At 41.0% G+C, this 142,220-nt stretch overlaps 9 protein-coding genes across 14 annotated transcripts in view; 4 read left to right on the plus strand and 5 right to left on the minus strand.

The window, feature by feature from the left end:
* The first annotated feature begins 227 nt into the window (after positions 1 to 227).
* srpx (sushi-repeat containing protein X-linked) lies at positions 228 to 20,803 on the plus strand. 2 transcript variants are annotated; one of them, XM_085433685.1, is made up of 10 exons: positions 228 to 337; positions 7,494 to 7,550; positions 11,193 to 11,381; positions 12,329 to 12,505; positions 13,087 to 13,213; positions 13,303 to 13,424; positions 14,265 to 14,444; positions 16,445 to 16,578; positions 18,715 to 18,836; positions 18,927 to 20,803. In XM_085433685.1, the coding sequence occupies exons 1-10, from the start codon at positions 277 to 279 to the stop codon at positions 19,108 to 19,110; spliced, it is 1,353 nt and encodes a 450-aa protein (XP_085289811.1). In that variant the 5' UTR covers positions 228 to 276; the 3' UTR covers positions 19,111 to 20,803. The 2 variants fall into 2 exon arrangements, with proteins under 2 accessions (XP_085289811.1, XP_085289810.1); XM_085433684.1 differs by lacking the exon at positions 228 to 337 and adding an exon at positions 360 to 482.
* A 3,239-nt stretch (positions 20,804 to 24,042) lies between these two features.
* Positions 24,043 to 72,154, minus strand: sytl5 (synaptotagmin-like 5). 3 transcript variants are annotated; one of them, XM_085433687.1, is made up of 17 exons: positions 72,007 to 72,154; positions 42,038 to 42,366; positions 41,732 to 41,947; positions 39,787 to 39,899; positions 39,565 to 39,661; positions 38,877 to 38,967; positions 38,649 to 38,742; positions 36,610 to 36,710; positions 36,018 to 36,107; positions 33,090 to 33,155; positions 31,657 to 31,835; positions 31,475 to 31,577; positions 31,189 to 31,350; positions 30,984 to 31,092; positions 28,599 to 28,737; positions 27,866 to 28,074; positions 24,043 to 27,235 (listed from the first exon to the last, which is right to left on the minus strand). In XM_085433687.1, the coding sequence occupies exons 2-17, from the start codon at positions 42,154 to 42,156 to the stop codon at positions 27,093 to 27,095; spliced, it is 2,031 nt and encodes a 676-aa protein (XP_085289813.1). In that variant the 5' UTR covers positions 42,157 to 42,366; positions 72,007 to 72,154; the 3' UTR covers positions 24,043 to 27,092. The 3 variants fall into 3 exon arrangements, with proteins under 3 accessions (XP_085289813.1, XP_085289812.1, XP_085289814.1); XM_085433686.1 differs by having other exon boundaries at positions 38,871 to 38,967; XM_085433688.1 differs by lacking the exon at positions 33,090 to 33,155 and having other exon boundaries at positions 38,871 to 38,967.
* A 2,051-nt stretch (positions 72,155 to 74,205) lies between these two features.
* LOC146690657 (dynein light chain Tctex-type 3-like) lies at positions 74,206 to 78,148 on the plus strand. The gene is made up of 5 exons (XM_085433691.1): positions 74,206 to 74,419; positions 75,500 to 75,541; positions 75,637 to 75,760; positions 75,880 to 75,957; positions 77,222 to 78,148. Exons 1-5 carry the CDS (start codon positions 74,393 to 74,395, stop codon positions 77,296 to 77,298), a joined length of 348 nt encoding a protein of 115 aa, XP_085289817.1. The 5' UTR covers positions 74,206 to 74,392; the 3' UTR covers positions 77,299 to 78,148.
* A 1,096-nt stretch (positions 78,149 to 79,244) lies between these two features.
* xk (X-linked Kx blood group (McLeod syndrome)) lies at positions 79,245 to 88,639 on the minus strand. Its single transcript, XM_085433689.1, has 3 exons — positions 88,195 to 88,639; positions 84,057 to 84,319; positions 79,245 to 81,301 (listed from the first exon to the last, which is right to left on the minus strand). Exons 1-3 carry the CDS (start codon positions 88,437 to 88,439, stop codon positions 80,373 to 80,375), a joined length of 1,437 nt encoding a protein of 478 aa, XP_085289815.1. The 5' UTR covers positions 88,440 to 88,639; the 3' UTR covers positions 79,245 to 80,372.
* A 3,917-nt stretch (positions 88,640 to 92,556) lies between these two features.
* Positions 92,557 to 100,353, minus strand: LOC146690659 (lanC-like protein 3). Of its 3 annotated transcripts, XM_085433692.1 has the most exons (6): positions 99,696 to 100,350; positions 97,271 to 97,441; positions 97,088 to 97,138; positions 94,986 to 95,151; positions 94,693 to 94,900; positions 92,557 to 92,781 (listed from the first exon to the last, which is right to left on the minus strand). In XM_085433692.1, exons 1-6 carry the CDS (start codon positions 100,227 to 100,229, stop codon positions 92,622 to 92,624), a joined length of 1,290 nt encoding a protein of 429 aa, XP_085289818.1. In that variant the 5' UTR covers positions 100,230 to 100,350; the 3' UTR covers positions 92,557 to 92,621. The 3 variants fall into 3 exon arrangements, with proteins under 3 accessions (XP_085289818.1, XP_085289820.1, XP_085289819.1); XM_085433694.1 differs by lacking the exon at positions 97,088 to 97,138 and having other exon boundaries at positions 94,986 to 95,183; positions 97,318 to 97,441; positions 99,696 to 100,348; XM_085433693.1 differs by lacking the exon at positions 97,088 to 97,138 and having other exon boundaries at positions 92,714 to 94,900; positions 94,986 to 95,183; positions 97,318 to 97,441; positions 99,696 to 100,353.
* Positions 100,354 to 114,148: 13,795 nt separating this feature from the next.
* Positions 114,149 to 121,120, plus strand: LOC146690660 (gastrin-releasing peptide receptor-like). The gene is made up of 3 exons (XM_085433695.1): positions 114,149 to 114,821; positions 116,288 to 116,639; positions 118,524 to 121,120. Exons 1-3 carry the CDS (start codon positions 114,403 to 114,405, stop codon positions 118,836 to 118,838), a joined length of 1,086 nt encoding a protein of 361 aa, XP_085289821.1. The 5' UTR covers positions 114,149 to 114,402; the 3' UTR covers positions 118,839 to 121,120.
* Positions 121,121 to 122,911: 1,791 nt separating this feature from the next.
* LOC146690661 (uncharacterized) lies at positions 122,912 to 126,197 on the plus strand. The gene is made up of 5 exons (XM_085433697.1): positions 122,912 to 123,127; positions 123,377 to 123,480; positions 123,872 to 124,613; positions 124,912 to 125,130; positions 125,780 to 126,197. The coding sequence occupies exons 2-5, from the start codon at positions 123,384 to 123,386 to the stop codon at positions 125,976 to 125,978; spliced, it is 1,257 nt and encodes a 418-aa protein (XP_085289823.1). The 5' UTR covers positions 122,912 to 123,127; positions 123,377 to 123,383; the 3' UTR covers positions 125,979 to 126,197.
* On the minus strand, positions 126,190 to 132,810 carry LOC146690662 (G2/M phase-specific E3 ubiquitin-protein ligase-like). The gene is made up of 13 exons (XM_085433696.1): positions 132,687 to 132,810; positions 132,495 to 132,607; positions 131,652 to 131,961; positions 131,335 to 131,414; positions 131,119 to 131,174; positions 130,980 to 131,007; positions 130,873 to 130,892; positions 130,434 to 130,523; positions 130,027 to 130,337; positions 129,695 to 129,882; positions 129,185 to 129,357; positions 127,374 to 127,588; positions 126,190 to 126,866 (listed from the first exon to the last, which is right to left on the minus strand). The coding sequence occupies exons 3-13, from the start codon at positions 131,944 to 131,946 to the stop codon at positions 126,631 to 126,633; spliced, it is 1,692 nt and encodes a 563-aa protein (XP_085289822.1). The 5' UTR covers positions 131,947 to 131,961; positions 132,495 to 132,607; positions 132,687 to 132,810; the 3' UTR covers positions 126,190 to 126,630.
* A 3,243-nt stretch (positions 132,811 to 136,053) lies between these two features.
* The window catches only part of asb11 (ankyrin repeat and SOCS box containing 11), an 8,909-nt gene continuing 2,742 nt past the window's right edge, over positions 136,054 to 142,220 (minus strand). The window contains exons 2-7 of the mRNA XM_085433701.1: positions 141,938 to 142,017; positions 141,729 to 141,836; positions 138,322 to 138,472; positions 138,106 to 138,240; positions 136,999 to 137,187; positions 136,054 to 136,789 (exon numbers count right to left, since the gene is read on the minus strand). Of these exons, the coding sequence (XP_085289827.1) occupies positions 136,665 to 136,789; positions 136,999 to 137,187; positions 138,106 to 138,240; positions 138,322 to 138,472; positions 141,729 to 141,836; positions 141,938 to 142,017 (788 nt within the window). The 3' untranslated portion in view covers positions 136,054 to 136,664. The remainder of the gene's footprint in view (positions 136,790 to 136,998; positions 137,188 to 138,105; positions 138,241 to 138,321; positions 138,473 to 141,728; positions 141,837 to 141,937; positions 142,018 to 142,220) is intronic.

Here is a 142,220-nt window from a genome sequence, read left to right on the forward strand (position 1 = left end):
TTGAGTAAAATACACAAAGTATATCAGTAAATAAACAAGTTAAAGGAATAAAAATAAAATGGGCTGATTTGATGCACTTGGGTCACAGTTTAGCCTTGAGCCTGGCACTGTCCTCCCTGTCTGGCTCCCTCATGCCGGTGGTCGGGCCAGGCTGTGTGGAGAGAATCCTCCCTTGTTTCTGGAGCAAGAGGCGGGCCTTTAGAAAGAAGGAATGCACTGAAGCTTTCCTGCAGGCTCCCCTTCACATGTTGAGGAACGTCCGTCCCGCGTCCCGACATGGACATGTGGCCGCTGCTGCTCCTGTTTGTCCAGCTCTGCTTCTGCTCCGGGTATGAAGGTAAACAGCAACTTACAGCCTCTCATTCATCTTCCGGACGTTTTTAACCGTGCTGAAAAGAAGAAATATCAAATGGTAGAGCAGCTTATCTTGAGAGAGAGTCCACATGGACAGACTCTGGCGGTGCCAGTGGCTTGGTGGAAGGGTAAGTGTAGTTAAATTATGCGCTTGGGGCTTAGAGATGACTGTAAGTTGAACTGAGTTTGAGGTTTCTCGTCCTCCCTGCTGCTGGTGTTTGGTGAACCGCGGCTGTGTTTACGTGGAGGGGGTGGAGAGCGGGGGGAGTGCAGTGTGCATGTGGGGGACGTTTCTGTGCGCACAGCTCGGTCGGTGGCACTAATCACAGGCCCGCAGCTGATCTGCGTTCAAAGTTTAATTTTCGCTTCTTCATGCCTCCACCTCTTAATCTTTGATACCGCGCTAAGAGGCTGAAAAGACCTCAATAACTAAGAGCTTTGAATAAAAATAAACAAAGGGCCTTCACATATTTTGGCTTTGGGTGTTTGGAGTTATTTACACTACTTAACACTAAAGAGTTTCTGTTCTAATATAGTTCCAAAGAGTTTACTGCCCCTGTTAACTTTTCTATCACTGTTCCTTCATGGAAAATAACTGCTTTTCTTTGGATGAATGAAACAAGACGTTGTCCAACACAGCAGTCACTCCATAATGCAACTAATCACCGTTGATGTGCAAGATCCAGAAACATAAAGCCTGTAGCCTCCAGCGAGAAGCTGAATGACTTCAAAGCATACGTCCGGATGAAGTGTTGTGTGTGCGTGCGTGTGTGTGTGTGTCCCAGCTTGTGCAGTCAGTTGCAGTGGCTGTGTGCCTGTAGATGGTTTGAGAGTGGCTCACCGCTGCTGTATGATCATACAGGCTGAAACATGAACACAAGCTGTGGAGCAGATTCATACTGACACACTAAAAACTGCTCATTGAGCCGACAGTCAGGACTTTGGTCTGTTCTTGTGTATGCGCCTGCATCTATTATGAGGAGTTTATTTTACTGGGCTCTGTTTGTGTTTTTTTTCTTTTGGTTAGTAAGCCTTTTATTAGTTAGGCATGGCCAGGGTTGTTTGGCAGTGCACCAGAGTCAAATCTAGAGATGTGCAGTTGCTTTTGCTCCTTTCGGGCTCTTTTGTGTGTGTGTGTGTGTGTGTGTGTGTGTGTGTGTGTGTGTGTGTGTGTGGGAGGGGGGGCTTACTTGTACGGCCATGTAGTCACTCAATCACAGCCAGATCACATTTTCCATGAGGGTATGTTTTACTGATGTGGGTCATACACCTCATGAAGGGAGTAGTTTGAGGAAATGCCAGCAAGTACCATCATCGAGGAAGTCTGCTTGAAAGCAACCTGCATAATTACAAAGCAATGCACAAGGACCAGACCAAGAACTCTCTAGTAATTCCTCAGTCGGTGCTAGAGCTTTTTAGAATTTTCTTAAATTTACCATCCAGGATCCACAATATTTGAGTTGAGGGTGGATCTGGTTCACGTTCTTCATTGCAATACAGGGATATTGACCTTGGTGAAGGATGCACTTTCCAAATGCCTTTCTGGTTAATGGGTAGCTAGTTTTAGACTGAAGTGTTATTAGAGGCGTTTGCATGTGGCTGAAAGAGAAAGCAGCAGGAGGATTTACAAAATGTTCAATGAAGTCTTCATTATTCACTTGTGGCCATGATGTACTAAAACCATATTTGTAAGGATTAATAGAGTGAACTCAATAAGTTCAATCTATAAGTTAATAAGCAGTGTGAGACGGGCCCTTGGCTACCTCCAGTCGCTAAGGTGAAGTGTGCCTGAGTAGTTCTTGGCTGTGAAATTGGTTGCAAAGATGCTGCAACAAAAACCTCTTTTTGATTGCTTTCGTTGCTAGCAGATCGCAGTGGTCAGTATAGTTTGCCCTGAAGATGCCGTCTTGTCTGCAAACTCTCACGAACTTTTCATGAGGTCATCTCAGGAACACAGTTCTCCCACTAAACTGATATCCAAGCCTGGTGGTTATTAGAGTCCGAGCAATACTGGCTGGACTGATATATGAGCCAGTATTAGCTGTTTGTCGGTATAATGGTATCAGCATTTATAACAACCAATAACCTAAAATCAAGAGTAAAGAAGTGACGAGAGAAACACATGTTTGAGAAATTTTAGAGAAATCTGTTTCGTGTGTCTAAATATCACTCTGTTATATTTTTAAATCACCGGATATCGATGTATGGGTCTATCGCTCTGCTGTTTATGAGGGACAACAGCTTGTCTGAGAAGGTGGATGAAATGAAGGGCTGCAACAATGGTTACTTTAAGATAAATGCAGATTATTTTGGACTGTGAATCCTGAAAATACATGATGCATACATCCATTTGAATGGCATGTGTCTGTGTGGTGCTGATCAAATGTTTCTCTAAAAATTGTTGCCTTCCTCTGAAAATGTTGAGTGAACTGAAACACTAAAACAGGAGAAACTGCAGTGTTCCCCACATCTCCCCTTAGTGTTCACTATCCTTCCTGGGGTCCATCCGACCCATTGTTGATGCAGAAATATTGATTGTCTCTGCTTTACGAATGGACAAACAGATGCTAAATAAAGACCCGGTGTGAAATGATTGGTTTCTAGCAGTGAACCTGGTGAACACTAACTGAATGAGTCAAACACCTCAGCTGCCAACAGCTTGTAGTTATTTTGTATCTCTCAGGTGATGAAGTGCTTCATCCTGCTTGGCTAGTACCTACAGAGGTTTTACTGGATATAAGTATTTGCTTTTACACGAGACACACAAACCAGATGCATCAAGGCGTCATCAGTTGAGAGCACTTAGGCGAGTTTACTTTCCTTAATAGGTTTTCACTCGCTGTGGTGGGTTGTAGGGTGTAACACTGTACCTCTATGTAAGGTAATGGAGATGAAACCCGGAGCAGTTTGCTCCTCAGGGTCAGAAACTGCTGATGTAATGAGAAAAGCAAAGCAGACGTGAGTGTAAGTGAGACACAAGTCATTAGTGCAGAAAAAAGGGAATTATGTAAGTTTGTAATCGTGGCGTTTTGAATTGAGTTCTACAGAAATGACAGCGCATTTTATTTATTATTCTTCCCCTCTAGTAGCCTGCAGCCACGATTCCACATTTACCGGAAAAGAGCTTCTTCCACATAATGACGGTTTGTATTACAAGCCTGCAGAGAACAGCTAATTGGAGAATCAGGCTCTGTAATTTAAAGCATATTCACTCCCAGAGGTTTCTCAGGAAGGCAAGCTCCTGCCGTTCCTGCACTGTTAACACTGACAACTCCTTTGAAGTAAGAGAGATGGACAGGAAGATGATGCTGGCTGCCGATCCCCTCCTCATCGCGTTGACAGATTCGTTAAATATAAATGAAGGAAAGTCTCAGATCGCTCAATCCCTGTTTTGAAATCCTTTGAATGTGGAGCTCTCTCATCAACAAGCACAAACCAGACCCAGTCCATTTATTCCAGCTGCGTAGCTGCTGTGATCCAATCAAATCTGTCCCACCTATGGGTGAGAAAGGTATCAGCAGCTGTTGAGAGCTGCAGATGGAGACATCAGTGATGGGAGAGTTCACGCTGCTCTGAGCATCCTTGTGTGCCCTCCGTCCTTCATGGCTGCTTGTTTGTCTAAAGATAAAAAAAGATGTCTACTCCAAAAGTAAACAATATAAGAAAAAGTTATTTGTTCTTTGAAGATGAATATCTGAGCTCCAATGCTTTTGTTTAGTTGCTTTTGTTTATTACAGAGCCAAGACCCAAATTGGTTTCTGCAACGTGTAAACAAAGTGGATGAATAAGTTACATGTGTGCTAAGCATTTTTAGAGAGTGGGAAGGGTTAACTATTTGTTCCCTGCAGGCCAGTGTGGCACAACAGCGTTTCATCTTATTTAATTATACAGAGATTAATAATTGAGTTTGGGGAGAGGCTATTGATCGGCTCGACTAAGATTTATGGCTGTTGTATCTCTCCTGGTGGTGAGATTATCATTCATCATGGATTTTGTATCTGATCCCATTTTAAAGAAAATTATTATTCTTTTAGCCAATATAGCTGAAAGATGCAGCTTTTGGTGAGGTGTCCTTAGACTGAGGCTGTTCCTAAACCAAGGTCGCTCCTGGTGGCAGGTGACCACCTTGGTGTGTGAGTGTTTCTGAATGGGTGAATGAGAAACACCATAACACACTCTTGGGTAACACCAAGCTACAAAAGTGTTACATAAAGCGTTTTTTTATACTGAGAGGAGCATTTCTGTTTGTTTTATTGATCTTTATTACACATGTTGGCTGTTTTAGTTGTGAATGATAAGGAGTTATAAGTTACACAGTGAGGCAAATGGTTTTTTTTTTACCTTAAGCTTATGAAAAGTAGTGATGTGCATGACTTGTCATGGTCTCATTGTTTTTATGATTTGTTAGTTGTTTTTGGATTATTGTGAAGCTTTTAACTTATTTTCATCCTCTTAGTTATTTAGGTTATTTTATCCATTTGTTTTAAGTTTCCCAGCCTTTCCTGGTATTTCCTGTAAAAGTTCAGATACACATTTGTCTTTAGCTTTTCTTTCACTTGTGTCCTTATTGGTTTCACCTGTGTCTCATTACCCTCCTGTGTCCAGAGACGGGATGACTGTGAAACTGCATGCTCACTTGCTAACACCTTGCCAATCACATATCATTAGCCAATGAACATACCCAAGATTATCCTCATTTCTAAAATATAGAATGACCAAGATTTAGAAAGGAGACTTTATTTTTTAATTCAGTATGAACCAAAATTAGCAACTGGGTCCATAAACTCAGCAGAAAAGTTCACACAGTTCAATAGGACAGGGAGCATTTTTGCAGCCACAAGCACTGCCCCCTGGTGGCCACATAAAGAATGCAAATTTAAGGCACTTCGTGGCTTCACTTTTCCGACTATGAAGCTACATCTATCTTTTATATTGTCTGTGGTTTTAGTAAGGCAAACTGTGTTATTACAACAACTTCAGTGATCATGTCAGACACACTGACCCATTCTGATAACATGCAGCCAGTGAAAAATGAGTGGCTGTAAAACAGTGATCACATTTTTATAGAATACGATAGAATGCACTTTATTTATGTCACAAGCTTTGAAACTCTCACACTGCAGTTACCAAAAAACACAATTTAGAACAAAATGGATTAAATGAAGTAAAACTCAGGAAGATAAAGGGTGACTGAATAAATTAGCTCACTAATGTTAAAACTGCAGAAGGAATGGGAACTCAATTTTTTAAAAAAGGTGTTAAAGATGAGTAAGATTATTGTATTAAAGCCTGTTTATGTGTGTTAGGAAACCCAAAGGGAATCACTCAGCTCTGCATGGATCAGAGTTTGGCATAAACAACACAAACGCGTGGATGGATCCACTAAACGTGGCTCAGTGGATTAAGGCCAAACATCTTAACTTTGGTCTTAACAGTCCAGCTGACACTGTTCCAGAAGTCTTTTTCTTTGTGCAGCTTTACAAAACTAAGCTGTGCTGCCATGTTCTTTTTAGAGAAGAGGCTTTCTCCTGGCACCCCTTAGGCAGCTACTTTTCTAGTAACTGGTGAAAAAACAACCTGTTTTAATAAATAAGTCTGTGAATAATTGCTTTTTCCCCAATATTTAATTAGCAGATTTCTTGTTATGCAAAGTGCAAGCAATTTCTCACTGTAACTGCTCCATCTTGGTACATTACTCCACAGTAAAAGTGAAAAAGGATCCAGTGATGATTTTTATTTCTTTTTGTAAACACAGCTCTAGCAACGGTGTCAAATGCACTGCTTTTCCTACCTTTTGATTCACAGCAATTACATTTTAACTGATAGTCGTAAAAACACGTTTTTTGCATGTCTTGCAAACTGAACTAGTAATCTAGTAAACAGCGAGGTTCTAATCAGTTAGATAACGTTAACAAATGCACAAGTCCTTCAAATTCTCTATAAATGAACGTATCTTTAAGTCTACCCATAAAAAGCACAAAAATAGGGTTATGAGTGCCAGTTGCATCACAGTGTAAATGATCACATCCTGTTTGTTTGCAGTTGCTGCAAATTCCTTCAGAGCTGATAACTTTGATGGTGTATGTGGTTCTAACTAGTGTTCACTATAATGCTGAAACACACACACAGAGACACACAGACACACCTGTAATTGGTTTTCCATAACTTTCTTTCCTCCCTCCCTCGCCCCATTAAGAAGCAGACACTTAAGTTTTCCCATTAGACAGCTAAATCTGACTCACTCAGTATGTGGGTTTGCTCTGTGCAGTCGATGCTGTGTGATCTGAATGCTGAAACCTCAAAGCTTGTTGTGTGTGTGCATGTGTGTAACTGTGCGCTATATGACTTGCAGCATTTTCGCCCAGACAGCATTTGTTAGACTGACAGAAAAACCACGCTGAGGAAGAAGGAGTGGTAGCTACTGGTGATTTTTATCTTGGGCTCATTGACTGACATGTGGCCGATATACGGTGCTGAAGGAGGTCTGAACACTCCTCCTTTGTGGACCCTGAACAGAGAACACATTCACGCCGGGCTTCATAACGTCTCTGAGCCAGTTTTATTCCTGCTTCTTTAACCCCATCCTTACTCATTTCCTCTCAGCTTTATTAGCTCCAGGCCTGCTCTATCTTCCCTATCCCTTCATCCTCTTTCCTAGATGAATCCCCCTGGCTCCTCACAGATTGGCTGTGAGTGCCTCTCAATGATGTGTCACATTTCAGCTTTTTTTTTCATGTTTTCTCAGTAATGTGTCACTGCTAAAGATGACACAATATCGATGGCTATGGTGGGTATATGTTTAGGAGCTGTTTTGTAGCAAAACGTTTCAAATGAGGATCACAGAGTGTATCCCTGTGTTAAAAAGATTCGTTTTTCCAAGCCAACTGGAAAACAGAGATCTTTTGGGACTTACTTATTCTTCTTGCATGTGTTCTGTCCAGTGGATTCTGATTACTCCCACCCGTGGTATCTGGATTAGATGAAGTTGAGCAATACTTTTAGGCTGTTCTTGGTGCTGTTTTGCAGGGCGGATAAAAGCCCTGCAGGTCAGCTCAGGACAAAGCTTTCAAACATTGCCCAACATAAACGTAGCTCTTCATTGTATTAGTTGCTTTTTTCTTGCTTTCTTTTACCCCCAGGGTCAGGACGGTACGCCTACGGAGACGACGAGGACTGGTATTCTCATACCTATAGAGGTAACGACACTTGGTTTGTCACTGCCACAGCATGCACGCAGACATACAGGATCAGTTTAAACTTAACTCGCATTTGAATTCAAGACGTTTTTACATTAGAAGTAGACAATTAATGCACTATAGTTAAGAAAGTCACTCACCAGCCACTTTGTTAGATACACCTATTCAGCTGTGCAATAATGCAATCATATGGGTGGAACTCAGTGAATCTAAACATGGTAAACATGACCCCCTGAAGTTCAAACTGAGCATCTGAATGGGGAAGAAAAGGGATTTAAGTGACTTTAAATGTAGCGTGGTTGTTGGGTATTGTTGAAGATTTCAGAAACTGATGATCTACTGGGCTTTTCTCTAGACAACCATCTCTAGGGTTTACAGAGAGTGATCGAAAAAAGAGAAAATATTCAGTTTCCTGGGCAAAAATGGAAACCACTCATTATAAATAAGGCATGCATAAGAGCAGCTGGGCTAGAAGATGCCATTCCTCTCAGAAAACAGGAAGCGGATTGAAAAAATGTTGCCTGGTCTGATGAGTCTCAATTTCTGTTGTAACATTCAGATGGTGTAAGCCACATGGAAGCATGGATCCATCCTGTAATGTATCAGTGGTTCATGCTACTGTTGGTGGCGTAACTACTACTCAAATGGCCTCCACAAACCAAAAGAGCAGCTTTGGGATGTGGTAGAATGGGAGATTCTCATCATGCATGTGTGAGGCTATCATGTCAATATGGATCAAAATCTCTGAGGAATGTCTCCAGCACCTTGTTGAATCTCTGCCATGAAGAATTAAAGTAATTCTGAAGGCCGAATACACAGCAATGTGTACCTAATGAAGTGGTCAGATAGTGTATACACCCAAGTTTAAATTGAGGCAAGAATTTCACAGGATAAAATTTTCGATAAAATACTAAAAAATTGTTTAGCTTGAACAAAAATAGCTGAACTCATTTCAGTTCCTCCATTAATTCAACACCAGCTCATTCAGCCAGTTTTGTAAACTGACACTGTTACGTCAAAGTAGCTTCCCATTTTAAATCTAGGGTCAGTTAGACACGGAACATTATCATCCCGGCCAAACCGCACTCTCCCCTCGTGTAAAAGCTCAGATATAATATTTTCTCTTACTTGTTGGCTGTGGAAGTTTTGCCAACACACACACCAGCACAGAGAGAAGGAGCAAGGGTGGTTTGCTGTGTAATGAAAACTCATTTTGACTCCACCTGGAAGTAAGCCTGAGCTTGTGTGTATTCTCCTCTGTGTGTTTGTGGTGGTCTGCAGGCTCAATGTTCAACTAGAGCCAGCAGGAAATAAACTGCAGATTTTGATTTTCCTGTATTGGAATAAGAACCTTGTGGCCCCTTAAATTTGGCAACATTCAAGAAATTTTACACAAGCATCACAGAGATGGGCAGCTATCCACTCTGTGAGGAAGCGAGTTGAAATGTGCAATTTCAAGCAAAGATCTCAAAGGAATAGTTTGATTTTTTTTTTTAAAGAAATACTTTCTTTTTTACTTTAAGTTTGTTGAGAAGATTAGAAGATTGATTCAGTCTCTTTAATAAACGAATCTATCAGAAGTGAACACTGAATTCAGTCTGCAGAGTTTAGCTTATGCGGAGTCACTGAAAGTGCAGCACTGTGCAAAAAGTCTTGTAGTAGTAATTCCTCAATTCCTTATACTTTGCTAGAAAAATGGAAAATGGATGTAATGAATGATTGAAACATATGTAAACATACATGGAAAATATATGAGGCAAAAACTGAGTTTGTACAATTCAAACAAGTTTAAAAATCGATATTTGGTACGACCACCTTTATTCTTCAGCACAGCCTGAAATCACTTAGATATACTTTCTTCTTGAAGGACATTCAAAGCTCTTATTTGGATGTTGGCTGCCTTTTGTTCTGTTTTCAGTCTAGATAATCCCACACTGCCATTGAGGTCCAGTCATGTATTGGGGAGGCCAATACATGACTGATAAATAAGACAGACACGATCTCCAACACGACTGCCAAAATGCTGCTCCGAAATGTTGAGAGCGCGAGCAACACATTGCGAGCGAGCGCAAGTGCAAAAACTGAGCGACAGGGGCTGCTATTGTGTGCGTGTGTATGGATAATAGCAAACACTGAAATACATTTTTTGCACGCAGCAATGAATTTTGTTCACTCAAATTTAGCTTTTCTTTGCTCAATAATAAATTTCTCCTCAAAATGCAACACTTGTACCTGCAATTTATTTTTACGTGCGCTCAGAATAGTGGCACAAAAATAACGCCATAGTTTTACAGATGTAGACATTCACTGCTGTACCTCTCTCCTGACCTCCTCTGTACATTTTGATGATGATTCAACTTTGGCCCAAAGGACCAGTCACGACTCACTTACCTGATGTTTTTCCCACAGGTTTTTGCTGTATTTTCTCCTAGTTCTTCAGGACATGACTTTCAGATACAGTTCATCTGCTGTAGATTGTTTTGCCACTTCCTTATTTTTTCCCTTCACACCATGTGCACTGGGTCCTTACTGTCTTTAAGGACACACTGCACACAGTGCCTAGAAATATGCCAAGTTTTCAGCTAATAGCTCTTTGCGAGTCACGTTCTTGGGACAAAATTACTATTTTATGCCTGTCAAGATGTGCTATCTTTGGCATTTCTTGTCAATTCAACCAAAGAAATGGAAACAAATTATGTGTTTTTATGACAGGCTGCTATTAACAAAGTGCCTAAAGAAACAAAAAAATGGTTTTGCTAAGTTGTCTGTTATGTATAGACACAGCACCGGTTCATTCCTTGCTTTTGGTGCCCTTTGTATGTTTGAATAATTTATAGGTCAGTCTTAAGTGGCTTAACAAAACAAACAAACAAACAAACAAACAAACAAACAAACAACATACATCTGAAATGGTCAGGTATAAGGACTGGACTGAAAATGAGTGAAAAAGCAGCCAGTGTTCAAAGACAAATTGCTCAAGACTGCTTTTGAAACATAATACAAAGAAATAATAGTTGGCTCAAGACTTTTGCACAGTACTGTAGCTCCATATGAAAACCTGAAATAGACTTCTTAACTGTCTTCTCTAAGATCTCCAAGAAAGTCAAACTCTTCCTTTAATTAAGACACTATTTTTCGAGACTTTAACTTTCCCTGGTCATCCTTATCAGCATCAGGAACAGTCCTAATCAGGGAAAGATGATAATGGATCCAGGGTACCATAAACTTTGATTCCTAAATCAGTTAAGGATAAGGATAAAAAAGAGCTGCATTCTTAATAAAGACTGTATTTGGTGTGGTGCCTTTCACGCTCTGAAACCACGCGCACACACAAAAACTTAAGTGCTCTCTACACACATTATTATCAGTCTTTTACTCGAGTGAGACTATCTCCTTTGCCTCATGAGACTGTTGGATAATGGAAGTCACTGAAAAGGTAATAAGAAATCCACTGTATCTGCCTGTACTCAAGGTGATGGGTGGGTTTTTGTTCTTTCACTCTGGCAGTGGAAGTCTCTCTCTAAGCTTCTATGATCACAGGTAAGTGCTTGTTACTGAGCGTCCGTCACTCAAGGCCACACCATAAAGACATGAGATAAAACGATGAAGAAAAGGTCAGTGCCTCGTTCTGCTGTTTTTTAGGAACCCCGTGGTGCGCACCCATTAAAATTAAACATGGTGACGTGAGCTGTCGCACACCCAGAGGAGAGCACTACAGGAACGTGATGGGGACACGGTGTAAAATCCGCTGCAAGCAGGGATATGAAGCTCAGAGCTCAGAGGTGGTGTGCATGGCGAGCAAACACTGGTCCTCTAACTACGCCTGCCGAGGTGAGAAAGTCCACTTGAACATGCGCACACATTGTGTTTCTCACTGTTTAAATGCATGCATGTATTCAACACACGCATTATAGCCATGCTTATCAAAATGGATGAAGGGAGGTGGGATATCATCAAACTGGGAACCCAGAGATGCCGCTGTTTGGAGCCAGAACCTTCCACAGAGCTGCCAATCAGCAGAAAAACTGCAGAAACCAAAGCTGTCTATAAGCCTTCAAATCTTATTAACAGAGCCGTCATCCAAAATGACCACAGGCACGCTTTGTGGACGGCCCAAATTTAGCAAATGAGACCGTACTGACTGTTCTAGAGAGATTTTGTTTCTGAGTGCAGCCAGATAGCTTGTAGCTGCACATTAAAGCATCACGTCAAAGTGATTCCTGCGTGATTAGAGCTCATTCCTGATTCTAGAAGTAGAAATTTTATATGCTTTGAACCACATATCACAGTCTTCTTTAGGGGATGTAGTTTGTTGGATTTTTTTTTTATACTTTTGTGTGCCACTTGTCTCCTTAGGAATTTGCATATGCATGCAAACGTCAGCAACTCGGTTCAGTTTAATTTATACTGGTCCAATTCACAAGTTCAGTGTACTCAACGCTGTAAGGTAAAGATGCTACAATGTGAGTGACAGTTAGGAGAAAAAACTCCCTTTTTTAACAGGAAGACATTAACCAGGAGAACCAGACTCAAAAGAAGTTTGTGGATCAAAAACCTGCAGCAGAAGCAAAGTTTCAAACCAAACATTAACTGTGGAAAGAGCGTCTACATCCTGAGTCTGATCTGGGAGCTCGTTCCATAGGAGAGGAGTCTGGCAGCTGAAGGCTTTGTCACCTCCTGAGACATGAGTGTGTGTGTGTATAAGTATTTAAATGCATCTGTTGCAATGAAACCCTCATGCAAGCACCACAATGACAATGAGCTCACCCTGCTTTCAGAGATCCGTTGTCCTAAGCTGGATATGCCCATTAATGGTGGCTACAAGTGCTCAGACGGCTCTTACTTCAACTCTCGCTGTGAGTTCTTCTGCTCACCCGGATTCACTCTGAAGGGCCAGAAGACGGCAACGTGCCGCTACAACGCGGTGTGGAGTGCAGGAGTGCCCAGCTGTGTTGGTAAGACTGTTTGCATTGTTGTTGTTGTTGTTGTTCTTTTGTGTACAGTTTGATCTCCCACAGAGGACTGAAGCCTCTAAGCTGCTAACAAGTAATTAGCTGCCAGAGGCACACCGTCAGCTCCAGCTCTCACTTATACATCTCTATTACTATTTGTCCTGATACAGTGTTTGGCGAAGTTAGAACTCTGTGTGTTATACTCAGAGACACATACGCAGACTTTGACCGTCACCAGTGTGTAATGTGTTTCATTTCTTTGCGCCAATCTGAACTAAAAATGGCTTTCAGCTTTGTGACCTGTACATAGTGTCATAGTGTCACAGAACTAAAGCCAGTGACAGTGTCATCACCTGAATCTGTGAGGACACTTTCCTCACAAGATTCATCTTTGTCTCTGCAGTCATCCTACTTTTTGTATTGCTTTAAAAGATTTTTTAGATGGCTTTCATGTACTTCAAGCATGTCTTTCATCTAGGCTAGATTTGGTTTAGGAGGATGCACCGTATAACTTTATGTTGCAAGAGTTACAGTGATGACAAGATTTGACAAGTTTTTTTGTTTGTTTTTTTAATTTCCTGTAGATATTGATCCTCCAAAAATCAAGTGTCCAAGTGTGAAGGATAAGTGGGCAGAACCTGGAAAGCTGACAGCGAGGGTGACTTGGGACACACCAGAGGGTGTTGACACTGCAGACGGCATCCTCACAGAGTCAGTTGCTTTTCTGCTTCCTTGTTAAGCCCCCAAGAGCAAGTTGAAAGATTAAAACTGAGAATGTGTTTTTTGTTTCCCCCCCCCAGTGTTATCCTTAAAGGAAAGCCCTCAAAATCCAACTTCCCAGAGGGGCTCCATAAAATGTCTTACACTGTGTTTGATCGGGCTGGGAACAAAGGGTCCTGCCGCTTCACTGTCAGAGTGCGAGGTGAGCCTCTAAAAGCAGAGGATAAGATTTTGATCGTTTGTCTGGAACAGGGTTTTTGGTCACACACTTTTTCAGGGGGTTATCTCCAAGAAGTCTCCAAAGATTATAGAAATATATATTTAATTGGTAGACTAACATTATGCAATGCAATATTTGCTAGGATGCGTGTTAAACGTGTTAGATCAAGACAGAACAGATGTACGGTACATACAGAATATGTGTGCAAAAGTCTTGCAGTATAATGCAAAATAAGTGCAGTGATTTATTGCAAAAATAAACATGTGCAAAAATATATGGAAATACAGTATATATCCACCTACATACATCCATCTCTCTGGTTCTGTTTCAGATCTTTGCTTGAATTTTAATGCCCATAATGTCTATCTGCTGTAGATAGCATTTTTTAGGACTGCTTATTCAGAGGTTCTGCTAAAAACCTTGGTGGTGATAAAATAGCCATATCAAAGTGGCTAAAGATACAATTTATTATGAGGGGACTAAACACTGGTTCATTCCTTGAGTAAGGTACCTTATTTATGCTTGAATGATTCGTTTTTCTGAAAATGTAATCTCCAAAGATCCCTTTTTAAAAAAATGACAAGACTGGCTGCTTGGAAGCAAAATAGAAACTAGGGGCAGCTCAAGACCTTTGCACAGTACTGTGGCAGTTACCTGAATGCAACTCCAGCTTTTATTTTCCCCTTTAGCACAACGGTTTATGCATAAGCCAAGTCTGAACATATGATACAGACTAATATGGCAAATATCTATTAGGCAAGAGTTAATCAGGCTTGTAAAAAGCTAATTCTCCAGAATCTTACCGTCTCTTTTTGTGAACAGTGCGTCGCTGCAGCCCTCTCTTTCCTCCGGACAACGGTTACATGAAGTGTGACAGTGACAAAGACAACTACGGAGCCACCTGTGAATTCACCTGCACCGGCGGCTCCGAGCTACGGGGCAGCGCTGCCAGAGTGTGTCAGTATGGACTCACCTGGTCGGGCTCAGACACAACCTGTGCACGTAAGTACTGCATCCTGTTCAAGCCATACAAGCTGTTCTCGTACAGACATGACAATCTTCATTTAATAATTGTATTAGTTTAAGTCATTCAGAAATGGAAGGATAAACATAGACATAGACCTTTCTTACTCGTTTTACCATCACTGTGTCATGTGCTTAGCCTGTATTTATAAGTAGACATTGTGTACTTCAGGATTTATTAAAAAGACAAAATCTGTAGTAACAACCAACACACATGCAAGTAGTTTTCATCTCACTGCTCACATCTTCTCCAGTGGGTTTCTGTTTTATGTCTCTTTATGTTTTTGTGAGTATAAACGCTTCACTTCCAACCATTTGAATCATATGCAGTGGTTTTCATTAGGTGGTTTTTTTTTCTACTCAGTTTGTCTGTTTTTCATATGGTTTGGCTGTCAAAATGTTTTTGTGTCTTGCCGTCATTTTGGCTGCTTTGTCTGGCAGTTTTTTTCCCCCATCTGGCTGAAATGCAGCGAATCTCTACTTCATTAAAGAGAAGGTTCAATATACAGTGACTTTAAAGACAAAGACAAACTTCTGATAGATCAGTTTTTTTGTCGATATGATACAACTTAAAATAATAAAATACAATTTAAATTGGCAATTAAAAAAAATATATACCACTAGCTTTTATCTAGCTTCCCTAAAAGCCTCATTTTCACTGTTTAGTTTTGCTTTTTGGGATGAAATCTTCAGAGGAAAAAGCTTGCTCGTGCAACAAGTCAGTAAGAGAGACACTTTGTTGTCCTGTAACCTGCTGGGAGTTTTTACAAGTAGCTGAAATTGCTGATGATTAAATTAATTGTAGAAATATTGCAGTATGAGAGGGAATCCTGAAGTCTGAAAAGGTGAATGATCACAGAAACTGAAACCATGAGCCTTGGACATTACTCAATAGAGAGCTCAAGGACTTTAGAGAATTTAGTTTGCATTCATTTACAAAATCTGCTTACTTATTAGCCCAATATGACGTTTTAAAATCGAAATTCTGTCCTGTTAAATATTATATGGCCTGATATTTATGTAAGTGGGTTTCTTCACCATTGAATGTAATCAAAACAGAGGTGGAGGTCATTTTTTGACTACAGAAACTCAGAGGGATCCTGCTTAATGCAGAGATATTGGAGTGCATTTTCTTTTTTCATATAGTTCCTGTAACCTTTTCTGGTTTTATATGAGAATCCAAAATGAGGACAATATGGCGCCTCTTACCGATCGATTGGACAGATCAATACTGGACGGTCCTCCATTAAATGTTCAAGAAGACAGAAAAAGTGCAACAGTTAAATAACAAAAGTCATGTGTTCGACTCGGTTCTGTCACATTTCCAATGAAACTCATAAGTTGGACCTACAGAGACAGACTGGAACGCAGAATAAATATAAAAAGTGCTTTTATTGTTTACCAAACGTAAAAAGTGATGCGCATTGTGGCACGAGAATCAATACAGAAATAAAATCCAATCGCAAAGAGACTAAAAGAAAGCAGTGAGCCAGCTGGAGAAATCAAGAGCGACTAAAAAACACGAGGGTGATGGGACAACAACAGGGTTAGGACTGTGGGTCAGAGGACACAGACTAAATGCTCACACCAGGGAGAGGGATAAGGCAGGGATGGACTCAGTCAAGACAATAATGAAGGCAGGGAAAGGAACAAAGGCGAGACAGCCACAGGAGGAACTGACTTTCAGAAACAAACACACAGACAAACGATGAAAAGCAGAAAGAGGAAACATAGGAGGCACAGAAAACGAGGAAAACCCTCCAGAAACACAAAGGACCGTTAAAAGGTAAGGATTATAATCGAAAACAAGGGCCAAAGACCGTGAGCCATTAATTTGATTTTATCACCTGAGCAGCCAAAAACAATCAATGATGAAACATCTCACAGAAATAATGTGTTGTAATAGCACCCTTTTCTTTGTAGCGTGTGTGTCACGCCTTGTCTCATCACTTTAAATTGTCCGTTCAATGTCGTCACAGCCATGAACATCAACGTGGGAGTGCGTACGGCTGCTGCGCTGCTGGACCAGTTCTATGAGAAGCGAAGGCTCCTCGTTATCTCCGCGCCAACGGCTGCCAATCATAATTACCGCTTCCAGATGACTAACTTGCAGGTGAGGCACGACTCTCAGTTAATGAGCTGAATGTGAGTCGACTGAGATGGAGGGGTGGAAGTCAACGCCAGAGCGTCTTGCGTCCTCTGTGATGATGCACACAAAGACAGCCTCAGTGTGTTTGTGGGGGGGTTTTTCGCCCGATTTTCCACCTAAGTGGGTAAAAGTGGTGACATAAATAAATAGGAGAGAGGGTGTTGTGGTGATGAACACGAAATGTCACGGCAGTGAATAAATGATAGTGACACTGGCTCTGATAAGGCTATTCTGGGGTGGATGCTTTCCCACATCATCAGACAGCATTAAGTCAGAGCTGTTTTTAAATGCCTGACCTTTCAAAGTGACTCGGATATCAGCTGAAAGATAAACCGGTGTCAGTTTGTGAACAAGATGACTGATCGGTCCTGCAGTCTGTCGACTGGTTATCAGGAATTTCTACAGTTAGTTTGAAAGTGAAGGAAAAAACAGTTCATTTTCACCTTATTTGGGAAAATGGTGATAATTTTACACAATTACACAACTGACCCATCAGTATGGTTATTTATTCACTGCAAACACTTTAAAAATCATCTCGCTGCAGTAGCAGACAAAGGAACTGTCAGAAAGTTTGGGCTGTGTGGAGTAGGCAGATCTAACTTGAAATGAGTTTTTATGCAAACTGTGGAGAGATTTTCCCCTCAGGGCTCAGTGAAGTCTGTCCAAATCTATCTGTGTTGTGTGCCACAACTTCACAGCTTAAAAAGCAAAAGGAGTGTCAGTGTAGCTGTAAATTAGCGTAAATGTACTAAACTGTATGCTTTCATAATAACATAGCAGATTAGCCATGATGTCAGGCGTCTCTTGGAAATGAGAATTTTAATCTCAATTAGATTTTTTACCTGGATAAATAAAGGGCTAATAATTAGCTCAGATAGTTTCACATTTTAATAGCAAGATAAGCACATGTGTAGACACTGTTCTAATACTTACCTTAGTATATTAATACTAAATAAGTAGCAAACTGCAGTGCTGTACAAGTTCTCTATCACCTGAACATCATTCGAAACACTGACAAAAATCCCCCTGTACATTCACAGATGTATAACCCACGTACGCAGGGATCCTGTAGCATTCGTGCGTTTATATAAATGGATGAGTCGAAATATCAATATTACAATAAATTGTTTATTAATATGCTTGCAATAGTTATTCAGTTAGGTTTTACTTACAAAGTGCCAATTCACAGCAGCAGTCACCTCATGGAGTATTATATTGGAAGGTAAGGACTCTACAATATTACTTAATCAAAACCAGAAAAAATGAGCCGTCTGAGAAAAGAGCAAAGAGAAGTAAGGACAAATAGGAATGCAGAAAAAGTGCTTTCAGATTTTAATCCACCATGTAGTTAGGAGTACCATCTGGAAAGAGTCTGATTGCCAATAGCTTCATTTTTCAGCATGGCAGTGAACCCTGCTAATGCAATAAAATCATACCTGGATAGAAAAAAAACACACAATAGAACATTATCAGACATGGATTGGCCTCCCCAGAGCCCGGATCTCAAGATTACCGAAGCAGTGTGGGATCATCTTGACAGAAAACGGAACAAAAGGCACAAAACATCCAAAGAAAAGCTTTGGGAGTCCTTCAAGAAGCCCGGACATTTAAATAAATTGTTGGACCTAAGAGGTGGCTCAAGACTTTTGCACAGCACTGTAGGCACATTGTTTTTTTTCAGTTATTGGAAAATGTCTCATTTAAAATCTATTTTTGTTAACTTTAACCTGCTGACCAACATCAACAGCCTGCCAGATTGTTTGAATTCCTGTTCATGCAATAAGGACAGGAGTGGGGTTTCCACTGGATTAAAATTTCCCCCTCTCTTCATGAACAAAAATCCAGTGTGTATACTTGTTGGACACACGATGTCTCCCAGTTCTGCTTTCTCTAGTGTGCTGCGGATTTGAGATTCCAGATCAAGCTCTTAACTTGAAACAGAGCCAAGATTGGCTCCAAATTAGTCACAGTCTAAAACAGTGTAGTCATACGTACATGTGGAAAACACATGCACAGAGACAGCATTGTTTTCGAGTGGCGCTGAACGTAATCAAAAACATAAAACTGATGGATCTGTGTGTCTGTGTCCTGTGAGAACAGCAAGCTCAGTGTGGCCTGGACTTGAGACATGTGACAGTAATCGAGCTGGTCGGGACTTACCCGGCACAAGTCGGCCGGATTCGACACAACCTGCTTTCTCCAGGACTGGCCCTGCAGCTCAGGTACTAACATGCAAACACACCCACCTCTGTTAACTTCAGCATGTGTGACTTTTGCTCGCTCCTGCTCATTGAACTGAATGCATTTCTTAGGTTACTGCTCCAGATTCCTCAAAGGTCTTTCCAAATGGTGCTGGTAGACAAGCAGGGCATAGACAAACAACGCTACCCGTTTCCAATCACAGCGGCTGAATTATTCACCACCATCGACACTTTCCCCCTCCGCAAAGACGAGATGCTGGTACAGCAGGAGGCGGGCCAGACCTGCCAGTCATAAAACGCCGAGTACACTTCCATGGACTGTCAGCCATCTTTGAGCTTTCCCTCCTTCGTCACAGCAGAAAAGACTCGGATCTCCCGTTTCCATCCACATGTCACACGTTCCTACCTGAACCAAATCTGCCCTGTATCCTGTGTGCGCGAGCATGTCTGTTTGTTTGTGTGTGTGTGTCAAAAGTTTGGATGTCAGTCATGGTGCTAATCACACAGTGCATTACAGTCATACTGATTCCTGTGTCTTGTCTGTATTTTATTTGTTCTATTATTATTATTATTTTCAAAGCAGAATAATTGTCTTACTACTTTGTAAAAAAAAAAAAAAGTCTTTTTACTGTATGAACTGGAAGACCTTTCACCTAATATTTATGTCACACCTTTCCCAATAAGGATGTACTCTGTACATGCAGTGCATCTGTGTCTGAATTTGCAAACACTGATTAAATATGTCTAGTGCGAAGGATGTGCTCCTGTGTGCGTCAGTGTGAGGAAGCAGTCTGCAAAAGTGCCCGAGGACAAGTAAAGAGAGAAAGTTAAGAGGGCAAATGATTCACAGGAGAACTCGATAAGTCAGTACTAAATATTTTCCTAAAATACAAATTGTCCTTGAAGCAAAAAAACTTCCTTCCACAACTTAAAAAACCCCACTGAATGCAGTGATTTGCAAAACATTTAAACCTTATGTTTAATTGAGTAATCTGAGGAAAACCTTGAATATTTAATGTATTCTTGTTTTGAATTTTATGCCTTAACAATCCTCAGCTTCGTTTTGTGTTCAGTATCAGGATGTGCAGCAGACAAATTCTGGTTCCAGGACTGTTTTTGCAACACTGCATTTTAAATATGGGAATTTTTTTTTTTATAAGAGCCAATAAGGGCATGCTATGATGTTTAGCTCTTTGTTTGACATCTGGTTAATAGTCCTACAGCTCAATGGTCCACTGGTTTTCTTTGGGAAAAGGAAAGATGTGGAAGCATGCAGAGAATCACACATCCTAGTCTGGCATATTTATGACCTTTGAAGGTCTTCAGTTAGATGATTCCTGAACTTGACATTTAAATTTTCATGAATATGCCTCATAGCTTATGAAAAAACAAAACAAAATATTCAGATTATTAGTATATTTATTTCAGTTTGAGTGAAATACAATTTAAACAGTATGAATACTTTGCATCTTCAGTACAATCAGCCACAATCATGTTGTTGACTCCACAGTTACCCAGATGTTTTTTTTTTCATCATCCATCAAAACATAAACAGAATACTGGAAGGGAAAAGGTGCACAAGCAACAGGGATGACGGCAGTTTTGAGAAGATCATCAAGAAAAGTTTATTCAAGAACTGACTGAGGATGATGTCATTGTATCAAGAGCCACGACACACAAACACATCTTTAGGAAAGAAGCTACAAATGTCTCATTCCTAATATTAAGTCAGTCCTGAACCACAGACATCAGAAAGCGTCTTACCTGGACTGTTCCTCAGTGATCCAAAGTCCTCTTTTCAGATGAAATCACATTTTGCTTTTCTTTTTAGAAATCAAATTTTAGAAATTAAATTCTGGTGGAAGAGTGGAGACACAGCGAATCCAAGGTGTTAACGAGTCCCGTGGGATGTTTCTGCAATATAATGATTGTGGTTTCCCCGACATCTCCTGGTGTTGGCTAGCCTGAACATTAAAAATTTAAACTATGGGGATATTTTTCCTTTTTTTTTGCTTTTATTATTTATTTTATATTATTTTCACTTGCTACACATGGGACAGACATGACTGGGGGAAAGAAAAGAGAAAAAAGAAAGAGGGAAAGAAAAACAGTGATAAAGGGCAAAAAACAAAACAAACAGACAAAAAAAATACATATCAATCACCTGGATCACCGGTTGAGAAAGAATAAAGAGAAAACAAGCAAAAAAAAAGAGCAATATAATAAACATCATCTATGTGAATATAACAGTAAATACTAAATATTGAATATTACAGGGAGTGCAGAATTATTAGGCAAGTTGTATTTTTGAGGAATAATGTTATTATTGAACAACAACCATGTTCTCAATGAACCCAAAAAACTCATTAATATCAAAGCTGAATGTTTTTGGAAGTAGTTTTTAGTTTGTTTTTAGTTTTAGCTATTTTAGGGGGATATCTGTGTGTGCAGGTGACTATTACTGTGCATAATTATTAGGCAACTTAAAAAACAAATATATACCCATTTCAATTATTTATTTTTACCAGTGACACCAATATAACATCTCCACATTCACAAATATACATTTCTGACATTCAAAAACAAAACAAAAACAAATCAGCGACCAATATAGCCACCTTTCTTTGCAAGGACACTCAAAAGCCTGCCATCCATGGATTCTGTCAGTGTTTTGATCTGTTCACCATCAACATTGCGTGCAGCAGCAACCACAGCCTCCCAGACACTGTTCAGAGAGGTGTACTGTTTTCCCTCCTTGTAAATCTCACATTTGATGATGGACCACAGGTTCTCAATGGGGTTCAGATCAGGTGAACAAGGAGGCCATGTCATTAGTTTTTCTTCTTTTATACCCTTTCTTGCCAGCCACGCTGTGGAGTACTTGGACGCGTGTGATGGAGCATTGTCCTGCATGAAAATCATGTTTTTCTTGTAGGATGCAGACTTCTTCCTGTACCACTGCTTGAAGAAGGTGTCTTCCAGAAACTGGCAGTAGGACTGGGAGTTGAGCTTGACTCCATCCTCAACCCGAAAAGGCCCCACAAGCTCATCTTTGATGATACCAGCCCAAACCAGTACTCCACCTCCACCTTGCTGGCGTCTGAGTCGGACTGGAGCTCTCTCCCCTTTACCAATCCAGCCACGGGCCCATCCATCTGGCCCATCAAGACTCACTCTCATTTCATCGGTCCATAAAACCTTAGAAAAACCAGTCTTGAGATATTTCTTGGCCCAGTCTTGACGTTTCAGCTTGTGTGTCTTGTTCAGTAGTGGTCGTCTTTCAGCCTTTCTTACCTTGGCCATGTCTCTGAGTATTGCACACCTTGTGCTTTTGGGCACTCCAGTGATGTTGCAGCTCTGAAATATGGCCAAACTGGTGGCAAGTGGCATCTTGGCAGCTGCACGCTTGACTTTTCTCAGTTCATGGGCAGTTATTTTGCGCCTTGGTTTTTCCACACGCTTCTTGCGACCCTGTTGACTATTTTGAATGAAACGCTTGATTGTTCGATGATCACGCTTCAGAAGCTTTGCAATTTTGAGACTGCTGCATCCCTCTGCAAGATATCTCACTATTTTTGAATTTTCTGAGCCTGTCAAGTCCTTCTTTTGACCCATTTTGCCAAAGGAAAGGACGTTGCCTAATAATTATGCACACCTGATATAGGGTGTTGATGTCATTAGACCACACCCATTCTCATTACAGAGATGCACATCACCTAATATGCTTAATTGGTAGTAGGCTTTCGAGCCTATACAGCGTGGAGTAAGACAACATGCATGAAGAGGATGATGTGGACAAAATACTCATTTGCCTAATAATTCTGCACTCCCTGTATTGTGCGGCACGTAGGATCGACACTGCACAGTGTGCTTTGAGGTAGGAGCTAAAAAGGGTGTAGCTTGTGTCTGTGAGCACCTGTGTGTACACCTGTGAGCGCGCTTGTATTTAAAAGGTTCCTTCATGTAATGATCTCCTAGAGGGTGTGGGGAGCCATAGCCCCGTCCTCCTGGGCATGAAGCAGGTATGGAGGAGATCCAGGCTCCAGACATCCAGAGGCCCTCAGAGCACACGAGACCAAGGAAGACCAACGGAGGGGCAACCGTTCTACTATCCCGGAAAGAGCTGAGGAGAGCCCCAAATGAGGGGTCACTCACCAGTCACGAAGCAGAAGCCAGGGGGGGTTGCAGTGACGTGCTCGTGAGCTCCGCCGGCAGCCAGCTGTGCCAGAGTGACCAAGCCCCAGGCTGAGGGCACCCCACCCCCGAAGAGGTCCGAGCGAGCCCCAGGCTCCAGGCTCCGACAAGCAGCCACAAGGAGTGAGCCGGTGCGTACCTGGACGCCCATCCCCGGACACAAAGAACCGCCCGATGTCTGCGGGCGTCGGCCACTGGCAGGGGGAGTGGTGAGGGGAGATAGGCCTCCAAACCTTGGAGGGCCTGAGATGTCCCCAGAGAGGTGGCGTCTGATACCCAACCTGACATAAAGACACAAACAAACAGGCACACACAGATACAAACATCCATTCCCACCCTCATGCTCTCATATGCAATTACTCAGCAATCACCCAACGTGGAGACAGACATAAATAGACACTGTACACACAATCACACTCCCCAAGCGTACTCTAAGCCCCGGGTCTAGGTACCCTTGCCCCTGGAGGGGGAAACTGCACCCAGACCCAGCTATGGGGATATTTTTCCACTTTCTAGGTGACCTTAAGGCCACAGAATTAAACCTGTTACGATGTTGAGCTCTTTATTGGATATGTTGTTTGATAGCTGCACGTACAGAAGCATTCTGAAAACAAGTGTTTATAAAGTGTTTATAAAGTCCAGTGTGAAGTTTCCAGGTCATCTGCTGGTGTTGGTTGAACGTGATAAAACAAAGTGGATGAAAATCGATGCAGCCATCAAAAAGGAGATTGGAAAGCACTTCATGTTTCCAGCTGTACGTAGATGCTGATTTCCCTTTCAAACAGGTCTTATCATCCCACAGTGCCTAAACTGCCACCAAATGGTTTGCTGACCATATTGTCATTGCACTTGATTGACCAAACTCACCTGAACCAGATCTCAGGAAACACGTAAGCAGTGCCACAAGCCGAGTGCCTTCATGGCACACTGCACTGATGCAGGAATCTGCGGTAAAATGAGTCAAACAATGACTGAACGTATAAATGAACACGTTTTTAAGACTGAGCCAAAGTAAAATCAAGACTAAAATGGGTACAGTGTATGGAAAGAGTGTTTAATTCAAAATATTCTCGTAACACATTTGGGATGAAATAGGCTTTCAAACAGTGAATCTGATGCATGGAAACCAGACAACAGAGAGTACATGCTGTACATCAAGAGTTTTCTCAGTAATTGGGTATTGCACGACTTGTCATGTATGCTGGACAGTTAACACATGTATTATTACTATAACTGGGTGTCAAACTGGGAGCTGAGAGCGGACGTTTTCAGAGGACAAGCAGACAAAATTGGCATTCCACATAAAGAATTGCTCTACAGAGTTTATCTTGAGATGAGTTTTTGTTAACTGTGCGTTTCAACGCATGACGGTGGACCACAGAGCTCCGGGCGACAGGGGCAAGGTCACCGACTGTCACCGGCTCATTACTGAGATGGAGGCGCTCGCCTCAGTGCTGACTCACTCTTAGCAAACAGCCTCCTTCTCAGGGGTTGCTGGGAACGCACTTCAAATAACTGTTTTCTAGGAGTAAAGTGACAATGTCAGTGCTTTATATAATCTTTTCTTTTTCTCTAATACCATGCATTTTCTATTATCACACTGATACAGTGTTAAGCAATTTACATCAAAGCTAGTCTAAGCTGGGTAATCTGTAATTATTTAGTCAATCAAAACAAAAAAAAACAAAACAAAGCAACTTTCTTTTTCCCCCTCAAAGAATAGGACTACGTCAGGTTTGGACTACAAAACAGCAGAAAGGTGTCAGGGGTTGGGGTAGAAGACAAGCATTGTGCGCATCACACAGGTCATGAAAGAATGCGAACTACTGGCTAGTGACATTTTCCAAATCATGTTACATCTGCTGTTTTGTTCGTGCGACAATGTAGGGTCAAGTGAATAAGGCCCGAGTCACACAGCCATAGAGACTGATGGCACTTACCAGTTGACAGCAAAAATCCTTGACCTGTTTAAGAACATGTATTTGTGTTTGTTGCCTTGGTTGCTAACAGACTGTTCAGGTTGTAGTTATTGTCAGAGACGCGCCAGCTACTCACTGAGTGGTAGCGCCATTGTGAAAAGTGCGATAATAACCACAACAGTTGCACCTTTGACTTTTACTTTGAAGGTGAAGGTTCTGGGTTTTCCATTTGCCTTGCATTTTCTAAAGTTTATTTAGCACTTCGCTAGTTGTTAATGAGTGTTTCTAGGCAAGAAGGCATCTTTCACACAAATTACAGCCAAACTTGACACCCTGCTAACAGCCAAGGCAATTGCAAGGTTTTTGGTGCAGCAGCCTCTTTGAGACTTTACCCAGCAACATCCAGCAACCACTTGCAAACCAGTTGGGGAATACAGATTTTACTCATGATCGGTGGTTGCATGACATTCAATATGACGGACAACTCAAGCAATGTGCACAAATTACCTCTATTACTGGTCAAATAATTTCAGTCTATAACGGCGTAATCTCAAAGGCCATAGTGTCGTCTGAACCTAGCATAAAGCTGCATACACACAGGGAGCGATTTGCTTGACCCATCGTTTTGGTAAACGACGCATAAATTCCAGGGTAAGGGTTAGGGTTATATGTGGTTACTAGTTAACCCTCTAATTTACTTAGTACTTGCTTAAGCCACTTGCCTTGAAGTTGAGGAAAGCTTGTCTCAGTACCCATCAACTTTGTGGCAGTGTTTTCCCCCTCCTCCACCCATGGTAGCTTAAAGTTGCCAAATGTCATTGACTTGCTGTAGCATTTTACTGCAAACCGCTTCCCGTGCAGATGCACTTTAAAAGGACAACAGCCATGCAAGCAGCAAACCTAAACGCTACAGTTAGCATACCGATAGTGTGATGTTTAGCTTTACTGTGTTAGCATGCTAACATTTGCAAATTAGCACTTTGTTCTGACCAGATGGGGGCACTAAACAAATGTTCAGATTGCAAGAGTTATTAAAAGAGAATTCTAAGAGGGTTATGAATGCCATAACATTTTGTTCACACAATTTATAGGTTGAAGATATTGTATTCAAAATTCAAATGCGACCCTTGAGCGGCTGATTGAGAAAGTTGGGTTCACTAGGATGCGCCAACCAGGAACTATTCATGATTCACCAGCACAGCAGTTTTGAACACTGATATAACCACTTTACAGGATAAGTGAAACCTTCCTCCAGCAGGCAAAGCCCAAGGGAATATTAGGGAATCATTATCATCCTGAGGGTACATCCTATGGGGACAATGAACGTACAGGATTCACAACATCCTTCTATTGCTATACTATCCATGGAAAAATTACCCAGCTACACCCAGCTTCTCAAAAGTGACTTTTTTCCTGCTCTTCTATTTCAATGTCAACTAAGTAAATTTCATTTTATTTCTCATTTTATTAAATTATATGTATGCATATGTAATTTAAATCTCTCCAAGTGTTCTGTTGCTAATCTTTTCTTTAATCTAAAAGAAAGCCTATGAAGAAGTAAATTCAAGTGAAAGTACTTCTTGAGTACTTGAGCAGCACAGTAGTAAGAGTGAGTCACTTTCTACACCTGTACGCAGCTGTTTGAGGGGATGAACTCAACATCCCATGTGCTTCAAAACAGGATTCAGCTTTGCTGTTTATAAGGGGAGTGTTCACATTTATTTATAAGTGATCGGTGCCTCGTCTAATGCCTTGTGAATGGTCTCCAGCCGCTACATGCAGAAATGACTCACAGAGACACAGGCGGACATATTGGGAGTCACCCTGTGCTTATTCAGAAGGTACAGTATGTTAAATACAGCACTTGGTTTTCCATAAACAGCAGTGTTTGGTCAAGACTAGATGCTTTTGAGGGCTGAGGGGCACATGTGAATGAATTTGTAAGGCATGACTGGCTCCTGTGGATGGGAGAAGGGATCTGAAGAGAAAAGAAGCAGGGAGAGGCATGGGCTTTGTTCCTATTCTGAGTCCTGACCCCTTCACTGCCTTCTTTTTTTACCCCTTGACCGCTCCGCTTTTCTAGCTCCTCCTCACACCTTCAGACGACTTCTTTCCCTTCTCCCTTCCAGTCTCAGTCTTTTCTCTAGCTGTGCTTCGTTTGGGTTCATGTATTGTGCTTGCACATGCTGGATCGCAGCATCAGAGTGCACTCATGAGGGACTTCAGGATTTTCAATCATTCGTTGCCACAGCCGCTTTTCCTCCCCATACGAGTCCATCCAGTCGACCTCCTTCCCATAGCTTTCCCCTGATGGGAGCAGAGAGAAACACACACATTTGTTTTACTTTGTTAGAACTAGACAGCCCACAGTTAATAGGATTTCCATATGCTTTATGATTTTTGCTTAATGTGCAAACCGTGCATGTGCTTGAAGAGAACTACTAGAGTAAGGTTTGCATGAGGCAGTTTTCTTTTCCTCATACACCAATAATACCTGTCCTTATTTTTGTACAGACATATGGATGTTTACATTTAATTCGAGCAGAGTTTAAAATAGTGATGTCAGTATATGTCGAAATAATGCCTGTGACTCTAATCTCGGACATAGTCCGAAAAACAAAAAAGTATATTTATAAGTGTGGGAAATCTAAAATGTAGGCTGAAGTGGGAAAATGTCTGTTACACTGTGGATGTGACAGGACTGTAGCAAAATTATGAATAAATATAAATACGTCTGACTTTGGCTCACAGGAAAATTTTAATTAATGTGATAAATAAAAGCATCCATTCAAGCAGATATACAACATATGAGTTGTTTAAAAAATAATAAAACATTTTCTGCAACATTTTGACTGTAACAGAAAAAACACATGGAAATTCCTTCTCTCATAACACTGGCTAACCAGATTATTTTGTTTTCCTGCCACACAGTCTTACCTGTGCCAGCTCCCAGCCTCACCCCTCCCAGGAAGACGTTGCTGGACACAGTTTCTTTGTCCCACACAGTCAGCTCCAGGCAGACGTTGTTGAGGTCTCCCGGCTGCAGGCCGCAGTAGGTGAAGGTGTGGTTCCACTGTGGGTTCACGGTGTGTCGCTCCACCACGGTCTTGTGCTTGGTTGACTTGTTGCTATCAGGGAGGAGGTATCTAAGAAAAAGGATAGAAGTTACTTAGCATATACTCAAGCTGTGTTTTTTAAGAAATCACAATTTAGTCCACTATCATTCATTTTCCATACTGCATCAATATACTGGTAGGGGAAAATGGTATAAATAAATAAATAAATAAATAAATAAAATTCGGTCACTGAAAAGAAATCAGAGGACGACAAAAAAAAGACATGAGATGCTCCAAGAGATGCAAGACTGACCCAAAGAGATGAAACAGCTTCAGAAGTAGTAAAAAAGTGACTACAGAGGCAGAAAAATTAGTCCTGTTGTCTTAAACTGTGTCCATGTAACTTCATGATTTGGATTTACAACTAGTGCCAGATTTTAAACTGAAGAATAACACACTGTAAATGCCAAAATAGATTACATTTTCTGAAATGAGACGTCAAATATCATTTAGATCATTTACATTTGTAAGTTATATGTGTGCTTCATAAAAGCTGTGCCTACTCTGACGTAAAACCTCATTACCTCATTCAAATTCATAAACCAGTGTCTCACCCTTTCACAAAAGGATCCGAGTAGCCTCCAGACTTGACAGCAGTGAGATTTTTGGCTCCTTTGACCAGCAGCTCAACCATGCCCCCTTCAGGCAGAGTTAAAGGGCTCGTCTTTTTGCCCTTCAGAAAACTCTTTTTCACTGCGTTGGTAGGAAAAGCAGACAAATGAATCCATGTGCAAGCGAAAGTTTATAATGTATATGTAACATTAGATACAAAATTAAATAAAATCAGTCATAACAGTAAGAAAGAGATATCAATGACCTGTGCACACTGACTTACACAAAAAAAATCAATAAATAAATTGCACCTTTTTGCAGAATCAATAAAGGCATTAAGTTCAATAATATCTATCCCTACTAGCTACAAAGTAGTGACTCATGCTTGTAAAGCATATGGCCCTTCATGTTTTATTTATTCAGGAATTTCACGATACAAATTTAATTCATGCAAACCACAGCAATGAAAACCATGCAGCCACATGTCACACATGACCACGTCAGTTACCATAGTTACATGCTTTATTATTATAAATATAAGCCAGCAAAGAGCAAAAGTTTCACAAAGGAAGTGTTTCGTATCTCTTCTGAGATGTGGTCAGTGAAAGATGATGGAAGCCTCAATTTAAACCCACCTTTAAAATGAAGACCTATGTTAACCAGTTTTTATGTTACTTAGTGTGATGAAATCCACACAAGCATCATCTGTTGCAGACAGCATAGTGGATATTTTTGGTGTAAGAACACAAACGTAGTTTTTCCATTTCTGTTCAATATTTTGGACATTTGCATTTTTCGCATTTTAAATAACTACTGCATGCTCATGATGCAGTATTGTTTGGTTTGTAATTTTTGTCAGGTGTTAGGTGGTTGCTAGGCAATGCAATCTCAACACAAAATAGCTTGCATAATTAAAGTTTTGCATTTGAAATCAATTAGATGTTGTGAAATTAAAATGATACAATGCTTTTATAAGACATTACAGGAGCATAAATTACAAATGGGCCTCTTTATCTGTTGGTAGGTGGCTGCTAGGCAACATAATGACACTCCACGATATAGATGAGTACCTTCAGGAGCCTAAGATGTACCTGGTTGCAAGCAAACAGATGTTGTGTACTGTAGTGATAAAATCTGGTGGTCAGGTGGTCATCTTATCAGGATTTTCACAAGAAAAGAACACACTAATCCCCCCCAAAAAGTCTCAGCTATAGCAGCTATTGTGCACATTGGACTTCAGCCCCTAGTTTAGAGCTGTGATTTAGCCCACTGCATTCCTTCCTTCTCAGATTTACCAGACCTGATCCATACATGCATCTGGTTAAGACAAGTATTAGTTTTGGAGAGTGTGTGTGTGCGTGTGTGTGTGGGGGCGTGTGTCTGTACACGTCTGTATGATTAAAAAGGGTCATATAGAAAAAAAAATATCAAAGAATTTCCTTCAGCCCTGACCCCTGTGACAATCCTCTGCTTGCACCAACCTTAACAACACCACTTGCTCTACAAAACCATGCAGTGCTTTATAGATGTCTAGGAATATTTTTCACTAGTCACAAACAGGAGGTCAGTTTCTGTTTTCTAATCATTTGGGCAGCAGTCGAGCAGTCGCGCTGCAGTAATTGGGGATAAAAACCAGGGAACGTCTGAAAGTAGCGAAAAACAATGTTTTCAGGTCAGACGGGGATAAGAAGGATTTTATTTAGATCCAAGAGGGTTGGGCAAATATATATTTATCCTCATTAGCAAATCAACAACTCACTGGTAGGTCACTCATTATCACAAACTCATGTTGTGCAGTCAAACATTATTCAGACCCTCAGAACTTCAAAGTTTTAAATATAACAAACATGTTTTTGATTTTGTGGTTTAAAATGTCACTAATAAGGAGCAAAGAAGAAGAAGAAGAATAACTCTGTTGATCCCCGAGGGAAATTCAAATGTCTGACAGCTCATCTGCGGTTTGTATGAGAACTGAAACCCTGATGGCTGTGGGTGCGAATGATTTTCTATATCTTGCTGTTTTACAACAGAGAGAGCAGAGTCTTCCAGTACTGATGGTTTTTGGTTTCATAAAGGTGTTGTAAAGGAGGAAATCAAAGTTATTTAGGATGGCTTTTAACGTCTTTCGTGTGCATCTTTCCACCACCTCCCCCAGCATGTCCAGTCTGGCTCCGATTACAGAGCTAGCTTTCTTCACTAGTTTGTCCAGTCTCCTTGCATCCTTGTTTCTGATGCTGCGTTCTCAGCAGACTGCTGCATAGAACAGCACACTTGCCAACACAGACTGACAGAACATCTGCAGCAATGTACTCCAGATGTCAAGAAATCTTATTATATACAGTATATCATACTGTAAAGTTTAATGGTGATGACAGCCATGAACATACCTTGTACTTGGTCCGCAGTCGGTGTGACGTTCTTTCCTTCAGGGATGTACTTCAACACAACAGTTAGTTCTCCTTTATACTGGAGCATTGCGTCTATACTGCCCTCCACCTACACACACACACACACACACACACTAATAAACCAGATGCTCATATTTATACGAGGTAGCTGAAAAACACTATATGTGCTGATTCAGGCTGCCACCTTGGGCTGCAGTGTGTACCACTCCTCTATGTGGCAATCGAATTTCCAGGCGTCAAAGGCCAGCTCCACTTCTCCCAGGAAGCTGTTGCGTCCAAACCGGTCGTGGTGCCATATGGACACCTGCAGGGTTCGTGTCTCCAGCTGCGAGTGGCTGATCACATACTGAGAGAGAGGAAGTTCAAAAAAAAAATAAATCCCACAAGAGAAGATCAACTGAATGTCGTTTTATGATGTAACGTATTAATTCATTGCTCTCTAGCTCTCATTGAGTTTTCCTCTCACACACCCGCAGAGTCTCGTTGAAAACAGGGTTAATGGTGTTGGCCTTGATGCTCGTCTTCCTCTTGCTCTGTCGGGACTTATCTGGCAACAGGTAAGTCTTCACATACCTGCCACAAGAACACACAGCAGGTTATAACGGAGTCCTCTTATGCCATTGTGTGTGTGTGTGCGTGCGTGCTCTCTTACGCATCTGTGCGCTGCCTCCTCTCATCTCCTACTGCCAGGTTGTGACATTCTTTCACAAGGACACTGAGAGCGCCGGTCTTGTAGCTGTAGCTGACATTGAGCAGGATCTCGCCGCTCACCTTTGCGTTGCCATAGTCACCGGTCTCGCTGTACATGCTCATCGTGCTGTTTATACTGCTCTACGAGGCCAAGGTGAGAGATAAAGGCGTAGATATGAGACGGCGACGATAAAGGAGGGGAGAAGGGAGACGGGGAGCATGTGACGCAAGAGAAGTGATGAAATACAGTGGAAACAAAACACGATGAACAAAAGAGGAGGAAAATCTGCACAATGTTCAGACTGAGGCTCACGTCAATCATTGCTGTCACTGGAAGTTTGAGGGAAGTGCAAAACGTGAAGCTTTCAGGGGGTATAAATGAGAAAAAGCATTTATATTCTGTCTGGAAATGTCAAGACATATGTAAGGATGCGTGACATGTAGCAGCGTGTAGACTTTGTAGAATTTGTCACTTGGCCAATCTTTTAGAAGTTTAACCGGCATTTGTTGCCATTTTTGGAAATTTCAGAGACTGAACATTAAAGATGTCGAGTCCACAGTCACATCAGACCTGTGAATGCAGCAAACTGTGTCAACTGAGAGTGTAGAGAGATGTGACTTTGCTTGAAGAACACTTGTTGCTGTTGGTCGTCAGCTTAAATAGTCAGATCCACAGGGTTATAACTGTCATAGAAATTAGGTCTGCTCCATCAAATAAAAGCCACATTAGCAAACATGTAATATAATAAAAGTGAACTTTTTTTTTTAAAGTTAAAAAGCGGTAAAATTCTGACTTGGGTGGCTGCTCCTCCTGAATTTTCACTGTTTGCCCATCAAATTAAACAGTAACATTTTTATGCCACATTCACCATCACAATTTTCCCCCTCACACTGAACTCTTGCCAAACCTATTTCTCTGAGGAAAAAAAATATTTGCAATCACAGCAGGTAATTATGTCTGGAACATGTCTTTAAAAGCATGACTGCTGTAGCTCCAGACAGGATAAAACTGGCATAATCCACTGATAATAATATTGCTATCCAGGGAGCAAAAGACTCCAGAAGCCAGAATTGAGCCACGTTGGCTCTCTCACCCCACCTCTACTGTAAAGTCTTACTCATTTATTTCCTGCAGGAAGTCAGCATGACAAATGGCTTTGTTAAATGCAAGGGGCACCAAATTAAAGCACCAACAGAAAAAAGGAAAAGTACGAGCAAAACCATGCAGTGAGCATGCAGTTACACTCAGAATATCATCTTATGGTATATTCATGAAAATTCTCTATATATTATTGAAACCTGCATGTAATATTTAGGTTCTGGTGCTTTGCTACGGCACCTTTACTGTGTGAATGTGCAATAAAAGCATGCACAACTACCAAAGGAGAGGCTTACAGTCTCAGCATCTGAGTCGGGGACATTGAGGTACCCCCACCTTCTTTCTGATCCAGGAGTGGAAGACTATTTATAAAAGAGGCAGAAACATATATGAAGAAAGATAGAAGAGGAAAGAGTGAGTACTGAGCTCTCTGATGTGTTAGAAATCACAGATTTACCAACTCGTCCAGCTGTGAAATCTGAAAATATGCAACGGATAGACAGCTGCTACGAGAAAGAAATGGGACATAACCCTTTAAACTATTAACCATCTTTTTAAAAATCGTTGCAGATTTAAATATTTAACTTTTCAATAACTGCTCATTAGCACTGCTCATATTAGTTTGGCTTCGTTTTAGTTGGATGTGCAGCAGACAAATCTGTAGAAGCTGTGTGATGCTATCATGTCAGCATGGACCATACTCTCTGAGGATGTTTCCAGCACCTTGTTGAATCAAAGCAGCTCTGAAGTCAAAAGACTAGCACAGTGTACCTAATAAAGTGGCAGATGAGTGAATATCAACCATTAGAGTGAAAATAATGACAATACAAAAAACCCCTGTATTTCAGTTCTAATGAGTGCAATAACAGTATTTTACTCTAATGTCCCTCAGCACTGATCAGCGGGTATCTGTGTCATACACATGTACGCACTTGGCTAGCTTTTTAGTTTGCTACAGTCATGAAAAAAACCACTACTATTTCCTTAAAAGTCTAATAAACGTATAGTTTAGTTGATATTTATGATATTTATACACATCGCCTTTACCCCCTACCTCACCAGAAAATAAAAAGGTTTCGTTAAAACCGAAAAAAAGGAAAAAAAACATGTCATAGATCATGGGAACCATTAAATGCCTCTAATAGTAGCTCATTGTGCCTTCATTATCCACAAAAGCCCTCTGTGCAGTGAATCACAGCAGTGGGCAGAGTATATTAGAGCTCGAGTCAGTGACAGCGAACTATCTGCATCACATCTCATCACCACCTTCTACTTCCATTCATACTGCCAACAGCAGCTCAGTGACTGCTACTGTAACAGAAAGATCGACTGTCAAACAGGCTGGCCATATCATCCATTTACCTACCCAGCTCTCAAACTAAACACGCTCACAAAGGAGACGAGCAGAGCGCAGTGAGTCATGAATAAGATTGTTATCTCGACATTTTAATAACTGCTTTTCTGCCAAAGTAGTTTAGAGCTGGCTGTGACTGATTCCCCTGAAGAAGTTAATATGCATATCTGAATCAAGTAAATGTATGAGCAATTAAGTAAAAAAAACACTATCGCTTTGATATTAAATGAAACTTAACTCTGTATTTGTATTCTGGGGCTTGACTACAGCAGATCTGCATGATCTGGAGAAAAGAGATGCTTCTTTGTCTCAGTCTGCCTGTTAGCAGCCAGTCGGTCCGGCCTCTGTCTGAAAAACGTAACATTAGCTCCAGGCCTCAGCCCTCTCTAAGAGCCCACTCTCTCTTCTTCAGTTCAAAGGCTTTTGGTTGAAAACAGGTGGACGAAAAACAGATTCAGACCAAAGTTATTTTAAACTAAAAACTAAAACTGGATGTGAAAAAACATTTCGGTTAACTGAAAAAACAAAACAAAACAAAACAAAAAGTTTAAATTGGGAAAATGAAAATATAATTTAAAGGTAATATTCTTTGTTTGTAGATTCGTTAGAGTGGCAAAAACTTTATTACAATTTACATGATGACGCTCTGATGCACGTGATTGTTGAGACTCTGGATGTCTATGAGACTGACCGTCAACTGCTTTTAAATAGTTGTTTTTATTGTAATACCTGAAGTGATTTTCCTAAATTGTACTCGTGACATTTTATTTCAAAAGACTAAAACCAATAAAAACTGAACTAAAACGAAACATCTTCAAACAATAAAAACGAAACTGAAAGAAAAACTAAAAGGTAAAGAGAAATTTGAAAACGAATTAAAGAAAACAAAATATAATAACTCCGTTTTATCAGACTACACAGTAGTAGTCTGATAAAACGGTTGCTGGGCTACATCAGGTAATTATGATGTCATATTCTTGCTGACAGATGACAGACGACGTATAGGCTGGTGTCATCCCACACCTGTGAGATAGGTGCTATGGATCAACTGCAGTGTAAATAGAGTGAGATATGGCTGTCTTGTTTTCAATAAAGCTTGAAAAAAAGAAAAACAGCTGCAGCTCGTATCTAGAGGACAGCAGAGGCTGCGCGTCTTTTAGTTTCCCTTTCCGCTTTTGGTGATTATAGTGTATCTTGTTTGGGCTTGAAATGGACAACGTGACGGACATGACGAGTGAGAAAATGCAAAAAATCTGACACCTTAGTCTCTTTATTGGAACTTTGATAAACTACACATGATTAAACAATCAGTCATCATGCCTCAGAACTCACAGGGGAGCCATTTTTATGCTAATGTCGTGTTATGAGCGCCGTTCCACTTCCACAAAACGATCATCTCGAAATGCTTCTGCAGGACTGCAGATTGAGATCATTCCTCAGAGTTCATTAGAGGCCTCACATTACTTCCATTGTTAGTTTGAAATATAGATGGGTGCAGCTTCAAATCTTAGCTTTTCATATAAACACACATCTCCACTTTTCAGTATTTACATATGGATGACATATTTCCCGCAAAGCGCACATCATTAACCTACATAAACACACTTGCACGCCTCAAAGCAGTGACCCTTCCCTCCATACGACTACTTAGTTTACGGAAACAGGGTTAAGCTTTCCTATTACAGGAGGTGTTCGTGACACAGCTGAGTCTGTGTTTGCACAGTCAACACTAGAACGCACACATCTGAGTCACACATCTGGCGGTGAGCGCACGGTATGTGTGCATACGGAGCATAATCGTGTACCTGTTTGACCACATGGGAACTCCTGTTACTATTTGATTTTGTGAGTGATCTAGCACGGGTGTTACCGTTGACACGGCGTTGCTGAGGCGTCTGCTTGTAATCTTGCTGTGGGCTGACATCAGGGCATCGATGTCCTCGTCGTCGTCAGAAAACTCCTGTGGATGACAGCGGATTCAGTCAGAAGGGAGATGACACCGGAGATGACACGCGAGAAGCCGGCCAGAGCGTCTTTGTGCTCTGTGCAGTTTTCCATGCGGCAGCTGTGTGGGTGGATGCAGGCAGCTTCCATAAATTTAATCAGACAGGACCGGACAGAGAGCGGTAATTAAATTTTCACGAGCAAAACCACACTGTGGTTGTTTTTACAATGAACAGTGCATGAATGGATGAGTAGGTAAAGAAAAAAAAAACATTTGAGAGTTTTTCTGTTTGCTGCTCGCTGAAAAACAAACAAAGCAGCCCGACACTGACCATCACATCCTCCACCTGCTTTTGGCCTACATCTGTTTAGATGCCTGTCATGCTCTTTGAAGTGAGCTCTGAAGTGAAATTAACATTCAGTCCCACATCTGACGCATCGTGTCGAGTTCATCGGCCCACGGATCCCGATGTGTGATGAGTGTGAAGGAGGAGTGGGGGTGGGATGATGGCGCTTACCGTTTCGTTGAGGCCGGGGACTGAGCGGCTTTTGACAGAGAGGGCACTGTCACTGGGTTCAGAGCCGGGAGATAACAGGTCACACTCTGATCGACTGTGATCTGATGAAGGAAGAGAGGGAAGAAGGCAAGAGAAATAAGGAAAACTGTTCTGAAGGTGCAGTGCTGTAACGTAAACACTGAGAAATATAGGCAGACAGCAGCGGACTTCTGGTCAGATTTGGAAACTTATTAACTTCCTATTTGCTCAATCGTGCCGTCTGCAGCAGATAAATCTTCTTGTTATGATGTAGGATTTCTTTTCCAACTATTTGTTGCTTTAAATTCAATTCAGTTTTATTTATCTAGTGCCAAATCACAACAGCAGTCATCTCAAGGCGCTTATAATAACACATACAGAGGAAAAACCCAACAATCATGTGATCCCCTATGAGCAAGCACTTTAAAGACAGTGGGAAGGAAAAACTCCCTTTTAACAGGAAGAAACCTCCAGCAGAACCAGGCTCAGGGAGGGGCGGGGCCATCTGCTGCGACTGGTTGGAGTGAAATTAATTCATGTTCCTAAAATAGGTCTAAAAAACACAGTTTATTGAAAAAAAATTTTCAGAAAGATGCAAGAGACAGAGGTCCATTTAGGATCCTTGTCTTGTTGTAGAAGGCTGCTTATTTCAGTTTCACTTCTTAGCTGCATGCTATTTGCTTTCAGAGTTAAGTGACATTTGTGGAAATCCAATCTTCCTGATCCATCAGCTAAAGCAAGGCGCTTTTACTTCTCCCCTTTTCTCTCTGAACATTTGAAACCTTGGATTGCGGCCAAACAGCTCCATCTGAACTCCATGCCACTTGCTCCCAAAGAACTTATCCCATAAAATCGTCTTTCAGATTTGTTAGACCTCAGAAGGTTGATTCCGTTCATCGTGCGCAGCGTTTTCAGCAGGAGAAACGTTTTACCACTCGTCCAGATGAGCACCGTCAACTTTCTGGGATTCTCTTAGTCATTTCCATCTGACTTTTCTAATTAGATTGCAGGTAAAGCTTCCTTCCAATATCTCTGCTGTGTAGACCCTGTTTGTGCTTCAGCACTTTACCATAATCCCCGCGTCAGCTAAACCTTCCTGCAGGTACTCTGCAGTCATATGAGGGGGTTATGCAGAGCCTCTCTAATTAGAAAGTGCGCATTCCCTCCGCTCACTCAATGTTTTCTTCTTTTCTCCAGATCTTGTTTTGACTTCCAAAAATATCTCCTGAAATGTTTCTAAATTAAATTCTGGAGAGTAGAAACTGAAAGCTGAGGGGTCTTTTTTCATATCTCACATCAAGTTTTTATATTTTCAGTCAGTTTCCTGGAGGAGCCCGTCGGCTGTTGAGTGCCAGCACAAAAAAAACTTTAAGAGCTCATTTCTGCGTCCTTCCTCTCTCTTTTTATGCTGGAAAAACTGCCAGGCCTGGGAACTGAGAGTGAAGCCTTTTCCAAACTACACCCTTTCTCACTGTTTAGAGCTGTGGCCTTAAATGAGCCTCAGGCAGCTTAAAAAAGTCTCAGAAAGAAAAATAAGCTGTGAATAGTTCTTATATAATCAGGCACAGAAAAATACTAAGACCAAAACAACTATTTTTTTACTGCTTTGGTCTGACAGCTGGCTTTGAGTAGAGATTCAGCTTTGTTTGAACCAAAACCCTCATCAGAACCATTTTAAAAAACCTTGATAAAGTTACAGAGCCAGCAGATAGGAGCATAGGCAAGTGCTCTGAAAGAGATGAAGAGGTTCGGCACTTTGGAGTGTAGAAGTTAATAGTCTAATTCGTGCAGATGTGACATTTTCTCCAAAAGGAAGGAATAATTTTATCTTTTGTGAGCTACAGTCTGAGTTGAAGTGGAGACGAGTGCTTTTGCATCAACCCTCAAAGGTGATGTTCTTGAAAGTGTGACTTGTTTCGATAGCTTGTGAATTATCAAAATGCTTGTGTGAGAGCTATGAAGCTGTGAGACGGTGGCAGGATTCACATCACCTCGTTGTGCAGGGACAAAAATTAAAATACCTGATGAAACTGAGGGCCTGGATACAGAAATGCTCGGGCCAGAAGGTTTCTTCTCAGGTGCGCCCTCAGGGTCGTCACTCTCTGCTCCTTCAGGCTGCATTAAAAAACAAACAAACAAACAAACAAAACCACGCAAACCTTTAAAATACGCTTTCCACCCCAAATGTAAAAACTTTCCAACTTTCCCCAGTGCGCTGCTGTTTGTGTGCATCGATTGCTGACCCTGACCCTCCGATTAGCATCAAGATGGGACGATCTGTCCAGAGACCGGGGACGTAGGTTTTTGGATGCCATGGACTCCATACCCTCTGCACCACCCCTGAAAAAAACACAGAGGTCAGCTGAATAACAGCATCTAATCCAGAGTTTAACACTGAAGGCAGTTCCAGAAATGGCAACTGCTTCAGCTTTGCTTCTTAAGCGCTTTGGATGCTGAAAATATTTCAGATTAACTTTGTTTTACTTATTGCTTGTATTCTTAAGCAAAAACAGAAAATAAAGATTTAATGGAGTAGAACCAACTTTTAGCCAACTTGGAGGTGCTGGTCTGTTAGCTTGGACAAAACTAGTTATTTCATCAAGTGATAAAATAACTGCGACTCCATGAAATGCTGAAAGTAAATCTCTATCGTCTATTGTTTATCATTTGCTCTGCTTTCTGTCTGTATGCCTCTCAGTGCTGCCTTCACATACATACACACATACATATATACATATACATACATATGATCTTTTCTAATGCTTTCACACTGAGGTGCACACTCAACACATTGAACATTTACTCTCTGATGATTTTATCCTGTCTATGTGCTGCATGTCCTGCATGCATTAAACATTCATGTTGTTTAATTCATTAAGGTCAGTATGTGTTTGTATGAAGCTAAACAGCTGTTAAAGCTCTGTGTTATCTGCTTACCCTTTTCTCCTGGCACCATTGAGTACAGTTAATCTGTTGGATACTGCAGGCTCAGGTTTCTCCTGCTTTGAAGGGGCGGCCTTTTTTACTTCTGGGCCTTCGGGAACAAACGCATCAGCCAGTGAGTATTGAAATCAGCACATTTGCTTCTCTGTTGCACCGTTAACATGTCTTTTCAACTGTAATCATTCTGGTTTGAAGAACACAAGCAGTCGGACTCACTCAGCGGGGTGCTCAGGATCGTCTGTTTGACAACCTCACTGCTCAACTGCCCCCGCTCAAAGCGCTTAGACCTCTCCTCCAGGAACCACTCTCCGCTCGACACCTTAAGCTCCCTGTCGTACAAAGACATTAAAGGGGAATCAACACCTCAAGACAGCACATGTAGTAAAAGTAAAATCAGAGGAAACAAGAAGGAATGAAAGTGCTCTATTCTCCCATGTCGCACATTATTTCTAAGTCTCTGAATTCTCAATTTAATCATCAATAGCGACTCAAAGAACTCCGGGTAAATGAAGCAGGCAAAAATGAGAAAAACATTTGAATTTTAGCTTTGGTAATACTTTGCACATAGAAAAATATATTTCTCTGAAAGTGTTGCTGTTGCAATATTACATCTCTGCAATACTGGCCAGCGATTGCATCTCAGTCTCATTAACTAACACTAAACACGAGTTGTAAATCATAGCTCGACACTTTTATGTCACGCTTTTTGCATTTTCAATCACCATTGAGAACAGATCCAGCACAAAGCATAAAAACTATTGAATACAGTGGTGGGCATTTACTTCTCTCTCTCCCTTTTACCCTCCTAACTTCTGAAATTAATCCGGCACCCGTAGGCAAAATCCATTTTTCCTTCCTCCTGGTTCGGATTGTGATCTTCTGCATGTAAACCTTTTCGCTACACGTGTGGGCGTGAGCTGAGAAAAGTTTTACTTCTTGCAGACATGATCTTCTGGCCTCAGCATAATTATTCAGACTAAGCAGTGGAAAACCTGCGTCTTTATTTCTCAGAAACATTTTTTTAAATGTGAATGTTTAGTTAGCTCGGAGCCACCACGCACAGGTAGTTGGAAGCTTGGAGCTTAAAGCTAAAGCAGATTAAAGCAGGTTTTAATGTCAGGATACAATCAAAAGTGGCATTAAAAAGCCTTTGGACAATTACGCCCACCAGGAGCACCCAAAGGTTCAAAGAAACGAGGTTTGAAGATATCCTAACACACTCGGTCACACTATTTATCTGACACCGAAGCTAATTCAGTTCAGCGTTAAAAATAACACCTTTATTCATGAGGGTTATAATGTTGAGTTATTGCTGAAACTGTTTTAGAGCATAGCCTATTTAAAAGCACAGTTATTAAGCTGCTGTGACACTAATGAACTGCACAGGGAGGTGTTTCTGTTATTTAGCCCTCCATCACGGAAATCAGCAGGCGGGGAGAATTACTGGAAACCTTCGAGTGCTCATTAGACTACATTTGTTTCGAATACTAGTGCGTCGAGACGCTTTGTCACACAGAAACTGGGGATATTTGCATTAAATGCACCTTTCAAATGTTGTACGTACGGTACCAGTTTAAAAATCCCTGATTCAAAATATCACTACACAGGAGCCAAGGCTGGTGACGGCTCACGGTTGCTGGCTTTTTTCACTGTCCAGGTGTGCGACAGTCAGGGACAGTGGCTTGTCAGAGCAGAGATGGGAAGATTTATGGTTCCAAACAGAGCTCACAGCACCTGATCAATCACACTACAGTAAAACAACCAGCTGAAAAACGAGGCTTTACAGCTAAAAACAAACAAATAAACAAAAACCCTGCAAATTTTAGAGGCCAGAAAAACTCTAAATGTGGCAATAGTGCAGGGTAAGTTCAAGAGAAACTAAGGACAATCCTGATTAGAAAGAAAAGGTAAGTGTCAGAGAAAGATGTTGCATAATGTTGTATCTGTTTAGTCCTCACATGTTAGCTCATTTAACTTTTGAACATGATAGATCTACACAGACCAGCAGTGCTTTTTTCTCTTTTAAGCCCTGTAGATCACAGCAGTGAAACCCCAGGGCACCCTCACAGATGAATGGAGGCAGATGTGGTGCAATTAATCATCTTTAGTACAAAGAAAAGCTTGAACGCTGCTCTGGTCCCCCTTCAGATGTCACACTTACGTGAGCTTGTCACAGAAGGTACATCTCCACTCGCGTGTTCTGGGGTTCACAATACGGCAGCTGCTGCAGATTCGAGACTGGCACTCCTCGCAGAGATCGCCCCGGTCGAAGATCAGGCCCAGAGTCTTGAGGCAGCGAGTGCACTGTCGGGCTCCCAAATCATGTGGCCGGATGAAACCCTTTTGTTTGACCTCCAGCAGCTCATTCTTCAGCCTCCTGCGGGACAGAAACACAAGAATGTCACAGGACACTAAGAAAAGTAAACGTGATGACGGTGAGTTTAAATGGTGACGTGGAAGTCCTCACCGAATCCTCTTCTCCTCTCTTTTCCTCAGCTTCTCGTCTTTCTGCAGCACCTTCAGGATCATTTCTCGTTCATGTTCCAGCAGAAAGGAGAGGTTCAGATCCTTCCCAGATTGCTCCATTGATCCCACGGTCACCAGTTATCCAGTTATGTCAGCCAGGGGAATACGTTGCATGGAGGGCGTCAGCAAGAACTACATCATCCTGCGGTGTTCATCTTGTTCTTTTAGTGCTGGAAAGGTATGAATTCAAAGCTCCCAGGGTCTCTCCAGAACTTCTTCTTTTATTTGATTTTATTTTGGGGGGAGGGAAAGCTGGAACTCCCTGGAGACCTAGACAAGGTCAAGCAGACACAAAGAAAAGTCACTAACATACATCTGGCAATAATAACTTTATAAATCATCACGGCTTCGAGGTAAAAAATCCTGTTTGATCCTGGTTAATATACCTGTCTTCAGGCCAGTTTGAAAAGCATTAATTAAAATAAGACAATGATTTTCTGTATTACAAGTGGAAGCACAAGTAATTGGTAGACATTTGACGGCTCCACAGCAGCTTAACAACCTCCCAATTAGGAGCTGAGCCTGACATTCAGAGCGCTGCTGCTGAGCTTACATTAGCAAAGCTCTATCTTTCCGTGAAATTCCCGACAAGACTTGTACTAATTATCTGCACACCTGCAAACCAAACCACCTAGCTTCATGGCAACGGCTTTTATATAACCTGACACAGCCACAGAGATGGCAGTATTGCTCAGTCTGCTAAGAAATGCAGATATCTATAACGCAGATGGGAACAATCATACACACAGGATTATATACACTATAGTACATACAGGTGTTATAAGTGTTATTTTGTGAAATAAGCTTTCAAATCTTTGTTGTACTGTAAAGTCATTTCTCAGGATATCATTTAATCTAACTAATCTTACAGAAACAAAAATAGACTCTGTGAGTAGTTTTCTGATAAGGTTGATTGGTTTTTAAGTCAACAGTGCCTTTGATAAATTTGTCTACTGAACACAAAGGAGCTCACATGGTGATGTTTCTGAGGTGCTGCTGCAGCCTTGCATGTCCACGAGAGCACCATGTATGATGTGATTATTCTTGGTGGAAATCTGAGTGCACAGAGGTGCTGAGATCAGGTGCTCCAACCTGTACTTGTGCTATTCTTGCAGCAGCACCCACCCTGCGGCTGTTTCACCAGAACAATAGCTGCCCTCCCTGCTGACAGAGCAGTGCAGGTCTCTCTGGATCAGGAGCATATCCAGACACTTTGTCAGCCACCATTTAGTCCCGATATGTGTCCTGCGCAACATACCTGGGACACGTTCATCAATTATCAATGCACTCACTCAGGACTGGAGAGAGATTTCTCAACAACAGATCTGGACCCTTGTGCAGTCCATGTGCAGATGGGTGACTTTCTTGTCCATACATAAATTGTAATGTTGGTACTGTTAAATATTTTAAACATAAACTTCCACATTTATGTTTTTTACTGACATGTTTCAACAGTTATTGAATATATTGCTTTAACAACTTTATTTTAACCTCTAGCACCATCACGAGGCAGCTTGCTTTTGTACCGGCAGTAATAAGCACTTTTTTGTATCACAGGTGAATCAAGACATAAGGGCTTCCATGAAAAGGTCGCAGCAGTCAGTGTGGGTCATCAGCCACAAAACCACCATTTGTTAAGGCATTAAGAAAAAAGAAGAAGAAACAAAACCATCCTAAAGGCTGGAAGCTAACTACCCAGTGATGGAGCACTGGGATTATCGTCTTCGTGAAATGTAAACCAAATTACTCTTCAAATGACACTAATTAAATGCAGCAGCACAGACAATATCAGCACCGAACATAAGGGAACATCACCAGAGGACACAACCAGCCACAGCACTAAAAACAGAGTCAGAATTGCTAAACTATAATCAGTTTTACAAAAGACTGAAATACCCAATACTGAAAGCCAAACATTAACCAAAACAATCTGTCTGCAAACCAACTCTGCAGTGTTATAAACTTGCTAAAAGGCAGGACCGATCATTTGCAGTGAACTGTATTTAAAATCAATACAGTTCACTGCATTCTTCTGCAGCAGCTAACGGTTATTCATCTCCGCAGCTCTTAAACCTACAATAAAAGTTCTAGCAGAGCCACTATATTAATAAATAAAAACACCTAAGGCACTCAAAAAGTACAACAACAACTTTAAAAATATAAATAAAAGAAGGTTGATGCTACAAAGCTACAGGAATATGAAACAATTTCAGTCTGTGTGATCAACCTGCCCTCTCCTCTCCTGCTGCCCGTGATTACCCTCTCACATGATTGGCCCTCTGTGCTACAATCCCATCAGTAAATATTACCATGGTAACATCCTACCAAAACCAGACCAAATCAAAAAGCTGAAATGACCAAACATCATCTCTTTCATGGTTTGCATTTGCACACGCTGATACTATTATTTCGTTTAAAACATTTGTGTTTGTTGGTGCAGCCTCAAAGAGCAGCAGGTTGGAGTTTAGCAGTGTCTTGCTCCAACACTTTTATATAATTTAGCTCTTTTATCTAGTTTCCCTCGTATGTTGTTTTGATCTGTGCTTTGAAGTTTTTGAATTTTTAATCAGAAAAACAACCGGGGAAAAAAAAGCTGAAGACTTACAGACAGACAGGAAGATGATGAGGAGGAGCTAGGAAACAAACCACTAACCCTACAACTAATAGCTGCACCATCTGAGCTAAAGCAGTCCTGATTATGATAAGAGGTCCACAAGGAAAAGTGTAAATGAGTGAAAATGCCAATCCTTCCTGTGCTAAGGAAACCCTGAGTGGCTTTGATTTCTTCTGATGTGTCTGAAAGTATCTGAACACACAGAGAATATTCTCCGTCTCGCTGCAGTGCCTGATCAAATAAACTGCTAAGAATATTGTGCACAATAAAAGCAACCACAAAGATGACATACTAATGTATATGGGGTGGAATGAGGACTAAATTCTGCCTGTGCTTGCGTGAATTAAGTCGGGAAACCAAATTTGACGGCTTGGAGAGATCCGCCCAGGCCCACACCAGTCTCCTTCAGTCCTTACTCATTACTGTCTCTTTCATCCTCGTCCTTTCTTCTCTTCCCTCTTCCTTTCACTTTACATGAATTAGCACTAATGAACCGGCAGACTTCATCACAGCTTCATTTGCAGCCAAAGGCACATCTTGACATCAGCAATTATGGCATTTTAAGCTGAACTCCAGCTGCATTGTAACCTGTGAAGAGATACTGCTTCACCTTTTAGACGTCAGCTGGGGATTTGATAAAGAGAATAATAAAAGATACCTTAGAATTTAAATGATTCAAGCAGTTGAATTCAGATTTGCCTTTTATCAGCTATTAACTTAATGTGTGATTTCACTTGGAACAAGAAAAACTGCTCATATATGGGCTGGCAAATATTTTAGGATGATATGAACCTGTCAGTGATACTGATAACAATATCAGTGCAGACATTAGAGCAGCAGTTTTATAGTGAATATGATGAAGAAAAATATGTTTAGGACAGCTTGACACATAGTGTCTATGCTACAACTCTGCTGTTTGGAGCAAATGCAGCTAAGCAGCTAGTGATGAAAAGTCAAAGTTGGCTCAGATATATCAAGAATGTATGGAAGCTTGTTTCTGTCACTGGGAAAATAAATAATTAAATAAAAATGGTAAATAGTAAAAAGCTTTACTATCCATAAGTCAAAATTTCAACTTACTAATGTAAAAATCGCAGTAAATAATTAGATATTGGGAGAATACTTTAAAATTCTGACGTATTTTGAGTTACTGATTTTACAATTTTGAGATAAACCCCCACTTTTTCGTTTTTCAGTGGTGGAAACAAGCTTCCATATGAGATCTTTTACTTGCCAAAAATGGGTATCTGTCCCAGAAATCCTGGATTGGGTTGAGCCTCTGCAGCCATACTTCTAGCTTGTGCTTAAAGCCAAGGAAGAACAAGCATTAGCATGCTTATTGTTTAATTTGGGGATGTTAGCATGCTAATGTAGTACATCTGAAGATGGCAGGAATAACATAGGTCTTTCATTGTATCTGGTCCTAAAGCAGAGACGTGACCTTGTGATACGGCTCAATGAGACGAGAAAGGACGAATAACAGCTGCCGAGATATTCATCCTCAAGTTGAAGCTGAAGAAAACGCCTGAGAATCAAGAAGCGTTGTGAGTGAGATTCAGTGGGCTTCTTCTTAAAGCTCAGAACAACATCCAGACTAAATTCTCTTTTAAAACCTTCTGATCTGCAAAAGGTTATTCATGCTTTTTTACATCTAGAAATGTCTGATGTGAATGCACTGTATATTGGAGTCAGTCAGTCATTTCCTACATATACAATTAGTCCAATAACTGATTACCAAAAAGGACAATACAGCAGCCTTGCACTGGTTCCCTGGGTATGACAGAATCCAGTGTAAACTGGTACAGTTTGAATTTAAAGCCTTTAAATGTTTTTCACGTGCATGTGGTAGATAACCTCTAGCCATAAACTCCCTCAAGATCGTCGCTTCCCAATCACTCGACCATCCTGAGGTCTAAGCTTTTTAAGAACTTTTTTAAATGTACTTTTATTTTTAACTTTACACACTTTGATTTAAAATCTGCTGTATAATTACATGTTTCTACTTCCTTATCTATTCAATACATGTTGGATTATTTACTTATTATTATTTACATTTATATTTAAAATAATAAAAAAATATTCTTATACATGTACTAGTTTTATTTTGTATCATATTTGCTACATTCAGCATTTCAGCCTCAACAACTCACAAGAATTCATGATACACTTGGCATTACAGGGTTGACAAAATATATGTTAGCTTGTAGCTTCTGGTGGCATGAAAGTGGAAAATCTGGAAACTAGCAGAAGACGTTTTATCTCTGCATCAGCTAATTCACACTTCATGTGATCCTCTAACTGACTGATCTAATGAAAATTACAAGGATTTCTACTTCTGCATGGATAGAAGCAAGAACAGAAAATAAGATGCAGTTACAAGGGGATTATTACGGGCCATTAAAAAATGAAAAAAGAAAAAAAAAACTCATAAAGGTCATAATCATCATTGTTGCCAAGGGATCTTGCTTGTTTTTAATCAACACAATAATTTTGCAAATACTGAAAATTTCTGTTATGATTGTGGTAGCGTTTGGGTTTAGTTTTGTGCATCAGATAAAAAAAATACGGAGCAGAACAACACAGCCTATGTCACATGACCCTTCTGACGTACAGTCCACTCACGAACAATAGTTGGTCAACAAGATAAATAAAGCAAAACTAATATTTATCTAAGCTCCTTTCATGTTATAGTCACAGGCACTGCACTGTGTGTCCGCTTGTGTGTGCTACTGTAGGGCTGGTATCCTGATGCAGCCCTCCCTGAGTACACACAACACACATTCCCGCTACCGCTCTGCCCTGAGTAAACACGAGTGAGGAGGCAGTGAAACTCTGGGATCCGAGTGGAAGAAACACACTGGCTGCTCAGCTCTGCGCTAATAAACGTTGCTTCGAGGAAAGTACGGTGACTCACTGTTTCGATCACTCGCTGCACAGCGGTGGTTTTCATATTTTGCACTGTTCACAATCCAAGCATGTAATGGATTGTTTGTCACCGACTCTGTGCTCTATCAAGGACATCTGGCCACAAAGCCACACTGCGGTCTTCCTTGTGTTTTGCAACTCTGTGGCATTTCACCAGCTGTCAGTCTGGTCTTTTCTGCAGGTGGTCGAGCTTACAAATAGCAGAATCAATCTGCCAATTAAAGGTCGCAGGTGGGCTCCACTTGGCAGAAGAGCAAAATAGATATGAGTGAGAAATGAACATGCAACAAACATGAACTGAGCATTCAGCGGCCGGATGGAATAATTCAAAGTCCAAGGCCACAGGACGCTGGTAGAAAAGCGTCGGTATTTTAATTTCAGCTCTTTTCTCTCAGAAAGGAAACCTTCCAAGGGGAAAAACAGGATGAGTCAGACACAGTATGTCTGTCAGCCTCTGAACGATGGGCTTGTTGATATTGTTGATGTGTTATATTTTCCTTACTGTCACAGATTCCCCTCTAAAGACCAAAACCAACACTGAGTGATCCTCGGTACCCGTGCTACGCTTTTATCCAGAGTCCTTTAATACATTCATATGTAACAGAGCCTAAAGACAATTAAAAACACATCAATGAGCTGCATTGCTGCACTGTTTCTTCACTGTGAGGAGTACAGGCACTGTAGCTCAACTTGATTCAGCGTCACATCCTGCTGCTGTGTGGCTTTTAAATAAATGATTCTAAATGCCTCTGAACTTTCTTTTCCTCCCCCCCCACACTGAGATCCAGTCATCTTGGGTCCGGAGAGAAGACGGGGATGAAATATGAAATATCAGTCACCATCTCCCTCGTGTCTTTCATGTTTTGTTTGTAATGGTTGCTGTACCCTCTGCTCACATTGTTTTGCTGCTCTGATTAAAATAAACATCTGTTCTCCCCAGTTGTTTAGCACTTTAAGATTTGCAGAAAAAATAAATAAAAACTGAACTAAATTCAAGTAGTCTCGAGCTCCAATATGCTGCTGAATGAAACTCTATACACACACCGTGACTGGTTTAACTGGAAGACTTCATGACTATTATTTTGTTATTTGAGCATTACTGCATGTTGCAAACAACACAATATTTCACCGGGTACACCCACATCAGTGCTTACTCATAAAGCAGTTAGTGAGGGAGGCATTCAACTCTGCACACTCAGGAAATGATGGGAAAAAATACATATGCGATTATTTAATACTGACTGCTAATGTGGTTGAAATCGTTATTGCAGTTTATAAACAACAGAATAAATCTATACGCAAAATCATCAAATTATAATCAAACTGATGTGGCAGAAATAAGCCAAACATTAGTCATATCCAATAATCTTGCAGTCAGGTTAGAGATGCTCATTATTTTCTACATTTAATTACAGTAATGATCTTCTTTAACAAACACTTTTTACTTCACTCATAAAAAAACAAAACAAAACGGAAACACCTGAGAAAAAAAAGCCAGTCTGGAAAGGGTTACAAGCCATTTCTAAGGCTTTGGGACTAAACTGAACCACAATGACAGCCATTTTCCACAAATGGAGAAAATTTGGAAAAGTGGTAATGCTTCACAGGAGCTGCCGGCCTAAAGAAATTACTTTAAGAGCACATGGACGACTCATCCAGGAAGTCAAAAAAACGAACCCAGAAAAACATTAAAAAACCACTTACATGTTTCAGTTAAGGTCAGAGTTCATGATTCAACAATAAGAAAGAGACTGGGCAAAAATGGCCCAGTCTCCCATGAGTTCAAGAAGAAAACCGCCGTTGGTTTGCTGGCTAATCTAATTAGCCAATAACATGAAGGCAGCTCAATGAATTTGGGCCTGTAGGCATGATCAAGACAACCTGCTGAAGTTAAAACTGAGCATCAGAATGAAGAAAAAGAACCTTTGACCATGATGTGGTTGTTAGTGCCAGACAGGCTGGTCTGAGCACCACATGTTGAAACTTGAAACAGATGGGCTACAATAACAGAAGACCACACCAGGCGCTGCTCCTGTCACCTAAGAACAGGAATCTGAGGCCGCAACTCACACAGGCTCACTAGCATTGGAAAACTGGTCTGATAACTCTTGATTCCTGCTGTGACATTCAAATGGTAGGATCAGAATTTGATCTGCCAGTCATAAAAGGAAATAGGAAGCCACAGTTGGGGGATGCTAGGACTATATGGAACAGATAAGAAAGAGAGGAAAACTCTGTTACCTTTGTCCCTGAATGTAATAAAGGCTCATAACTGTCACAACTTAGAAGTAGGTTTGCAGGAGACCCTCCTCATCCTTAGCTGTAAGAGTAAGACAACAAGAAGCCAACAGCTCAGTGGAGATTCCCCAAGGGATACCCGAGTGGGGGATCTTAGTTTGCTGTGACTTGGGGGTGGGAGGAGATGACTTTATGACCAGCAGGAAGTCACATATACAGACACACACTGTTAAAACACACACACCCACACACACATTCACACACACACAACACACAGAGGTACGCGCACACGCAGGCACTCACTTGCTCGCACATACATACACAAACACAGTGTTTTAGGTTTACAACACACCGTGTGGGTTTTACGATGGGGGGTGTGGGGGGTCGCTTGTATAAAACTCGTTGTACCAGACAAAGAAGTTGAGATCTGCAGAGGAATTCTCTCCACTTCTGGAAGGTGCATGAGTGACTGAAGATAAAGGTTTTGTGAAATAACTACTAAGTTCCGGTGTCGTCTCTGGAGAACTGAGGAATAAAAAGAACTGGGGTGAAACTGAAAACGCAACAATAGCCATGTCTCAAACCTCAAATCACCTCAAACTGGTTTCTTGAGCATGACGATGAAATCCAAAATCCCTGAGGAATGTTTCGTGCAACCTGTTGCATCTGTGCTATGACGAACTCTGCAGTTCTGAAAGCAAAAAAGGGGATTCAACCTGGTATTAGAAAGGTGTACCTAATATAATGTCAGGTGGGTGTACATAAAAGCAATCACTGCCACAAATTGAGCCAAATGCTAGCTTTCCAATTTTCTTTACATGGTCATGTGCTACAGACAGTTAACCTTACAACTAGGGTTCAGTGCATCCCAAAGACCAGGAGCAGCCCTCTGTAATATTTTATGTGTGCCCCCCCACCCTGGAGTCTGGGGGGGCACAAATGCTACAGTGGAGAAGACTTTTGATACCACTCATGACTGGAATATGTTATTATTAACCATAGCAGGCCACTGTAAAAAGTCAATTAAATTTTATAGAGGAAAATCGCCAAAATTGAACAATACCTATGAATGACTGGCCACATTCAGAATAGAGATATGCAATAATAAACATTGGTCCTCGTGATTTAGGTTCTCACTTGAAATAGTAAGTTATTAAATGTAGAATATAATCGACAGGGACATTTGATAGGATGTGGTACTGAAAAAGAACAAGAGCAAAGTAAATAAAGAAAATATTGTGTTTAGTTTGGATAAATTCAAATTAAAATGTACCATTACACTCAGAGGATCAATATGAAATAAAACATATGCAAAATTTGTAGGAAGTACATGACTGATAACTGTTCTGTCCTGAGCGTTTGTTTCTAGAGCACCCACTTGACCACACCAACAGTTTCTCGCCACCGAGGAGGGGTACTTGCAAAAAGAATAAAATAAAAATCTGAGTTTAACAAAACATTTTAAATGTAAATATCAAGCTTACCTTTCTTTTTCCATGAAATGTGCTTGTGGGCACGCCAGCCATTTTGAAAAGGTGGGCAAAACAATTGGCAAGGCCACACCCCCACACATGTGATATAATTTTAAAGGTACTGTTGCCCTCTCTAAGAAACATCAGGAATTAGAGGAGTGGCAAGTAGAGTATGCGAGCTACAAGCAAAAACTAAAATGTGTACTACAGTGTGCAAAAATGAAATACTGGGTCATCAGGGGGTCATGAGGGACATTTATAAAACTAAAAGTCCCACTAACCTTAAAGTGCACTTGAAAAGCCCACACAAGAAGGTTAACCTAGCTTACCTAGAAGACCTCATCAGGGGGAGCACACTCCCCCTCCTTGAAGAGCTCACCCACTCAACCCGCATCCCCAGAAAACAGCTAACCCCAGATAAGGCAGCGTGATGTATCCCGAGACAACAGGACTGGGACATCTAAATAAAGGTGTGAAACAATCGCCTTCAAAAGGTTATCAATTCACTTGAACCAAAATTAGGACCACTCGGTGCGGCAAGAGTTAATAGTTATTAGTCTCAACACCCAAGGATAACCAGAAGAGCATGACTGATATGATGGAACTGGGATTTTGTTACACTTAATTTTTGCAAAACACAAATAAAACTAAATTGAAACTAAGGATTTTCAGAAAATAAAAACTACACTAAACTAGCAAAGAATTGGTAAAAACTAATTACAACTGGAAAAAATTGAAAATCTGGAGTCGAAACTAAATAAAAATAACAACTAATGGAAATGGCGAAAAGTTTAAAACCCTGGTGCAGAGATTGGCAAATCTGACCAGGAAACGTTATAAAATGGATTGTCAGGATAGTCAGCGTTAAAGCCACTTTTGACAGTCCATACTAGGATGGCATTGGACATCTTCGGGGCGGAAGAGGGTTGGTGTGACCAAGGTGTGGTTTGGCTTGTTGTATGTACATTTCAAAATGTTACAGCTCTGGATGGACCAGTTACCGGGGCATGGAAGGATGACAGACTTTATTACATGAGGAGAAGGGACATTTTCGGGATCGAAGATCCTCAGGGATGACAAGGCTGGAGCAACGGTACTCGAGAGAAGAATTTCTGATACTTTCTGAGATATGATGTCACCAACCTTCTCTTTTAAGTGTCTAGCTCCGGTGAATTGACACATGGGAGTGTGTCAAAAAAGGGGGAAGTGGAAGTTGAGTTTGAACATCAAACAATGGTGATATGAAAATTTCTATGAGTTTATTTTTGTGTTTAATAAATTAGCTATGGTAAAACTTAAGCTTATAATGTGTTAGACTTAGAAAGGGTTCACTAATTTTTGATTTCTTTTACACACACATAGATTATGATTAGAATAGGTCCTGAACATAATATTTTAAACCAAATTTGAATCATTAGAAGAACAATGGATAACAATATTAGATTATCAAGGCTAGGGAGAGAGGTGTTTTGGTTTTCTGTCTCTTGCAGAGAAAGGAACAGACACCAGACGGGGACCCGGAGATGTGAGGACCCTTCACAGCAGGGACAGATGTAGGGACTGCCGAGACAGCAACTGGGGTCAAGTGTCATGATGTTTGGGCTCCTGGAGAAGATGGATCCCACAAACACAGCAATAACCATGAAGGGGTTGGCGAAAACCAGGAACACCAGACCAACGAGGTTCAAGAGGCTCTTGGCAAAAAGGGGGACACGCCGGTGAACCCAAAACACACAGATCTTTGTTTGAAATCGGGGCAGAATAATCCCCAGAACTGTGCAATGACTAAAGGGTGGTCTAACCCCGGAGGTCGAAGAAAGAAGCTGAGAATCACCCAACTGGAAGACACTGGTAGCTGCAGCAATAAAAATAAAGGTTAAAAGCTCCTTAGACAGAGGTTCTAGTCTAAGTACATTTGAAAGGTATAAGGGGGCATTAAAATGGGAGTGGAAAACTGGAGCACCAAAATAAAGCTGTGGGAGAATTGGGGAGTGATGGGAGTGTCATCTGTAACTGCTGTTATGGTTGTAAATCTAACTTTGCTTGCATCTGAACTGCGTGAACACAGAGGTCATCCCACATATGGTCCACCCGTTAAAGGGGGACAGAGGGCCTCAGGATCAAGAAAACTTGGACCTTGCGACCCTGGAGTGCATGTTGTAAGTGATCTCTTTCAGAGATCAAAAGGGGGAATTATTAGATTATTCTGTTATTATATGTTACCTTATATATGTAATCAAAGTAGTTGAATTAGAATACTGCTGTAGATCACATTATACCCTTTAATATAGAGTGTGTGAGCTGTATGTAGTGTAGTTCTCATTATACTTTTGAGTTAACAGAACATATTCACATATTAGTTCATTAGATAAATGTGCATCACTCTGTATCCTTGATCTGCTGGGAATGTGTTACACTGTTTTCTTGACATGCTTAATTGTTGAATCATGAAGAGAAGGTTGTAAGCAGGAGACTCTGTGTCTAAAGACAGGGGAGATAGATAGACCACATTCCACACCCCCACCTTACAGAAAGCAGAGAAACAACTGCCGAGGTCATAACTTAGGCGCTGTAACAGAGAAAAAATGTGATGTTTTGGCTTTTACGACTAGCTGGGGGCCACTAGAGACTATAAAAAGCTGAGCAACTCGTCACCATTTTGAGACATGTGCCTGACCCTCTGGTAGCATCTCTCCCGTCCGGACGTTGTAATGCTCTGACTGTTGAATTGTATGGAAATAAATGATTGTTGATTGAGCATTTATACACCGAGTATTGTCCCTCCTTCAGCCCAAAGATTCAAAGAATTGGGAGAATTCAACACAAGGAAAGAAGGCACTGATGTACAGTTCATTCATCTCTGTTACTTGTGAAATAATGATGCAGCAGCTCAGAATGACTCCAAGGGAGCATTTTGCTTCAGCTTAACTGTTATGTTCCATCCATCATAGCCGATTAAACTCCCCAACATTAACAAACACAGCTGGCGTTGTCACTAAGGATTTTAAAAAAACAATAAACCAGTGGATTTTCTTTAAAACAGCAAACAAATAAAATACGGAAATAACAAAATAAAACACTGCCGTCCTTTCATCAGACAGCACATAGAGTCTGACTTCTATGGAGAGAAGGTGTGAAACGAAAACAGTAGCGCAGCAGAGTCCTTAATGTCAGCACCACAGAAATAGCATTAGCTACTGTTCACTGCAGTATATTTTTAATTATAGCTCTCAATGCCAGATATGCGTTAGATGATATAAGGTTTTGCTGCAATTCGATAAATCATATTGGATTATAAACCTTGAAAGCCTTGCACAAAGCATTTCTGTGAGAGAGTTCTAGCGGGATGAGTGAGCTTGTGAGAACATTATATAGTGTGTTTATGTAGAAAATGTGGGTCACGCTGACTTCTTCAAACTGAAAATTCACCGGCTTCGACTCCAGCGTTAGACATGTTATTGCAGCAAGAAGCAGCTTAGATCTTTGACTCGAGAGATCAGTTTTTCCTTAAAGAGTTATCCCTTCACCTTTAATCAGCAGATTCTTCATCTCCTGGGAGGCACAGGTTTTTCTAGATAACGTCCCCAGGCACAGCAATATATATCGCCCAAAGAAGTGTTTACAAGAACTGAGAGTCTGTATCACCTAATAAAGTTTAAAGATTTCCAGCTCTATGTATCAGACAGCTTCATTTATAACAGTCAGTCAGTCGGGGAAGTTCTCCCCAGGATAAAAACTGGCAGATTGTACTGTGGCTCAACTCTTTTGTTTTAATGTATAGCTTCTGAATCCTCCTGCGGCGATTCACAGGATGCTGAATCATTAATGCAGTCGGACTCGGTAGTGATGATGAATAACAGAGATCATCCCTGATGACCATTAAACAGCGGGTCGCTTGACACAGCCGCAGACAACCTTCTGCCGGATTCAGACAAACAACACGGGGTCTTTATGTGGAGCAAACACAAACACACAAGGGCAGACTTCCTCTAAGTGTAGGAAGCATCAATTATTCACCATCCAAGGTCAATAATAACACACTTCACAGCTGCTTACGCCTTGCCACTGCAAACACCAGAGAATATGACAGAGCAAATTCCTGTTTTCTTTGGATAGCAAGTGCCTCTTTCCCCCAGGTACAGTACACCTGTTTACGCACACATTTTTAATCACCACCCCTCGCTTGCGCGTTTGTCATGTTCGTGTTATATTGACAGTACTGCAAAAACACATTTCTGACTCATAAACGCTGCTTATGTTACCATGCAGACTGCACCAATACAGCAGACCTGCTTGAAAGAGCAAACAAATACAGAATGTAATTACACCCCATTTAACCGACAGATTATTGATAGATTCTCAATTTATTGCCATCATTCAAACGCTTTTGTTTTCAGAGTGGAAATCTTTACAGTCGGCACGCGTCTGTTGAGCATATTTAGATAATCAAAGATCCTTTTGATAAAGTGCTAACAGATGAGCACGATAAACAACTTACGCTTAAAATTAAACTTCAACGTCATCTTGGTAATTAGTCACATTTATCACAACTTCACATCCATTAAATCACAGCACTGTACAAAAGTCCTGAGTGATTATGAAAAAGGTCACGTAGGGTCAGATCAAATTAAAAGGATTCTCAGACGCCTTTAGAAGAAAAGGTTGGGAATGAATATGATCCTAGCAGGGGATTTGAAAAGATCTCCTAATAACATGAAATAAAATATTTTACTGCAATATGCTCATCTAATTTTGAACAGCTGCCAACCAATAGGAACAGGCCATTTGGTGCAAAAATGATGTTACTAAAAACAAACCCCTCAAGGTGTGTTTTATCTTGTAAGGTAAAGACGCAACAATAGTCATCACGTGTAAAATCAGATCCTATATGGGAGGTGTGCCAGACAAAAAGCATCTGGTATTAGAGCAAACATCAGTGCATAAAAGACTATTGGCCAATGACCATGAAGACAAAGAGCAGCTCTATTGGAGTAATGTGCTATGGACACAGAGTTGTTTTTGCACAGTTAGTGCAGACGTGTTTCGTGCAAACCAAAGAAAGCTTTTCAGGAGAGCCTCAAACCAGCCTTGAAGCACGGTGATCAGAATGCGGTTTGGGGCTACTTCACTGCCTCGGGCCTGCTTCCAGTCATCGATTTAACAATAAATACTGCATCATATAAAGAGAGTGCTTGAAGATAATGTCCAAAACGTGTTGCTCAACCAGAGCTGGAGCATTTTAACAGGAAAGCAATTCTCGGCACTGCCACACACATCCATCTAAGTACAACTACAAATTGAAGGTATGACTCAAATGGGCTTGCTGTGGTTCCATTTAAAATGCTCAGATGCTTTTATTTATTTAAAAAAAATAAAATAAAATTGATGCCACGATGTTGACTTGTGTCTTGCTGGATAAATCTTTACAGTGTCAGCAGGACAAAAACTATCAAACTGATTTTGTGCTAAGAAAGAAACCTGTAGGTTTTTGGATAATTCCTTAATACTTTACAAAGGCTCTTCTAGTTTTAGTAGCCTGATCAGACCGACTCTGTGCCTCAGCTCTTGTGTTTCTTTAATCTTGCGTGTGCTTTGGATTCTGCCTCAGCCTGCTTCCTGTACACCGTTTGCTTCTGATCTTTTGCACCTGTGAGTCAAACTTTTTTTTTTAACCCACATACTTTTACAACCGATCTCACAATGATGACAAATCTACACTCAGACATAAAATTCAATTACTTCTCTAAGCGTCAGAATGAGATGAAGCACAAACCTCTTGAGATAGACGACTGCACATAAAAGCCAGGCTCAGGACAACATAATTTACCAGCGGAGAGTCTTCAGACTGAGAAGCTCTTTATAAAGCAGTTAGCGCACAGACTCTTACTTTATTGCTTTCTGCTGTGCAGATACAGACAACAATCCATAAGCATGTTCAGAATGGTTTCCAGCTCAACCATCTTATCTGAGGGCGGAAATAAGATTTATCCTGCTATCTCAGCCGTGCATCTCCCCACCATGTAATCTACTTCCTGCTATCGGATGTGAACCAGTGTTCACAGTGGGGTGAAATCAATAGGCAGGCTGCGTCTTCACCAGAAAGCTCGAGATGAGATGTGGCACGCTGGAGCAGAGTGGAGAGGTTTCTGGGAAGAGATGTGAGGTGGATTTGGGTGAGGACAAAAATCACACCAGCAACAATACATGACGTGTTTGTCCGACTGGAAAGCATTCGTAGATTTCTCTTTTTTAGTCTCTTGCTTAGACTCTAACACACACACCTCAGGGTGGATAATATATCTGCAGTGCACTAATGACCCTTTCTCTCAGCCTGGAGGTCTGTCAGACACACTGTTCGTGTCACTGCCAATCAGCGAAAACCTGCTGTCAGCGTGAATTTCCTTCACTCCTCGCTCATCAATTCATTCCCTGAACTCCCTGCATATCAATAACTCTCCCGAAACACGGCTCACCACGGTTTGTCAACTGGAATCCAATTTAAAACCTTAATTACTTGGTTGGCTTAAAGGTAATGAAGCAGCATTAGGTGCCGATATGAATAACCCACCTCCATCAAGCCTGACACTTTGCATAACAGTGACTAACACTCTGTCGTCGCCTGATTTGGCCTTTTGTCTGCGAAGAAGGTGATGCCAACATGCAGCAGAAAGACATATATAGGAGAACGGCAGCCAAACTTTGAGATATCTTTCCTCGATTGGCTGTCTACGAGTCATCTTTCCTGGACGGAAGATTAGAGTGGGGTGACTTTGTTCACGTATCTGAAGGCAAAAGTGCTTTAAAGGTGCTTCAAACCACCACAGTCAAAGCTGCAATCACAGAGAGGTGACACATGATGATCGTTTAAAAAAAAAGGAATAAAAAACAAACAAACATTACACTAGTCTACAACCACAAAGTGTGGCAGAAGTAGCTCTGTGGAACCACGAGGGAGTTTTAGTGTCTCATCTCCAAACAGCCAGTCAACCGCTGTGTGATCATAATTGTTCGAGTCTGGCTGTTTCAGAAGACTGTTGGATGCAAGCTGCCAGTTTGCTTCAAATGAGGTGCTTTTCACATTTGCTTTCATCTCCAGCCTCTTTCCATCCCCAAATACTATAAGCACCTTCCCAAAAACAGAACTAGGGGGAGTAACTTTAAAGGATTCCTGCAACATCCCTAAAAGTTGTGACCACCTGTGTCTGAGAGAAAAAAAAACGGGTTTTGTTTGAACTTCTTGTTGGCTGCTGAGTGCAGTCTAACAAACGTCTTCAAAGAAAGGATGACTGCTAGCTGAGCTATCCGATCACTGCGTCTCGCCCTGTGTGAGAGCATTCAAAGCTGCCTGCTGAGGAAAAGCTTTAGAAAAACTCATTTGTTCAAGCTTCATTATTCCAAGATAGCTCCCCCGCCCACGGATAACCCCACCGTCACACCAGGCGAAATACTTAATTTGTTTGTTTTGTTGTTACATGTTTGCAGCAGTCTGTTTCCACTAATGTTGGCTTTGCAGACGTTTTTCCAGCGCTTTTCCAGTGATAAATGTTGGAGGGAAAAAAAATCACTGCCCTTGACACTGTATCTCAGTAAGCTGTTAAAGGCCTTGGCAGCTTGTTACCATGCAGTGTGAGCAATATGTCAAGAACCTGCCAATAAGATAGTGGTTAATTAATCCACACTTAGTGTCCCAGTAAGAACATCTGTAAATGGTAAATGGACTGGTGCTTATATAGCAGTTTTCTACTCAATTTGAGCATACAGAGAGTCTTTTACTAGATGCCTCATTCATCTACATTCATACAAGCACTTTCTTCTTAGCTTTAAGCTAATATTCACACACTCGTACATCCGACATATGCAACAGGAGTGACTTAGGGTTCAGTATCTCGCCTCAGGGTTTTCTAACATTGTCACTGGTGGAGGAGCCAAGGATCAAGCATTGACCTTCCAATTAGTACACAACCTGCTCTACCCTCCTGAGCTATAGACACTCAGGAGGTTTTTGCTCAGGATATTTTGTTTGTAATAGCAGTTGGATAAATCTCTCTTATACTCACGTCCCAAAATTTGTAACATTTTTCCTATAAATGGGGAACAACCCCTCTCCCCTCCACGTTTGCACAGTTTGGAACAATTATAAACGCTTGTTGATTAAGACCTCATCAAAAATGTATTGTAAAAAGTAGTTCACTTCAAAGAACCTGATACCTGCAACCTTCCAAATATTATTTTGGATTTGTGGGAGAGGAGGATGTTTAAAGCGGGTACAAACACTCAATAGCCAGTTTGTTAGGTGCACATGTTCACCTGCTTCACAAATATCTAATCAACCAATCACATGGCAGTAACTCAATGTATGTATCATTGTATGGTAAAAGTAACCCCCTGAAGTTCAAACTGAGCATAAGAATGGGGAAGAAAGTTGATTTAATTGACTTTATTGGTGACAGATGAGCTGATCTGATTATTTCATAAACTGCTGATCTGTTGGGATTTTCCACACAAGCGTCTCTGAAGTTTACAGTGAATGGTTTGAAAAACAGAAAATATCTAGTGAGCTGTAGTTCTCGAGGAGAAAATGCCTTGTTGATGCCAAGGATAAGAGGAGATTTGCCAGATGACTTCAAGCTGACAGTAACTCGAATAACCACGCATTACAACGTAGATGAAGAAGATCATTTCTGAACCTTGAGGTAGATTGTAGTGTTAAGTGCTGGTAGAGTGAGAAGGGGCAGATAGGGTAAGAAGTTTTCAAAAACAAAAAAAAAAAAAAAAAAAAAAGCATAGCTCAATCCTGCCTTGTATCGATGGTTCAAGCTGGTGGTGATGTAATGGTGTTTGCGATTGTTTCTTTTATGACCACAGCGTACCCATTTTCTGATGACTGCTTCCAGCAGGATAACGCACCATGTCACAAAGCTCAGATCATCTAAAATTGGTTTCTTGGACATAAAAATGAGTTCATTTTACTCAAATAGCCTCCATTTAGTAGCAGATCTCAATTCAGTAAAGCATCTTTGACCTGACATCAAGTAATGGATGTGCAGCAGACAAATCTGCAGCCAGTGTGTGATGCTATGATGTCACTATAGACCAAAGTCTCTGAGAAGTGTTTCCAGGACCGTGTTGAATCTGTATCACAAAGATTTAGGACAGCTCTGAAGGCAAAATGGGGTCTGACTGAGTACTAGCAAGGTATAGCTAATAAAGTTGTCTAGTGTTTATAGAGTTTATATGAGATTTTCCATCTTCTGCCGCTTTATACTAGGGCTGGAGATGAACGGTTACCTGCTCTAATGTTTACTCTCTGACCAATTTCTCTTTGATCCGGCTGCTGTCAGAGTTACTTGGGTAAGAAGAGCTAACCCAACATCAATTGTCTTTCAGGACTCAGCCATTATCTTTGGCAGCAGGAGGAACAAACTACTGCTGAGAAACCAGAGTTCACTCAAACTTAAAGTGACTGTTAGCTTAGTGAATGTTTACTCTGAGTCAGCTCCAAACTCAATGACACTTAAGAAGGAAATTGACATTGTGGCAGCATTTTGTTCAAACAGACAAACGAGAAGTCCATTTTGTGGTTCAAATACCAGCAGGACAAGTCATATTACATTTTTTTTTTAAAGAAGTGGTAAGCTTACTTTTTGTTATGATGTTTTTCCATCCTTCATTTAACAGCTTAAGCTTTGAGTGAGAGCATGTCAGAAATGTGTATAGTTTATATATTACATTATGTTAGTAGACACCAGCTAAATTGCTAAAACGCTACCTAGAATGCATAAAATATACAGATAATAAAAGAAAAACTTGAGTTTGAAATTTAGATTTTTGATATTTCAGATTTTTTTGTGAATAATATTTGGAAAAAAAATTCCTTTCTTGAGTTACTGAAAAGAAAAAAAGAGATTTCCTCCATGGCTGTCTTTCACAGTTAAGATACAAGCCACCGATGTTTAACACATTTGCTACCAAGCCTTGACCAACATTTAAAGTGCTGCCCTTACAGCCATGAAGCACACATGTCACAGCCGCTGTAACATTACACTCGCAGCAGAGCCGTCCTCTGTAATGACCTATCAAGCCTGCAGGCCTCCACAGTTCCCTGCCAGGCTCAATGGAGCAGAAAATAGGAAAAACAAACCAGCATAGACAGTTCCTCTAAAAAAAAAAAAAAAAAAAGTCTTATCCCACCCCCTCTCTCAACCCCCGTTAGCTGTGCTCTCTTAATCTCCCTGCACTCCTTCCATTTTTTTCTTCTTTTCACCTTCACTGAACTCTCGGGCATCACTCTTATCTGAAGGCTGCTTGTCCTTGTGCTGAAAGGTTGCTTGTGTCATTTCACCTGCTAATTAAGAGGAAAAGGGCAGCGTGAGCTCAGGAAAAGGCTGTTTATCCTCCAAAACAAACCAGCAGAGAAACTGCAGAAGAGACAGAGCCAGAAAATTGGTCGTGATTATTGTGCTGTGCTGTTAGGTGTTGCTGGTAAAATAAAAGACTTCCAGGAAGAGAAAAGCCCATCTGGACTTCAAAGGGAAAGATACGTACACCAGGTTTTTACCTTTAATGCACACCAAGTGTTCTGACCCCAAAAGCCTTGTTTGGAGTACAGAATGCCTTAAAACACAGCGGTTTGTGAGAGAAATACAAATCAAACTAAAACAAAGGACCTTTCTTCTCCTCATCTCCTCAGCATTGTGATTACTGTTGCCTAAAACTAAGAGCTCCTCCAGCGTTTGGCAATCAGGACAAGAAACCATATTGTTCCTCCTGATCCAAGGTTTGACTAATGGACAGACTCTCCTACCCAATACCCTGGCCTTCCTTTCCAGGGAGGCTGAGGAGTATGGCCCCCTCTGTAATTCTACCATACCTCCAGCACCACTTGTTAAAAATAGGCACCACCACCTCAGACCTCCATGCAGACAGACCACAGCATCCAGAACTTCAGGCCCCAGGGGGCCCTGCTATGAGGAGTGGTTTAACTACCTCAGTGAGATTTTCCCCAGTGATGTGCAAGCCATCCCCTTTTCCTGGGAATCCTCAAAGTATTCCACTGTACACTGTATCATGTTCCCCTCCCAAGTCACCTTATGGTTTGCCAGATTTGCTTTTAGGCTGACACTGGCCTACCACAGCTAGGTTTTTGCTTCAGCTGTTCGGCCAGCGCCGCACTGCATCTGGAGTCCCACAGGCCAACCAAACCCAATAGGAATTCTCGTTCAGCTTGATGACTCACTTCCTCCATCTGATTCATGCAGGAACGAAGATGGAGTGCTTTGTAATTGTTGGAGTAACTGCAGTTTTGTTTGGTAATCTACACTGAAGCTGATATGGGTTTTGAGGTCTTGTCTTATACAAAAAGAGCTGTCATGTTTACAGTGAACGGTGTACTGAACAGTTAAGACATTTGAAGGTAAACAACAAGACGAGAGGGAAAAGGGTTGGTTTATAGTGTGTGGGCTGCACACAATGCACTGTAAGCAATAATACACCGTGTCAAGACGATGCAGCTAGCAGTCATATTACAGAAGACAGCCCATATGAACAATGGAAGATGTTATATGAGCAGCACAGACTCAGAATGAAACTCTGACAAGAATCTCACATTGTAATTGAAATTGTTACTGCCAGGTCTGAATCAATCTGCAGCATCACATTGACAAAAAGAATTCAGCTTGCCCCTAGAATGACCTCAGAGTGACTGAAATCAACAAGATATGATGTTTTTTAAGGGTAAAACCAAGAACCAACAGCTGCAAACACTGCAAAGCCTACAACACTGAATTACATCTGCAAATTGATCTGTTTGTACTTCTCTTGCTTTATAAAAGTGCATGATGACAAAATGTATACCCACTTACAAGACTTAATTTAGAAAATGGTTCTCACAACTACACCAGCAGACGTGTAAAACACCTGCTGAAATAAGACAGGCCTCTGATGTAAATCAAAATAATGATTTAACCTGTATTATTACATTTGTTTCCTTAGATTCTGCGTGGCCAGTGACAGAGATGCCATTTGGTCCTTCAGTCTTCAGTATGATCAGCTGCTCTCATTTCTGCAGTGTGAAAGCTGCCAGTTTATTCTGGCAGGACTGAAAAGCAGCAGTAAAATTGTCCAGAACTGAAGCCACAGTCTGGCGCCTGTTCCTCAAATCTGGCACTGTTTAGAAACTGTGAGACGGTTCAAGTGCAGGAAGTCTGTTTGTTGGATAAACAAAGATTTTCACTGCAGAGAGTCTGAAATCTTTTACTCTTTGCCATCATACCCTCTGATGAGGGGAGGCAGATTTTAAAGAACAGATTAAACTAAGATTTAAAAATGTTGTCTTTATGTTTCGAGAAAACTTTACATAGTCAGATATGTAATAGATTTGCATGCTGCCAGTGCGCAAACACTTAAAGAACAAGAGACAAGAGCTTTTAGATTGAGGCAGGATCTCATTAACCCAGTTTCTGCTGCCACTGCTGCTTCTTCTTCGAGAGGAGAGGAGTGAGAGAAATGTTCGGGTTAAACCAGCTCCCTTCACTAACATGGTTGACTATTTCATAACACTCCAGTCCAACCAAATTGTACTTTCCTTCATCTTTTCAAGACACTACAAGCTAATGGACAGAAGGGAGATCCTCTGCATGCATGCGTGCGTACATGTTCATAGCAGCATTAGTATTAATCACAGCGTAACAACTGAACAGCATGTGTAATTTAAGGCTGGGCAGATGCTAATGGATTATGAAAATTCGTATGATAAGCCCTGCATCATTTCGGCTTTATTGCGCTGTATGCTGGTACATTAGCATAGCTGGAAAATCTAGACAGATGCACAATGAAATTCAGTGTTAAGCGTCTGGGCTGGCAGAGCCTCCACAGCAGATCGATGAATAAAGATCTTCTAGCAAAGACAAACTGCTGTTTAGACAGACAGGTGGGACCTGAATCCTCCGGATTTAAAGCACTTCTGGATGTTATTTATCCCCATAACATGTTAGAGCATGCATTTATAATTTTCCTAAGGATTATGTTGTTAATGGCCATGACATACATTCATCTGAAATGGAACAAAACATTTTCTGTTCTATATGCCAGCTCCTGGCATCCCACATGCTTGTGGAAAATCCAGGCTAGGAGCCAAAACAACTGCTTCTGCAGAATAATTAGCATTCAGCAACCAATATTTAGAGCACAGGACGTTTTGACAGGAAGGGCATCCTGCTCTGCATTTCAGAGCAACCACAGACAATTACTGATTTCTCACATAGGCTGGAAAAAGGTTTTGTTTTGAAGTTCAAAGATGCCCCTCCAACTCGCAATTAGAAAGCGTTACCAAAGAAGCAGCTAACAGGTTTGTTCATGCCTTATATTGCTTTAATTGTGCTTAATTTGTGGATTAGTCATTTTTACGAAAGGGTGTCATGTTGTGAAACATCACTTTGCACTCTTATAAAGCAAGACTAAAGCTGCCAGAAGGAATGGGAGACTTCAAATTAGTACAAAAATTCAAGACACAAGACTGGGAACTTTGATTTGGCAGATTTTTAACAGCAGCTAAACTTGCTGATGCAACCCCAAAGAGTTTCGTTTTCCTTCTTGGTTTGGACTGGGGATCTTCTATTAGAAGACTTCTTATAGATTATAGATTTACAGTCACTCAAAGTTCTCAAGGTCTAAAGCCTCAGTTACGTGGGAAAAAGTGTAGTCCTCGACTTGTTGGAAAGCGGTCCCTAGAGGTTACTGTCTGTTGCTAGGTGAAACAGGGCACAAAGAGAAAAATCTTTGTGATTGCTGTGGTCACTAACAGACTCCCACAGTCGCCTGTAATTTGCATGGAAGATGGCAATTTGCCTGCAAACAGCTGTAAAGACCAAGCAGTAACAAAACTTGATACGTAAACTGGAAACAAAGACTCGAGCTGTGCTTTCACTTAAAATGAACGCATTTCCAAACATGTAACTTTTACTTTAACTGCAAACTGTCATTTCAGGTTCGCATTGCACTAGCACTTAGCGATTGGTTGGAGAGTAGTTGGCGTTTTCTATACAGACTACAGGTGATGACGGCAATCTGCCAGCAACCAAAGCAATCACAAGTAGATTTTTGGTGTACCGCCATTTAGCTTTTTGTGAAAATTTCGCCTAACTGCCAGCAACCTCCAGCAAACACTTGCCAACTACAGATTGGGAAATGCAACTTTTTTCTAGTGTCCCATGGTTAGTAGTGGTTCACAAACTGGTCTCTAGAGCCTACACAATTAGGGCTTTAGCAGTCAATTTAACAGCGACTGACATCAGTCAGGAAGGATTGGAATACTGTTTTTATCCTAGCAACAAGTGGTTGCCAGGTGGTTGCCAACCAGTCTCTAGGCATGTGTGATCAGGGCCCAGCATACTAACCTAATGTGAGCTAGGTTCTGCTCATAAGCAGGCTACTGTAATTAGCAGGCAGCTTGAAGAACAACTAGAAGCCTTTCAAAGCCTGCTCACCAACACATTTCCAGTATTATATCAGGAGGGTCTATGAAGAACTATTTCTGTATTTAATTCAGTAGACAAACCAACATTCACACCCACGTAAATCTCCAGCTGCATGGATTTGAAAGTGAGCCAAGGTTAACTATGTGTTAGCAAATGATCTCTGAAGTCTACAAATTATTAGTCAAATATTTATAAATCTTCAATAATCTCTAACTTATGCAACTTTCGAAATCACGCTGCACTGGATGTGTTGCGACATATAAAAATGTGAGTCAATGAACTGTAACGTCATTGGAGGAACTAAAACAGCTAATTAATGAGCTCAAATGAATTAAAAACTCCAACATGATCTGACCTTAATGTAAGAAGAGGACTACTAAAGACACAAAACAAAAACACAACTGCATTTCTCAGAACCAACAAAACCAATACGGACTTTGCCCTTGTCGACAAATATGGGTGAGGTCGGCGGAAAATTTAACCGAAACTTCTGATTAATGTTCAAGATTACATGATTCAAATGTACACAGCAACGAGGACTATGTTATAATCCTACACCTGTGAGTCTCCGTCTGTTATGACGACATAAAGGCAGTGACCTCCTGTCTCATTCTGATAAAAGTCCTTGTTGACCAGATGAAATATAAAACCTCGCCTTTTTCTTCAGCAGCAGGTAAACATTGACTTCAGATTCAGCTTTATGTTTTCCAAACCTGCGCTTACTGGAAACAAAAGTCTATTCGCTTAGAGCTTAGCAGCTAGCCTTTATTAGGAGTCCCAATTCTTTTGATTATTGGCTCCATTGTCAAAAAGTTACTTTACTAATAGAGTTTAACAGCATGTCACATCGATTTTAGGAAGATTAAGTCGACTCCTAGCATCCAAATATCAAGATTTAACTCTAAAGCTCAAATCCAGTTGATTTCCATTTAACTAGAACACATTTTAGAAGCAAAATGCCAAATAATTAAATGATAAATAACAGTCATTCAACTCTGTAATACCCCATTTGTTGGTTTTCAAACATATAGCGCTTTTTAATCAGTAGTTTTCCATTCATCATTCATAACTCTGCAGTCATTTCACAGCCCAGGTTTATTGCACATTTCCATTAATTCCTCACATCCATTCACGTCACTGCAGCTGGTTAAAATAGTTATGATTAAACACCGTAATGTGCACGAAATGTCAACAATGAATTTAATTAATGCCTGTGTTACATGTACACCGTGCTGGGTGGATTTTCTTCACTGGCACATCCCGGTCAGCATGCTGAGTGCTGTGAAACACTAAGATAAGGATACAACTTTAAATAAAAAAGGGGCATTTTCAGTGTTTGTACTCTGTGTTTAGGTTCAAGTGTCCCATCATCCCACTGCAGCGCCCACAGAGGCATGTGTCCACACATTCAAGGTTTATGGAGGGCGACAGTGAGGCATCACTCCCTGACCAGCAATCTATTACTCAACTGAGCCCTTTCCCTCAGCACTGCCTCCAAATTACATTTCTGCTGTCGAGATGCTTTTCCCCTCCCCTCCCACATCCGCGGGGTTGTTGTTTGGACAGGTTGCCTACTGATTGCCTTGCTGCTGCTGTGATTGAACAAGGATGCGGTGCATCTCTGAGGCCACGCGGGGCTATAGGCTGCATACCAAACGGGCAAGCAGCATGCGTTTGGAGAGCTTTGGATGAGAGCGCCATCAGTGAGTGGGAGGGAGGGAAACCCCGCACAACACTGCACTACAGAGATCAGACATTCAGTGCAGCAGCATGGAGGAGCTTTGTTTCAGCACCTCAGGCATCAGCAGTTAATCTGAATGTAATTGTGCACCAATCTTAAACACAATATGACTCGCGCTTTAAAGGACGACAGTTTGATGTGTGAATCTCCATAATTCTTTAAGACATCTGTGAAAATATGAGTAAATGAACAATGCAGAGAGACGTTGTTTAAGAGGCAAAGAGGGTTCCCTACAGAGGCGGAGAATAACAACTAAAAAAAAAGGATTTCAAGTTTCCAGGCTTTCTAGGAAACTGCAAGCACATTATGTATTTTTAGCCCCAGCTCATTCATATGTCTCATTAACAGAGAGATGAAGCTTGAAATATTAGGGACTGCAAGTATGAGATATTTCCAAACTGGTAAAATTACAAGAAAAGACTGTATCAAAATAAAATCTATCACTAACCCTTCTGCAAGAAATCAGTTCACTGTTTGTTTAAATCTGTTTCAATATGGTAAAAAGCTGTTACAAAAAACAAAACTATAGACTTTATTTAGCCAGATTTTATGTCTTTTGTGTGATTTTAGGCCCATTGTGTTAAGAGAATATTCAAATATTTAAAAAATAACTGTTAAGTTAGACATGTGAGGGTGAAGAATATTAATGCATGACATATTGTTATTACTCGGCTCATATCAAGTTTATTTTGCCTTCCTAAAGCTTCATGCCACCATCTTCCAAATCTATGTTCTGCACTCCACTTAAATTAAATCCATTATATTAAAACAGAGGTGAATAAAACTGACCATTTGAAGAGACATTGACTTTATGTCCTCTCCTAAACTTCTGGTTTCACTAGAGCTTTGTGTGCGTGTTGCTGTAAAGGGAGGGCAGGGTGAAGAGGGAGAAGCGACAGGAAGCCATTTCACAAAGAAAGTCTTGAACACATTACTATAAATTTAGTCCTAAAGAGGAAATTTTAAGGAAAACAAAAGTCACACAAAGGTTAACATTGCTTTAACTGCTGAGCTCATATCCATCCACTTAAGGTCACTAATTACGGTACTTCCAATCGCTCGATGCAGTCTAAACAAGGCTCATCTGCTGGTCGCTTTGTGAAGGAGATAAATGGAGGAAATAAACTCGCTGGTGTGCAGTATGCGTTATGGTGGGTGGATATAGTTCCATTAACTAGTATACATTAACCCGTTCCACTTACCTGCCCCAGTGACAACCGTATCAGTTACTGGTGATCACATGAAAGGGACTATATGACGACACAGCCTAGAGATCACCACATGTTGTTTTTCACCCACAGACATAAACATGAATGTTTGTTTAAGACACTTTCTGAAGACAGAAGCCATGGCCATCTTTTATATACAGTTTATGGACAAAGCCAAGGGAATGAATTAAATATTTTATGGATACAGCAAGTCAGGTGTGAGGCTTAGCTACTCTTCTTTTATCCAGCACTATAACCTTCAACTTGAACATTTTATCATACAGCCTAAGAAATCCTTACTCCAGCTTACTCCCACAGTTCAAAGACATGTAGTTAGTGACGTTAGTTTAACTGGTGATTTTTAATTGCCCATTGGTGTGAATGTGAATGGTTGTCTGTCTCTCTGTGTTAGCTCTGCGACAGGCTAACAACCTGTACAGGGTGTACCCCTTGATTCGAACTATGGTAGCTGGGATAGTCTCCAAAAACCCTCCCTCCACTCCCTCAGGACCCTGAATCGGTTAGGCAGACAAGAATGGAAGGAAGCGTAAGAAATCAGAGGACTTTGGCTCTCAGACTCCAGAAAATATCTTCACATATTTTCTCATGTAAAAAAAATAGAAATGATTATGAGCACACCAAGTTTAGATTGAGGCTTTAAATGCTGCACTGAGCAACATTTTACCATCTTCCCAAAGAAGCTTCACCTTCTTTATCTGTAACAACAACAAGATCTCACAGCTCACGACAACGCTGCGAGCATCAACCACAAGCGCAGCATGAGCTAGTCAGATACTGCAATCTAGACAGCTACAGAAAGGTGGTGCAGCTGTCTAGTTTGCTTTTTGAAATACGACTTTGTAGAAAGTATGACATATTTGTGGTATAATAGTTTTGTCTCAAGTCAATCTGATACAAAGAGCCACACCATGACTCAAACTTTAAGCAGAGGTTTTGGATTTGCAGCACACAAGTATCAGTCTGGCACATTTGGCTGCAGCCTGCAGTGTCTGTCACAAGAATGCATGTGCGAGCAAATGTATGTGCACACATACAAATGCACGCACACACTCCTCTATCCTGTGCCGGCAGATCCCGGAGACCTCTAATGCTGTGTGACTGCAATCCCCAGGGATTCTTTCTGCACTACTGGATGAGCTCCCCTGCCTTTGTGTTAAGACATCAGGGAATCCCTACATTCGCTTGCTTCTCTCATTCTTTATTTGCCCATTTGTTCCCCTCACAACCCCCACAGCGGGTGTGCTGCATGAAGGTTCGGTTATCATCACCGAGGTACCCTGCTCGAGACTACGATACAACAGCCTCAAATGATAACCGCACCTATTGCTTAGAGGAGCCGAATGAACCAATTTAGGGAAGCGTCAGTATGACAAATTACAGTACGGCAGGATAATTTCTTACACTGCAATGGCTTGTTGTTTATGAAGGAAACAGCAGTGTACATTTTGGATCTTTCACATTGGCCTTTAGGGGTTCATAATAAAAATTATGCAATATATGAGCTCATTAGCTCAGCAGTGTTGTTTAAATCTACTCAGTGGACGGGGCTGACAGATGAAAACGTTGCCAGTTCTCGTCTGAATCTACTTTGTCAGTGTTAAGTAGCCACTCTGGACAGCAGCCAACCCTGTCTGAGGTCTAAGAGCCACTTGGGAAAGTTGAATTGGGCTTTTCTATTTTCACATTATACTGGCTGTTAAGATGTAACACTTGAGGCCAAATAAGAAAAGTAAATACAATTTAATTATGGATCAGCCCACATGTCTGACCTAAGGAGCAAACTTGCTCCTCATTTCAATCGGTGCTTCAAATATTTTTTTTTTAAATCAAATATTGCAAATTCAAACAAGTGACAAATTAAAAAAGAAAAAGAAAGAAAAAACTGTTATTTTGATTACACGAGAAAGAAATTAAAAGGGTTTTTTTCACCAGTTGTGTAAATATCATTAGGTGATTTCTTGTTGCTTGGATATTTCAAAAAGTATTCAACTTCATCCTCTCTAAATCAAAAATTATTTAGCACTTAAAAAAAACCCCCATCTACAAACAAATAATTCACTCTGGAGCCTAAATCACTGATGAAAAAATGAACTATTCTTGAGTGAAAGCTCACTATTACGCTGTTGATTCAGACAAAACAAGGCAATCAGAAAACATCCTTTTTGCCACTTTTTCCTCAATTTTCTGTCATTTTGTATCCCGAAACAAAAACACACAAATATGCATTTGAGTCACCGATGATTACTTATTCTCCACGGCTGAGGCCCCAAATTGATGGAAAGCCAACCAAGCATAAAATATTAATAAATAAATCCTGCATACATCATGTTTTCCTGTTGGTAGCTGAGCAGAGGTTTTTTTTTTACATCCTGCAGCTGACAACATTTCAACCACCAAATGGAAGAAGAACTTCTCATTTCTGAATCACCCACATGCACCTCTGCTCATCTGAAGCAAAACCCACCTCTGAACAGCAGAATGAGGTCAGCCTGTTTCTTTATCAGCGCAGCCAGAGTACAATGAGCACTGTGTCACGCAACCAGCCCAGCCTCCATACATTCAGCAGCATCCCGAGGCCACTGCTGTGCGCCTGTCACCTTTACGGTGAAATCCCCATGAAAAGACCTGGTGGGATATCCTGGTGACTCCGCGGACAAGGTCATCACTAATTAGGCTAAAACTCGGTTTATTATAAGAATAGGATGAAACAGCCTTGTTACACGGTCACTTCTTGTCACATCAAACCCAGCTCAGATCACTTGATCTAAACACGCATTGTTTGTGCTTTATTTATGTTTCACATCATCTTTAACAGCTCTTCGGTCTGCTGGAACAAGTTCAGCAGTGCAACACATTCTCAACAGGTTATTAAATTAACGAACAGGTAAATCTACCGTCGAAATCAGCGGAGGCAAGAAGGGAAATACCAGCTTTCTGCTGCAATGCACCTGCCCAAACGCGCCTAACTTTAGGTAAGAAGCGGGGCTGTCTGGACCCACTGATGTGTGCTGAGTCCTCTGAGGTCGTGGTCGTGATGGTGGACGGAGAGAGCCCCCTCCCCTCCTCTTTCGTCCCCGCAAAACAAGGAAAAGGCACAAATAAAACATCAGGAACTGCGAACAAGCTGCACTGCTGACCATATGTGCCGTATGCAACGCGCCGGTGTTTCAGCGTCCCGGAGCGCTGCCGGCTGACCTGCAGAGCGGCGGTGTCTTACCTGGTGTGCTCGCCTTTCACGGTGAGGGTCCGGAGGGGGGTGAGCACGGCCGGCTGCGGAGTCAGCCCGAGAATCATGAACCGTGTGAGAGCCTGTCGGTGCGCCTCAGCACCGTCTGAAGGCAGAGATCCACAGCCAGGGTGTTCCCGACAGGAGGGGGCGTGGTGTGTGTGTGTGTGTGTGTGTGTGTGTGTGTGTGTGTGAATGAGAGAGCCAGAGAGAAAGAGAGACAGAGAAATGGCTCTTTTCTGACAATGCGACATTCATTCTTTTTCTTCTTATTGTCCGTATAAATTTAACTTTAAAGGGCAAGTCGGTTCATAAAGCGCACACTGCAGTGCAGATCTAGGCTGAGGGAAACTCCCACTTGTCATTGCTACATTATGTATTATGGATTTCCCTGCTGGCATCCTCTGGGAGTCTGTATTTCTGTGGTAATGGCCGCAGGAGATGCCTGCTGTAGAGTGACTGTTTATTTACTAGTCTCACGAAGGACTGGGAGGGTTGATTATCTTTGAATAAAACACACAAATCAATATTAACAAGGCACACAACTTGTTTATGTCTGTGTGCCGCACACCTTTTGGTAAACAGTGCAGGAGTCTGAAATAAAAAGGATTTCTGGTTACATTTAAAATGTCAAACACAATCTGACTCATCCATCCACACACCAAGCAGCTGTATTTGTCTGTTTTTGTTCAACACACTGAGCAATCAGCCGCAAAATGGAAGTGAACTCTTTAATATAGTAACTCGTTAAAAAAACAGAACACCTACTGGGATCATTTGAAGGGTTAGAGATATGACTGAATAATAATTTAATCAAATTAAAAATGTTGCAACAAATCTGAAAAAATTAACAAATGCTTTTTGCCAGTCTGTGAAGCTGGGGGTCAGACACCCACCTTTACCCACAGCCCAGCCTTCATTGCTAGGCTCAGCCTTAGAGATGGCGCCGAGTAGAGTCGCTGCTCATTTGGCTCAGAAGGAGCTGCTTGAGGTGGTTCCCTCTGGAGGTTTTTCAGATATTTGCCCAACCTGAAAGAAACTCTGGGTTAGATCTAGAACCGACTGGGAAGGTCATTTATCTCATCTGGCACTGGAACCCCTCGGAATCCTGCAGGAGGAACTGGAAAGTGTTGCTGAAGAAGGGCGTCAACAACATCCTGTTTACCCTGCTGCAAAAAGTGACCCAAGGTCAGATAAGAGGAAGATAATGGATGGATGCTTAGCCATCATACCATTAAGCAAATGAAAATAATGCAGTATGATTGTTTTACAAGTAGGCTACAGCAAAATCCTATATGTAAAAGTAAAAAATGATCAGTCTAATAATTGTTCTAATCAATTAGATCATTTGGCTTTTGTGCAATCTTCTTTGTTTCTCCCCCAATACTTGTTCTTAAGTTTTATCAATGAACACCAAACAGTTTAACACACACACACAAAACAAAGTTGTGTGTAGTCTTTTCATTCCCGGTAACAAAGGGTAACACTTGGCTCAGAAGCATTGATCCAACTGTGTAAAATACACTTTCTGGCAATTACAAGGAACTTCTCCAGAAGGCTTTAATGCGCTGTGGTTGGGGAGGGGAGGCTTAAGAGGAAAACGCCAGGATTTTAACATTTTATCTTTATTTTAAATATCTCATTATGTTCTTTGGAAATCATTGTCCAGAACTTGGAAATCAATTGATGCTTCCTCCCTATCAGAATGGCACTTAATGCACAGATGAGAGAGAGAGAGAGATTTGTCTTGTGCAAAACAACAGTGATATGTAGTCCATAACAAATCTTATACTGAGTCTCTCTCAGTCTATTAAATGTAGAGATAGGTTTGACCAGGGCTTCCTGCCAGTCATCCTTTATAAATGCTGTTTAAATCCATTTCACTTCATTTATGGGCAACATTTGGCAGCTTGTTTGCATCAGAGGACGTGAGTAGAGAGTGAAATGTGTAATGGTGTGTGGGATATTTTCAGCCCTTTGGACCCGAGCATCATTTAAACACCACAGCTTACCTGAGTGTTGTTGCTGACCATGTTTATCCCCCCAAAAAAGAATAGTAATATAATAAGTATAGTCATTTTTCTAACATATTTGATGAATCTTAGTCATCCTAAAGGTTTCACAAATGTTTTCTCCTCTTGTGTTTCTCAGTATATTTCTTTCTGTGTGGCGCTTCTGTGCTAAAACGCTTTTGTAATGTCTGAACTGAGCCACTGAGAGGCGATACAGAGAAAACAGAGTCCCGCTTCAGGCTGCGGGTCCAGCTCTTCTCGTCGCTCGTCATCCGCGAACAAGAGGAAGTGAACAGGAACAATAACAGCCGACACACCGGAGACCACAAAGAGGGCAGGCAGCAGTGTTATCTGTGACGGCAGCGATGGAGGAGTATAACTCTGGAGAGGAGGTACGGCTTTCTTTATGAGCGAAGTTCATCCAAAGGTCCGCAGCCAGCAGTAAACTTACAGCTAAATTACCTAGCTGCTAGCTTAGCCTGTTAGCTAGGTGTGGTCCTGTTATCAGATTTATTTAAGGCGATAACATTTGTTTTAATTTAACCCAGCCTCAAATACAATGAAGGGAAAATGTGATCATGCAGTTAATCATCTGATATTAATATTAATAACAAATAATACAGCTTTCTCTATCCTCCTGATGCAAACATCCTTCATTGTGGTGCACTGACATTGCTTTCCAGGTCACAGGGATAGGAGACGAGGAGGCACAAATTGGAGAAATGAGAAAAGCCTTCAGGGGTGTCCAACTCCAGGCCTCAAGGGCCGGTGTCCTGCAGGTGTTAGATTTGTCCTTGATCCAACACAGCTGATTTAAATGACTAAATTTCCTCCTCAACATGTCTCGAAATTCTTTAGTGGCTGGTAATGAATAAATCATTGATATCTAAAACCTGCAGGACACTGGTCTTTGAGGCCTGGAGTTGGACACTTCTGTGGTTTGGTCTCAAATCTCCATTATACAAAGCAATAAATCCTCTGCTATACAAACAGGAAGCGCAGTAGGACAAGAACTTCCTGCTCTCATTAAAAATAAAATAAAATGGTTATTAGTTACTTGCAGAGGTGAGGGCAAGCTGACTCATTTAGTAATACTTAGTTTAACTGTGATTCAAAAATGTAATTCATGCAACTTTAATTTCAAATTTCAAATATCCTATGATATTGGTGTCAAAGTTGCCTGTAAAACAGATTTTGGTTTGAAATTCTCACTTGTTTTTAATCTCGTGTACTGGGAAAAATATGATGAATTAAAAAGGGCCAAATTTCAGCCTGCCCTGTGTACTTCAAGGACCTGTAATGAGGACTATTTTTGTAGCATGAACATCAGATTTCGCATCACTTGATTAAATATACGAAAATGACCGCACACAAAATCTGTTGATGTTGAGGGATTCAGGTGGAGGCAGTGATTGAACATTCATGGAATAACCCGGATCCTCTTTGTGCTTCTTTTAAAACTGATCCTGCAGGTCGGCTTTAATCCCGATGAGATCAGTGTCTCGGTAAAAGAGGTATGTTCTCTAATCTTTGGAAACATTCATAATAAACAGTATTTTAAATGCAATCAGATGGATGGATGACTTCCTGTTTACTGATTTAATCTCAGTGCGTTGAAGGCGTCATCGGTGGAACAGATTATAACCAGAGTAAAGTCAACCAGTGGACGGCCAGTATAGTGGAGCATTCACTCACTCACCTGGTGAAACAAGGTCGGGCGTTCAAATACATAGGTGAGCAAGTCCCTGTGTTCGATAACGTGAGCTTCCAGGACATCAAGCTTATTTGTAGCGCTTGTGTGTGTGAAGGTAAGCGTGTGTTTGTTGTAAAGCCGCTCTCTGATCTGTCCCAGTGAACTGTACGATCATGCAGAAGAGCGGCGCTGGGCTCCACACAGCCAACTCCTGCTACTGGGACACAGCCACTGATGGTGAGACACTCAAAAAAACAAACATTATTTCAAAATAATTTAAATCCAATATTTTTAATTGGAAGTGGCACAAATGATAACACATTAGAGTGATGTGCCACTTTTTCTCCTCCACATCCAAGAGGAGAAAATAATCAGTTTTATCTAGTGATTTTTTTTTTTTTTTTTTTTTTTTACTGATTTAAAACAAACAAAAAATAACCACAACAGTCAAAATACAGAGGTACTCAATCACCCACAGCATAAAATAGAGGAATGATCTTATAATAAAAATATAAGTAGATGGCCGGACCAGCATAGACCTGCCTGCAAGCAGATGAAATCATAATGAAACCTAAACGTGTTCTTGTAATTATTAATCCCATGGAGGAAATTAAAACTCCAAAAATATTTTCAGCACATGGAACAACTTAACTGTTTGATCTACACTCTGGACTTCGTCACCAGTTACTGGACTTCTAATTTTTTCAGACTTTCATTAAAACTGAAACGTCCCTGTCGACAGGGAGTGCTCCTAAAGAAGTTTCTGGGACTGCTTCACCCACGACCAAGGTTCATGGAGAAGAGGATAAGTTAAAGGCTCAGTTTCCCACACATGGATTAAGCCTAATCTTAGAAAACTTTGATTATGATTGCCATTGAAAGAAGTTTTTAGTCAAGGACTAGGCTTAAATAGACTGGAGAGACTGATCTTTTATTCTTTTCTCTATGTAGCTTAGAAGTTGGTGAAGTTGTGCCAGAAACCTCCTTTCTGTTTTTTGTTTTCAAATGTTAGAATAAATCACATTTTCTTGCTATAATGCAGAATCTCCATTTAACCTAACATACACAGAAGCTGGAGAACCCACACAGGCTCAGAGAGCGCCCAGAGAGGGGGTGAATTCAAACCCAGGACCTCCTTGCTATAAGGCAACAGTGCTAACCACCACACCACTGTGCTGCCAACTTGGAGCTATAATTGTGGAAATAACAATAATAATAGTTAATATCCGTGTTTGCATTTTACATATGACACTGATGTTACATTTTGGATTAAACCGGGTTAATTAATTTATGAGAGGTGGGTTGTAACACCCCCCAACACTCAGACCAGATTTGCCTCCCTTATGTTGATGCATGGTGCCATGGTTGTTGGTCAGTTTTTTTTTTTTTTTTGATCTATTGAATAACTTGCCCACAAAACTGGTTTATAAATGGAATCATAAAAACATGTATTTCATGTATGATTTGGAGTAATTTCCTCTGCTTGTCTGTGGGTTTTCAGGGAGCTGTACTGTCAGGTGGGAGAACCGCACCATGTACTGTGTGGTCAGTGTGTTTGCTGTAGCTGTGGCGCTGTGACAGCCCTGCGCCCACCTCTCCATCTTCGAACACTGTCATGTCTCAAACTTTGCTTGAATGACACTGAAGATCCTCTGATTATATACCCTCTGATAGACGCTGACCTACAAGTATCTATTTCTCCCTGCAGGCAGGAACAACAGTTTTGGTTTGAGTTGGCAGCCTGTGAATACGTGCAGGTCTGACAGTGACAACATGTTGTTTGGTCTGGACTGGAGTCATGATCTGCAAACAGACCTGTTTGGAAAGTACTTTTCAAACATGCTCAGGTGTTTTCTTTGGCCCAGAAGTACCACATGTTGACTGTATTTTTTTTTCCTGTTGTGTAAAAACAGATGACTGCTCTTTGTGTGCAGCAGGAAGTTTACATTTGTATTTTTGACTGAAATATCTGAACATTCATTGGATTGTTTCTTATTAAATTTAGCACTGATATTCATCCCTCAGGAAAAACTATTTTAATTTTTAATTTTAATTGATGACATTCCTTCAGTCTCAACTGTGCTTTGTGCTGCTAATTAGAAAATGTTAGCATGTTTGCAACTTTGTCTCCTTCACTATGTTCCCTTAATAGAAACTGAACTATGACTACAAGAAGCTTTGTATGTTAGAGAAGCTCTGTTTAAGTAATCACTACAGTATACTGTATTTCTACTAGTCTATATTAATATTTTAATAAGTTATTGAAATGTTTAGACAAAACAACAGTGTTTTTCCTGTGATGCATTTAATGGTCAGTCCCTGTAACCAGGATTTTTTTTCTTTTCTTTTTTTTTTTAAGATCTTCTGTATTACTGTTGAGTTCAAGACTGTTTTTGTTGAATTTTGTCCAATAAAGTCCTTAAAGATGTTCCACTGTGTGTTTTCGTGAGCACTGATAAAGAAGCTGAAGGCCAACACCTTTGGATGAGAGGATGGATTTAACCAGTGTTGGAGTACAGCGTACTTGGTTTTTCACTCTAGTTTCTGGTCTCTTCATAGCACCACATTTGCTTAAACTTGCCTTCAACTCAGTGTAGCATATTTTTGTATACCACTTGGAGCATTGTGTATGCATTTCTGGCACTGCTCTGGAGTGATTCAGAGCGTACCTGGCTCAGAGAACTTTTCATATTAGTCATGTGGGGTTCCACAGGGCTCAATACTTGGGCCTCTGCTATTGGGAAGGATGACTGCTTTATTCAAATTTGAATTGAGTGTCTTGAGAAACTAAAAGCTTGCATGGCTCTAAATCTTAAGCCTAAGTCTTAAATTTTAAGAGGTGATTGTTTTTGTTTCTGATGTCACCGGTGGGACTTACCCTATGGCACAGTATGGATAGCCTACTGTCACAAACTTTTGTTTTAGGATGGACAGCGGCTTTAGACCGGATGGTCAGATCAGTGCAGTGGTGAAATCCAGCTTCTTTCAGGTGAGACAGTTGGTGAAGATTAAAAAAAACAAAAAAAAAACATTGTTGAAATCTAATTTTAAAACCATAATCCACATCTTTACCATGGGATTACTGTAATTCTTTGTATGTTGGTGTTAGCCAGTCCTCCCTGTCTCATCTTCAGCTGGTGCACAATGCTGCCACACACTTTTTAACTGAAACACAAGTTATTCTCAACATTTACGTCAAATTTATTTTTATTTCTGATTAAATATCCTGATTTTCTCTGTGTCCACCTCCAACCCACTGAAAAGAAGTCTTTTATAAAGGGTGTGCCAATGCACCTTTGCTAAAGTAGATAATTAAGTAAACAGTGGGTGCCTTTAATTTGCATTTAGAGCATCCCACTAGCCACACAGATCCCTCCCAGGTCACTTCAGTAAGTCAGGATAGAGCAAAATTCACTAGTCATCTGCAAACGAGGATTTGCTAAAACAGGCAGTTTCACTGATCAACCACTAGAGGTCAGCACAGATTCACATTGCGTGACAGATCAAAATAATGCAAGACAATATTCACATATAAATATAAATTTAATTTCTTTTTTTTTTAAAGTACGACTTCATATTTTCAGTGCCTCCTTTTGTGTCTCTATATGTTTGATGTGTATATTAATTTTTTTTGGCTTAAACAGTGCTTTTCTTATTTGTACAAACATAAGAAGCATTCATGTGATTCCCGAGGTCATCATCTCTCTGCAGACACGTTGCAAAAAGTAGTTAGTGCAAAAACAACCACAATCACATTCTCTCTCTATCTCTTGCTTTCTTAGTACATTAAAGGTTGAAATAAGAATAAATACTTTTAACAGTTCAAAACACAGACTCTTTTTCAGTTAGATACAGTAAATGTTTCGCGTGCACTCAGTGTAAATTTTCCAACTAAAGAGACAGACAGACAGAAACACAGTTGACAGACATAATAGGCGAAAATAAGAAAAGGAAAATGCAAATACATCCAAACAAAGCACATCACTACAGCTGCTGCTGCTCAAAAAATGAACCAAACCACCAAAGTCCTTTCTTTTTTTGTGTAAACGTGCAAAAGCCATTGGGAATGTCCGTGCTTTACAGTAACAGTATGTCTGGCGATGGAACAGGCTCTTTTACAACGTGTGGCGATTAACATCTCATCATCAAACACGAGCACATCACGAAAGCAGCGCGTATTAATCTTAAAGCTCTTATTAAGGAGTACAAAAGCATAATTGTGGCCAAAAAAACTAGCACGGGGCCGGCTCTCCCCCTCCTCTGCAGAGTAACCAGTTACACCTCGTCTGAGGCTCCACACATGCACGCCTCCATGCCAAAGAGACACTAAATACAATCACTTCAAATGCATTGGCTCCTTGTGATCAGTAAATGCAGCATATACGTGGACACGGTCTCCGAACCTAAAGAAGAGAGTGAGGTGATGGTGCCTGTGGGTTTTTTCTTGGTTTTAAAGGCTGCAGGATGAATTGTTGGCATGTAGTCTGATAAGACAGGCTGCGCGTTTACAGCAAGGATAGCTCTCACGTTAAGGACACATTTGCTTCATGTAGAATTGCAATGGATGTATGAGGGATCCATGTGGCACTTAAAAAGATTAAAGAAGGTTAGATAATGTCCTCTTAATGGCACGTAAGAATAATTCTGATGCGTTAAACGGTGCAGGGTACACCGTGTCTAATGTCACCATTTATTCCACCTCCTATGTTGCTGTCCATTTCGTTCGGCGTGTCGAAGGTGGTGTCATTGAGCATGTCATACGTCGTGTCGTTAGGCATGTCGTCTGTGCTGTCGCTGGCTGTGTCGTGGGGCCGCTGTGTGGCTGGCTCTTTTGGCGCAGATGGGGTCGGGGCCTCCTTCATCATGGGCCGGTTCTGTGGAGAGCCAGAGCTGCACATCAGGCAGAGAAGTGAGGAGCAATCCCAAAGGCCCTGGGTCATGCTGGAGGAGAAGAGCCTCCGACATGGGTGGCAGAATTGGTAGAAGACCAGCATGAAAAAGATGGCGATGGCGTAGGCTACCAGCAGCTGCAGCACCAGCAGCGGGGCACAGATGAACTTGTAGATGTCTGTTTTATAGATGTACCAGAGCAAGAGCAGCGAGGCATTTTCCACAAAACGCAACATGTAGTACACGGCCATGCGATACCAGTTCTGGGACTTGTTGATGAGGTCTGGGTCACTGAGTTTCACCTGCACGGCAGACCAGCAGAACATGTTGATGCCAGCGTAGAGGAACGTGAGCATGCAAAGCACGATGGTGGTTCCCACTCTGGTCAGAGTTTTTTCTATATTCTCAGGGAAAGGGGAGTGGCTCTGCCAGAACAGGATCCAGGGGTAGAGGAAGAAAACGAGGAAGTTCAGCAGAACCACGGGCAGGATCCAAAGCTGGAGCACCGAACTGAACAGGACCAAAACCACAACGCGAGTGGCGATCTCAAAGCTTCGCCACAGGAATATGCAAACATAAGCCATAGGCCGGACGTCCACTTCATAGTCATCATATTTGATCTTGATGGCCAATATGTTGCAGCGCAGGGCTCCATACACAATGGACAGGAGGGAGATCACCATCAGTGTGCCTGACATGCAGATAGAGACAGAGTCATTTTTTTTAAAAAAGTTGGAAAAAATAAAACAAACAAATCTGCCTATAAATCAGTGAAAGCACGTCTCCAGTTTAGGATACTTTGCAGCTCATTCCATGTAAACACTGCTTCGTTCCTGAAAAACTCTTCTACCAAGGTGAGTGTGTACATGAAGTACTGCGTTGCCAGATTTCTGAGAGAAAAAATATGATAATAGAGCTTTAAACTCACCATCTACTTTGTAAGGTACATCTGCTTAACTGGTAATTAAGATAAATATCTCAATCAATCAATCAATCAAAGCTTTATTCGTCACATGCAGGTTGCCCTGCAGTGAAATGGGACCCCCCCCCCCCCCCCCCCGACCTTACACATATAGCACAAACATTACATGCAAACATACAGGTCGGAGATTGGTAGAATCAGAGAAAAAACATTGAAATGTACACTACAATGGGGAAAGTACAAGAGGAAAAAAAGAGACCCCAACTCATGCTATGCTTCCATGGTAGGACAGCATGAGAACAGGAAACAAAAAAACTCCTCTGCACAAAAAAGCACATAAATGTCCACAGCACAACATTGTGAAGACATGACAAGCCACAGGGGTGGGTGGGGGGTGAGGAGTAATCCGAAGCGAACACAGCAGCCGCCCTGCACAGCGCTACCATTCCAGCGCGGCACACAGACCCGCCGTGTTCCCTCGCAGGAAACAAGCATCGAAGGCGTTGGAAAGGGAGGGGGGATGAGTGAGTGCCTATCAGTGTAAGTCTAAGTGTATGTGTGCGCGTGTCCATAGTTCAGCTGTCGCATGCAGCAACTCAATTTAGGCATTCGTACACGATCAAAGCAACCTGCTGAAGTTAAACTAAGCATCAGAATGGAGAAGAAGGATGTTTGCGTTCGTTTTTCAGAAACCGCTAATCTACTGGGATTTTCTAACAACTGTCTCCAGGGTTTACAGAGAATGAAAATAAGAAAATATCCACTGATGACTATGAAAGCTGTCACACAGTGTTATCACTGCAGTGACGTTGGAGCACTGACAGAACGTCTCACTCAAAGACAGATATGACAGGCCACTGCAGACTCATTTCACAGCTGGAAGAAAACAGACGTCCTGTGCATATAAAAGAAGCTTGGTATGAGTTTAAATTTCTGCTGTCAAAATTACTATGTTTTCTGTAATATTCGAGAACAGTAATAAGGCTGACATTTTTAGTTTATTACAGGATAGACTGAATCACAGGGAGAAGTGGATGAACCTTCACAGACATGATACCATTAACTTGGCATTTTCTGCACGTGAAACTAATCTGTGATTAGAGATTGCTAATTGAAACAAATCAAAAGCAGACTGAAGGTGTAGTTAAAGCTTTCTCCCCTAGGTACACAGTATTAAAGTAACAAGGCACAAAGCAGAGATAGGCCTCTAAATACATACAGGCCTAAAGTTTTAGGTTATTTCTCTATTTATAAACCCAAAAAGGTTAAAAGAAGAACAACATATCACAGTTTAATTACATGCAACATAATTTTATACAAACTAGTTTTCTTTCATAAAATATTTTACACATGCTGAGCCATTAACATCCCATTTAACACTTGTTACGGCCCTGGGCCTTGGAGAGAGTGAGACTACCCTTTTGTGCTTATGCAGATCACAGTGTGCCAGACCTCGCGGACGATTGGCTGCCTGGAGATCCCATGACCACTCCATGACCAATTGACTGGCTGATTGTCTGCACCGGGGAGTATAAAAGGCTGAAGATCCTTCACACTATGGTGAACTGCTGCTCTGAGGTGAACATGCAGTGGCCTCCTCGTCTGCTTTGCATGTGAAGCTTGTTTGTTAAACCTGTTTGCTGTGTTGCTCTTTGTTTAAACCTGGTATACAGCTGAACTTAGTTTCATTAGAGTTTTGTGATGCTGGCTTGCCTTAGTTAACCCTAAGCTTTTACTCTTGCCTGTTCTTTTCTGTTCTAAAACCCCTTATTTACTCAGATTTTGTGAGAGGGCTGGTGTATGTTTCTCCCCTCCTGTCGCCTAGCAGAGGGGGTCGTAACAACACTTCAGTTACTTTAGTTGGTTTATATACAAATTATGAGTGAAGTTAGACGGTTGTTTCTTCATGTGTTCACAGATCGATTTCAGAAAGATTTTAAAAAACAAAACAAAAAGCTGTTTGTGCTTTCCATGTAAGTGAACAATTTACACTCGCAAGAAAATAAAGATGGGATCTTAAATTGGCGGTATGAGTATAAATGACTATAGCAATATGGGACCATTATTTTAGGACAGATTTAAAATATGTAATTTAAGATTTTCATGTTCGGGCTATGACACAAAATAAGACTGAGATATTTATAAAATCTTTTATTTTGACCCAATTCAAAGACCAGATGTCCTAGTTTGACTGTTTGAACCCTTTACTCGATTTCTCCCAGGAATACTCAGGAATAGACCTGCTCACCCCCCCACTCCACATACACAGAAACACACACAGCCTGGCTCCCTGTTGGCAAACAGAATCACCATTTTCCATCTTTAGTATCAGAGAGGCGGTTACATAACACCACTTTGACTCATGAAAACATCCATTCTCTCATTTCCAATATCGCACTTAGCTGATCAGCCCACATTGTAGAGGACCTGTGACGGACTCTTAGCAGAGCCGGATGGGTGGATGATCCATAAAACTGTCCGGTCCCACACAAACACACGCTTACGTCATACGTGCTCCCCTCACCTCTTCCGATGGACACCCCTTGTTGCAGGACGCAGATGTAGAGCTGCAGCGTGAGCTGGGGGGCTGATCCCAGGAAGGCCTGAATGACAGAGGTGCGGGCAAAGGCCGCTCGGTGCGTAAACAGTTTCCCCTCTGCCTGCCCAACCTGCCGCTCCACCTCCTCTGCCTGACCCCTGCGGGGCATCTGCTTCTTTCTCGTGATGCTGACATAAGGCTCCTCCACGCGGCCCACGCTGCCGTAGATGCAGAAGGCCTCCAGACACCTGAAACAGGAGAGGAGATGAGCGTGTGCATCGGATTTCATCCACCTGATGAAAGTTGGATATATTGTACTGTCTCATTAACAACCCTCTAATCTAATAATTCAGCACAGTGTTGTAAAGGTAGTTCTCTTTATTTAATTTAGAAACACTGACCAGCATAAGGCAAATGAACTGTGCTTATCTTTTAATGGCCATAACAGCTCTTTAAGGAAAGGACTCATTTTCCTTCTAAGGCCGATTTAGTCCATTTCTCTGCTTGCTGATTATGTAGTCTTGTGAGTTTATGTGAGGTTGTACTTTACAGGAAAAATGCTATTATTCAGAGCTTAAATTTGATGTAACATAAAGTTTATTACTGTTTATAATAAGTATAGCTGAAGAATACATATAGCTTATTCTGCATATTAATTCAATGCTTGTTGCTCAGAATTATGAGCAGCTACAGAAGCCCAAAGAGCCAGGGGTAATTTTCATATGATCCTCATTTGGCTATCCATTATCTGTGTCAAATGAGGCCTCAATGACAGGACAGAGTCATGTATTGGCAAGTGCGACTCTAAAAACACTGAGGTGCATAGAGCGGGCAAAGCGCCAAAGGTTGAGGCAGCGTTGTCCTTGTCAAGCAGTGCTGATGCACAGCCGGTAAACAGCAAGTCGCAAGGATTTAGCCACAGGAGTGCTCAGGGACACACCGTTTATCAGCATGACTTACACTGAACAGACGTGCTTAGTGAACGCCTCACTGAGTTAGTAAAAATAAACGACGTCATTCAAGGGTGAATATCAGTCTCGCGCTCTGTCTCTGCAGAGCAAAGCATGTTGTCGGGAATACCTGAACACCTGCAATCCCATGTAACTATTCGACTGTTGGTGAGGCAAAATCCTGCAGATGTTTTCATTAAACAACAGAATTGTGAAAAAAATGTGATCACAGCGCCAGATGGCTCGATTTCACTATTTTTAAAACTGCAACTCTCCTGGGATTTTCACCGCAGATGTCTCTAGAGTTTACTCAGAGACATCTGAGTAAAAAACAACCAAAAAACCCATCGTGTCAGCAGCAGTGCTGCAGACGGTGATGCCAAAACGGTCGGGCTGGATGGAGATAAGAAAAAGGTTACGGTGACTTAGATAACCACTCTTAACTGCTGAGCAGAACAGCATCTTGCAGTGAAAAATGAGTCCGATCCTGAGACTGAAGCTGAAGATGTCAGCTGAATACAAAAAAGCTGTGGCTTTTCTGTTGGGGGAGGGGTGGTGTTGTCTTGTCATCTTGGCACACTTTGGGCTCATTAATATAAATTAGCAATTGTTTCAATGCCACAGCCTATTTTAGTGTTATTACTGGACATGTGCAGCCCTTTAGAGTTCAGCATGTTTTTATGGCTGCTCCCAGCCTGTCACAGAGCAAAAGCAACCTGGATTCATTATGAACATCATGATGAGTTTAGTAAAATGTCTGTCAAGCTACCAGATCTGAATCCTGTAGAACAGCTTAAAGACGTCGTAGAACAGGATCCTTTAGCTGACAAAACTCATGAACTTATGTAACAGGATCATGTAAACAGCTGTTTACAACACTCCAGGTCATATGATGAACTGCTGGCAGAATGATAGTCATATGCTTCAGTCACTCGTGTGTATTTGAAATCAGCATTTGCTCTCTTTTGCTCGTCTTTGGTCTCCACCAGCTCGCGAGGAAAACATCTGCTTTGGATTCATATTACAAGTGACCCAGTTCACTTGGTTATTTCACGTTTCTTGCTACGAAATATAGCAGTTATAACCACTATTTTTATATCCCCGATGACAGGTTGGGACACGTCACTTTATAAAGACTTCTGATGCACATCCAGTCATTTTGCTCTACAAGCAGGCCTGAAATACCACAGAAACTGCTCACTTCACAAAAGAAAAAAACAAGATTTCTCCAAATAAGCTTTCAAGAGTTAAAAGGTCATTTCACTCCCAGATCAGCTCTGCGTATTTGTCCCTTTAGCCTATGAGGCCTCTGTTCCCATTCATCTAGCAACATTTAGATTTTTGACCTGTAACATTACTGCAGAGTCACGAGTATTTAAAAAAAAATGTTATTGGAGGTTTAAATACATCTTAAGGATAATTTGTTTAATAATTTTGCATACGCCCATTTAAAAATCCCACATCTATGCAATTTTTTGAAGCTTTTGCACTTGTTTAAGTTGTACATGAGCTTTAAATTATTTCGAGTTGCAGAAAAGGCGGAAGTAGACTTCTGTTATTTTGACAAACTACTCTTCAGCAACACTTTAGTGTTAAATAGATTAAAGAGCACTTCTCTTTAGGGCGACAACAGAAGAAATGATTACACCCAACGCAGACTTGTGAGAGATTTGAATACTTTCTCTGATGGTGACACACATCAAAATATCAGAGGTGTTGTTTTGGGAAGTCAAGAGGAGGAAGTGCTGCTGTGCTGTCTGCAGCAGAGAAAGAGAGAGACATTCCCCGGTCTGCTGTCAGAGATAAGGAGCCAGCAGTGACATGTGCTATTCTTAGATCTGGTCTTCACCGAGGAAGGATGTAGAGGTCTGAACAGTAATCATTTGAATGCAGTCGGGAGGGTAGGGAGGCTGTGCTGCTCAGTACGACTCTATTCACGAGCTGAATCATGAGGAGGCATAATTACCGTATGTGTGGCTGCAAATACTGGTTGTTTAGATTGTCAGGATTGCCTGTCACAGTTGTTATTAATATGGTCTATTAATTTTGGAAAATAGCAAAAGCTTGAATTGAATGAGGAAGATTAGAAAAACACCCATGAGTTTAATCAACTGCTCAAATAACCGATCTTAAAAAATAATTACTTGTTAAATCAGCTTGTTTTGTCCAACATGATACATGTTCACAGTTGAGAAACCAGTTGTGCATTTTAGCTCAGAAAGGACTTAAAGAGTGAGTGATAAAAAACAGATGTGGTAGTATGAGCATGTGGAGTTGCACTTCCTGCTGATCAGTTCCCAAATGACTAATCCAAAATTTCTGGTTTATCGAACATAGGAAAAAGAGGAGAAATGTACCAACCCATAACATAACCAACTTTGAACTAAGACAAGAGCAAGTCTTCCCATTTCATCACTGAATCACACACATAGTCTGTAAATCACTCTTCTGTCCATCTGGAAATGAATTAATCAACCAACTGCAAACCATGAGTGGGTTTTAATGAGTTTACCAGAGTCAGATTTCCTGCTGTTTGTATGTTTGATAGCAGTTTCATCTCTGTGTGTACAGCAGGGATGCTTTCTATGTACAGGATTGGGCTCAGGCTTATACAAAGAGGAAGACCGGGCCTATTATGATTTAAAGGTTTCTCCGTGAGTGTGGAGCGACTCCAGTTAGGCTTCATAACGATGATTTAATGTCCTTTCAGTCAGAACAGTCATAAATCAGCTTTGCCCGAACGATCATGGCTGAAGGTGATCAAACTGGTAGAAGACCTTATTGTACTGTAAGTGCTTTGGCTCAGCAGCCTGCCAGCTGTGTATATATGTAACATATATCGATCAACAGTGGCAACATTGATCAGCCTTTTGCTTCCGAGCTGAACAACACGGACATACAGCACATCATGCGCCAGTATGTATGGAGCCAACCAGACAAAAGGCGAGAGAAAATGAAAACAACAGCATGTGCGCAATGCATTCATCGCACCATCTGTAAGCAGCTTGTGCGCTGGCAGGCCTGGCATGTTTTTAAGAGGAAAAAAAACATCCGTGGGCACGACACCTGTGGGAGGTAAGAGACATGCCCTCGGCAGAACACAGTGGACACTGTGGATACAATGGGATCCAAGCTCCTGTTTGACAAACGGAGGTAAACATGTCAGCACTGACCTGACGATGGGACCGAGCTGCAAGATGTGCAACAGCAGAATGAGCGGTCTGTCTCTGCTCAGGTCCCGGTGGATGAAGGTGAGGGTGAGCTGCACGAGCACGGACGGTACGAGCGTGAAGAGGAGCGTGAGCCCCTGCCAGATCTGGTCTCCGGCGGAGCGGTACGTGGAGCTGAGGTACAGCGCTGCCGTGGTCTCGGCCGTGAACAGAGACACCGACACAAAGATGGAACTGGGGAATCGCATCCTCACTCACTCCGCCATTTGGGGAATGCGGCGCGCTGCTTCGCTCAGAGTCTGCACGTCCATAACGAAACCACCGAGTCGTCGGTTGGAGTGTTGGAGGAACGCCGCCGCAGGAGCAGCAGCTTGTCTGCGATATGTGAGGCAGGCGGGACAGGTTCACAGCCAAGTGTTGTCCCGGGGAGAGACTGCTGGGGGCGCAAGAAGCGCTGCGCTCTCCAGTGCGCACTGAAGCGCCAGTCAACGAGACGATAACGCCCCGAAGACTGATGTTACAATGGTGGTGCAAACATCTGCAGGGCCATGAGGCTAAGAGTTTCAATTACAATTCAATAACCAGCTTACTCATTTTTTGGACAATTTCACAGGCCTACTAATCTATCCATCATGGAGCCAGAAAGCCCAAATACTAATGTCACGTAAAATTAAACATAAAACAAACAAATAAACAACAACCATGAGCTATGACTAGTCTGTAAGGAAGGAAAAGCTTACAATTCAAACGTGACACAGGAAACTGTCTCTACGTAACACAGTCGCAAAGCTGCTTTGACGCCCCCAAATCATAACAAATGTTCCTCTGCTGCAGTGAAGTTGTGACAGAGGCTAAAAACATTTGAAACTGTACGAGCACACACACTACTGTAACTGTATATGAGAAAAATAAGGAACACATAAGTCAGCTTTAAATAAACCTGACACTGTACACATTCTCGGTGTCTCCTGTCACCAGCAAGCTGGTCCAAATTTTTTGAAAGGGTTTCATTCAGACAGCGCTGACCTAAAGAACCTGCTGATTAGTCGTGGAAACGACACAAGTGGGACACCACCTCCGCGCAGGAAACACACTAACTCAGGCTGGAAAATCCCCAGACACTTCCACGGACCATGACAGTTTCAGTGAATCAATGTTCTGATGGCTGCTTACAGCAGTATAGCGCACCATGTTGCACAGTTTAAATTATCTCACACTAGTTTCTTGAACGGGACAGTTCACTGCACTCAAATGGCCTCCACAGTCCTTTGGCATGTGTTGCAATGTGAGAATCACATTATGGATGTGCAGCTGACAAATCTGCAGAAAGTGTGCGATATTATCATGTCAATATGGACCATAATCTCCGAGGACTGTTTTCAACATCTTGTTGGATCTGAAGTCAAAATAGGGTCCAATATTAGCAAGGTGTACCTAATAAAGTGGCCAGAGAGTGTACATGTATGTGGGATATGACCAAGATGAGACCTATGTTGTTTTTGGCACTTACAGCTCAGTTAAAGTCCTGGCAGGAACAGGTGTGACTTGACATCTGGCCCATGTAAGGTGAAAATGTTCTTGCACTGAGGCAGCTGAGCTCACCCACGTAACAGCTGTGGCCCACTACATGTGTGGGCCGCAGCTGGACCAAATACTCACCTCTAAATAGCCTGTAGTGCTGGAGTTTAATACTGATGAGAAAGGTTCAGACATTTTATTGAGACTCTGTTCTAGACGACATTAAGAGCCTCTAACCCACGTTAAGTATTAATATCTTCACATTGTCTTCAACACTCCTATAATGGATTAAAATAAAGGTAAAATATAAAATAAAAGATGTAATAGTGTAGTTTTTATCTGCTCAGAATACGCAGCTTCCATTAAATTACAAATGTTTATAGGCTGCAACAAAGCGAAGCGTCCTTCTCCTCTTACGCTCTAAAAGCCAACTGTTCAGTGCCTCTACCAATATCAAGGACTAAGCAGCCATTAACATACAGGCACAAGTGTAATGATTTCCAAAATGTGGGTTTTATTTTACCCCACAAACAACAAAAATAATGTCAGATATGCACAATCACATAAATAAGCCATTTTAAGAAATAAATGGGCACTGAGAGGTTCAGCTAAATACAACGGCACCAAAAAATAATGGCTAACAAAATTAAATCAGCTGAATGTATATATTAACTGAGTAAACAATTTTAAATGCAAAAGGAGAAACAACAGGAACAAAAACTAAATTTAATTTTGTAAAAAAAAACACAAAAAAACCTGTTACCCCCCCATGTGGTCATAGAAGATGGTTAAGTCTATTTGTTTCACCTTTGGACTTAAACTAGCTCCATCTTCAACCTCCACTTTTGCTCTAACCTTAAAGACTGCAGCAGGAGCCAGGTTGATAAAAGAACCCCCCAAAACTGAAATATAATTAGTGCAACCTATACATACTTGCATATACCTATAAAATACTGTTAAAATGTTGTAAAACAAGTATGTACAGCATCATTTATTTATCTATATGAACCTCACTGACGGCTGTTGTGCGGTTGTGGACCAGCACATCCAAGCTCGATGGTTCCAGCTCTGAAAAGCATAAAAATACATTTGAAAAAGTGTAATATTTTTCTACTGCGAGTACTGATCCACTCACAGGGGGATTTTTTTTCTCTGTCACATTGTTCATAAAGCGGCATTGAAAAGCTGATAAAATATTACAGCAATTAAAAGTCATCAGTTTTTATGCAGTCTCCAATAACAGATCCTCATCAATCACCAGTGGACGCTTCGGTTCTGTGTTTTCATGTATTGAGTGTGTTTTCCTGCAAGGCCTTTCCCTTGAATAAAACACCAGTCATCTCTATTATTTTGTCATCTGGACACTTTATTGGTATCAATAATCCAGTAGCAGGTATTGTTTTAAACAGCTTGGATTGCAAATGAAAAACAGCAGCACACATGTACAGCTTGTAAATGTTTCACAACCGGCTCAGTTAAAGTTGGGAAACTGCTTTGGTTTGCTGTTATTCGCAGGCAGTTTTTTTTAATCAACATGAGCCACATGTTCATATAAGCTTCCCAAAGCATCTTCAGTTTCCTGTATTCTCTGCCTTCTTATTCTCTGAGAGATGTGATATCATATCTGAAAGCTAGACATTTGTTTGTAAAGCCTCATTTGCGCATTTAGCTCAAGAAATTCACCACAGAAAGAGTCGCCTCAAGAAACGGACTGAGTTGGACGAAAAGTGAAATTCTCACATCGGCAGCACACTTTGTTCTTTTCTCCTCCGTCTCCATCACAAAGGTACAGACTAACTTATTGTTTATCTGTAGGGTAAAAGTTGAAACCAATCACAACATATTGATCACTTTGAAAGTACCCACACAGTAGCTAACATAGTTTTGAAATATTAATAAACACAAATGGCTGTCACACTGGTACAAGGCGTAACCTCAGCTTCAGCGGGTGAGAACAGCACAGCGGAAACAAAGTGTTACTTTTATGTCGATAAACAGTTACATCCCTTCTGTACCTCCCCACCCAGCTTTGATGATCTTTATAGTTTGCGATTATGTAAAGACATGAACTCAAAGGTCTGCGATATGTGACGCTGAGCTGGTGAACTGGTAGAAAAATTTTAAAGGCATTTATGTGACACTCGTTTTTCTGTTTGCAGCTTTTTTGTGTGTGTGACTGGGGTGTGATTGCCTTTTACTTTTATGTGTAAGTAGCTTGTGTGTTTCTGACCTGAGAGCAGCATCTTGGAAGAATATCTCAGTTTCTCATCTCTGTACTTTAGTGCTGGGCTCCTTTCTTAGAGTGACCCTGATAAAGCAGACGACAACACAGACGGAACAATCTGGGCGCTTTGGGTGATGTAAACAAGAAGTACAGCTTAGTGTTAGCGGAGTCAGTGAGTTAGTTGTGGCCGCGTTGTTTTTAGCCTACATTTGTTTACACCATTAAAAATATTGCACTGTACCCATGGATGCATTCACGACTATCACTGCATTACTTTTACGATACAGAAGCAAACTTGATGATTCCCAGACGAATCTGGAGTTACAAGAAGCATCTTTGTTTTTTGTTATTTGTCCCCAAACAGATTTATTGATGTATACGCCCAACGGACATCTCATATAGACCTCCATCACTAGTGACAACAATGGACAATGTTTTTGTGAGTGCCATGCATCGGATAAAGCCTCAAAGCTCAACATTCAAACAGAAAAAAGACAATTTTTCTACAGCAACTTTCCTCTGTGTGATATTGATCTAAAGCCCAAACAAAAAACATTCATCCCTCCACTCTCGTTCTGATCACAATATCAATCCTGACTCTAAAGTTTCTATAAGTTGTTTAGCGATTTCACTGGGAAAGGGGCGGGGTCTGTTCAGGTCAGTGAACAGCAGTAACCTTTCAGTCCATTCACACAAAGACACTGAACAGAGGGAACTCTGACTGGTCTGGCTGCAGGAGGTCGACCAGGAAACAAACGGTCCCCGACAGGCCTTCGAACAGACTGTAGATCCTGGTAACTGAGCGAGAGCCTGCCTTGAATTCCTCAGTGAAGAGGAACTCTGCAAACCTGTGTGGACAAAACAAGAATGGAGACACATAAAAACACAATGTGAAAGCAGCATGTCCAGAACTGAGCTATAACTTCTTGTAGAGATCAGGAGTGCACCTGAAGTTTCTGAACCTCCTTTTAAGACAATAAATGTACACAATGTGGATAAAAGCATTGGGCCACACCTCTTAATCTTTGATTTCAGGTGTTTTCAGTGCCACAGGTGTATAAAATCAAGCACTTAGCCACGCAGTACAACTTAAACAAACATTTGTAAAAGAGTAGGTTGTTTCAAAAGAGGTCATGACATTGAAGCATGGTGCTCTAACAGGATGTCATCATTGCAACAAGTCTTGTGAAATTTCTTCCTACCAAGATATTCCACAATCAACTGTAAATGTTATTGCTGCAAAGGGCAAGCAGATCATGTAAAGTCACAGACCTGATATGCATATAGTGTAAAAGTCACATGACAACGGCTGCTGTAGATGTAGATAATGCGTGTTTGTCACTGCTGCTAATGTAAAAACATGACCCACATGTATGAAGCTTTTGTGATGAAACAGTTTTTGTGATTCTTGTTATGCCCAATGTGTTTTTTTCAAACATTTAAGAGTTAGAAAAGATTGATGCCGCACTCGTTGTGTTATACATGTAGCAAAAGCCAGGAAGCCTAGCTTAGCATTAGCACTGCAAATAAACCAAAGCAGACAGCTTGGCTTTGATAAGGTAATATAATAAAGGTGAAATAATTCACATGCCAGGACCCCTAAAGCCCTTGAAATGTGTCCAAAAATCAAAGTGTAAAAATGACAGTTCACTGTTTAATGGCCAGGCTAGCTGGTTCCTCCCATGTAGCTCTGTGCTACATTATGCTAACTGTCTTCGGTCAGCTTCAAATAGACACGAAGACAGGACCATTGTGTCAATTTACTCATCTAATTCTTGACAAGCAAAAGTTCTCAAAATTTTAAGCATTTCCTTTAAATCACCAGCAATTTTACACACACCAGATAATGCTGAATACAGCCTGAATATTCCCACTATTTTGGTTTTACAAAGCCATTAATCACATTTATGTTACACTTCTTAATAGCAGACATGGTTGAAACCCTGGCATCATCTTCCTGGTAGAAACTGGATGCAGTAGACCTGCAGAAACCAAACTGTAGATGGTTAGATGTTAATGTTACCAAACCCTGAATTACACACTGCTCTCACATAAGCTGCCTTGATGGTTTGAAGTACCTCAAACCAATGTCAGGTCAGCTGTCATTTTGAAACTACACTCAACAAAAATATAAACGCAACACCTTTGTTACTGCTCCCATTCCCCATGGGATGGACGTAGAGACCTAAAATTCATTCCAGATACACAATATAACCATCCCTCCCAAACAGTGGTCACAAATCAGTCCAAATGTGTGGTAGTGGGCACATCTGCTATATTGAGATAATCCATCCCACCTCACAGGTGTGCCACATCAGGATGCTGATCTGACATCATGAGTAGTGCACAGGTGTACCTCAGACTGCCCACAACAAAAGGCCACCCTGGAATGTGCAGTTTTTTGCGCTATTGGGGGTCTGGGGACCCAGAACCGGTCAGTATCTGGTGTGACCACCATTTGCCTCATGCAGTGCAACACATCGTCGCATGGAGTCTATCAGATTGTCAATTGTGGCCTGTGGAATGTTGGTCCACTCCACTTCAATGGCTGTGCGAGGTTGTTGGATATTCGTGGGAACTGGTACACGCTTTAGGTCTCTACGTCCATCCCATGGGGAATGGGAGCAGTAACAAAGGTGTTGCGTTTATATTTTTGTTGAGTGTATTTATTCGAACTTGATGTTGACAAAAAACAGTTATTCAATATCAAAATGTTTGCTGGGTTGTTGCAGCTCCCCAGAAAAGGAGGGCTTTCTTGCCTCTGAGCACGGTAGATGTATTTGGAGTTGCCTGTGAGCCGATAAAGCAGGAGGAAGACATATGCGCTGCCTGCAACTCCGTGACAAATCCCAGGACCTTTCTTCAGCAGACCTTTCTGCCATACGAGTTCTCCACTTCTAATGCATTTATCCAAGTACTGTGGCTTCTTATTGATCAGATAGGCTTTTGCGAAAAGGTACGCCACACCTGTAAGAGACAGGACAGTGTAGCAGTGGGGCTCTAAACCACGGGACAGGAACAGGATGATGGGCATTAACAGCTCTGAGCTTACCCGGGGCTCCGTGGCACCAGTGCACCAACTCGTTCTCCCTTTCGATGATGGCTCCCAGCTCTGCAGGCCAGTTACAGTTTTGCTCCTGGTTCATGAGGAAATCAACACTCTGCCACACCAGATCCTTTTCAGCCCCACTGAGCATGTCTTGGTAGCTCAACAGCATCTGCAGCACAGATGAAAGGCCGTGGGCTGCGCCTGACAGAGGAGGGAGGGCGAGGTGTGTGGGGAGGGTCGCACATGCACAAACAAAATCAGGCATGCAGGAAAACACCATGCCAGGCACACAGACGGACACCACCCAGAGCACAAAAGCGCAAACGCTCACAGAGCACAACGGGAGGACTTGTTTTTGTTCCATTCTAATCCGGAGCTCACTGTACATATTTGACAGTTTTGATAGGTGACATAAAGTCCTATTTTCCAGCACTGAGGAAATACATCAGCAGCCCGAACTTGATGCAAGAACAGGGAAGTGTCCGTCAGCTACATGACATCTGGCCCACAAATAGAATGCTTCAAAACTAGAGATCACTTCGTCAGGACAGTATTTACTGTACATGATGCAGGAATGCAGCACCTGTACTAAAGAGCTAAAAAGACACTGAAGGGATCCAGTAATATAGAGTAATTAGGCTTCAGACTATCTGAACACATGTGTTGTCCGGAGGTCCTCTAGTCTGAACAATAGACACACACGTCTACACACTGATCTAATTACAAGTATACGGACATGCTTGACGCTGGAAATAACAAGAGATAGAAGAGTAACCCTTTGTAGCCTTGCAACCATCCAAGAAGATTATCTCCTGACAAGAACATCATAGCTGGATGATTCTGCACATTTTTAGATTCGCATCAAGTTTAACTGCTTTCCACATCCAATGACAATATTTCCAAACTCTCACATTATAGGTAACAACTACATAATACTCAAAATACGGTAGTAACTATGGTAACGTACAAATGTCTTGAGTCACTCATAATTTCTTTTTGTTTTGCTTCTAAAGAGCCAGACTTTGTCATTATCAAAATGGTCTTTAGTAGTAGTTTTCTAGGCTTTCTGAAGGTCTTTCAAAAGTTTGGGTTTCTTTTTTGGACATTGGCTGCTTTTTCACTCAAATTCAATCCAGTCTTTGTACCTGGACATTTTCAGAGGACTTGTTTTTTTAAATAAGCCACTAAATACTGACCTATAAATCATTCAAGCATAAAAAGACACGACACTGAAGTGTGATACCATCTGGAAAGTGGCAATGGCTGTGTGGGATCATCTTGACAGAAAATGGAACAAAAGGGAACCAAGATCCATCCTGTAAGAAGCCCGGAGCACTATTCCTGAAAACTGCGTAAAGAAAATAGAAGAAAGCTTTCCAGAGAGAGTTCAGGCTGTGCTGGAGAATAAAGGTGATCATCGCAAATATTGACTTTCAAGTTTAACAGAATTAAACAGAATCTGTTTTTGCTGTTTAAACTGTATTTCCATGTATGTTTGCACATGTTTCAATAAATCACTGCAGCTGTTTCCCATATTAATCGATAAATATAAGGAAATGAGGGGTGGCTCAAGACTTTTGCACTGTTGCGCTTTTGTACTGAATATTCAGGTTTTCATATAATGTTTAAATGACCTGAAAGCAACGTGAAAAAACACTGTGAACATGACTGAATCAGTTACCGTAGGAAAGCATTTATCATAGGCCCATAGCTCCTGTCTCCAACCATCCACCACCCCAGACTCCACCAAAGAAATGTCTTCCTCCTGCACTGGCGTTGGATGAGAATCGTAAGTTACAGAATCATCAAACATGGATGTAATTCGTTGGGATCCTGGAGCGAGACTTCCTAAATAATGCTAAACACATGCAGGAAACCAAGACTCTCTGAGGCAGCCCAGCCCACCGCAAATCGATCAAGAAACTCCTCCAATAGCAAACCTCTCATGACAGGCAAACTGAGAACACATGCAGGATCTTCAGCATATATTTTCATCCAGGTATTTCTAATCTACAGATCTCTCAAAATATAACTGTTCCACTTCCTCGTCATCCTCAAAGATGTTGCTGTATCCATGCAAAAGTGGCCAGCAGGGCTATGCTTACTATGAACTCTGTTGATGTGAAAGTTACTTCAACCCTGAGGGGTCTCTTCCTCTGATGCCCATCAAGGAAAAGGACAGTTAGTTTTACACACATGAACACACCAGTCCTGTGACAACAGAAGCTCCTGCTGTGGTCACAGGACTGAAACTGTGAAAAATCCTGATATCTGTGCATTTACACTACCTTTATAACAAGGGCACTGAACGTTGCACGAAGCTGGTGGTTCTTACCGAGGTACTCTGTTCCATAGTACGAGTACATGAGGGGGAAAGGCTTTCTCTTCTTCCTGGCATACTGTTTTCCTGACTCGATGATGGCCTGGCAAATAGATTTGATTTGATCTTTGCTCAGAATCTGCAGAGCAAATGACACACTGCAGTTAACACAGATAAAAATTCAATTGGAAATACATTGTGCAGCGTTAAAATATTAAACATTTTAATGGTTGTGCACACCCACACTGCAAACTGACCTTTCTCCCAGGAGACATTTTAATATTTTGAAGCACAGGTGTAATTAAAAACATGATGGTTGTATTGATTCAGTCCAGGCAGGCCCAGCATCTGATAATGCACAGTGGCTCAGTGAAAAGGCTTCCTGTGCTGCTATTCCTCCCCCAGCAAAGCCAGCCCCAAACATTTCCAAGTACAGGTCTAATCATGCAAAATAATGACACTGACTGACTCGTGATGAATGTTTAAAGGAATAATGACAAGAATAAAAACTTTTAAAGCAGAAGCAGGCTTAATGTTTAACATAGATTATTCATCTGTTATCTTTTTATGTCAAAACCAACAACATGTTCAGTGTAACTCCAGTGATTCACAACATTTGGTTATATTATGCTGACAAAGTGCTGCAGGGATGAGTTCTGTGTGAAATAAAAGCTTATGATTCCAAAATGTTTTATTGAGAAAGACTCACAGACTAACACTTTTAGAAATTTTGAAATGCAAAGCATCAACATAGGGCTGTTTGCAAACTGCACCATGGTTGCATAATTTATAGCTGCTGCTCAAGAGCTTCATTTAGACAGCTGTTAGTAACCACCATCTCTGGGGCACTCAACAAGCATTAGAATTCACGAGTGGTGCGATTACTTACTTATTTTATGTAAAGGTCTTTGACACGTTTAAAAAACTGACTTTGAGACGACGAAAAGTTTAAGACCTGTTAGCTTCAGGCAGACATCCACTACAGTGAGCCACAGATGTCTGGGAAACTCACTTTTTTCTACTCCATAACAACCTTTTTTTTCCATTTTCAAACATCCATGTGGTGCTGACTCCAGTGACATCACTTGAACCAGTCTGTCTGGTCTCACAGATCTCTCTCTGAAATCACTAAAGGTTTTTTTTACATCTCTTTTTTCCACACTTGAATTCCCTGTTAATGGATAAAGGTGTGAAACCCATACAGCTGCTCTTTCAGCAGTCTCAGGGCATGTAACCCAAACGTCTCACAGGGGGAACAGCGACACCTTATGAAGCTACTTTCCACTGTTCCCTTGTCACAAGGTGTTACCTTTCATTTGAAAGATTCTTATGCTGGATGCCCTTCCTAACATAATCCTAAATTTATCCAACCTGAAAATGTGAACACATTTTTAACAAGTGGTTATCTGAGTTACTTCTGTCTTCTCCTGAGTTTGAGGTAGACTGGCCATTCTTCTCTGAGTTCTGATCAACAACATGTGGGGGGGGGGAATCATTCAAAGATGATAGTGTGGGAAAATCCCAGTGAATCAGCAGCTGAAGTAGTCATACCATCATCCCATTCTGATGCTTGGTTTGAGCTTCAGCAGGTCATTTTGACCTTGTCTACTTTGCCTAATTGCACTGAGTTGCTGCCATGTTATTGGCTGAATAGTATATATATATATATATATATTTTTTTTTGTCAAGCTATGACTTAATAACAATGTGACTGGTCACTTGCAATGACCAGTCACCAGCGCTGAACCAAGGCCAACATTAGTTTTATATACGCCCTCATTTTTCCCCACCTTGGAGGAATTTGGAAATTGTGCATCACACAATTTGTCCAGCAGTGGGCGTAAACAGCGCTTCAACACAACGCCCTAAAACTTGTACCCAGACTCCCTGTGGTGTTATCTGCTTTTATCTTTATTTTGTATAATTAATGGTGTGAGAAGAATCGGACAATTTATTTAGTGAGAAAATCTTTATCAGCATTCATCGAGATGATGGATTTATCCAGTTAGTTACTGTCCGAGGAAAATGTTAAGATTTCTGTGGGAATTTGAGATTTTCCCACAGAGATTTTCATACAAAATTTATAATCAGTAAACTAATAAGAAGTATTTAAATCAATGAACTGCAATATGAAATGGAAGTTATGACAGCACCTTGAGCTTCGAAATAAAAATTGGAATCACTTGTGTTTTTAAAATCTCGGTCTATAAAATAACCTTTGCAGAAAAAACTGACGTAAACAAGCTTTTGGATTCAGATTAGGAATACGTATTTATCTAATCTAGTCCACACTTAGACCTGTTTTTCGTTAGTGGCAGCTCCGGCAGCTGAAGTTTATTCTCGGAGAGGGATTTATCATTTTAAAGTGCGCCATGCTGTTGTTGTGCGCTCACCTCTATGCCCAGCTTCTGTTTGAGGACCAGGGCGGCGCACAGGTACCCAGCCCGCCCTACAAACAGCTCATCCGAGCCGCACTCCAGAAAATGGATGGGAGCGCACACCTCCCACAGGTTACGGAATTTAGTCAGCGGCTTCACGAAATCAGCCAAGCCCAGGGACTTGTAGATCATAGCGGCCACAGCGTAGATGCCCGCCCCGCCGAGCAGGAAGGCGGCACGCATGTTTTTGTCCGGCTCCGCATCCACGTATCTGACCGACATGTCGATGATCTGCTTGGCCGTCTTCAGGTAGACATCCCGGTACTCAGAGAACAGCGGGAACTCGCTGACGTGATACAGCATGTAAGCCACCCCGGCCGGCCCATCGTATAGCCCTCCGTCGCAGTCGCTGAGGTCGATGGGAACAGTTTGAAGGATTTTATCTATGCTGGCGACCACGACGGGCACGGCAGCTTCGGCGCCCTGGCCCGGGAGCAGCGCACCTTTGTAGTCGGAGAAACGGTTGGCAAAGCAGCGAGTGTTTTCCATCACCGACGAAAAGCCGATAGAGACAGCACGACGTGCACGCAGGACCCACTGATAACGCAGATCCGTGTCAGCTACTCAAAGTATCCAAGAGGAGAAACACTTTAATCCAATCCCATCAGGTCTCAGCTGATTGGACGCGAGCAGTGATGGCTCAGCCTCATATTGGCTGGAAGGACCTGAGCCTGTCAGCCTCCAGCTTGCACCCTCTCAGCAGTCCTTCTAGAAGTAGCAGAGTCGCAAACAGCCACAACAAGCATAGAGAATGGTTTGGCCTCTTTTAACAGTAAATCACAACAAAAACAGGCTAAAGATGCATTTTAATGGGAAACTATGCAGTAAAATTCATTCAGGTGTGTATTTATTGGTTAGTAGTCTGCACAAGTCCTGAATGGTCATGAACATCAACCACTCTGAGACAGTTTACCCTTCATGCAGCCCGTGCATTTCCTCCTATTAAGATAACTGCGGGTGCTTCCAAGTGTTACAATAAACACAACCAATAATTAAACTTAAATAAAGTAGAATACATCAATAGAATACAAAACAATATGGCAAAATAAAGTAACCCAGTAAGGGAAAACCACACAGAAGACAGAATCTCAGTTACAAAGTAACATAAAATAAAATAAACAAGCTCGATATGTAAAAGAAAAGTAAAATTTTAATTTCTTATGTTAAAGCTGATCAAATTCAACTAGTTTTTTGAAACAACAGCTTGCTTCATGTTGCGCATACAATTGTACTATAACCCTTTGTGCTGTATGTTGTTGGGCAGTTAGAGATTTGCCATCATATTCTGTGAATTTATTTTGTATGACAAACCTGAATCTGGAACGGATCATTGCTCCAAAGAGGAAACTTTACTAATCCCTAAGGAAATGATGTGGTCACAGTTGCTCCCAAACAATAAGAACAGTAACAGACTGAACTAAACGAAATAACACAGTTATATTACAAAGTTTCCGAAATGTAAAAATAGCTCAGTTATTATATCCAGAATATTGCAGAGGTGGAGTATATATGATTGACATTTTTATTCTAACCTGTAAAACATGTTATTTGTTATTTCACTCTAGAGGATGTGCAAAAGGGTTTAACTGCTGCACTGTGTCCTGTACATTAGATGGAGGAGAGAGCCACTGTCATGGTCCTGGGTCTTTTGACCCAGCGTTTTAAGTTTGAGTTTATTTTGTTCATTAGGTTATCTAAGTTCATTTGGTTATTAGACTCCTTGTGTTTTCTTCCCCTGTATTTAAGCTTCCCCTCACCCTTCGTGTTTCATGCTGCGTGTCTTATGTTATCAAGTTTGTATTATCATGCCTAAGTGTTTCTAGTTCTTATTATTTCCCCCTCCGTTTCCAACCATGTTAAATCTCCCCTGCTCTTCATGCGTTTCATGTCTGTGTCTTACATTGTCAAGTTCTGGTTGTCGTGTCTAAGTCTGCATGTTTCCTGTTTTATTTTGAAAAGGGGTCTTGTGTTCTGTGCTCATGCGGTTAGTTTTACTCTTGCCTGTGCATCATTATGTTTATCCTAGTCAGCTGTTTCCTCATGTGTCTCCACTTCCCCTAATCACCTCCTGTGTATTTAAGTCCTCTGTTTTCAATGTGTGATTGTCAGGTCATCTGTTGTCCACGCCATGTTTCCGATGCCATGCAATGCCTCCAAGTTTCTTGTCTAGGTTTTTCTTATTGTTTGTTTAGATTCCCCAGTTTAGGTTTGTGTTAATTTTGCTTCAGTTTGCCTTGCCCTTTGTTTGTACCTTTTCTACCAGCCATATTAAACGGCTCGCCTTTTGTTAACATTCAAGTTTTGTTCCCTGTTCCTTGGAGTCTGCGTTTTGGGTCCTTTTCTCAATTCATACAGTCTGCCCTCGCCAGACTGTGACAGCCACAGGCAGGAATAATTTCCTGTGTTGTTCAGTGGTGCATTATGGGTAATACCAGTCTCTCACTGAACGTGTTCCTGTGACTGGCTAGCATGTCGTATTGTAGGTGGGAGGTATTATCTAGCATTGTCCTTATGTTGGACAACATCTGCCTCCCTGACACCACCTCAAGGAGTCCAGCTCTGTCCCCACAACATTACTGGCCTTGTGGATCAGTTTATTGGGTCTTGTGGCATCGATTCTCAACCTGCTGCCCCAGCATGTAACAGCATAGAGGATGGCACTGGCCACAACAGCCCCATAAAAAATCCTGAGCATTGACTGACAGATGTTAAAAGACAGCCGTCTCAGAAAACAGAGATGACTCTGGCCCTTCCTGTAAAGTGCAGAGCTGTTTTAACCCAGTCCAGGTTATTATCTATGTGTAATCCGAGATATTTATAGTCCTCCACAATGTCTACGTTGACCCTGTGGATTGAAACAGAGGTCAGAGGTTTCCTGGTCCTCATAAAGTCCACAATCAATTCTTTGGTCTTTGTCACGTTGAGCTGGAGATGATTCTGCTTGCACCATGTGACAAAGGAGTCAACCACAGCTACGCTGAGTCATGAGAAAACATCTGAAGATGTGCAGTGGCTGAAGTCTGTGGTGTAGAGGGTGAAGAGGGAAGGGAAGAGGACGGTCCCTTTTGGTGTCCCTGTGTTGTTGATCACCTTGTCAAAAACATAGTGTTGGAGATGCACCTATTGTGGTCTTCCTGTCAGGTAATCAACAATCCTGGACACAAACGGGGCATCCACCTGCATCGCTGTCAGCTTATCACCCAGGAGGATCGACCTGATGGTATTAAATGCGCTGGAAAAGTAAAAAAAAAAAATAACACGACCCTCGAAGTGCTTGCCTGCTGGTCCAGATGGGCGTAGCAGGTCCTGATCTCCAAGGTGGGGCTGGTAAGTGAACTGAAGGGGATCCTGATGTGGCCTGACTATAGGTCAGAACTGGTCAAGGATGAGTCTTTCCAGGGTCTTCATGACATGGAAAGTCAGTGCCACAGGCCTGTAATCCTGGGGGCCACTGGGAAATATCCAGTATGCTGGTTGGTACAGGAATGAGGCATAATGTGTTCTGCTTCCATGTTTGTCAATATAACTAATATTAACATCTTCTGCTGTTCATCAACGTGAACTCATTCATGTCACTTAATCATATTGACCAGCAGGTGGCGACAAAAGCCCGCAGGCTCACTCTGGCTGCTATCCATGGTGCTGAAGGACGCATGGCGCTGTTAATTGTGACAGAGAGTTCACTGAGCAGAGGATTACTTAACTGGGTCAGGAGCTTCGCTTCACCAATCACTTCAGATTGAATTGGTTGGTAAAATCAACTAACAGAATTATACAAACACAATAATGGGCGCCAAGTGACTACACAGAGACTCAAAATGCACACAGAGAAACAAACCAAAGTCAAGAGGGTGTATGGGAAAAAGTCCAAAAGAAACAAAATGAATACAAAAAGATCAGAAAAAACAACAACAACACAAAAGAGCAATTAAAAGACAGAAATTAACAGAGAGATTTCAATGCATTTGCTCACTTTCTACAAAACAAAGATGAGAAAATCAAATGGCACACCAGCTGGAAATTTCACACCCACACCACAATTTAAAATAGGAGGAACACTAGCTTATTAGTGAGGGAGCACAAATTTATAACCTCTGTAAGAATTCAAATATCCAGCATACAAAGGAAAACTAGTTGGTGTGAAAAATGTCTTCTTTTTAATGAGCTACGCTTGGTTTAATTAGGAAGAAAATCTTCTTTTTTTTTAGCAGATCATGGTGGAAAATGTTAATATATAAAATGCATTGTTGTACTTTTCCTTCAGTAAAGAGTCTGAGTGCTTCTGCAAACACTGATTGAGTTCTCTCAATTTCAATTAAAAAATTCTTTGAGGTGTTTGTTATGTTATTATTCGAATAATTGCATTCCTTTTCTGACAAAGTCTGTAGTCAAATACAATGTAAATAAAGTTTTGCTTAGTTAGCTTTTATTGGCAGCGAGAGCCAAAGTTTTAACAAAACAATCTTGTGAACATTCAAGAGGACCTGTTGTGTTTTCCTATCACACGTCACCACAGTGGAATTTAAATCAAACAATCGAGATGTAATCGAAGTGCAGACTTTCAGCTGTAATTTCGAGGGTTTAAGAAAAATGTTGCATTAAATGTTTGGGAATTACAAATATTTTTGAAGTTCAGATACTCTGCTAGATCTTGATTTCACCCACCTTCAGCTGTAGCTTGTTTGTGGCGCATCCTCTGTCGGGCAGAGACCAGTCAACTGACTTAGTGATTGAAGAATATCCCATTTCTTTGCCTTGATTTGCTTTTGTACATTGCTGTGCATCACTATGCACTTGGCCAGAGAGATTTAGCAGCACTTGGCTCAATCTGAACAGAGACTATTGCACTGTACATTTCAGACATCATCCTGCTGTTTCCGTCGGCAGTCACATCATCAATAAGCTCTAATAGGCTGGTTCCACTCACAGCCATACACAGCCATGCCATAAAACTGCCTCCTAAATGTCTGATGGATGATGTGGGATTGGGGCGTGAGCTGTTCCTTCTTCTCTTTAATTTAAGAACATGAGACAAAGGGAACTTAAACACTGGCTGATTTGACCACTCAGACCCACAAGGTGAAACAAATACAAACAAACAAACAAAGACGCAAAAACAGTTACTTCAAACTTATAATCAGACACAACTGGTTACATACCTAAGCTAAATTATAAAGATGAATGGATTAATTACCCACCCTCCTGTGATGCTTGGTGTAGCCCATCCATCCATCCATCCATCCATCCATCCATCCATCCATCCATCCATCCATCCATCCATCTTCTTCTGCTTATCCAGTTCAGAGTTATGGATGCCAGTTCACCTCAACAGCTAACTGGTACCCCTAACGCTGGTGAAAGAATAGAAATAATTTAAGAAATTTGAATATAATACACAAAAATTAACTAAATATGCATACTACAAACAGGGTTCATGTGTTCCAACAGTAAATATGAGTATGATATTTAAACTCAAGATTTACGTGTCATTATTTTTGTTTCTGTGTGCACTGTATGAAGTGAAATTCAGATAAACTGTATAAAAGCGAGGGTGCATGCAGTTATTGACTTCATAGCTGTGTGGCTGCACAGATCCAAAGACTTCATACTAAACCAAACACTCAGTATCAGGCGGTTATCTGTGAGAGTAGACATCATCGCCTTCTGTTTGGCCAATCAGACCGAGGCTGGCTTAAAGGTTCAGGAGCTAAAACCTCTTGTTTCACTCAGAAGATTAACCAAGGGGGCTGCGTCAAGTCCAAGTGCCAGAAAGATTATTTTGATCCAGGGGTCATGCAGAGCCACTGTAGAGTCTAAGAATCAAAATACAGAGTTGGAAATGAGCACAACAGGTTCAATTTAACTCTCAGTGACAGCGTGAGTGATCAGAGGTGGAAAACAGCCCTGCAGCAGTAAACTACCAAAACACGATTTACTGTATTATCACACTTTTTACTCTTCTGCAATCCCAGCAAATGCAGACTTAAAAGAAAGCTGCACTGTTGCTTTTTTAATCTGCTCTATTCAACCTACAAGAAATATGTGAAATGTTCAGGGCTGTCACAGGTGTTAGGCACACACTCTGTTCATTACAGCTTTGTCCCTCTGTGTGCCATTTCCAAGATGATTCGAGTATTTATCAGAGTCGAGATTGTGATGGTGAAAAGCTTTGAGCGTTCTAATTTGAAACCAGACTCTTTTTTGCCACCATTTGCATGCAAAGAGATAAAAAAAAAGAGGATGAAGGCCAAGGAGATATGAATTTGGAAGTAAAGGCCATCTTATGAATATAGAACTAATTCAAAATTTTCACCACTAAATTTCACTTTTCTACCCCCCAAAAAAGACAAAGTAGAAGTGAAATAAATCCAAATTAAGCAAAGGCAAAGCTTTTTATGGGCATTTATCCTAAAACGGCGCACGGGAGAAGAGATTGCTTTAACATCAAGAGAAAACAAAAGTGGATGCAGCTGCACTCAGCGCTTAGAAAACGTTGTTTTTGGTCGAGCTAGTTATTACGGCGGTGGAATTAATGTCAGCTTCTTGGAGCGAGTTTCTCTCTGGGAGTTCAGATAAAAGCCCGGTTCAACTGCAAGTGCACTTTGATGGCCATTTTCCAAATAGCAGAAACGTATGCACACACTGGGGGTGGAAGTTGTGGTTGGGCGGAAAGGGGGGTAATTTGGAGAATTACCAAACACTGCAGCCATTTTGTTCTTTGAAAAAAACATTTGAGGCAATTTTTAGTAAAGTTCTGGAAAATTAAAGTGGCTCGAGTCGTGCTCAGAGAAGCATATTTTCATCTGTCTTATCTGCTGCATTGATACAAGACAACTCAATTTGCATTTATATTAGAAAATTATTTGGGGCTCAACATGGCCCCATCTGATGCCCCAGAAAGTGATGCCTCCCTCTATGTCTCCAGCGCGAGAGACAGAGGCCTCGGATAGCGCTGCGGAAATCAGAAACAAATCGCGGTGCACTTTTGCAGAGGGGTCAAACAACAGCACAGACAGCATGACAGCAGTCCGGATGCTTCTAGGACAAAGACAGGCTGTAAACTTGGAATTTTTATGAAGACAAGTTATCTGTCTGGCATGGTCACAGGATACAGTCATAACATGGAGTGCAAAAGATAACTTGCACATCAGCATGTCGTAATCTGAAAGATTATAATATGGAGATTTTTGTTCATGAAGGTCACCTGGACTTTTTCAAAAAAATCCAACACACTCCTCCATTTCCATCATTCACTAATCACACTGTTACACAAATACGGCACAAGCAACAGACCTAAAAATCCAGGCAGGTTCAATGTAGGTCATCACTGTGTGTGTGTGTGTGTGTGTGTGTGTGTGTGTGTGTGTGTGTGTGTGTGTGAGTCACAGGAAGCACGTTGGTGGTTTTGTGTATGGCACAGACATTCCTTGAGGCGTAGCGATCTCTAAGGAGAAACGAAGGCAGGCTCTGAAACATCAGATTCCGTATCTCAGCCTAGATGAGAAGTTGGGATCCGGTCAGGCACATGTCAGGTGTTTTTGTTTAAGTGGGCGGGAGGCGAGCGATCAACGGAACAGAGGACAAAAAACTTTGAATGACAAACATAATGAGGCACCATATTCAGTTCATAGAGGTGACTAAATCTCCCTTAAGATCCTGAGTTTGCATGTCCTTCATCTCTGGTTTGGTGTGCATTTGTCACACTGATGTATGGAGAGAAATAATAAGACATGTCAGAGCACAGATAAGTCAGTCCATCACACCTTACTGCTTTATAGCCCTAAAGTGGGCCAATGGCTGGAGCTCAGAGTGCAGGCAGAGCTCACTTGGCACGTCTCCCTTGCCAATGGGAGTTTAGACTTTCCTCCCTGACCTGGTGTTTGGTGGAAGAGAGCACTTTACTTCTCCCCGTCTGCTCTCCCCGTAAATGTGATGTTCACCCAGTGTGGGGGTCACATCATGTGTGTTTTGGGAAAACACAGTAAGATTAGTTTTGCAGTATTTCAACACGTTGATCTCACAATGGTTGCTTGGGGGCCTACACACATCTCTAATCGTCTGGGAGGTGAGGTGAGCACAGCCCATTTAATATAGCAACACATTTATGTTCTTCCACTTCAACAGCAACGGGCAGCAACATGCATGGATTTAAACACTGCAGTGCTTCACAGAACTGCATTGTATTTGACCAAACACGTGTAAACGAGCCAAAATCCTCCCATCTGTCACTGTCATGCTTTGACAGCGACCCATAGGGAGCAGACTTGGTGCACTAAACAGGCTGAAATGTGAGCTGCACATTTATGTTTTGACTACAAGGAGCTTGTGATATCGAGGCATTTGTTTCTGAAGTTGTCCTTGTACATCCAGAGGTATGTGCAAAGAGACAGTCTACGTGTTGTTGTTTTTTTTAGTTAGTTTCTAGAAAACGTTCAGTGTATTTTTTATTGTTTGAAAATGTTTAGCTTTGGTCCTTTTAAATATAATTTTATGGAGGACATGCACTGCAGGCAGGATTTAGGAAACTTAGTACAGGTAATATAATAAAAACACAGAGCATTTGAAAGCAGTGGACGGACGTTCTCGTAGGTGTAGGTATGTATTGTTTTTTTTATTTTATATTAGTTAGTTTTCTAAATTCATAAAATCATTTCACTGAGTTTTTCTCTAAACTGTAGCGTAAATTTTTATTTTTACTTTAATAACTTTCTTAAACATCTATCTGGTTTTAATAGATTAATTGGCAACAAGAAGACGGTAAAAGTACATGTTCAAAGTTTATCATCACTGTAAAACTTTCTCTCACCACTTGTCCTGATGCCCTGACGGGGTGAACTCCGCAGGTTGTTGAACACACGGGACTTAGAAACTGTCAATTTGTCTTCAAGGTGGGGAGCAGCTGGTATTACATGTGTAAATAGCTGCACGCCAGGGCTCTAATGACGGATGAGGTAGATGAAGGTTGAACATAAAGTTTAGGATTTATTCCAAGAAAAGAACAAGTCACAGGCAGTCCAGAAACAGGTGAAACAGGAAAAACACTAGGGACAGCACACCTAGTGGGATGATTTGACAAAGGGCGAGGGGAGACAATGACAATGACAATAAATGCATGAAGTAATGAGGTAAGAGTAACTACAGTGGGGCAAAAAAGTATTTAGTCAGCCACCGATTGTGCAAGTTCCCCCACTTAAAATGATGACAGAGGTCAGTAATTTGCACCAGAGGTACACTTCAACTGTGAGAGACAGAATGTGAAAAAAAAATCCATGAATTCACATGGTAGGATTTGTAAAGAATTTATTCGTAAATCAGGGTGGAAAATAAGTATTTGGTCACCTCAAACATGGAAAATCTCTGGCTCTCACAGACCTGTAACGTCTTCTGTAAGACGCTTTTCTGTCCCCCACTCGTTACCTGTATGAATGGCACCTGTTTGAACTCATCATCTGTATAAAAGACACCTGTCCACAGCCTCAAACAGTCAGACTCCAAACTCCGCCATGGCCAAGACCAAAGAGCTTTCGAAGGACACCAGGAAAAGTATTGTAGCCCTGCACCAGACTGGGAAGAGTGAATCTACAATAGGCAAGCAGCTTGGTGTGAAAAAATCAACTGTGGGAGCAATCATCAGAAAATGGAAGACATACAAGACCACTGATAATCTCCCACGATCTGGGGCTCCACGCAAGATCTCATCCCGTGGGGTCAAAATGATCATGAGAACGGTGAGCAAAGATCCCAGAACCACACGGGGGGACCTGGTGAATGACCTGCAGAGAGCTGGGACCAAAGTAACAAAGGTCACCATCAGTAACACACTACAACGGCAGGGAATCAAATCCCGCAGTGCCAGATGTGTTCCGCTGCTGAAGCCAGTGCATGTCCAGGCCCGTCTGAAGTTTGCCAGAGAGCACATGGATGATACAGCAGAGGATTGGGAGAATGTCATGTGGTCAGATGAAACCAAAGTAGAACTTTTTGGTATAAACTCAACTCGTCGTGTTTGGAGGACGAAGAATACTGAGTTGCATCCCAAGAACACCATACCTACTGTGAAGCATGGGGGTGGAAACATCATGCTATGGGGCTGTTTTTCTGCCAAGAGGACAGGACGACTGATCCGTGTTAAGGACAGAATGAATGGGGCCATGTATCGTGAGATTTTGAGCCAAAACCTCCTTCCATCAGTGAGAACTTTGAAGATGAAACGAGGCTGGGTCTTCCAACATGACAATGATCCAAAACACACCGCCCGGGCAACAAAGGAGTGGCTCCGTAAGAAGCATTTGAAAGTCCTGGAGTGGCCTAGCCAGTCTCCAGACCTCAACCCCATAGAAAATCGGTGGCGGGAGTTGAAAGTCCATGTTGCTCGGCGACAGCCCCAAAACATCACTGCTCTCGAGAAGATCTGCATGGAGGAATGGGCCAAAATACCAGCTACTGTGTGTGCAAACCTGGTAAAGACCTATAGTAAACGTTTGACCTCTGTTATTGCCAACAAAGGTTATGTTACAAAGTATTGAGAGTTATTTTTGTTATTGACCAAATACTTATTTTCCACCCTGATTTACGAATAAATTCTTTACAAATCCTACCATGTGAATTCATGGATTTTTTTTTCACATTCTGTCTCTCACAGTTGAAGTGTACCTCTGGTGCAAATTACTGACCTCTGTCATCATTTTAAGTGGGGGAACTTGCACAATTGGTGGCTGACTAAATACTTTTTTGCCCCACTGTAAATGCCAAACACACTAGACACAGGTCACCAAAATAAAAAGAGGAAATAACATCACTGATGGAGGCTTTACACAAAAAGGTGGGACACTAGGAAAAAGTCCAAAAAGCCCAAAAGGATTGGGTAAGAGACCCAGGACCTTAACAAAAGCGAGGGCCTACATGTGGATCTCTTTGTCCACTTTCTTCTGCTCTGAGGTTATTTTCAAGGTGAATGTTGTCTGACCTCACATGACCTCTCTGTACACCTCCCTGTCATCATCATCCCAAACCAGACTGTGTGCTGATGTCTTTTTTGGGAAACGAGTCGTGAGCCATGACTTCTTTCATCTGAGCTTCTGACCAGGGCCAAAGACTACTGTGGACTTTTGTAGGGCAGCTGGAGGGTCTACTTGTTGTTGTCTGGTGTGGTGGACTCAACACTGGTGTGGTTGTCGTGCATTCCAATGAGGGCTCGTTGCTGGTGGGCTGTGGTCAGTAAAGAATCACTGGAAGAGTCTGCTGCCGCTGTGAGTTGTCCATCTTTTGTTGTATGGTGGTGGTGGAGGCAGTGGAGGTCAAGACTTTCCTCAGAGCCTCAGTGTGACCATTCTGACTAGCCCGAGGAGAGCCGTGACCAGAATTTATAGGTTTCATCCTTTCCTCTTTTCTCTTTTCCTGAGCTCTTCTTTAGATTTCTCTCTGTCCCTGCGTCACATTTCCACACACTTAATGTCTTCAGGTGATTTTGCATTTCAATAAAATCTTTCATATTTTTCTTGGCTTTTATCTCCTGTATTCTATTATGTTTTTTCCCTTCCAACTACATTAGAGAAACTTTATTTCAGACACTGTAGTCCATTTGAATATAAAAGAACGGAAAATTAATAAAAGACGACATGAGGACAAAACGCACTGAATTAACCGACATGTAAATTTCTGTGTAAGATTTGTAAGCAACCCATGAAAGGGAACATTTGTATCACATTTAGGTTACACTTGTCAAATGTGACCTCTGAGCACAACAACCAAGATCCTGAATGCATCATTATATGCCACCCATCAACTTTCATATCATTTATTTGCACTGTATGAGTATGTGCTCTAAAAACATCATCCATCATATGGAATTTACAGACTAGTGCATTTGCTGCTGCATACAGTTTACCACAAGGGTGCATCATCATCATCATCATCATCATCATCATCATCATCATCATCATCATCATCATCACGGAGATCATCCCTGATGATGTGACCCAAATATCTAACTTTAGTCACCTCACTGAATATTTGCCTCCAGTCCACCTTAGCTGAAGCGATCATTACTACATTATTTTTAAGGGTTGAATTCAAAATCAAACTGCAGCTGCTGCAAGCCGTCAAGGAGATCAGCAAACATCAAATGATTAAAAAGGCTCTCTTCCATCACGATCCAGTATCCTGCTTGTTTGGTGTTTTAGAAAGATCATCTCTAAATAAGCTGAACTGAACAGCTGACAGACAATATCCCACCTCAATGAACCCCAGAGTTTTCTAACCCCATCAGATTTGCTTAGTTTGATGTAAGTAGCATCCTTGTAACTGGTACTAGTTTACCATGAATAATACAACAAAATGCTTTTAATTGAATCAATAGTGCTGTCTTAGCTGCTGTGTATTAGAAGAACTTCTTTCAGAGCCTGTATGCACACATCAGTGCTGTGTTTATTTTTGAAACCAAGCTGAATATTAGTGGTTTTATATTCTCGAAGCCTTGACAGCATGCTAGTCAGAGCAACTGGCCTGTAGTTTTCTGGGCTGGATTTTACTTAACCAGTTTTGTCTGTGAAAATGTTCTATTTGGTACCAACAGAACAGTTAACATGTAGTCTGGTAGGACGCCACGCATTAACAATACAATGTGAGTAATGCTGAGATTCTTCTGCACAGATCAGGGCTCCATGCTTTGTTCCCTGCCAAGTTCTCAACAGCACAGCACACTTCATCCCGCCTAACAACACACTCATTGTTAGAAACCTCACCAACATTAAACTTATCGCTTTTAACACAGTTAGGAAATTCCCTACAAAGCTTTTCTCCACATTTCAACAACATTTTCAGCCCCAGAAATCCCATCAGGACTGGCTGCCAGAGGCCTCTTACTATTGTTAACAGCCTCTTTCCAAAATTCATACAAATTATTCTGCAGCAGCTTTTTGTGCATGGAGTTTGCCCTCATGGCATGCTCATTTCTTTTAATAAAGCACCCTGCACATTTAAATCTTGCATTCGCACATTTCTTGTGTTCATACTCTGGTCCGTATCGAGCTTTACCTGATAAAAGCCACTTTTTAAAAGCTTCTTCAGACTATATAGAGTTCAGATCCAGGGATATGATTACATGGTTTTAGTCCTTTTTTGAAAGAATGGTTCAGCACCATCATTAAAGCCTAAATCAGTATTGTGACTTTGATTCTCCCATTTAATGTTTTTGGCATCAAATGGTACATCAATGGTGCCTTTATCGGTCTGTAAACTGTACTTTCATTTCCCTTTTTCCCCCTTTTTTGTAACTTGTCAGTATAGACAGACTCACAACACTAAATGTCGTAGCCAAAGGTATGTTGTCTGCTGTGGCCAGGTCATTTAAGAACCTATTAGATATGTCCTGCTAAATGTTTCTCCTTGTGGAAACCTAAAATGTTTTAACCGAACATGTATAGCACTGCTCCATCTCCATATTATTCCTGCACATGAAACCACATTTGGAGCCATGTAATCCACTGGCTTTTCTTTACCATACTTATTTCCCCTGCTCACAAATTCCTAGTCTGGTCTTCATCTCTACTACAGTGTTTTCAACACAAATCTAGACTCTCAACCAAGAGAAACAGTCACAACAGCAGTAAACCTTAGGGCGACCTAAGAAAATATATATTTTAAAAAATTACAGCAATTATTTTCAGATATCTCACCTCTGAGAACAACACAGTCCATTCCTGGAGATCCTTGTGGAGCTGGTCTGGGGTAAAAAAAAAAAAAAAAGGTAAGATCTCTTCATCTCTTAACTTTCCAAGGCAGAGGCTCACAAAGCTTTTCCAGAATAACCAGTCACTGCCCATCTCAGACTCCAGATGGGATCCCAGTTCTGTCATCACATTTGTTGTGGAAATTTGAAATAAATCTCAGTGCACACAGCCAGGTTGCCTTTGTTACAGAATATAAGTAGTTTTACTGCTTTATTGCGTCTTTTAATGTAAACAGTGACCAAGTGACAAGAAGCTGTTGAGACGTAGGTGTATGAGTTATTGGCATACATCTCCGCCTCCTGAAAAACATCACACATGAACATAAGCAATATACAGAGCATGTTATGTTCAATAAAGATCATTTATGCTGAGTACAAAATGGCGAAATATTGTGTAGCTGAGCTACATAATTCATTTTCCTTTTACAAGTGCTGTCCAACCTAACGTTTTTAATAGCTTCATATTGAATTCCACAGCACATCCAATAGAAGTCAATTGTTAACCAGTATGATTAGAAAAAATCCACTTGATGGCATATGTGAAATCTCTTTATGTTGATGTTAAGTCGTGAGTTATACTGATCTTTAAGGCATCTTGATATCATTCTGTTACCAAATGCGCAGCGTAACCTCAATTTTACGCACTCCTTTGGTGTCAGCCTTCACTGAAAGGCTGATTCCTTCATATCAATCATATTCTTGGATTCCTACTTAGAAAGCATGTGTATGTAAACATGTAAATAGCCCTCCCAGCCTCTGAGGGAGGAATATGTTGATTTTAAGTGCCTTTAACACAAGTGTTCTGTCAGATCACACTATACCCACCATTCTTTAAGCCTGTGACGCACGCGTGAGCAGGGAGGTATCGTTTATAAAAGCAGCCAACAAAGGCATGATTATTAGGACTGAAATAGTAGACTGAAGACCACCGATATGTCGCTGGAGGAGTCGTTCTTGTTAACCCCAGAGGACAGCACACTTCTGCTCCTGAATGTTTCCAGGGTATTTTGGGAGTCCGCAGGAGAGCAGCAGCACCACTTCAGCATCTGGCTCCCTGGTATCGGCATCGCTGCTATCTACGGGATCATCATCATCGTGGGGCTGATTGGAAATGTCACTTTAATGAAGACGTGTCTGTTGGTGAGGTCCATGCGGACGGTGCCCAACTTATTCCTATCCAGTCTGGCTCTGGGGGACCTGCTGCTACTGGTGACCTGCGCGCCGGTGGACGCCAGCCGGTACTTGGTGGACGAGTGGCTCTTCGGCCGCGTCGGATGCAAACTGATCCCTTTCATCCAGCTCACCTCTGTGGGAGTCTCCGTGTTCACTCTCACTGCTCTCTCCGCTGACCGGTACTTGTCACACAGCCAGTCTGAGCTACTATAACTCTTTGTGCTGTTGTGTTAACGGCAGGATAATATGCTTACAACTGATGGAGGGAAATGCGCTTTTACGCATGGCTCCAGCATCGTAGACACAAGATGTAGAAAGTCTAATTTTAAAACAGTCAAATTGCTTCCAAAAAAATATTTTGATTATTTGACTGTTTGTGTAGTTCAGTTAATAACTCCTCTTTGTAAATAGCTCTTAGAATCAGTGCCAGGCAGATGTTTTTTTTTCTTTCGATTTATGTTTTAAAATGCTGCAGGAATTTTATAAATAACAATTTGTTTAATAAATGAAAACAGTATATGGTTTAACATATTTGAAAAAACAAATCTATATTTAGAAAGCAACCTGAGCTAATCTCTATTAATCTCACGCTCAGTGTTCATATTTTCCCACATGCAACAACAAGCATGCACCACTGCAGTGTCTCTGAATCCTCTGGGTTAAATGAAGAATCGGTTCTGTTGGTTTAAATGAGATTTTAGAGGAACCCGATAAACATCAGGCTCTTGTTGGAATACTAAGTGCGCTATTATTTGTATAGATTGATTAAATATAAATAAAGCTTCACACTTGGGGGCCCGTACCCCTGCACAGAGTCAGAGGCGAAAAAGAAAAAAGAATGATCTGAGCAGAAAAATGGAAAAATATCTGTCTGTCAGACTCTTCTCAGATCTTTGAGAATTAAACAATGACTTTGTTGCCCCAGAAAATCATGAATTCAGTACAAAGAAAACATTTTCTTGTTGGTTAAACCAATCATTAAAAAATATTATTTCATTCTCCTGTAGTTGCCAAAAGGGTTTACTTTGTTTGGTTTTTTTGTTTGGTTTTTTTGTTTGTTTTTTTGTTGTTGTTTTTTGAGATATTGACTTCACACGTGCATAGATGAGTCCACGTCCGAGGATTATTAGTCACTGTGCTGAACTAAGATCAAAAACGGGTTCCGGGTGAAAATTGAAGTGAAGCAAATGTCTGAAAATATGTCGAGGACGCTTTTAGTTTCCAGTGTGTTTAATTATCCTGCAAATTTAATAAAGACACAGGAAGACAGTTAATCAAGCTGATTGCAGCGTAGCCATCAAAGTGTTTTTCTGTTTGTTCACTGCTTTGCTGCTATTAAGATATCTTGTAGGAAAACACTGAGCCACAGTTGGAGTATTTAACACCAGCTGTAATTAGCATTCTGACTTCCGCCACAGGAGCTTTTCTCATCTTCTGCTTCCTTTCATTCAAAGCCTGCTTTAATTTTCTCTGCCACAGAGAGATAATTTGGTTTGATTAGAAAAAAATCAACCGTGCCTGCTGTTAAAAATCAGCCATGAGATAATCGTTTCTCTCTTTTTTTTGTGGTTGTTTTTGATTGCATGCGTAATGAAGAAACTGCACTGAGCTCGTCTTCATTCACAAATGCTGTTTCTTCCTCTAGGTACAAGGCTATCGTCAAACCGCTGGACATCAACAAGTCCAGTGCTGCTCTGAGCATCGGTTTACGCGCAGGGATGATCTGGCTGCTCTCGGTGACTCTGGCTGTGCCCGAAGCCGTCTTCTCCGACCTGCACACCTTCACCACCAGCCACACCAATGAGACGTTTGTGACCTGCGCCCCTTACCCTCACGCGGGGGAGCTCCACCCGAAGATCCACTCCACCGCCTCATTCCTCATCTTCTACATCATGCCCCTCTTCATCATATCTGTCTACTACTGCTTCATCGCTCGCAGTCTGGTCAGAAGCTCCGCGGACATCCCCGCCGAGGGACACCTGCACTTTCAGAAGCAGGTCAGACCCCGAGCTCTTCTTATTCTGCTCTGAAATACAGAATAGATTCATCTTTTTGCTGTTTTTTATTTTCTTTTTGAGGATCATTCTGTTCTGATCTGAGAAGATTAGACATGGGACTCACAGGGCTTCACACAATTAATTAGCTTACCACTGGGTGCAGGGGTAACAGCTGTATCCAAAGTCTTAATTCACTTTAATTGGCACATTTTATCCAGATTAACATCTTCAGGAGCTGGAGCATTTGTTGCTGGGACCCTACTGATCCCCACTGTCCATTAAAGTTTCATTCCTACTCCAAAAACCCAGAAACTAACCTGCACTGGGAGCCCAAAGATCAGTCAGAGGTCAGTTAGTTGGCTGAAAGGCGATTAGAGGTGGACTAATTTGTCTTCTTTTACTCATCTGGTTGCCTGGTAACGTCTCCCAGTAAAGGAGTCCCTGAACCCCTGATTAACTGCAAATTATAGTTGAAAGTTAAGGTTTAGTGCAAATTTAGAAAAAGAAAAAGAAATTCACTTTTTTATCTGCCAAAGTGAAAACTTCCCTTCAGTTCACAAAAACACAAACACAACCTTGGACTGTAGACTTTTATGTCTAATGAGGCCTTTGTAATGGTGTTACACACTGGGTTAATTGCTTAGTAAAGTCCTGTTTTGAAGCTTCAATTTAAAAGTTCTGGCCTTTGCCATCCTAGTTTTGTGAAACCAAGTGTGACAACTTCACATTCATGATCCATTTATGCTACAGTGACTGTGTCCAATATTCATATGTATTTGCGTACATAGAGCCTATTCAGAGGGTTTTCAACCAACGGAAATGTACTCAAAAATCCCAAATGTTGCTCAGCATGGATGATGCTGTGATTAGTCAACATATCGGGGTGACAGGGATGGGAGCAACAGCAGAGTTCACCAGAAATGTGAACAAAATTTTTTTTTTCTATTCAGGTTTGTGTTGATCCAGTTCTTACTCTACCAGGGTGCTGCAGTCTATCCCTGATACTATAGGGCGAGGGGCGGGGTACACCCTGGACAGATCACCGGCCTGAGAGACAGACAACCATTCACTCTCACATTCACTCTTATGAGCAATTTAGAATCACCAAGTAAACCAACCTCACTAACTGCATGTCTTTGGACTGTGAGAGGAAGCAGGAGTACCTGTGAGAACCCACGCAGACACAGGGATAAACTGTGTCTCATGTCTGCGTGGGTTCTCCCCACTCCACACAGAAAGGTCCCGACCAGATGGTGGATTCAAACCCAGGACCGTCTTGCTGTGATGCAGTCAAACAAAATACAGCATGAAAACAGAGACAGAGGCAGGAGTGAACACTTTGTCTTTCACTCTTCTCCTCAGCCGACTGATGGACCAGCAGCAGCACAACCTGGAGTATCTACAGACCAGCTGCACCACATATTTCTGACACTGTGCCCATATGACAACATACAGTTTCTGCATGTAGACAGGCCACGCACATACTGCGAATGTGATAGCTTCACTGAACAATAATTTCTCCACAAGTCAAACTGTTAATGCCAAATGATTCTCTACAGCACACCTTGCTTTATTGCTTCTTTTACTCTAAATTAGATCCTCATTTATAAAGTATATATCATGAAAGACTCAAAAACACCTTAAACAAGCGACTGAGGCCAAAACTTTATCAGGAAAGTGTTCACCGAGGTTATAATTTCAGGGCAAAGTTAGGTAATCTCCTCACAGACTTCTATACAGGCAAACTTCTCTTTTAAACCAGAGGAGTCGCCCCCTGCTGGCCATTGCATAGAATCATTTGGCTCTACTTTTCAGACCTAAAGCTCCACCCATCCATCCATTTGATGCAGAACTTACTGTCTCCTCTCTCTCCTCTCCTGTCAGATCAGGTCCAGGAAGCGTCTGGCTAAAACTGTGCTTGTGTTTGTCGGCTTGTTTGCGTTCTGCTGGCTCCCGAGTCATGTGATCTACCTGTACCGCTCCTACCACTACAACCAGGTGGACACGTCGCTGGGCCACTTCGTCGCCAGCGTGTGCGCTCGCATCTTGGCCTTCACCAACTCCTGTGTGAACCCATTTGCTCTGTACCTGATGAGCAAACGCTTCAGGAAATACTTCAAAAAGCAGCTTCTGTGCTGCTCCGCTCCCACAGAGCTGCGCAGCCAGAGCAGCAGGAGCACAAATGTAACGACCGTCTGAACCAATCGGTGTTCATGAACTTCACGCCCATGCTTTGGCAGGATTTGAGCCACTTTTAAGTTCAGTGACATGATAGAAAATTATTATATCATAATAGTACCTGAATTTAATGAATTAAAGATCCTCTGAGGTCTAAGTTGTCGTGATGACCCCAAACCAAAGTCTGAACAGTCAGAATATGTAATTTTGGTTCTTCATACATTGTTCTCCCAATTCTAGACAATCAGAAAACTAAGAACACATTTAAAACTTTTCAAGTTTCAAAACTTTGAAAACTTTTGTTTTGGCCTTACATGTGGTCAGGGTTACCAAAATGTAACTGTATAAATCATATCTGTTAAAATACAAGCAGATGTTATGGATAAACTAAAACCACTGCTTAGTGTTGCAGGCTGTGCCTGCCATATGTTACTGTATGAGGAAATGTATGATGAGTTGATCTCAGCGCTGCACAAAAATAGAAAGGCAAAAAAAAAAACATACACTCACGAGCAACTTTGTTATGTACACCATACTAGTACTGAGTTAAACCAAGTTTGATGGAAAAAGATACTAGTAAGAATTTTCAGAGATTTCTCTTCACAATGATACAACAACATCACAGAGTTGCTGCAGATCAGGTGCACATCCATGATGTTCTAACACATCCCAAAGCTGCTGGATTAAGATCTGGTGACTGTGGAGGCCATGTGAGTACCGTGATCTCATTGTCATGTTCAAGAAAACACCTGAGATGATCTGAGCTTTGTGACATGGTGTGCTATCCTGCTGGAAGCAGCCATCAGTGATAGATACATGGTGTCATAATAGGATTGACATGTTAAGCAACAATACTCAGGTAGGCTTGAGTGTTTAAATGATGCCCTGGTGGTTTTAAGGGAAAAATCGCCCACGCCATTAAACCACCAGCAGCCTGAACAATTGATACAACACAGGATGCATTCTTATGCTCATGTTTATGCCAATTTCTGATCCTACTAGTCAAAGGGTCCAGCAGAAATTAGAACCCATTGAACCAGCCTCAGTTTCCTGTCCTTAGCTGACAGGAGTGGCACCTAGTGTGGTCTTCTGCTGCTGTAGCCTATCCAGAGATGCTCTTCTGCAGACCTGGGCTGTAATGAGTTATTTGAATTAATAATGCCTTCCTATTAACTTAAATGAGCCTGACTATTCTCCTTTGACCCCTGAAATCAATAAGACATTTTCACCCAGAGAACTGCAGCTCGTTGGATATTTTTTATTTTTCAGACCATTCTCTGTAAACCCTTAAGAGAGTTTAATGGGAATAAATCCAAGGAGATCAGCATTTTTTGAAACAAACAATATCACGTTCAAAGTCACTTAAATCACATCTCTTCCACATTGAGATGCTCGGTTTGAACTTAAGGAGGTCGTCTTGATCATATCTACATCCCTAAATGCATCGAGTCACTTCCATGTGATGGGCTAATTAGATATTTGTGAACCCTTAATAAGGTGGTCAATGAGTGCATTTGAATATGAACATCTGTCAACCTATAATATAAAAAAGTTATATGAAGTCTTCTTTAAAAACATGATGCAGATGTTTATCTCAAATCTTTGCAGATGTAAAACCACAAACCATGCGAAATAAAACTGGGCGTTGTTGTATATTGTATAGTTTTCTGTTGCATTAAATGACGTGTTCCACTCCCACTTGCGTTGTGAACCATGCATGAAATGGCTCAATATTTATTTTGTTGTTTGTTTATATCTACAGTATGCCATTTTTAAGGAAAAATGTCAGCGGAGGAGCGATCGCCTGTGACATTTGAAAGTTCATAAGCTGTAAAAATCTTCAAGCTGAACGCAGTAACTTGTGCGCTTCAGTGTACTGCAGAGAAACATTAAGCCACATTTATTGGCTGTTTTTTTTAATCCCATTATTAAAACTGTGAGATATCACACATTGTGTGTGCAGTAATGTGAGGTAGTGAAGTGTTGATTGCTTGTGTACAGCTGTGCAGTGTATCAGTTACATTCAGCAGATATTTGTTGCTTCAGAGTAACGTGTTTGAAGATGAACCCAACAGCCTTCTTTTTCTTTTGATGTAATGCTGCAGCCATTTAAAGCAACCAGAAGTTGTTGTTTCATTTCTTTTATTTGGACGAATATTCAATTAAATTTTTATTTTGTGACTAATTTTTAGTCACGAAATATAACCTCAACTGCTCTGTGTCGTCCTTTGTCGGGGTAAGAATGTCAATCCCAACAAAAATTAATGTACTGTGGTAAAAATGTGAAGAATAAACAAACATAAAATGGCCTTATTAGTCCAGCATCAACTTAGAAATAACGGATGCCTTGTTTCTCAACATTTTGCTGTATTAATATCTCCAGTTCTCCTTTTTAAGCAACCTTTTTTTTGCATTTCATTAAACCTAAATAAATATAAAACCTGGGGATGAGTTCGTCTGTATCGCAGTACAAAGTCTTTCCCTGAGCTGCTTGTGTGACCTTTTCCTAACGAGCGACTCGACCGAACGGAGCTCAGAACTGAGACATAAAATCATCTTGTTGGTAATAATTTTATTTAATTGCCCGATTGAGGTTTTTTGTAATCTCTGAATGAATCAGCAATGAATTAAGGCCTAATTTTATATCAGGAGTTTGATGGTAAGTGCTGAGTTTCAAACTGAGCAGCAGGAGACTCATTATAATACACACCTTTACAAATGAGCGGTACATGCTATATACAGCCCTTACAAAGCCTTTTCTGAAGGCTGAGGTTTTTCTTTGCCGTCTCGGTGAAGACACGTCAAGTTAAATCTGTTCCAACAAGTTCTTTCAGGTCTTTGCAGAGGTGACCTTTCAGAGTGACATTTGAAGTCAGAAAATTAATTCCCCCTGAGCAACATCCGCCACAAAACACACTCTAACCCTCAGTTATTTGGATCCTTTACTGCAGCTGCTGTTTTCCTTCAGTATATTTTGTTTTTATTTTTCTGCCCCTCATTATTAAACTCTTATTTTGAGCCACAGCACGTGCAAGTACACAAATGTATCATTCACACGCAGCTCAGTCGTAATCAAGCATAAAACAGTTTGTCTCCAGAAGCTTAGTTCTCTTCAGGATGGTGTCTGAGGTGCGTCTTGTGACATAAATACACTCACCGCCCACTTTATTTTCAACTGCTCTTTAACAGAAATATCTAATGAGCCAGTCACATTGCAGCAAATCAGTACATTTATCCATGTAGGAATGGTCAAGATGCTGTGTTGAATTTCCAGCTGAGAGAATTGAATGAAAAGGATAAAATATCCACGGCGCAGCAGTTCTCTTGGGGAAAATGTCTCGGTGATTTCAGAGGTGAATAATCAGACAGTTTCAAGCTGATAGGAAGGCAACAGTGACTCAGAGAAGACAAAGAAATGCAGAACATCCTTGAATCCACAGTGAAATGTAGCAGACGAGCAACAGCAGCAGGAGAACACATCTAGCTAGAATTGACTCAAGATCATCAAAACTGGACAACAGAAGATTTAAAAAATGTTTCCTGGACTGATGGGAATTCTGCTGCAACATTCAGATGATGTATCATTGATTAAGGCTGCTGGGGATTATTGGTGCGCGGATATTTTCTTGGGCTTGTTGGTACCAACATCCTGCAGTACGGTGGCCCCTAGAGACAAAGCACGTACAAAATACAAAACACATGCAAAATCCAAAGCACATGCAAAATACAAAACACATGCAAAATCCAAAGCACATGCAAAATACAAAACACATGCAAAACCCATAGCACATGCAAAATACAAAACACATACAAAATACAAAACACATGCAAAATACAAAACACTTACAAAATACAAAACACATGCAAAATACAAAACACATACAAAATACAAAACACATACAAAATACAAAACACATGCAAAAGACAAAACACATGCAAAATACAAAACACATGCAAAAGACAAAACACATACAAAATCCAAAGCACATGCAAAAGACAAAACACATGCAAAATACAAAACACATGCAAAATACAAAACACATGCAAAATACAAAACACATGCAAAATACAAAACACATACAAAATACAAAACACATACAAAATACAAAACACATGCAAAATACAAAACACATACAAAATCCAAAGCACATGCAAAAGACAAAACACATGCAAAAGACAAAACACATGCAAAATACAAAGCACAACGGAAGTGCTCCAGGACGCTAGGGGCAGTGTTGAGTTTTTGTTACCTAGTGGCTACATAAGCCATGAAGTTTCTAATGACCGGATTTGGTGTGTGGCAGTAAAAGGTAAATGAACCTTTTTTTTTAAATTATTTGAATATATATTAGTGTTTGTGTATAAATCAACAACTAATACACATATGCTCTCAATTGTGTAATTTAAGTTATCTAGGTAGTTGTGTTTTGGAAGTTCAGTTTTACGCTAGCAACGTAGCTGTTGTGTTGGAAATGCGTCTGTGTATATACACTTTAGCTTAGGTCTGCCCTTTTCCGTTTTAATACTCCATTTTAAAAGAAAAATGCTGTTTGTTTCAGGGTAAGAATGTTTTGTCCATATTGTGGCCATAACGTGAGAGAAGTTGTCAAGTTCTGCGGTTCATGTGGCAAACATATTGAGTTTTTGGCGTTTGTCAACAACAGTAAGTATTTCACAAATAACATATATAAAAAAGGTTGTCTGAACCAGTTCACAAAGCTGCCATTTGGCTGTTTACAGTTTATTTACATTTGAATGCAGTCCTTATTTACTATATTATTTTTATGTTATATAAATTGCATACACATTATTTTGCAATCATTTAAACCAGTAAGGTATATATCTGTGAAGATTCTTAATCGTCCAGGTTAGGGTTATAGTTGTAGACTTTATTTGTCTTGAATTTACTGAGGCCCAAAGAAGCAACATATTAATTTCGTTTAATAATGAGACAATACATTGGTTTTTAAATGTCATTGTTATTTAAAACTGCACATTTCTTGTCTGATGATCTATTTTACCATTTCCCATCTTATTTTTTTTCTGTTTATAAGGATCAATTCAAGAAAACATTTCCATTGAAGACCTCATTCAGAAATATTTCAGAGACGGTTACTCCTATAATGAAACATTGGACATTTTGGCCTCAAAACATAAACAGAAGATCAGTCTGACCACACTTAAAAGTAGATTAAGAAGTTTATCACTGTCCCGCAAAAAACATTACTCAACTCAGGCCTTGATTTGTGCTGCAATAATAGAAGAGCTGAAGGGACCTGGTCAACATTATGGATACCGTTCAATGTGGCAGACACTGCGTCAGAAACACCATCTTTCTGTGAAAAGGCATGATGTAATGGTGATGATGGCAGAGCTCGACCCATCTGGAGTCCAAAAGCGCTCAAAGAAAAAGTTTTTACGAAGAGTTTACGATTCACCTGGACCAAACCACACTTGGCATGTTGATGGATATGACAAATTAAAGCCATATGGTTTGACTATCAGTGGCTGTATTGATGGCTATTCGCGGAAGATATTATGGTTGGTTTGCGGAGCAACTAACAGCAACCCAGAAGTCATAGCTCAACACTACGTTCAGTGTGCTTCAGAGTTTGGAGTCATACCAGTGCGACTTCGCACATACTGCGGCACTGAAAATGGGACGATGGCAGCAATGCATTGTGCCTTACGGTCATCTCATCAGGATTTTTTTGCAGGAGCTGCCAGTCATATGTATGGATCTTCAATAACAAATCAAAGAATTGAAAGCTGGTGGTCGTACTTCAGAAAACAGCGGTAGGTTTTAAAATTTTTCAAGAAACAACTATATTAAGCAAATAAAAGTGTGGCTGTAATATATAGTCTGTGATGCAGAAGCCTTGATTTGTGTTACACCACCTTTCCTTTATAGCTTCAATGTGTAGCCAAGTATAAGATAGAAAATTTAAACTGTCAATAAAGAAAGTGAGATGAATAGAAATCCAAAATGCACGCACTTTACATCAACTCAAGAAACAGTTTCATAAACGTAAGAAATAGTGAGGCTTTGAAGGATAGTGATTTTGAACTGATGGTATGTTTTTGTCTCTTCTAGAACACAGTTCTGGATGGACCTTTTGAGTGACATGAAGGAAATGCACCTCTTTAATGGTAGTCATGAACACATGTGCTTGGTGCGCTTCATTTTCATGGCTGTGCTTCAGAGGGATCTGGATGAATGCAAAAGAAAGTGGAACACGCACCTGATCCGTCCAGTTAGCCAGTCACGCTGTCCATCTGGTAAACCGGATGTGATGTATTACCTGCCTCATAGGTTTGTATCACTCTTGTCAATTTAAAATGTGAAAAATCAAAAGTCTGTAATTTAAGTAGAAATCACAAAAATGACATTTTTTTTTAGCACCTTTTAATCTCTAAATGGTAAATGTCCTGTATTTGTATAGCGCTTTACTAGTCCCTAAGGACCCCAAAGCGCTTTACACAAACAGTCATCCACCCATTCACACACACATTCACACACTGGTGATGGCAAGCTACATTGTAGCCACAGTCACCCTGGGGCGCACTGATCTATGCACTTGATCATATAGTCTTCTTTTACTGTATGGTCATAAAAAACAGACACCACAGTGTTTGTACCACCCAAAATTTGGACTAAATAGGTCTACTTTTTTCACATGTTGATTCCAGTGCTAAAATTTATGAAAAGCCGTTTTATATTATCTCCTTAAATACATGACAAAAATCTGCCAATGTTTTCAGCAAGTCAATTGTTCAAGACAGGTAGTTACAGGAACTCTGACCACCTTCTAGTCTATTCAATGCCATAATACAGCCAGTGGTCTTAAGTAAAAGCATATGTTCACTTTAAGCATAATTTCCCCCCCCCCTACAGAGACAAGGATGTTGTAGCGTTTTCTTAGTATTTTAATAGTAAAAATTTTCCTTGTACAAACTTTTAGGTTTGGTGGACGCGACTGTGGCCTTGCAGTTGGACATCAAGAGCTGAGCCAGTTCAGGATGAGTTCAACTCCCGATTTCTGTGGAGACCCTCACCTACAGGAATATTTTGAAGGACTAAACAGTGGCTTCAGTTCATCACAGACATTGGAATCTTGTGTGGAGAACTACATCAGACTAAAAGGACTTGCTGGGTTGTAATGCCAAGGTTCCCACACATCCCAGAACTGTGGATTCCACTTTGTGGTTATAATAATGCACCACCTGCACTTTTGTTAAGGCAAAAAAAAATGTTTTTTGCTTCAAGTAGATCACAATTATAGTTCATCAGTTTATAGTCACTTAAAAAAATAGCCTTTGTGTTTTTCCAAATAAGAATATCAGTTGTGACGATGAGATCAAATAAATTATTTATCCTAACAGATGATATTGTGAAGACTCTCTTAACCTCCACCTTAAATGCAAGACACGTGTTGGTATTATTAGCTTTATTAATACAGGTTGATATAAAATAAAGGAGTAAAAACACTCTAATTTAAGTAATAAGATTTATTGTTAACGTTAACAAGGCAAATTACACTTTGCACTGAAATAGAAATTGTGTAAAATGTACAATATCTATGAATATATCTTTTCTAAATGCTGGATAGTAGTAAAGGGAATTCTAAAGCTAAGGGTACTAAAAAGTAATCCTTTCAAATCACAGACATTTACTTTAGCATTGTAACTAAAACAAAGGCCTTGGCCCAACAGATATCTAGCCAATTTCTTTAAACAAACCTTTTTGTATAAGAACAAAAACACAGTTGAAATGAGGACTATATTACAGTGTGAGGATCAAACTGTAAGTCGATCAATACAGACCAAAACCAGGAGAGTTTAATATTCCAAAGTCCATATCATCCTGGAACTGCTTATATGACTGAGCCATTGGTATCACAATGGTGTTTGCACATGTTTTCCCAATTGGGAAACGTGATGCATCACCAAACAGCAATCTTGGTCTTGGTTCCATTCCAGCTGGTGGAATGCTGTTTAGGCCCGTGGCAAACATCAGGATGTCTTGTAGGGAGACTGCTGTTTTGGTATCTATAATTAAATAGAATGTAGCTAAAGATAATTCTTTATTTTATAATAATTCCAAATACAAAGCAGAATATCAGAAACTTGGATCCTCAAATGTTCCAAAGTGTTATGTTTTTACTGTTTTTCCAAGATTAATAGCACAAACACCCATACCAGTTCAATATAAAAAAATATATAAAACAGCAGCTCTGTGGTGACTTACTATTGCGGTACAATTTTTCCATTTTAAACAGAAACTGTAAAGGTGATAATTTGACTCTGTTATTATTGTTTTGTTCATGCTAGGTAGCTCCCCAATAGCCACTGCTGGCAGCACATTCATCCCCCAAGGGATGAGATTCAACTGCTAAAAGACAAAAAAAGTGCTTCTGTTCTATAGCAGAAATATCACCTGACAGTTTAAACTTAAAAAATATATATCATAAAAGTAATATTCATGAAAGAGCTGCTTTATTGGTTTTCACTGATCGTAGAAATTTGTTTGCAGTACAAGTTTTGTATTAAACAAACCTTCAGCGTCTATCAGATAGTCTCGCCAGAATCCAAGCACCCTGGTTTCTTCCTGCCGTCTTGAACTGCCAGGTTCGCTCAGGACCACAGCAAACATGTCCTCTAAAAAATCAGATGTCAGCGGCTCTGGTCTTGAGCACATGAAGGGTTGGAACAACAAAGGATGCTGCTGCAGGGCATGGATTACACCAAGTGTTGTGAGGCCATCCTTAAATCTATAAGGGGAAAATTGTCATCAGCACTACAATAAAAAAATGAAAAACACTTTTTGAATGTTTTATTTTAATTATTCCGAAAGCACAATGAATTTTACAGACTTTGTTGCGACTTTCATCCGTAAATAAAGCCGCGGCCGGCTGAGTTGGTTGTGTCCCTGTGACGCGCCTCCAATAATCCATAATGAGTCGAACTTGTACTTTGCGCATTTATTTTAAGAACAAAACAAGAACAAACATTTGCGCTTTCAATCAATTTCCAACTAGCGCATGGATTAACTGGTGTGCCAAAAAATGACGGTCAACAGAAAAGTTTGCCCACAAACCACTCACCCAACACACCTGCTGCGAACACCGACATCAGGTAAATAGACTGTGACCACACCCACATACCATCACCTGAGACGCAGGTAAAGCTATACACCTGTGCCACCAAAACAAAAAAGGAAAAACATAAACATTGACTTTGGCTCTTACAGACTTTATTGATCCTAGGGGGAAATTAGATCTCAGCATTTAACCCATCACCCTTGGGGTGAGCAGTGAGTTAGTGCTGGCTGTCTTACTCAAGGACACACCTGGTGTGTGGGCTCTCATCGAACGTGCTACCTTCTGAATCCCAGTCTGATGTTTTATCCATTGCTCCACCATGCCACCTTCCGAATTTATATTTTACCATCTGCATTTCTATTCATCAGCAAGTGAATGTTGGAAACTGGAGCTTAAGTTACTTCAGCCACAATGTTGCAAATGCATTTTCAGTCAGTACAGTACTGTAACGATGGTTAAGTGTTACTGGACAGTGACATGTTGGTTTTTCTCTGCACACTGTTGTTGTTCCTTTAAGATTCATGTTTGGTTGGGCTGCAGGAAGTAGTGAGGGTGGTGTACAGGAAGGGGTGGGGTGACCTGGTTGTTCTGTGTGTGTGCCAGGCTGAAGAGAGGTGTAGTTCGAGAGCGCTTCCCCCTGAGTTAACAACCCGCTGGCTTATGTGCCGAATAAACGGACAAACTGAGACCCCAACCGTCTGGTTCTTGTGAACGTTACAGTACGGTTTATTCTCAATAAAATCAATAATGTAAAAGATCAAACCACCTGCAAAAATCAAATTTGCACTGCATTTTTTTAAAGTACCTGCCTAAACATGGTCACTGGCTGAACTTGTGTTTGCAGCTTTATCCAGTTTTATGCGGGGACTGATAAGTAACAAGAATTCTAATAGAATAAGTGTTTAAAAGTTTGAAATTTGATCTCTGTCCTCGCAGCTTCACATGATTTTTTCCATACTGAGTAAAGCACATGCATGATAACTCAAAAACTTTTTGCAAACATTAGGCTCAAAGTATAATTAGCCATGGAAACTATAAGTAAAAAGGGAAGATGCAAAACTGTAAAATTAAGCAGAAACATACATATTATTCGAAAAAAAATTTGGTCAAAAGAATAGGCGGCTTCTGTAGCTGTGGTTTGTTATCAATTCATTATAGTGTTGCTTATGGTTTAAAAAACAATTTTGTTAAAAAACTATTATTAAAATACTGTAGCTACATTGCCCCATTATTTACTATCAGTCCAAATACTTACAAATATGTTACCTTTGGATTGAGAAGTGGTTGCGGTATATGATGTACCACTTAAGGTAGTCCTTAATGATGTTGCCTTTACCATCTAAAGAGTCCGGAAATACATAGCAGCCAGCTGTCTGCAATAAGCTGCAATGCATTTCAATGCACCCATGGAGTTCCTTCAGCGTTGCAGCATTGGATATCTAGTGTTTACATAATAAAAAAAAGAAAATTGCAGTATCACAAGGTTGTTGTCCATGACGTTCACATCAAAATCATTTTAAATATAATTACTAGTGCACTTCAATGTTTGGTCTATATTTTAAAGCATGTTATTCTGGTATTGTTTTCTACTCCTCTACTTAAAGTCAAACATTTATCTTTGTTCATAATTAACAAACATTGGTACACTTAGCATGTTGATTAAAATTACAACTACTATGGAGCACAGCGTTACAGTCCAATGTGCAATTAACACATCAAGCTTTGTGATAACAAAGGAAATTGTAGTTTTACAATCGAATATTTAAATCAACATACTTCCAACAGAAAAGCTTTTGTAGCTTCATCAGTTACATCTTCAATCGTGACCTCCACCACATCAGACTTTGTTGTCCCAATCAGATGCTGGTAGAGTGTCTTGGAGAGGAAGGCAGGCCCTGGACCACCATGTACCAATGATGTGGCAATCATTCTGCCAGTAAGGAAATATTCATCCTCTCTTGCAGCTGGTAATGGATTTATTTAGTTAGTTATGCTAAAATAATGCTTTAAATTATATGCCTTTTTATTTTAATAAAAAATTAATCATCCAAGCTTAACTTCAGAATGTATTAATTTAATTTTATAGTCAGATGGTATAAATTTCTCACCAGCGCTGTCAAATGTAAGAAATTTGCTGTCCTCAGGTCCATCAAAGATTCGTCGCGATCTAAGGCATTTCATTAATAATGTCAAAAATTCACGTTTAGGACCACCATTATCCATTCCATCTTCACGCTGTCCTGCATCATCGCTGAACTTCACAAGTATATCATCAGTTGGGTTGTAAGACACACGTCTAAAGCCCCGAGATGCTCCATCCCAAACATTTGCCCTGTTTATATTAAATCTGCTGACAGATGTTTTTATTGTCTTAGACGCCAGCTCTTCGAGTACTTCTGCAGCAGACAGGCCATTTGTACTAGAACATAAAAAAATTATTAAATATCACATAAAATGAGGATGTTATTACTCACTTTTATCATATTTACATTCTCACATTTAAATGTATACTTACCTTTGTGTTTCACTCTCATCCTTTTCGATGAGAACTTCTTTGTCTGAGTCACTATCAATTACAATCGGTGCATAAACACTTGTGTATGTGCTGCAATGAAAAACATTTAGTGGGAAAAGTAGAACATTTCTTAAAATCTAAAGTTAACTAATATTTTATTGGTCTAGTGCAGTGGTTCTTAACCTGGGTTCGATCGAACCCTAGGGGTTCGGTGAGTCGGTCTCAGGGGTTCGGCAGAGCCTCCACCATGACATGCACGGCTCATTTTGTGCACCAATAAAAACATATCTATGTCTTGAATTTGAATTTATTTATTTTTTTCACTAAAGAGGGGTTCAGTGAATGCGCATATGAAACTGGTGGGGTTCGGTACCTCCAACAAGGTTAAGAACCACTGGTCTAGTGTGTCAATACACAAATTTCTGTGTCCAAAACATACCTGTAGCAGGGACCTTGAGTCTAAATATCAAAAATATATGAACAGTTAATATAATTTATGTTTGTAGCCTGTATGATAATTATTAATGACATTTTTCAGAGTCTTACTTCAGAAGAAGTTTGCAAGTTTGACCCCCTGTAAAGAATTTAAATTATTTCAGAATTTACAATATAATACACAAGAATGTATTTTGGCTCCACCCTATTCACGGTCGCCGCACTGTATTCTCCACAATACAAAACTTACCTATTTCTTGAAGGTGCTCTTTCCGGCGTGCTGTGATTATCTGGAAAATCCCATACCTGATAAGTAGTAAAATAAGATTAACAGCACTTTTTAAAACTTTAAACTTTTCTTGATTATATTGGTGTATACAAACACACACACACACACACACACCCACCCACACACACACACACACACACACACACAAAACACCGTTAAAAAAAAAAAAAGACTAACCACAGTGTCCGACAGTGGGCTTTCTACTACTTTTACTTGAACTTCATTGTCCTCTTCAGATTCACACTCTGTGTTGCAATCTGCAAATATTCAATGATTCAAAAAATACAGTCTAATTTAAATATATGTATGTATTGAAAGGTATATCTAACAATTAGCAAACATATACAACACTTTGGCTATGCAGCACAAATTAAATATATTTAAAATCTGTGGCAAAATCATGTCACTCTCTGATTAACATTTTTTGGAAAAATCTTGAATTATTTTTAATATCTAAACTTTATGATTGTCACTGCTTTATCAAAATCACTTACCAGTATTAAAGAAGTCATCATGGTTACAAATGTAGAGAGTTACTCTTTGATAGGCCTTCCCTATGGCATCCTTGTATTTTTGGATGGTGAAAGGGGTGTTGGTTCCAGGAATTGTGCTAACTTCCCTTGCATCAGGGTATAGCAGTACATAGGGTCCATCGGCCATGGCCTGGTTAAAGTCCTTATGTTTTTTCACGCTGGCAGACAAGATTTGCTCAGTTGACCAGTGAGAATGAACATCAACCGGAAGTGACTTTCCTCGAACAGGTCTTATACCATCACTGGTCCTTCTCATGATGCCAATCTGTATCTAGAAATGAGATTAACAATAACATGTTTTTACATCTTTGTTCCTACATGGTCTTCCATTTTATTTCTGATCTGTAGTTGTGCTCCAGCTGTGCTATGACTCAAAAGACAACATTAGCGACTAAATATAGTTTTAACAGGGGGCATATATTATTGAAGGACTGTTGACCAAAGGCTGACAATTAAGAAATTCAGATCAGGTTAAAAATTGTAAGCCCTGTATCAGTGGTGAACTACAACCCCCAAGAGCGGCAACTCGACGTTCCCCGAGCAACACTAATGTCCAAGGTTGTGATTAGCTGAACACACCATATACAGGCAATGAACAGCAATCAGCCTGAAAGTAAATTAAACAGAGATAGTACGGGGGGGTCCATAGCTGTAGAGGACATAGTTAGCCACCCTTGCAATATATACAGTTCCTTTCATATGCATATGGAAGTTTACAGTGATGCCTTGGCAGTGCTAAAGGTAATTTGGATTTTGTATTAGCAACAAAAGTGGTCAACTTCCACGTTCAAGTTTATGACATACCTTCACTGGTTTCTGTTCCTTCTGTTCCTGGTGTTTCTTTGAAAAAAATGCCTTTCTTTCCCTTTCTTTCACATCCCGAAATTTTATGAATGACTCCACTAATGATTTCCCAGCTATAAACAGAAAAAAAAAGTTATAATTTTAGGGAAGGGACAGTTAACAAGATTTACTTAATACAAATATGTTTTTTACCCTGTGTAGACTGTATAGTTGTGCCAGTCAGGATGCTGGAACTGGTAGATGGAAGAGCTGCTGCCTCTTCACTAAGGGCAGGATTTCTCGACACAGTGCTGGTGATGTCCTTTAAAAACTTGATGTTTTTACTAGAGATGGACCGATCCGATATTACGTATCGGTATCGGTCCGATACTGACCTAAATTACTGGATCGGATATCGGAGAAAAATAAAAAATGTAATCCGATCCATTAAATATCACGAAAGCACCTCACAAAACTTGCAACACGATGTAACTCACCTCAGAACGTTAGCACGTCGGAGCAGTGTGGTCACGTGATAGAGCGGCTGTGGCATGCGGGACCTGTCAGTGGTCTGGATAGCATTTGGAGCTTCGCTAGCAACCTGGCATTTCATCTCCGACAAAGTTATCCCCGAGAGAAGTAAAGCAAGTGTGTAAGTCCATCTCTGAATGTTTGTAAAGCATTCCTGCGTTAAGCTTAAGGAGCGACTGCCTCTCGCTCTCCGGCTGCTACTTCAATCGTGAAACTGCTTAAATGATCAGCTGATCGGCTTTTCTGTCGCGAGTCCGTCTCTCTAGTTTGCTTTTGGCCCACTTTGCACCAGAAAGAGGAAACCAGCGGCTGAACAACAGCAGAACGTTTAAGCTTGATAAGCTGTTGTTAGAATTTATTTAATATTACTTTCTACACCAGGATCTTTTTCTACGTAGCTGACGCTGGTAACTGTGCAGGGGCGGATCTAGCAAAGTTTAGCCAGGGGGGCCGATAGGGCATGAACAGGGAAAAGGGGGCACAAAGACATACTTTTCTTTCTTATTCTCATTTAAAATGTCGAGCTTTTAATAAATAATTATCTGACACACAAAGTTTTAATTTGATGTAAAATGAATAGAAGTCAATTACTGTATATAGTGACTATTAAGTCTAATATATACCCTAGTAAGCTATAGTACTTTTTACTTTGGGAAGGTACCATCTGTGCAGTCTGCAATTTTGTTGAAGAAAGATGTTGAATCTATTTAATATTTCTTGAAAAATAATTGATTTCTGTGCATTTTTTTTCACACTGCATCAAATTAAGGTTGATTACGTCGATTAAGCATCATGAGGTGGAGCGTGAGGGGTGGTTCCTTATTTTTTATTTATTTATGTTTGTTGTTGCTGGGAGTTGGAACCCTATTAGTTAGGTTGCTTAATATTTACGCTAAGTACTCTTTAAAATACCAGAATAGGGAGGATGGTGTAGGTCTAAGTTTATTAGATTGATCAGTATTGCTGAACTATGAAATATTTTTTTTGTATACAGGTATAACAGAATAGCTTTAGTGTAGTTGTTGTTTTAAACTTGAGTATGAACTTGCAGACTTGCAAAATGCAGCAAGATATTTAAAAAACAGTTTTGTTGATTAAAAAACACTATATCGGATTCATATCGGTATCGGCAGATATCCAAATTTATGATATCGGTATCGGTATCGGACATAAAAAAGTGGTATCGTGCCATCTCTAGTTTTTACCACATAGATTACAAAAGGCAGGACTGTCTGCCAAGAGGTGTCCACAGAAGGGACAGTACATCTGTAAAAATGACCCCATCAAATGTTTTACAAAATTAAGATTCACTACAACCCACAGAAAATACAAGTATTTCACATCTTACATTAAGACTCCTGAATGCACAGGAGATTACATATTTTATCTTAACTTTCATTATATATATGTATATAAAGTGCACAGCATGCTACTTTGGATGTTTAGCAAAGGACAGAAATCGCTAAAACATTACGTTTTCATACTTTTATCCATTTTTTAAAACCAGTTGTCTATGAGCAAAGCATAAACCAAGCGTTCATATTAATAAAAACAAACAATCAAACTAACAACAGTTTGCACATTACCTTTATTATGAGGCGTGGTGACTATCCTTGATGGTGTTTTTCGCTGGTATCCATCTCCCTGTGTTTTCAACAAAATTGCCGTTTATTTTGCAAATCTAGCTCAACACTGCCCCTAGCGTCCTGGAGCACTTCCGTTGTGCTTTGGATTTTGCATGTGTTTTGTATTTTGCATGTGTTTTGTATTTTGTAAGTGTTTTGTATTTTGCATGTGTTTTGTATTTTGCATGTGTTTTGTCTTTTGCATGTGTTTTGGATTTTGCATGTGTTTTGGATTTTGCATGTGTTTTGTCTTTTGCATGTGTTTTGTATTTTGCATGTGTTTTGTATTTTGCATGTGTTTTGTATTTTGCATGTGCTTTGTATTTTGCATGTGTTTTGTCTTTTGCATGTGTTTTGTATTTTGCATGTGTTTTGTATTTTGCATGTGCTTTGTATTTTGCATGTGTTTTGTCTTTTGCATGTGTTTTGTATTTTGCATGTGTTTTGTATTTTGTAAGTGTTTTGTATTTTGCATGTGTTTTGTATTTTGTAAGTGTTTTGTATTTTGCATGTGCTATGGGTTTTGCATGTGTTTTGTATTTTGCATGTGCTTTGGATTTTGCATGTGTTTTGTATTTTGTACGTGCTGTCTCTAGGGGCCACCGTACTGCAGCATATCTGAGTATTGTTGTCCAAGATAAGGACAATGCCAGACAGTACCTCCCAGCCACTCCATGAGGTCCAGTCACAGGAGCACAGTCAGTGAAAGACTTGGATTACCCTAAATGCACCACTGACCGACAAAGGAAATCATTTCTGCCTGTGGCTAACTTGCAGTACAATTCCTCCATCTAAAGCACACAAATACACACCGCAGCACATCCTCTACAGAAGAAATAAAGCCAACATGATATGAAGCACCTCAACTTCAACTATTTAATTATGTGTAATATACTGGAAAATGTATAACTACAGTGTTTTGTGTTTATTCGGGCTATTTTGTAACCTTGTAATATATTGTATTATTTGATTTAGTTCAGTTAGTTACTGTCCTAATGCTCCATATCACAAAGCTCAGATCATCTCAGACTAGTTTTTTGAACATGACAACAGGTTCACTGTGACCAAACAGTTTCTACAGTCACCAGATCGCAATCCAGCAGAGCACCTATGGGATGTGGTGTAACGCAAGACTTATGTCATGGATGCGCAGTCGAAGCATCAGCAGCAGCTGTGTGATGCTGTCATATCAACACTGACCAAACTGTATGAGGAATGTTTCAGGCGCCTTTTTGAATCAGCATCACGAAGAATTAAAGCAGTTATAAAGCATCCTGTGAGGTGCTCAGAAACCCTCAGTCTTACTCTGTGTGATGTCAGAGAGACGATGTGTGATGACCACCTCGGCCCGTGTACTAACGGCAATACGAAAGATTCCACAAATAAAAACACAGAAATGTGAACAAAACAGGCCACATTCAAAGTTTACAAAACCATTAGAAACATTTATGAGAAAAAGAATTTTAACATAAGATTTTGTTTTTTGTTTTTTTCCAACTCTCTAACATTAGTGGTGTGAATTCTCCTGTGTTGTACTCATAGGCACACAGTCTGTGGTTGCTACAAAGCTACAAAAAGGTCTGATCTGCAGTTTTCACCCCCAGCTGATGCTTATTCAAATGACATCCACAAAGCTTCCTGTGGAGCTAGTTTTTATACAACTTATTTTTAATATATGCACAAGTACTCCCAAACATAAAAGACTTTGATGTGTAAAATTGGCGATGTTCAACTTTAAAAACACTTTGGAATCATGTAAAATTCATGAGCGCTGAAAAGAAAGTACAAAAATACAAAAACCTGATACATTAAAGTCCCTGCAGGATGAACAGAGCTTATCCTGAAGCGTCCCTCCCTTGTATCCAAAAGATTTCATTGAGCAGTTCTCAGAAAGCTGTTATTATAATACTAAAAGCATCTGAATTATGAAGCTATGGATGAAAACTCTCTGAATGTGGACGCCTTTTATCCTTTCTTCTTGAATGGCGAAGCAAAAAAAAAAAAAAAAAAAAAAAAAAAGGACGGCAGAGATGTGTCATTGGTAGAGGAGGAAGTCCTTGATACTGTGAGGGACAAAGAGGCTCGAGGCCCTGTGCAGACGACTCTTTCCGAGACTTCGACGAATACGTAAGCGACAGAGCTGAGACAGAGAGCAGGGACCTGGGAACAGGAGGCAGATCACAGCTGTTAATAAAAGGAAGTGAGGGTCCTCTATGTAAGTGCAAAAAGGTCAAAGGTCAAGGTCAAAGTTATTTATATAGGACATTTCCACACAGACGATGCTGCACAAAGTGCTTAACAATACCATTAAAAAGAAACAATGTAAAACAATAATAACAATATGAAATAATGACAGGACAATAACACACCTCTGCTCAGCAGTGCAGCTCTCACTGAGCTGTTTGGCTTCGACAGATCAAGAGGAGTCTTCGCCTCGGCGTTCCTGCGACACCCATCAGCTCCAAAGTCCAGGAGAAGATGCACAACGTCAGCTCCTCCCCCCAAAACTGCAGCATGCAGAGGACTGTCCGGCCCGCATCCGATCTGAACATCTGCTCCTGCTCAAACATGCAAACAGAGTTCAACACATAACAGCACGCAAATCACACAATTCTGATTAAAACCCATCCGTGTGTTGTAAGTGATTTATTGTTAAAGCAGCACGTCGTTATATATTAGCTACTAATATAAAAAGTTTTCAAAAATAAATCCAAAGCACAGCTCTGAATAGTTTTGAGACTGGCTGTTACGTCTGACAGGTTGGATTGATTAGAAAAGCTTTTAAACGTGTGCTGATGTGAACTGTGACACCGAGTTTCTGCTTCGATGGAAAGCGATAGAGAGAAACTGCAGAGCGTGCCACTAAAAGTAACTCAGAGCCCAGCAGAAACAAAAAATGTCAGCTGTATTTAAATATTATATGGCTGGAACGAACGGTTCTGTCCTGTTGGTTCACCTTTGCTCGGCGATTATCGTTTCAAATGTGCAAAATCCAAGACAGACGTGTTAAATGTCAACTGACACCTTCAAGTGCCTCGGTTTGTCTGATAAGCAGAGCCAAACTCGAAGATATGCAGTCTAGTTTGAGCATTTAAGTCCCAAAGATGAAAGGCGGCACAGAAGAAAAGCTTCACAACTAAGTTATGTCAAAGGAAGAAATCCTCTCGTTTGAGAAAACACTAAATGAAATAACTAATCATTGCACCTCTGACTCAGTTTAAGAATCAAGAAGTTGTTTTTTTAAAATCTGATTCTTTCTTTCTTTTACAACTGTATACAGCGAATAAAAGAGCTGTTACTGTGTTTGCTGAAACAACTGTTTGATAGACTGGTTTGTGTAATTAAAAGAGTGGAGTTTTTCATTAAAAAAAACTTCAGACTATTATACAGACTGGGCCTTGAAGTGCCTTAATTTTCATGACTGAAACAAACAAAAAGCAAAGGTGTGACTGGTGATTATTCCTGACTTATATTACCTGAATACAGCAGCACCTCTACGCAGGCTGCAGCCCGGGCCATGCAGGCAGAGTAGAGTGGCGTCCCAACGTCAGGCAGCTCCAGATCAATCTGAGCTCCACGGGCCAGCAGCAGCTCCAGGCACTCTCTGTGATCTGGAGGAGAAGATGACAAATGCTGACATGTAGTCCACATTCATAACCAGAAATTTCTTGTAAATGGATACCTTTGTGTACCTTTCTTGGCAGCCTCATGGATTGGAGATGCCAGCTGGTAGGTGGTGTGGATGGAGGCACTGTGCTGCAGGATGAGCTTGAGGCAGGCAGCGCTCCCGCTGCTGCAGGAATTGAAGAGAGGTGTGGCGCCATCTGTTGACACTGCCATTGCCTTGAGAATGATGTTTGTGAGGAAATGCATCCAAAAGAACGGAGTGTACCTCATTTATTTATTCATGCATGTGACTGTTACACCCCGGCCTAGGCAACCGGAGTGCAACACGAAAAAAAGTAAAAAAAAAAAAAAAAAAAAAAAAACACAAAAAACCCCCACTAAAGCTCACCACCAAAATCCCAAAACGAAAGTATCGACAAATCTATTTACAGCTATTTACACCAAACTATTTACAACACGGGGGAGATCGCGAACATGACACACTGAAACACAGGGTTTAAATACATAGAGGGAGCAATCAGGAAAATGGACAACAGGAGGGAAACACAGCTGGGGCAAATAAGAACTGACGAGACAGGGAAACGTAAACTGAAAACACTAAGATAACACAGACTTTCAAAGTAAACAGGAAACACATAACAGTCACGCCAAAAACAACACACTGACAACACCGAAACGTAACAGTGACACAAACATACACAAATGCTCAAACAGAGCAAACACACGAGACAACCAACAACTGAAGGCCTCTTTGCATGCAGATTTCAGCTCTGACCTTTCTCCAGTAAAATCTAAACTCTTCAGCAACAACACCAGATGTGGTTTAAAACGTGTGAAAACAAAAATCTGTGTTAAAGCGGGAGAATCTGTGAGTTCGCAAATGAGCTCAGCTCTTTTTGAACTGCACAATTTCAGGCATCCTGTAGTGAAATTTACAGGAAAGTGAGTACGATGCTCAAACCAATCAAATCAAGCAACTGAGGTGCAGATTTTTTCAGCTGTAAATTAATTGGTTTACCAAAAGAACTGCATTAACTATTTAAAAATTACAGCCATTTTTATAACATCCATCCATCCATGAGGTTATTGGGGCACTTACACATAAGCCCTCACTAATATTCTGATTATTTAGCTGGACAAGCTAATATAATTTTAAATATAGGGGTTGTTTTTAATACATGAAGGCCTAAAGTCCATTTGCTGGGTTTGCTCTCTTGTGACACAAGCCAAAGTCTTTTATATCAACTTAACAATGATAAAACGAATTGTTAGATTCCCCCAACCCCCAGTGTTTTATTAGTGTATGTGAAGTTTAGGATTGAGTTTCAATCCATCAAATACTTTTCAAACCAAAAGTGAAGGGATCCACTTTCATGTATGATCAAAGCAATGAGACGGTACATAAATTCTTATCACTAAATACAAAATATCAGATAAAGTAATTCATCTTATGAGTGCAAAAATAATCTTTATTTGGAAAAAAAGACTTTAAATGCCTGCATTCCAACCCAAATGCTCTTAATTTAATATATTTTTTAAAAATGTAGCCTTTTCTGTAACCTCTTTAGGGTGCATCTGTACATAATTTCAAAGTTTTGAGGTTCTGAAACGTGTTTGAGACCATGCTAGCACAACAAAGGAGGGTTTACGATATGACGTTCTTATACTTCTGTGGGTTTTTCCTTTTGATGAAACCTTAATGCTAGACAAGTTAAACAGAATCATTTTCCAAGTCTTTGTTTGTCTAAGTGTTACGTTTCGGTGTTGTCGGTGTGTTGTTTTTGGCGTGACTGTTATGTGTTTCCTGTTTTACTTTGAAAGTCTGTGTTATCTTAGTGTTTTCAGTTTACGTTTCCCTGTCTCGTCAGTTCTAATTTGCCCCAGCTGTGTTTCCCTCCTGTGGTCCATTTCCTGATTGCTCCCTCTATGTATTTAAACCCTGTGTTTCAGTATGTCATGGTCGCGATCTTCCCCCCCGTTGTAAATAGTTTGACGTTTTGTGTTTTGATGTAAATAAATTCGTTTTGAGACACTTTTTGGGATTTTGGTGGAGAGCCTTAGTGTTTTTCTTCGTAGTTTTATTTTCCTTATCTTTGCTTTTCTACGTTGCACCCCGGTTGCCTAGGCCGGGGTGTAACATATGGGGGCTCGTCCAATCGCTGGAGGGTCCGAAGGAGGGACGGCTTCGGCCTTCTGCCTTCGCTGGAGGGTCCGAGGACCGCTCCAGCCTTCATCCGTCTTCGCTGGAGGGTCCGAGGCACCGCTCCAGCCTTCGTCTGCCTTCGCTGGAGGGTCCGTGGGACCGCTCCAGACTTCATCCGTCTTCGCTGGAGGGTCCGAGGCACCGCTCCAGCCTTCATCCGCCTTCGTTGGAGGGTCCGTGGGACCACTCCAGCCTTCGTCGTCTGCTGGAGGGTCAGGGGGACCGCTCCGGCCTCCATCAGTTTCATCTGCCTCCGCTGGAGGGTCCGTGGGACCGCTTCAGTCTTCATTTGCCTTCGCTGGGGGGTCCGAGGGACCGCCTCAGCCTTCGTCGTCTGCTGGAGGGTCCGTGGGACCGCTCCAGCCTTCATCCGCCTTCGCTGGAGGATCCGAGGGACCGCTCCAGCCTTCTGCAGCTGGTGGGCTGCGTGTCCGTGTGTGCAGCTGGTGGGCTGCGTGTCCGTGTGTGCAGCTGGTGGGCTGCTCGTCTGCCTTCGCTGGAGGGTCCGTGGGACCGCCCCAGCCTTCATCCGCCTTCGCTGGAGGGTCCGTGGGACCGCCCCGGCCTTCGTCGTCTGCTGGAGGGTCCGTGGGACCGCTCCAGCCTCCACCAGCCTTCATCCGCTTTTGATCAAAACATTTCACTTGGGGTTACATGTTTGATTTTTGGGTGGGGGGAACTGTTACGTTTCGGTGTTGTCGGTGTGTTGTTTTTGGCGTGACTGTTATGTGTTTCCTGTTTTACTTTGAAAGTCTGTGTTATCTTAGTGTTTTCAGTTTACGTTTCCCTGTCTCGTCAGTTCTAATTTGCCCCAGCTGTGTTTCCCTCCTGTGGTCCATTTCCTGATTGCTCCCTCTATGTATTTAAACCCTGTGTTTCAGTATGTCATGGTCGCGATCTTCCCCCCCGTTGTAAATAGTTTGACGTTTTGTGTTTTGATGTAAATAAATTCGTTTTGAGACACTTTTTGGGATTTTGGTGGAGAGCCTTAGTGTTTTTCTTCGTAGTTTTATTTTCCTTATCTTTGCTTTTCGTGTTGCACTCCGGTTGCCTAGGCCGGGGCGTAACACTAAGAAAGAAATACCAAGAGTGAGCGATGACCTAATTATCTCACGTCACATAAATCAAATGTATGCCTGGCCTCACATTTGTTTTGGGCAATAGCCAAATGATCTATAATCTCCATCAAGCATCAAGTTCAAAAAGGATAAGCAAAATAAAACTTGTGGGTTTCTTTGATGACAGAAAAATGTATCTGTTCCTTCTTACATTTGCTCCATTATCCAGAAGAAACTTGGCACAAGCGTAACGAGCCCCGAGGCAAGCCTCGTGGAGCGGCGTGACCCCGTCCATGGTGACTGTGTCAACATGGAAGCCCTGCAGGGAGAGATCAGAGGATTTTCATTTGACTTCTTTTCAAGAAGTCTTCGGGTTGTAGACTGTAAGTACTCGACGTACAAATCAAGATTTAAGATTACCTGAGCGATAAGGGCCCTGAGGTGGAGGAGTCTGCCCTGAAAGGCCGCTTCATGGAGCGGAGTTCTGTCAGACCAGAAGTCTGAGACACAGAGAATCAAATTAGTTATGTTTCCACATTCAGAAAGCACAAAGACCAAGACCACTGTAACCTCATCCACATACATACACACTTCTGGCAGGGCTGGACTGGGACAAAAAAAAAAAAATCAGCCCAGGCATTTTGACTAGAGACCGGCCCACCAGGTATTATAGGAAAAACCATAAAGCCTTTGAATGAAAACA

This window comes from Copadichromis virginalis, linkage group LG16 (genome assembly GCF_057382275.1).
Source record: "Copadichromis virginalis isolate Kocher_CV1m ecotype Utaka linkage group LG16, C_Virginalis_male_GT1.1, whole genome shotgun sequence".
Lineage (NCBI taxonomy): Eukaryota > Metazoa > Chordata > Actinopteri > Cichliformes > Cichlidae > Copadichromis > Copadichromis virginalis.

Coding starts and splice junctions, on each gene's coding strand:
- srpx (XM_085433684.1), top strand. CDS start 410: ATGGTAGAGCAGCTTATCTTGAGAGAGAGTCCACATGGACAGACTCTG. Junction 11,382..12,328: donor CTCTAACTACGCCTGCCGAG/GTGAGAAAGTCC, acceptor CCCTGCTTTCAG/AGATCCGTTGTCCTAAGCTG. Junction 13,214..13,302: donor GCAGACGGCATCCTCACAGA/GTCAGTTGCTTT, acceptor TCCCCCCCCCAG/TGTTATCCTTAAAGGAAAGC.
- sytl5 (XM_085433686.1), bottom strand. CDS start 42,156: ATGGAGCAATCTGGGAAGGATCTGAACCTCTCCTTTCTGCTGGAACAT. Junction 38,743..38,870: donor ATGCTAATCGGAGGGTCAGG/GTCAGCAATCGA, acceptor TTTTTAATGCAG/CCTGAAGGAGCAGAGAGTGA. Junction 31,578..31,656: donor AGGAGGCAGCGCACAGATGC/GTAAGAGAGCAC, acceptor TTCTTGTGGCAG/GTATGTGAAGACTTACCTGT.
- LOC146690657 (XM_085433691.1), top strand. CDS start 74,393: ATGGAGGAGTATAACTCTGGAGAGGAG. Junction 74,420..75,499: donor AGTATAACTCTGGAGAGGAG/GTACGGCTTTCT, acceptor CTGATCCTGCAG/GTCGGCTTTAATCCCGATGA. Junction 75,761..75,879: donor TCGGGCGTTCAAATACATAG/GTGAGCAAGTCC, acceptor GATCTGTCCCAG/TGAACTGTACGATCATGCAG.
- xk (XM_085433689.1), bottom strand. CDS start 88,439: ATGCGATTCCCCAGTTCCATCTTTGTGTCGGTGTCTCTGTTCACGGCC. Junction 84,320..88,194: donor CAGCTCGGTCCCATCGTCAG/GTCAGTGCTGAC, acceptor CTCCTGTTTCAG/GTGTCTGGAGGCCTTCTGCA. Junction 81,302..84,056: donor AGGGGTGTCCATCGGAAGAG/GTGAGGGGAGCA, acceptor TCTGCATGTCAG/GCACACTGATGGTGATCTCC.
- LOC146690659 (XM_085433692.1), bottom strand. CDS start 100,229: ATGGAAAACACTCGCTGCTTTGCCAACCGTTTCTCCGACTACAAAGGT. Junction 97,139..97,270: donor TCAGTGCCCTTGTTATAAAG/GTAGTGTAAATG, acceptor GATGGGCATCAG/AGGAAGAGACCCCTCAGGGT. Junction 92,782..94,692: donor TACATCTACCGTGCTCAGAG/GCAAGAAAGCCC, acceptor TTGTCCACACAG/GTTTGCAGAGTTCCTCTTCA.
- LOC146690660 (XM_085433695.1), top strand. CDS start 114,403: ATGTCGCTGGAGGAGTCGTTCTTGTTAACCCCAGAGGACAGCACACTT. Junction 114,822..116,287: donor ACTGCTCTCTCCGCTGACCG/GTACTTGTCACA, acceptor TTCTTCCTCTAG/GTACAAGGCTATCGTCAAAC. Junction 116,640..118,523: donor ACCTGCACTTTCAGAAGCAG/GTCAGACCCCGA, acceptor CTCTCCTGTCAG/ATCAGGTCCAGGAAGCGTCT.
- LOC146690661 (XM_085433697.1), top strand. CDS start 123,384: ATGTTTTGTCCATATTGTGGCCATAACGTGAGAGAAGTTGTCAAGTTC. Junction 123,481..123,871: donor TTTGGCGTTTGTCAACAACA/GTAAGTATTTCA, acceptor TCTGTTTATAAG/GATCAATTCAAGAAAACATT. Junction 125,131..125,779: donor ATGTATTACCTGCCTCATAG/GTTTGTATCACT, acceptor ACAAACTTTTAG/GTTTGGTGGACGCGACTGTG.
- LOC146690662 (XM_085433696.1), bottom strand. CDS start 131,946: ATGAGAAGGACCAGTGATGGTATAAGACCTGTTCGAGGAAAGTCACTT. Junction 130,893..130,979: donor ACTTGCAAACTTCTTCTGAA/GTAAGACTCTGA, acceptor TTTGATATTTAG/ACTCAAGGTCCCTGCTACAG. Junction 126,867..127,373: donor CTATCTGATAGACGCTGAAG/GTTTGTTTAATA, acceptor ATTTAATTATAG/ATACCAAAACAGCAGTCTCC.